This window comes from Anopheles bellator, chromosome 2, assembly GCF_943735745.2.
Source record: "Anopheles bellator chromosome 2, idAnoBellAS_SP24_06.2, whole genome shotgun sequence".
Classification (NCBI taxonomy): domain Eukaryota; kingdom Metazoa; phylum Arthropoda; class Insecta; order Diptera; family Culicidae; genus Anopheles; species Anopheles bellator.
The window spans coordinates 84,010,565-84,148,356 of NC_071286.1; the positions used below are offsets into that span (position 1 = coordinate 84,010,565).

The 137,792-nt window shown below is 50.6% G+C and overlaps 14 protein-coding genes across 18 annotated transcripts in view; 7 read left to right on the top strand and 7 right to left on the bottom strand.

Annotated features, from left to right (window-relative positions):
• Positions 1-10,561: 10,561 nt before the first annotated feature.
• Positions 10,562-11,523, top strand: LOC131208311 (putative lipoyltransferase 2, mitochondrial). The gene has a single exon (XM_058200997.1). The coding sequence runs from the start codon at positions 10,583-10,585 to the stop codon at positions 11,303-11,305; it is 723 nt and encodes a 240-aa protein (XP_058056980.1). The 5' UTR covers positions 10,562-10,582; the 3' UTR covers positions 11,306-11,523.
• Positions 11,365-20,073, bottom strand: LOC131208221 (ectopic P granules protein 5 homolog). Its single transcript, XM_058200874.1, has 14 exons — positions 19,745-20,073; positions 19,495-19,678; positions 18,262-19,095; positions 18,074-18,195; positions 16,973-17,804; positions 16,330-16,907; positions 15,216-15,741; positions 14,936-15,148; positions 14,712-14,867; positions 14,198-14,651; positions 13,398-14,130; positions 12,986-13,321; positions 12,472-12,918; positions 11,365-12,398 (listed from the first exon to the last, which is right to left on the bottom strand). Exons 1-14 carry the CDS (start codon positions 20,071-20,073, stop codon positions 11,747-11,749), a joined length of 6,396 nt encoding a protein of 2,131 aa, XP_058056857.1. The 3' UTR covers positions 11,365-11,746.
• A 1,365-nt stretch (positions 20,074-21,438) lies between these two features.
• On the top strand, positions 21,439-22,762 carry LOC131208222 (zinc finger protein 37 homolog). The gene is made up of 3 exons (XM_058200875.1): positions 21,439-21,567; positions 21,629-21,753; positions 21,931-22,762. The coding sequence occupies exons 1-3, from the start codon at positions 21,439-21,441 to the stop codon at positions 22,760-22,762; spliced, it is 1,086 nt and encodes a 361-aa protein (XP_058056858.1).
• Positions 22,763-24,325: 1,563 nt separating this feature from the next.
• On the bottom strand, positions 24,326-41,809 carry LOC131208304 (WD repeat domain phosphoinositide-interacting protein 2-like). Of its 2 annotated transcripts, XM_058200987.1 has the most exons (6): positions 41,540-41,809; positions 40,607-41,457; positions 27,994-28,162; positions 26,464-27,427; positions 26,251-26,382; positions 24,326-25,904 (listed from the first exon to the last, which is right to left on the bottom strand). In XM_058200987.1, the coding sequence occupies exons 2-6, from the start codon at positions 40,675-40,677 to the stop codon at positions 25,789-25,791; spliced, it is 1,452 nt and encodes a 483-aa protein (XP_058056970.1). In that variant the 5' UTR covers positions 40,678-41,457; positions 41,540-41,809; the 3' UTR covers positions 24,326-25,788. The 2 variants fall into 2 exon arrangements, with proteins under 2 accessions (XP_058056970.1, XP_058056971.1); XM_058200988.1 differs by having other exon boundaries at positions 24,326-25,901; positions 40,607-41,809.
• A 4,386-nt stretch (positions 41,810-46,195) lies between these two features.
• LOC131211761 (uncharacterized) lies at positions 46,196-51,193 on the top strand. The gene is made up of 4 exons (XM_058205365.1): positions 46,196-46,813; positions 47,642-47,775; positions 48,419-49,079; positions 49,159-51,193. Exons 1-4 carry the CDS (start codon positions 46,729-46,731, stop codon positions 49,311-49,313), a joined length of 1,035 nt encoding a protein of 344 aa, XP_058061348.1. The 5' UTR covers positions 46,196-46,728; the 3' UTR covers positions 49,314-51,193.
• Positions 51,028-53,848, bottom strand: LOC131211760 (cysteine-rich with EGF-like domain protein 2). Of its 3 annotated transcripts, none has more exons than XM_058205364.1 (4): positions 53,802-53,835; positions 52,633-53,588; positions 52,465-52,560; positions 51,028-51,396 (listed from the first exon to the last, which is right to left on the bottom strand). In XM_058205364.1, the coding sequence occupies exons 2-4, from the start codon at positions 53,477-53,479 to the stop codon at positions 51,305-51,307; spliced, it is 1,035 nt and encodes a 344-aa protein (XP_058061347.1). In that variant the 5' UTR covers positions 53,480-53,588; positions 53,802-53,835; the 3' UTR covers positions 51,028-51,304. The 3 variants fall into 3 exon arrangements, with proteins under 3 accessions (XP_058061347.1, XP_058061346.1, XP_058061345.1); XM_058205363.1 differs by lacking the exon at positions 51,028-51,396 and adding an exon at positions 51,552-52,038 and having other exon boundaries at positions 53,809-53,848; XM_058205362.1 differs by lacking the exon at positions 51,028-51,396 and adding an exon at positions 51,552-52,038.
• Positions 53,849-54,234: 386 nt separating this feature from the next.
• On the top strand, positions 54,235-56,336 carry LOC131208750 (inactive selenide, water dikinase-like protein). Its single transcript, XM_058201587.1, has 2 exons — positions 54,235-55,266; positions 55,331-56,336. Exons 1-2 carry the CDS (start codon positions 54,745-54,747, stop codon positions 56,012-56,014), a joined length of 1,206 nt encoding a protein of 401 aa, XP_058057570.1. The 5' UTR covers positions 54,235-54,744; the 3' UTR covers positions 56,015-56,336.
• Positions 56,337-56,444: 108 nt separating this feature from the next.
• Positions 56,445-57,966, bottom strand: LOC131212634 (ATP synthase subunit gamma, mitochondrial). Its single transcript, XM_058206569.1, has 3 exons — positions 57,806-57,966; positions 57,422-57,590; positions 56,445-57,339 (listed from the first exon to the last, which is right to left on the bottom strand). The coding sequence occupies exons 2-3, from the start codon at positions 57,583-57,585 to the stop codon at positions 56,610-56,612; spliced, it is 894 nt and encodes a 297-aa protein (XP_058062552.1). The 5' UTR covers positions 57,586-57,590; positions 57,806-57,966; the 3' UTR covers positions 56,445-56,609.
• A 1,565-nt stretch (positions 57,967-59,531) lies between these two features.
• On the top strand, positions 59,532-60,252 carry LOC131208223 (uncharacterized). The gene is made up of 4 exons (XM_058200876.1): positions 59,532-59,649; positions 59,723-59,833; positions 59,930-59,979; positions 60,045-60,252. Exons 1-4 carry the CDS (start codon positions 59,533-59,535, stop codon positions 60,250-60,252), a joined length of 486 nt encoding a protein of 161 aa, XP_058056859.1. The 5' UTR covers position 59,532.
• Positions 60,253-60,987: 735 nt separating this feature from the next.
• Positions 60,988-77,748, bottom strand: LOC131212791 (sarcoplasmic calcium-binding protein, beta chain). Its single transcript, XM_058206812.1, has 6 exons — positions 77,691-77,748; positions 76,613-76,712; positions 71,590-71,756; positions 69,645-69,725; positions 64,401-64,553; positions 60,988-64,258 (listed from the first exon to the last, which is right to left on the bottom strand). Exons 2-6 carry the CDS (start codon positions 76,662-76,664, stop codon positions 64,136-64,138), a joined length of 576 nt encoding a protein of 191 aa, XP_058062795.1. The 5' UTR covers positions 76,665-76,712; positions 77,691-77,748; the 3' UTR covers positions 60,988-64,135.
• Positions 77,749-82,275: 4,527 nt separating this feature from the next.
• On the bottom strand, positions 82,276-84,128 carry LOC131210094 (protein-serine O-palmitoleoyltransferase porcupine). Its single transcript, XM_058203291.1, has one exon. The coding sequence runs from the start codon at positions 83,881-83,883 to the stop codon at positions 82,402-82,404; it is 1,482 nt and encodes a 493-aa protein (XP_058059274.1). The 5' UTR covers positions 83,884-84,128; the 3' UTR covers positions 82,276-82,401.
• Positions 84,129-87,276: 3,148 nt separating this feature from the next.
• LOC131212545 (bridge-like lipid transfer protein family member 1) lies at positions 87,277-111,097 on the top strand. Its single transcript, XM_058206447.1, has 19 exons — positions 87,277-88,718; positions 88,795-91,092; positions 91,151-91,819; positions 92,133-92,913; positions 93,890-93,991; positions 94,756-95,333; positions 95,935-97,822; positions 97,906-98,028; positions 99,180-99,378; positions 100,022-100,413; positions 100,481-101,558; positions 101,626-101,764; positions 101,827-102,216; positions 102,279-104,517; positions 106,273-109,444; positions 109,512-109,715; positions 109,781-109,911; positions 109,973-110,466; positions 110,529-111,097. The coding sequence occupies exons 1-19, from the start codon at positions 87,277-87,279 to the stop codon at positions 110,746-110,748; spliced, it is 16,539 nt and encodes a 5,512-aa protein (XP_058062430.1). The 3' UTR covers positions 110,749-111,097.
• Positions 111,098-117,837: 6,740 nt separating this feature from the next.
• Positions 117,838-121,143, bottom strand: LOC131209265 (peroxisomal acyl-coenzyme A oxidase 3). 2 transcript variants are annotated; one of them, XM_058202290.1, is made up of 5 exons: positions 121,102-121,143; positions 120,313-120,401; positions 118,717-120,248; positions 118,484-118,638; positions 117,838-118,417 (listed from the first exon to the last, which is right to left on the bottom strand). In XM_058202290.1, exons 2-5 carry the CDS (start codon positions 120,381-120,383, stop codon positions 118,019-118,021), a joined length of 2,157 nt encoding a protein of 718 aa, XP_058058273.1. In that variant the 5' UTR covers positions 120,384-120,401; positions 121,102-121,143; the 3' UTR covers positions 117,838-118,018. The 2 variants fall into 2 exon arrangements, with proteins under 2 accessions (XP_058058273.1, XP_058058272.1); XM_058202289.1 differs by lacking the exon at positions 121,102-121,143 and adding an exon at positions 120,676-120,811.
• A 1,119-nt stretch (positions 121,144-122,262) lies between these two features.
• Positions 122,263-137,792, top strand: part of LOC131208225 (uncharacterized) — a 16,970-nt gene continuing 1,440 nt past the window's right edge. The window contains 17 exon segments of the mRNA XM_058200877.1: positions 122,263-122,329; positions 122,396-123,103; positions 123,168-125,660; positions 125,726-126,110; positions 126,198-126,321; positions 126,483-126,824; positions 126,878-128,005; positions 128,071-129,039; positions 129,561-131,503; positions 131,574-132,086; positions 132,171-132,348; positions 132,478-132,662; positions 132,727-133,386; positions 133,450-134,348; positions 134,414-135,717; positions 135,783-136,010; positions 136,089-136,344. Of these exon segments, the coding sequence (XP_058056860.1) occupies positions 122,263-122,329; positions 122,396-123,103; positions 123,168-125,660; positions 125,726-126,110; positions 126,198-126,321; positions 126,483-126,824; positions 126,878-128,005; positions 128,071-129,039; positions 129,561-131,503; positions 131,574-132,086; positions 132,171-132,348; positions 132,478-132,662; positions 132,727-133,386; positions 133,450-134,348; positions 134,414-135,717; positions 135,783-136,010; positions 136,089-136,344 (12,382 nt within the window).

Sequence of the window (137,792 nt, forward strand, 5' to 3'; positions counted from 1 at the left end):
GGGGCGCGAAAGGGATTACCTGGTTCGCAGCATCCACTTCGAAGCGACTAATTCCCAGCATAAGCCCCGGGCCCCCGGGCTGGAGTGGAGTTTTCGGAGATTCATTCATAAAATTCCCATTCATTCGACGGAACAAACCTGCTTCGCCCTGGACCCAGCGGCCGCCCGCGGACCTGAAAGAAGAGGACACAAAGCAGCCACACTACACACATTCGCTAATTCTCATGAATAGAAATTTATGTCCATCTCCGGCCGTCCGGAGAGTCTTGTCGAGGTTGCTGTCTGTTTGAAGTTTGATATGCCTTCAAGCGGTGCGCGAGAAGGCTGAAGGGGATGAGAAAACGGGGGGGACATAAGAGGCGATTGGCGGCCGAATCCCTGGACACGACGCGACTCGAGTGTTGCGCCTTTTTGAGATTCCAAATTTCTCTAGATTTAGTTAATCCATCCACCCGAAAGCCCCGTGGCCACGTGATCGGGCCCCGCTCTCTCTCTCTCTCTCTCGAGATCCTCGATCGAGGACGCGACGCGCTGATCGAGGATTTATTTCCCACTTCGAGGGATTTATGTTCGTTCCGGGCGATCGGGCGATTCCTACATCCCGCCCGATCCGGCCGAAGGTGATCCGATCCGATGGCCCTGAGCCGGACCGCAGGAGAACGGCGTGTGCTCGTTATGTTTGTTTGGATCATTTACCACCCACACGCGCGGACGTAATTTGCTTTCGCCTTGACACACGGTCGCCTTGGACGGTGTCCGATTGGATTGGTGTCGTATTTCTTTCTCCAGCGCGCAGCGGAGCGATTCGGGGCTGGAATCGAGCCGAAGCCACGGTGGCCAGTCCTCCTCGCTGTATCCTCGAGATCACGGGCCGCTAGAGTTGCTCGTCGTTCCCGGGAACGATTAGGCTAATGCGCTCGCTCGAAATGGCCCCCGGCGTGCGACTAAAGGACATCCTTTTTTCGCTTCTTCTTCCTCTCCTGTGAGAAGCATCGAAGCACGAGAGCGTAGCAAATGTCCTCGTCCTTGACGTTTAACAAATTTATTAAAACGTTAAAACTGCGCACCACTCCGTTCGGTGGTAAGGAAGTAAGAGTTCTCCGCCGCCGCCAAGGAACAAGGACGATTTAACGCTTGCCTTAGGGCGAACACTGTGGCCACATGTGTGCGTCGCACCAATACCAACCCGGGCCGGCGGCCATGCGTCGAAGCACCATTCCGAAACGCACGACAACCACGACGGCAATTGTAAATTGTTTTATGTTTTGATGATTATGATGTTTTCGTTTTTCCGACCAAGTGGCGTACGCCGAAGGTTTTCCGTGTACCGCCGTGTTTCCACGAGCCGAGAGGGAAGCACTCATTGCTCAAGCTCGGCAAGCTGGCTCAGGAAGACATGTTTAAATGTTTCTCGATCGGTTGCCGTTTCCCGTTTTATTTCTCTGTCTCTCATTTCTGTTAAGTTTCCGTGCATTATAATTGCGGCAATTCTACGGCTCTCGGGCTCGACGGTCGTGTGACCTGCGACCTTGGGCCATCGGAACGCTTCGCCTGAAGTTCGTCCGAAGCTATACGGACACTAAACCCGATTGCATCCCCGGCAGATAGCTAGCCGTATCTACAATTACCAAAACTACTGACAAACTACCAACACGGGTCGTAGTTTATAGATGGAAGGCATAAAATGCTTTAAGATTTTTACTGAGCGATAGCTACCATTTTCAAATGTTATTTCTATTTAAATTTTAACTGTCAAACGGTAGATTACGGAGAACGTCGTTGAAAACTTTGGCAAATACAGGGGCACCCTAAAAGTTAGCATTTCCCAAGCCAAGCCCAACTTGAAGTACTATGATGCAACATCTTCTAAACAGAGGACAAGTAATACCTAAACCTAAGCATAATGTATTTGTTTAAGTACTCCCTAACGTAATCTGTGTCCTATTCATCGACTCCACATCCCAGTCGGCATGTAGTATTTTGACATTCATGGTAACCTAGCGACGCGAGTGAAAAGGACATTGATTGAGGCGAAAGTTCATTCTCCTAAGGAAGGTAACGTACTTCAATCAGAGAGATTCTTCAGTCAGAAACAAAAGCGGAATCTAAAATGAAATAGTTTAGAAACGGATAATATCTTACTACCTCACACTCGCTTTGAGAAGAACGCCAGGCATTAGCATTTCGTCCGACACAACCGGAGAAACCGTCTCCGAAACGCTAAATAGAACCGAAGGCGATTTATTTTACGGCCTCCGTCAGCGAACACTCCGTCAGCGGTTAATGGTGCAACAACCTGATACCATTGTGACCCGTTCGAAACGAGTTGACCACCACGACTAAGACCCATCGGACACCCATCGGACCCATAAGCTGCGGTTGCTCGGAATCAAGAGCCGAAACACTGACCGACCAGACAAATTAAGACTTTTACCATCCGGTCCGCGCCCGGTGGTCGTCGCCGTCCAGCGGTGAGAGACCTCCTTCGACGCTGGGCGGACGTCTTCGTTGGCCAAAAACAGGAGGACGTGTTGACGGTGGAAATAAAACAAACGGTAACGGCAATCAACGCGGCGTCGTCATCGTCGGTAAGTGTCAGGTTTGTGGCAGGAATTTATGCACACACGCCGCCCCGGACACGTCCTTCGCGCCTCACGCTGACCCCGGGATCCTGTTCCCGCGGGAGAAATCGTACCAAGGTACACGAAAAACAAAAACGTCGAGACTGCGTGCGGCCCAACCAAGCCTTAACTTTATGGCTGCATTAAATTAAAATGTTTTTCAGCCATTCTTCACCAAGCTGGACTCACTCTCTCTCTCTCTCTCTCTCCCTCTCTCGCCCTTGCGAAGTGTCCATTCCGGGTCCAGGTCGAACGTTAAGTATCGTTTAGCAGAAGTGTTATCTTTATCAACTACCAATTACATTCCAGAGTTGCTCCCCCCGGAGTTGTCGGTGGGTTAGCACCCAATTGTTCCGGCCCCGGTCCCTGGTCTCAGTGTGGCCAATGTGGCCCTAATGTGCGTCCAATGTCACATTGCCGGGCGATCATCATGTTTTGGCTGAAGGTCACATCGAACGTTGGTTTGATCGTTCCACGCACCGTGCGTGGTCCTGACCTTCCCGGTTTCACCTCCAGACGTTGGCACCATTGCATTTTTCGATACTTTTCCAGCAGTGTGTCTTCCCAAGACCTTACAGTTTGAAGGATATCGGAGTGAAGGTACGTAGTAGAGCTGGGTTTCTCGGGTTTCGAGTTGGCCCGGGGCACGCCACAGCATCACCTACCGTGACACCTTTGTTTTGACAGGTTGTCCGAGCGCACAGGACCCTCGATAAGCCCAACAAACTCCACTCCCCGTTCCCCGGGGTGCCGATCAACCGAATCGGGGTGGTCGTGCCAGCACACCCCGCTGCTGAAACCGCTGGGCATCCGGAACTGCTATCGGGGACCAGATAACTCTGTATGACGCAGGCCCAGGCCCAGTGATCGTTCTGCATTCGTTCGTTCTACCAATTCGTGGAACTGGTCCTAGACTGAACTGGTAGCATCGCAGACACCGCTGCTTTCGCAGCCCGGTGCCCCTTCGCCTGTGGTCGACCCCGCGGGGGAGGAAGATCCCCGAGGACGACGATGGACTCGGTTTACCTCACGTTACGAAAAAGCTGGTGGTCAGCATTGTTTGGCTGGCAGCTCTGGCTTCCACACTTTTATCGTGGCCCTCCTGGTGCTCGGGCTCGGGCCACAACTCTTGCTGGCAACCTCATTAGGCACCAGATCCTGCAGGTGATCCGGACGCTTGCAAAGGACGCTGTCCGCAGACTCCCGGGGTGCCAGGATCCCGGGACGTGCGATGGGCGTTCCGAGAAATCAATTTCGCTTGCCAATTTACGACATACGACGCCACCGGGCGACAGTTTTGTGTTGTTTGCTGTTTTTTGGTAACAAATAGATACAACACAATTACACGGAAGGTGATCACCGTGTAACCGTCCGTGGCAGACATCTTTTGTTTCCCTTTGGTTATCTTCATGTTAAATGGGTTGATTCGAACACTGGATTCGGGTTCTGTCACTTCGAAGAACTGACCTGGAACTGCGGGTGCGGGTTGGGCCTCTGTTTTGTAACTATTGTCACCGGTTAAAGCGTATCTAAATGTGTGTTCAGCAAACAATTACCCTGCGCACATCAACACACAGTTGGGTAGGGCACCTACTGACCGCGACCTTTTTACGTCAATCGATTGTAAATTATTTTATCAACCTCGACTCTTCGACAGGATTCGAATGGCAAAGGGTTCTTGTAATGCAAAGGATGCTTGTTGGGCTTTCCAGGGACCAAAACAGGCCCAAAAACAGAAACCTTTCCAGTAGTTGGAATAAAAAAGGGTTGAAACCCAACGCAGAAGTGGAACACAGGTTACGGGTTGCTACTTTATGATGCCAATAGCATTTAAAAGTGATACGCTGATCCCTTTCCTTCCCAAAAAAAGGATGAACTGGAACGCACATTGGAGGACATTACGAGAAGGATTGGTCGGAAAGATGCCATTTAATTCACTCCCAACGCTTGTTTGGTCGCTCGGAAGCCAACCTAAACACCGAAGTCATCCACCAAATCCAAATAGCTGGAAAGCCGAAGAACCTACGACGGCGGGTAAGCTTTGTGCTCGGTGGCTCATTAACGTCCGTGCTCCTTCACCTTGTGATGGGTGTGCTTTTTATTAATTTTACAACGAACATCAGCCGGGACCGATACCGGGATCCCCGGGACCTGGTAATTTTATCGTTTTAGAGTCCAAAACTACCGACCGGGCTAGACCGTGGCACGAAATAAACCGGGGATCCTTTTCTCTCCCCCTGGACACCGGCTGGTGGTGTTATTAAAAATGCAGAAGTTATGATGGACTCGTGTTTTATTGGGCTGTCGTACGCCAGTTCTAAGTACGGACCCATCGCCTCAGCAGCAACGACCGGAGACCTACCGGACCAGGCAAACGTGTCTGATTCGCTCGAATCGGAATCGAACGTTGCCGGCCAGCAACTCGATCGCCGGCCAGCCTCGGGCCTCGGGTGCCGTAAATGGGTTTACAATTGTTTACTGTCGCACAATAAATCCCTTTTTTTAGGGAAACCAAGTGAAACGACATAGCCCGGTTCCCGCGTGTCCCTGGCTTCATTCCGATCCGTGTAAACGCAAGTACGCGTCGCATTCCGGGCCATGGATGCAAAGGCTGCAATACCATTTTATAACGGGTCCTCCTCGAAGATGGCCCTTGCTAACTACCACGGACGGAGCAAGGACACACGGTCGAGGTGCGCAGCTCACGCGACAGTAGTTCTGGGAATCCGGCCACCACTCTCTCTGCTGCTGCTGCTGCTGTTGCCGCTGGCGGATAAGACACACGACTCGGCGAGGGCGAGCGGCATTTTCGGGAAACTCAATTTCACTTGACCGAGACCCAGGGCCCTTTGAAGTGTGCGCAAAACGACCCCGCTAAATAAGTTGTAAATGTTGCATAAATCAAACCATCGCATCGCATCGGCCGGCATCGGAACGGAACGTTGGCGGAAAATTCTATTACATCCGTTATGTAAATTCAATTTCCGTTCCACCGAAACCCAGCGTCTGGCCCTGATTGCGTTACCCCGATAGCCACGGTGACCTTTTTTTCCCGGGGAGTGCGAATGTCAAGCAGATTATGAATTTTGGAGAAGCGCAAACTGAAAGAAAGATCATTGGAGGGTTTTATTGTTAAGCTCCACGTTCATACATTAATCTTTCATTAAAACGACAAACATACATTATTCTAATTCCTGCCATTAAATAAACATCATAAACTTGTAAACATAAGACTTTACTCATTTTTCACACCGTCACGGGCCCCCGGTACATGCGGCGCGATGAAGAAGCTAACTTCCCTTCTCATTACTATGCAAATACCAGGCCACCAGCCGGGTCCGATCTGATACCGATCTGGTGACGGTGTGATGTTTAGCATACGATAAGCGACCCGCTCGTTCGAGCTGACGGGCGTAATCGAATTTGTGCCATGATGAGTACGCAGCAAATTGCTGGCTGTTAGCGCAGAGCCCTGGAACCTGCCAGGGGCCCAGACCCAGAACGTTTCGCAGCGGAGATGGGACACGATCGAAACCATCAATCGTTTTGCCGATGCGCAGCACGGGCCTAATTGTGGAGGAAAAGTGTGTTTGCATTTAATTGAGGATCTGGGAGCAGAAGGAACCGAGCACGAGGCGGCCCGGCGACACTTCGGGTCGCGTGCAGGTGAATGTCGGCGACGGAAAAGGTGTCCGATTCCAATGAACACATTTCCTTGTTTTCCGCCCAATTCTTATTAGCAGCTCGTAAAACAAATGATGCCACTCCATTTTGTTCCCGCAGGACAACGCTTTGGCCCCATGGTGTGAAGACAATAAAACACTCACCACGATCCTGTTCCGAATCCGAAGGCAGGCGCTTTTAATCAGAGCAGGCTTCGTTGTCGCGGAACCGCCAAGGGCTGCAGCGCGGGGTGTCATAAATTTCACTTCTTTATTCGTGCACCAGTTTCGGAATGGTTTGGCCAAACCGGCCGCAGCCAGGGATGCACCCCGACAGGTTCCGAGAAGCCGATGCACCTGAAGCGATCAAACGCTGCGCCCTTTTCGGGGGAGCGAAAAAAGGTGTTACCGGCTTGAGGGCTTGAGGTCGTGTACCGAGTGGGGACCGGTCTTACGGCTTCCTTGTTTGATCGACTAAGCGCTTCGCGGAAGAAGGTCCCGACGGTCCCGATTGGCCTGTTGCCGCTGCCTGGCACTTGCATCTGTTGGATGCTCATTTTTCTCACTCCGCGATGGTTCCCGGGCGCAACCACAGCCGCTGGGTTGACCGGGACCGCTTTGACGAGTCGTAAAACTGAAAACTTAATACCGTAAAAAACAAATTAATTTTCACCTTTATCCGTCCGAAACACTTGTCGTGTGGCACTTTTTTGTCTCTCTTGCTGGTTCAAGCTTATCCGGGCTTATGTAACTTTTTGGTTCAATCGTCCGCCGATTACTTCGATCGAACAGGCTCAATTGTCAATGATAGATGCACACAGCTGCACGTTCTTCGCCAAAGTTAAAGTGTACAATCGATACAATATATAAAATAAATTGGAAAATCTTAAAAATAGTGCATATGTGGTTTCAAGGACTGTGTTTTTAATTTCAGTAGATGATAAATCAATGCATTGGTTCTATTAAATTCTTCTTGTCCTTCATCAAAATTCTGAAACTACTGTATGAGCAACGTAAAACCGCTTGACATTCTCGGTCATTCAATTTCCGTCATTCTATAGATAAATAAACGGTCAGTATCAGGGCATGTTTCCACATCATAAATATCCTGTCCAAGGATACCTTCTGTTTTGGTAAGAAACTATGCAAACCTTTTTGTGCCAAGTGTTTGTGGTTCAAACAGAGTACAAAAGACCATTTCTGTGGATAAAAGTCGATCGTGACCACCAACACGGGTACGTTGGTAGCTAAAACTGTGGCAGCAGACCGTAGTCGCGTTCCGTGAAGTCAATGAAAAATGGCGTCCGACCGTCACAATAAGGAGTTTCTTATAAGGGCATCAATCTTAATTATACCCTGCGATGCTTTCCAAATATTGTCATCTCGAAAGTGACAAGCTGGTAGGGCTGTCTCTTCAAGGACCCTCGATTGTGTTGGGCATTGCCAACGTATTGTGCAATGGTCTTCCATTCTTTACTTTCTAGCGAAACATACGGGGGTCCCTAACCAACCAGGTTAGCCAATTGTTGCGAAATGCTCAGCCCGAGAAGGGACACCCTGTATCATTTCTTCAGGTCAGCCGAAAGGGACTGAAGCGGGGAAAAAATAGATTATCCCAAGAAGGACTCTGCCACTGCAGACGTAAATGTGTCTTAATTTATCAATCGATAATAGCGAAGCCTGTCCGTACTTGACGCGTTTAGATTCAAGGTAAAGATACGCTTTTTTCTTTGCAGAGCAGTTTTCGAAAAGATTGCCTCACAGAAGCTGCGGAGCCAAGTTGCTTCTAAATACGATCATTGCAGCGCCATATTCAGCCGCAATCGCAGACTTTGTTACCCTTAACGACTTCGCCCAACAGTTAGGCGATCGTCTCGCAATAACTTACGGGCCGTAACGTGCGGGCGAAGAAGGGATCGATAACACTGAGAATCCATCTGAGCAGCGACCACCGTACGAACACCCGCATTGCGGGAGGACGAAGGCTTTGTGGTCGGTCCAAGTTCCAGATTGCCACCGTCGGCTGCTGGAGTTATGTGCGCTTTTTATGGGCCATAATCAGCTACATTCTTGGCACTCACAGAACGGACAAATGGCTACAAATGTATTTAAAGAAAAGTGCCGTGGATTTTGTAATCATTCTCATCGCATACCGAAAATGACAAAACCGACCGAGAATGGAACCAGAAAGGATTTCGTATTTTCCGGGTCCGGAAAATATTACTTTAAACAGTTGTCACTGGTTGTCGCTGGTGTTTAAATATTAGCGCAAGCAAAATGTGTCGAAAAAGGTGTCCATTATCCCTACATTTTCCGTGGCATAGTTGAATTTCTAGTGCCCAGTCTGCCTGACCCAATGAAAGCCTATAGCCACGTGCTTCCTCTTCGTGGCGTTTCTGTGCAATTCCAACAGCTGGGATGTTGAAAGGCTACGTCTCGATGTCGAAGGATACGTGTCGATGCATCTTAAAAATTATGGCCACACAGCACCTATCGCATTCTACCGCACACGTGTTCCATCGATAACGTCGTTTACACTCTTGACGACGGTCCCAAGAACAATGTTACAGATCATTACCACCAACGAAATTGCCCTAGAAAAAAACGCATCTGCCGATTTGCAGGTCGATTCACTCCTTCTACGAAACATAAGCATTTAAGACGACGAAGGACGGAACTCTTCATTGCCTCGTGGCCGTTCGTTTCTTCATTTCCACTGTTTTGTTCAATTTTCCTTCATCAGCGTGATTACAAAAAGGTATGGTCAAGAATTGGCCCACAATTTTTGCTAAATTGCCATTTAAACACCTTTACCAGCACGAGACAGAGATGGAAATGATAATGGACACGGGAGGACATTTCCTCGAATGGATGGACGGACCACGGGCGCAAACCACGGGGACCAAGCGCGGACAGGACCAAAAGACCATTGATCACGCCAAGATGGCCAGCAAACAAACGCAGCACGAGACCAAAACACGTCCGGCAGGACAACAGGGAGCCCCAGAACTCCCGGAGGCTGAAGTTGGCGCATAAATTAAAACATCTGTTCCGGAAGGTTGCTGCACCGTACGGGGCCAAATTGATGTCACCCCCTCCCTGTCTTGCTTTTTCTCTACGGGCTTCTTTTAGGTCACCATCCAAAGATATTCTTCTCCGAAAGATTGTTTTCCTTGTTGTTTATCGTTTCATTAACTTAGGGCGAGTTGACTCAATTTCTAAAACTGCTCAATCAGTGTGCTGCATCCCGTTTGCATCCATTCGGGACTCTGTGTGTGGCGCGGCCACAGTAGGTGCCCACCGTCATGCACAGAATATCCTTGCATGTGCAAGGAACGACCACAGGGCGCAACCCATAGCATAGAAACGAAGAAAGGGACAGTTGGTCAGTATGCAGTATGCGGGCTGCCGTCGTCCAGCCCAGGAACGGTACCGTCTTTAGGGTGAATCTGAAAATAATCACTAAATCTTCTCCCGATCGCACACCCGATCGAAACAGGAAGATACGAATGATTCGAAGAAAGTGGCCGCAACGTAAAGCTGGTCAAAAGGTGGCCGAATAGTTGTACCCACCGCGCTGCGAAGCAGCTGCAAAACTGAACCCGTACCGAAGCAGATCGGAACGGAGATAGTGCACCGTGATTGTAATTACTAGGTTTTATGACGCCCGAAATGCTCATAACCATTTATTAGTCAACCATTTGAGAAAGTACCGGGAAGCCTGATGATGAGCACAGCACATCCTGATCGATTGTTAGTAACGATAATTTTACTATATGAATTTTGATCATTTTCTTTGGCTATGCAAAGTTCCAAATTCAAATTACTCGCGTCACGTTTCTTTGTCTTTCAATTTACAACTTTTATTTGACTATAATATGTTACCCAAATAATGCATTTGAAGTCAAATGCTACGAAGTAGTCATAGTATTTCAATTACTACAAATTGTATATCATTTTAAAGCTCAACATTTAAAATCGGTTCCGATTGTTTTCAGTGGCGGTTTTGAAATAATCTATTGCTTGAAATATTTCGCGAGATGACACATTTCACACTGAAATTCAAACTCAGGTTACAGTATGTGACAAGAGCAGCGTGGAAGGTTCGGAAACGTCAAAAGTGGACGGAGTTGTTTTGCCGGCGATGTAATGTTTTTAATTTTAAATTTTTCCCCTTATCTGACCACGTTGATGGCGCAAGAGTGTTGTGCAGATAAATCGGAAGCTGTGCACAGTGCTAGCTGATTAGAAACCCTTTCCGGACTGGGTCATCTCACCAAACTCACCAAAAACGTGAGCATGTCTTCGCGACTGGTGCACGTTTTGCGCGCCGGAAAGCTTAGCTATCAGCAAGGCATCCGGTTGCAAGCGGCCGTCGTAGATCGTGTGCGCAACGACGAAACGGCCACCAGGACGGGACACATACTTATCCTTACCGAGCACAAACCCGTCTACACCGTCGGCATCCGGACAGGCGGTTACGGCGCTGAAGAGGAACGCCGCCTGCTCGCTCTCGGAGCCGACTTTGTGCGCACAAACCGGGGCGGATTGATAACGTTTCATGGCCCAGGCCAGCTGGTCGCATATCCGGTGCTAAATTTACGCCACTTTCAACCGAGTGTTCGGTGGTACGTGTGCCACCTCGAACGCACGATCATCGAACTGTGCCGACGGTACGGGCTGCCGGGAGCACGAACGACGCCGGATACCGGCGTTTGGATCGATGACCGGAAGATTTGCGCCATCGGAATCCACGTTAGTCGATATGTCACATCACACGGACTGGCCCTCAATTGTGACAACGATCTCGGATGGTTCCGGCACATTGTACCGTGTGGGTTGACGGGAAAGGGCGTCACGTCGCTGGCACAGGAACTTGGTAGCACACGGCCCTCGATCGCCACGGTAACGCCAGACTTTTTGCGTTGTTTCAGCGATACATTCGAATGTGAGTTAACGGAAATGGATGAAACACTGCAACGTGAATTACTCGATCCAAGCCGGTCTGAATCGGCAGGATAATTGCTCAACTGTTCTACTAATGTTGATGCATTGTGTACCGTGTTTGTTTTTGACTCCTGTTTTTAGCTTTATTTAATATTCGAGAAATAAGTGCGTTTTAGCTGAAAACAGCTCTGTGCAATATAGCAACAAAGTAGCTTCTAAGCCTAATAACACGATCGTTTCACTTGATTTGGTCAATCGTTTTGTTCCTCTCGCATTTTGGAATAAAATAATTTTGATCGTTGCTAGGTAACGTTCCCCATCTTGTTTTCATCGCCAAGCAATGGTTCAATAATAAGGCGTGTGTGAATAATGTAGAAAAAATGACACGATAATCTCACATTTCGAATCGACTGCATCGAAAAAGATTTGTTTCTTACAATGTACTGTGAATAAGAATCATTTAACGTTGGCCAGGCCAACAGGTATACACGATGATCGCAGTTGATAGAAAAATGTTTACGGGAAGCCTCGCTTTTTCCAACCGTCCAATGCCGTGTGCATCAGAATGTCGGTGTCCTGACCGCCCAGTACAGAAAGGATCTCGACACAAAGGGGAGCTACCGATTGTTCGACAACTTGAGCGAAAACGGTGCTACCTTCTATCTGCGACCGGATGCTCTCCAAATGCTGACCCCAGGCAGCTTTGGTGGGATCCTTCTGATTCGACGGCACACCACCAGCATCGTTCAGCATTTCCATTATATTAGTACGCAGGAAAGTTACTGTCCTTACCTTCGGAGACTTATCATCTCCTATTCCATCGCTTACTTCATCTGAAAGCATGTCGAAATCATCACCAACAGCATCAGATTGCGATTCACTGGCACTGCGGCCTGTTGGGTAGTAGCCTTGCCGGCAGAAGTCAAGGCAGACGATTAGGAACTGCGCTACGGTGCGTCGTGTCGGGCTGGCGGATGTTCCTTTGTAGAAACTGAGGGCACTCTGTACCAGTCGGTTCACCGTTCCGAACGGGCCTCTGATGACCGAGCTCAGATATTGTACAAACTCCTGTAACAGTGTCACAGCTTCGGGAAGGGTAGCAAGCAGAGTCATCAAGCCGTACGCCATCAGTCCCCACAGGAGATATAAGCGTGATTCGTATTGAGTGCTGTGGAGAGAATGCATCGAACAATCCGTTAGATTATACACTGATTAGTTAGCCGATATTTTGTTTCACCAACCTGACATTCATTTTTGCAAGCTGAGTTTGCAGCTGGGCCAACGTTTGAAGCCTCTCTGCGTCATTCGGGGCAGTAATGAAGCGACTCATCACTACGGCATGCAGCAACAGTGGAACCGCCGAAAAACGTTCAGTCTCTTGAAGCGATTTCAACCAACCGGCGTACCGGGCCGGATTAAAAAGGTCCAGAATGGGCAACCATTGTCCAAATTGTGATCGACAATCGCGATGACCGCCACACTCGCTACCAGCCAGTGAGGTGGAGCAGTAATCGCAGGGTTGATAGTTTAGCCGAAAGTGCTTAAAAAGTGCCACTTCTGTAGTCAACATAATCTCGAAAGGCGCACGATTACTGTACAGAGCGCAGCCAAGCAATACGCTTTCGACGAGTCTTTCACAACCGGGCGAATCCTGTTCCAGCATGTGACGTACCGCTTGAGTGAAGTAACTGAGTCGAAAGGTGAATAACGAAAGAATAAGAGATCATTCAGAACCGGTACAAAATAAATAATTACCCGAATGTCGGCTCAGCGGCACAAACTCTGATTGCGTCGAACAACTGGGTGAGTAGCGTTACTGTTGTCCTGCCATCCGAGTTCTCGACGGGATCGGGACGAATGGTTACCACAACATGTGCAGCAAGCTCCACCAACCCCTTGACGGCCATAGTGAACTGATCGGAGCCGTTGGGATTCGCTACTAGCGCCTTCTTGTTCCGCTTGACGTACGTCAGCAGCAAACGGACGGCGCAACGCATAAACATTTCCCGTTTGCGCATCTGATGCTCGTTCCCTTGTTCGGTTGTTGGGTTTTGTTCGTTGAAACGCAACCCAGAAGCCACCAACAGTAAGCTGCAGCAAACCGAAAAGTGAAAAAAGCGTTAGTTGAGATAAAACAAACCCCGCCATCGTGTGTCGTGTGCCTTACTTCAGAATCGCCTCATCAAGTGACGTGATCGACGATGGTGATGAGGTCAATCGCAGGATGATGGAATCGTTGGTTGACATCACGAACCAATCAAGGGTGACTTTAAGCTCGGACGGGTCGAACCCTACCCAGCGCATTTTAGATAAAGCTTCGAGTGTCCCCATCATGGCGGAGCGGCCATTTACCTGGACCGTCGGTTCGTGTGCAAGCTTTACGCAAACCCCAAGCAGGTCACCTACGCGTAGATCATCGGTTAACCGATCCCATCGGCAGCGGATAAAGACCTGGGCCGCAAACTGATGTGCGATCGGTGTGAAACGATCGAGGATGCGATTGAAGTTTCCGAGGGTAGACTCTCCTGGGTGAAACCTTTCCCACGGCAACGTCACCAGTTGAACGTTGGCTGGTGTCAGAACCGTGTCCGTTACGGAACGATGAGCGTAATTTCGCTCATACCAATCGAACACGAGGGCCAGGACACTGGACGCACTGTCGTATCGATCCTGTATCCGTACACTGTCGTCGAGCTTTGTGATGATTGACTCGACGCAGTGCGTGAACGCAACCAGCATTTGGGATGCTTCGGCAACGTATAGATCGCTCCACTGGAGCAGCAGTTCTTGTGGCGAGCTTGGCCCGACCTGTTGAATCCAGCTGGCAAAGTTGGTCTTTTCGTACGGTTCGAGCCACGCCGAAAATAGTTGGCTCAGAGTATCCCACACGGTGTTAACGTCTGCAAGGGCAAAATGCTAAGCTTGATCCTTTGGTGAGCCTTTGGCCAACTCTGCGCAACGACTTACGTAATTCCGCTTCCCGCATGCTGGAAATCTGCGATGGAATGAACGTTTCGATGTATGCCTGACCGAGTGTGGCAAACGTCAGGGCCAGCGGCATCACGTACGCCCGATACTGAGGGTAAAGCCCGTGCAGACAGTTCTGCGTCCGCTGGGTAACGAAGTATTGAGACAACCTTCTGATTGCACTCGCCACCATCTGATAAATGTAGAACCGATCACTGGCCTCGTACTGCCGCCCAGTGAAGCGTGAAAGAAGAGCACGCACTTCCGGCGAGCTATTGATGGCGGTGGTTATCGGAGGCACGCGCCACTGGGCGCGCACTGTATTATTTACGGCCAGCAGGATATCCGGACTCAGCTGTCGTTGCTCACAGCCATTCAACAGCTTCATCAGTATTGTCTCGTAATGCTCGGGGAAATTATCGTCAACCAGCGTAAGAAGATAACGCTGCAAGGTCTGAAGGATAAAAAGCACAATTAGAAATTTACAACGAAATAGTCAAACGATCCCACTTACGTCATGGAACTTTTGGGAAAGATCTGGCACATCTTTGCACGGGGTCGTCGGCGAGCTCTCGGCCGTGCTGCAGAGTGCTTTCACTGTCTCGACGATCATGCCATCGAGATCGTCTTGTTTCATACTATTATGCTTTAGCCACTGCAACAGGTCAAACTGCAAAGTAACGCGAATAAGATACACATTCAACTAGATCACCGTGCAACTAAAAGTAATTCTCAGACCTTTTCATCAAAAACGGTGATAAAGGCACGCTTTTCAAGTTGCCGTCCATAGTTCAATTTTAACAACCGCGAGTACAGCTGCAACATGTGACTTCCGGGGATTTGGGCGGCTTTGACGTGTGGCAAAAAGTCGAGAATGGTTACGTCTGACCTAATCAGTGCCATATGCAAGTTGGCAAGAAGTGGATCGTACACTAGCGACGGAACGCGTGCCTGAAACGGAAGCATGAAAATGCACTCACAGACAATTACGTTTAACTTAACACAACCCGCAACCTACCATAAACAGCGAAAAGGACGCTTCCAAAACTTGCTCGGTCACCGGGCAGCGTAAATTGCTGTGGTCTATCATGATGGGAACGAACCGGCCGATTAGTGCTTTTACGGAGTGATCTTTTGGTAACAGGTGTACTCCCAACGCTCCCGAATCACTGAACCACCGATCCAACTGCGTTAGCAGTACATTCGCTTGGTGCAGCGCCAACAAAACCGGGTCCGGTGTGTAGATGGCATTCTTCAAAGCCTCATTATACTTGGAACGATTTTGCGAGATCTTTTCGACAATTTCTTTCCGCTCGACAGTTTTGCTGACTGTGATCGACACGGTAACGGGGCCAGTGCAGCGCTTCGTTAGCATACTGCACTCGGTCAGCTTATGTTTGACCTGCTTCTCAACGAGGAACCGTTTCGGGAGCAGCTCCCGGTACTGTTGTTGCAGGCTGCGTAAGTTGTCCCACGCCGGCCGATACTGTTTCGTTGCGAACTTAATCAACACACCGATGCTCGTTTCAATACCGGAGACCACCCTGCGCGGGTCAGTATCGACGGACAATTCATACACAGGCACCGACGGTAGTTTACAGCGAAGCGCTGTCAACGAAACGGGCAGATCGTATTCACTCAGTCGCTTCGCGATCGATTCGAGCATTGCGGCAGGATCACGTGTCTCGTTCGCAGCCGTCCGTTCGGTTGCCGAAGCGAGTTGCTTCACTCGGCTCTGGTTTCGTCCCAAGAGTGCGTCCCAGGAAACGCGGACTCGATCAAAACGATACATTTCGGAGCGTCCATCGTTGAATTCGATCAGATAGTTCTATGGAAAATAAGATGTTGATGATGGAAACTGTAACAATGATGGAAAATCCCAATCAAATAACAGTCATTACCGTGGATTTGTTAAAGATGATCTGCAACATTGGCTTGTTGAACTTATCTGGCAGTGTTCTGAGGGTACCGAGCGATATTCCGTTCAACATATCTGATTGTAGCCACAATAAGCACGATTCATAAAATCTGTTACGAGATTTGAAAAACAGGTATTTGGAATTAGCTACGAATAAAGACTTCCACAAACTACAGATCGCGAATGATCGTGCGCCTGCTTTTCTGCTGCTTACCCTGCCAGGAATTGATACAGCTGCGCTTGGGCTGCTTTGGCATGCTCGCTATCCCAGCTACGCTGCAGGACAGGAGTTGGCGCCAGTTTGGCGTAGTAATCTCGATGCTCTAGTGCAGCTGCCTTCAACTTATCCTGAAGCTGCTTATCGTACGCGAGCAACCGATCTGTGGACCCGTGCACGATCGGCAGGTCACCATCGGCGGCCGGAATCATTGTGTAGAAGATACGAAAGAAGCGCAACCACAGATAAACCTGCAGCGGATGCTTGTGGTTGAAGGATATGATTTGACGTGCAACTTTGTACAGAACTAGCTTCCCACCGGAGAGCACACAGTCTGTAGATTGTCCCACAACGACCCGCTTCAGCGCTTCATCGACAGAAACAGCCGGATCGGCAGCCAGGGTTTGCAGGAAGCCAGGCCACAGCTCCAGCTCGGTACGTTCCGCTTCAAGATCGAAGCTCAACATCGACAGGGCGAGCAGATCCGGCTTTAAGCTGTACAGTGACTCTTCATCATTGCTTCTCATGAAAAGTCGATTTTTATTTCCTGCTGGCGACTTAACTTCCACCAAATCCTGTGAGAAAAGAAAACAATAGATCAACAGTTCCAATCTTACGGAAATTAACAAACAAAGCGTACCAAGTAGTGGGGAAGTAGATGTTTCCTGAGCGAATCCCAAGCGGGCTCGTAGTGGTGCGCCACATCAGCCACCACATCGAGCATCCGGAGTACCTTTGGACACTTTTTCCACTCCGGCAACGCAGTAAGAACTTGCGCCCACAGCTGAACCAGTGGAGCAGGTGTCGGTAAACCGTACATTTTGTGATCGCTCAGCTGCAGATAAACCATCCGAGATGCTAAGCAATAGACGCGCAGCGTAGCGTCCTCTTCAGTGAGGGCATCCTCTCCGTCGCTGCTAGTTGACCACCAACGAGCTTCCTTCGGTGGTTTACCAATAACCTTAGCCAACAGCGATACAAATGACCCATTCTCTTTTAAGCTCATTGGACAATCGAGAAACAGTGGAACGATCAATTGCAGGCATCGTATCGCCAATTTCCGGCTGTAGTCGCACAGATGGTCGGCGAGAAGCTTCACTCCCGTATGGCAGAACACTGGCACCCAATGGCCGACGGTCGTCGCAAGTAAGGCAGCATAGATCGCAAGCGGTCGTCGCTCCTCCACCCCTTCCCGTATCTCAGGCACTTGCTCTAGCCCAGGAACATCACCCAGTGCCAATTCCGGTTCGTGTATCACGCGTACCATGAATTCTTGCGGTTGATCTAGACGGTGTACCTTCAGTTTGCCAACGATGCCCCAGCAAAGTTTATCGTATGCTTCAAACAATGGCTTGTTGGCCGTAGTTGCCGGTGTCGCATTGGGATCGAGAGGAATATAGTGACGGTGCGCTGCGATCACGGTGTTTAAAACGTATAACTGAACCGCCAAAGGTATCCAGAGCTGACCATTCCTGCAAGAGCGAAGCGAGAAGTGAGCAGGCAAACGATGATGCACCGAATTTCGTATACTTACACAACATTTGTGTACTGGAAACTTTGCAGGATTTCTAGTGCTATAAACGAATAGTCCGAAGTGGGACTAGAACTGCGCAGTATCCGGTGCAGCTTGTCGATGCACGCCGCCGTGGGTGAGTAATTAGAAAACGGAAGTTGGCGGAATAGCTTTCGTAAATCGCGCACACCTGGGAAATCGTTTCCGAAAGTTTCCTGTTCCACGCACCATTGCAACTCATCCACCATGGCTTCGCACAGCAGCGGATGTTTGTTTAAAAGAAACATCAGCTGGTTAAGCTCGTATTCGAGCAACACTGGCTGATCTTCGTGATCGAGGCGGAGCAAAATCTAAAATTGGGATAAAAATGATTTTGATCTTTAGGCAAAGCAAAGAACCAAGAAGCAGAAACTTACTTGAAAGAAGTCTTTCACAGCGACGAAGAAAATACCCGTTTCGCGGGTAATATCTCGAGCATCCACCAAACTAACAATCAGCTGGCAGACGTAGAAAACGTCCTTCGGTGATCGTTCAAGCAGCCGACGGTAAAGTTTGTCCATCTGAATGTGCCGTTCACCGTCGTTCGGCACGAGCTCCGAAAGCAAAGTCCGTTCGTTCCAGCCCTCGACATCGGCAAGCACTCCACTGTACAGCCACCAGGTGTCGGTGAATGCCAGCAGCCGGTAAGGTAGGGACAGCACATACTGCCAGGCGGCGTTCTCTCGTAAAACTGCCAAAGAGCAAACCGCTCGTCTCAAGAGGCGCTGGAACTCTTGGCACGCCGGATCGATCGGATTACTTCGGCCTGGGTACAGACTGAACAAGTCGGCCACGTAGTGAACCGTGTGAGCAATCAGACGACCGAGCCGACGAATGAAACTATCGTACCGCGGCTGATTACCGTACGTACGGACACCAATCGCTAGGACACGAACGATCTCCAGAGCGACGGTGATCGAGCGAAGCATCTGATGTAGTGAGATCGTAACGCAGCTGGCTTCCGCGCTACCGATAGCGGTGAGCGTTTCGAACACGTCCGCAAATGGCATCTGATCAAGAAAGGCGATCATATCATCCTCCTTGAGAGGTGCTACCTCGCCCGAACCGGTACAATCTTCGCCATCGCTATCCACCACGAGCCAATCCACCTGGTGATTATCACTGTCGTCTTCGCACGGAGTGACCGCCTTTGCCATAACCGTCATTCTGTCAAGGCCCTTTACCAACTCGTCAACTTCCTCCGACGAAGCCTTAAGGAATGATTCACGTTGCGGATGTGAAGCCAACCCGAGCTCGAGTATTTTCAACACTTGGCCTAGTTCACCATCAGCTAGCCGTTTCGATGAAGCCTTCCGCCCGTGAGAAGCCACCGGCCTTAATGGGGAAATAAGTTCTTTTGCCCACGACGGCGTACCCGCTTCACAGTGCAGCAGCTGAAGCACTACATTCAACCGATCGTGGACGTTCCCAAGCCACACAAGAACCATTGCACACTCCCGCATCCACGCTCGTACGCTATCACTGAAGTTTCGCCGCTCGTCCTTACTGCTTCGAGGTCCCGGCGGCTGCCGGTGGCCCGGTTTTTCGCGGTTCACACGTAAAAAGTACAACAGAATTGTGAAAATATCTCTCAACCCATACTGCACAACGTCGTATGGCTTCTTGCATATCCTAGCGTCATAACCGGCCAACTGAACGCAAATATAGTCCTCGATCTCGGCAGCCCGAGCAGCGGCCGCCAGTTGGGCCTTGTTCAGGTCGTACATTCGCTCCTCAATTTCTCGGCTTACGCGATTCTGTCCCTCGAGAACCGATTGATCCAATTCTGCTACTCTGTGAACAAAGAAGAGAACGAATGTGTTAGAAAAACGATCATCAGAGCCGTCGTAAAAGACCTACTTTTCGACGGTGGACGCAGTAACGATTTTTCCGTCCGCACAGGTTGCCGTCCCGCTGAAACGGGTCGACGTCTCCCGCCAAACTTTATCCTGCAATCGTTCGAGCTTCTTTCGAGAAACACGTAGGTTCTCGCGGTCCTGCACCTCTTTAATGCACTTTTGCATGTAATCAGTCAGAAGAGCGTACAGTGGGTGGCCGGTGTACTTTGCTGTTCTTCGGACCACCGCAGGAGCTTCACAGTTCTCGAAATGAGTCTTGAGTGCGAGCAGTTCGTTCGTATCGTTGGATGAAAAGATCTTACTGAGCTGCTCTCGACTCAGTTCGCTCATTGCGCCCTCCTGTGTGAGGTTCCACTGGCTTTGGAGGTCGTGCTGGACATCGGGAAGCGTTGGATAAATTTTGTTTGCTTCAGCCACAGCGAAAGGCTGCTGCGCTGTTCGTTCAATATTAGGCAGCTCGGGATATATGTGTCTAGCGTCAGTCGAAGCGATGGCAACTGGGATTGTGGGATAAATTCTGGCAACTTCGATCGCATCGCTGCCTGAAAAGGATAAAGGCGGAGCCGTTGGCGTAGCTTCTTTTTCGACATGTTCATTATTTTGTAGTTCGTTCTGCTGTTCCATCTGGTCATTAATTAGGTCCTCAACAAGTAGCTGTTGTGGCGCTGTTGATTCTAGTTCGACCGGGTCGATGCCTTCGTCATGGATGCTCGTGTCCTCCTTATCTTTATCCTCGTTGTCCATCGTAGTTGGTTCGTCAAAATCACACTGTGCAGCGATAGCAGGCGGTGCACTTTCAGCAATCACCTTATCATATTTTTTCTTTGATCGTTTGCTGTGCTGCTTTGGGTATCACAAAACAAAGGTTATCATAAAAAATATAGGTTCAATAATGTTCCTTCCTTCTCTCACACTGAGTACGGCATACCTTCTTCTCTTTCATCTCCATCGTTGCCATGTTGAACTGAACTCTTCACCAAACACAACAATGTCGTTGCTAATTGTAAAGACCTGGCAAAAGAAAAGCAACTTTTCTCGATAATCCAGATTGATTTGGGATATATGTTATCAGACTGGATGATAACAGGATTAACCTTTCATTCTAATGCGCAGTTTTGAACAACATTCAGAGCAACTAGTGTGCCTAGTAGTCTGCTTCGAATGCAAAAACAAGAACCGCGACATAATAGTATGTAATAGAACTGTTAATAATATGCCACTTACTAAAATCACTCGCAGTCTTGCCCTTAAACGAAAAACACTTATTAAGTTGGACTTCGATCGTAAACCAAAGGCGAACACAACTAAGCGCAAACCATGCTCAACAACAAAGCCCTGGTTTTGACAGCTCTTTATTGTGATTTCCTCTTCTCCGTGTGCTGTTGTTCTTTTTCCCAACAATCCCGTAAACATCAGCGTTTCTTAGCGTGTCTCAAAGTGCTCTAAGCAGCCACAGTTTCACTCGCCACATTTTAAACATATTTCTCATGGACAAAACTAACTATAAAAATTACGCTAATATGTACCAAACCCGAATATTTGCCTCGTTTACATCGATTCTAGAGGTGCTTCTGATCCCACTTTTGAACTTACGCTTGACATTTAGATCACATTTAGACCGAACAATTGCATGTAAACAACGAACAGCTGATTTGGCGGCAGTGCACAACAAACAGTGCCGATTGTGTTTGAAAAATGCTCTCAGCCGAATTATGTCGCGTGTGCGGCAGTGATGCTGTGTCTTCCGATCTCACTAGCATATTTTTAAAGCGCGAAAACGTGGACTGCATCGCCGACATGATTGTGGAACTGTCCGGTTTGTTGGTAAGAAGCCTGCTGTCTCGGTCAACCATTAAGTGTTGTTAATTTATCCAATTGTCTACAGGTCACAGCTAACGACCGGCTACCGCAGCACTGTTGTACCGTTTGCCAAGCCGATCTTACGACGGCCATCAACGTTCGTCGCCGATGTCTTGAAATGGACAAGAAATTCCGTATCTCACTGCCAAGGTTGGTGAGGCCTGCTTTGTTACCTCCAGCACCGTCTACTAACGCCACATTTTGTTTTAGCATTCCATCCTGCGATACATCAGAAGCTCCCGATGCTTCACTATGTTTAGAAAGTAATTCAGATAAAGCTGCAGTTGCGCCACAGGATGACCTCGATACGGCCCAAGAATTCTGCAGGGTCGCAAAAGGAACAAGGCAAGAAGTGCCTTTTGAGACTGACAAACAAACCGACCACTCTCTCGGAGGTATTGAAGCAACAAAAGGTGAAGATGGCAATTTAGATAAACAATGCTGCGGGTGCTCGGAGAGTTTTAACAGCGAGGAGGAACTGAGGGCACATTCGGAGAAAACGCACGCACTCGAACCACCTCCGTCGACTGAAGGGCGCCCCTTCCAATGCGGTATCTGCTACCGTTGGTTTAAATCGGCCCGTGGCGTTCTAGAGCACCGGAGCGACAGGCGTAACCGACGCTACCAGTGCGCGACCTGTGGCCAGCGATTCAGTAGGCCTTCGCGGCTCGTCGTACACGAAAATCTCCATTCCAAAGCAAAGGCATTTCCTTGCGACCTGTGCGGTGAAAAGTTTCACAATCCCTATGCCCGGCGCGTGCACATCAGAAAGAGCCACGACACCGTTAAGGGCGGGCCTGTAACCACGGGCAACGAGTGCCAACAGTGTGGTAAATCGTTTCGTTCGGCGAGCTACTTGAAAAGTCACCAAAAACTGCACGCCACCGAAGCGCCCCACAAATGTACGGTATGTGGCGCTCAGTTTAAGCTGCCAGTGTATCTGAAGTGGCACATGAAAATTCACAGTGGAACGTACAGCTGCAATCACTGCAACCTCTCCTTCAAGGGACCATTCGATCTGCGGGAACACCAGAACCGCCATATTGGCTACAAGGGCTTCGTTTGTACAAGTTGTGATAAAAACTTCTACAGCAAAAAAGAGCTCAACAAACACGAACGGCGTACACACGAGCGAAAGCCAAAGGCGGCCAAAAGCTGAAAGTGTCAACGAATAAACTTTCGAAACACCGAACACAAACGACCCACTTTGTTTCAATTATACGATTTTTATTTGATTTTTATTTTGTTTTTGTTCTATGGTAGTTTTTTCCTTCTTTTATTGTTGTATACATATCCACCATCGTGCGCACAGCAGCGAATTTCCGATTAGTGTGTTTGCGCGCTTGTTGTCCGCATCGTTCGCGACCCACGTTCCCATCAGCGTATAAATCCGAAAAATATAGTTTTGCCAGTCAGTGGCCTTTTTTCTGTCCCCTCCTGCACAGATGTCTGTCACGCGCCCAGGAATCGCTCTTCGGTGCTTCGCGGCGCCCCGAAATCCTTGAATGTCGTTCTCTACTTTTACACACTTTCCTTTCGCCGCCCCCCCTTTCTTAATCTGAAACATTTCGATTAACTGTTTTTATGCACGAGCGTCACGTCTCGTTGTTTACTACGTTTTGTTGCTACTATTAATTGTCGCTACCAATTGAGAACGGACCGTATTCTGAATGTTGTACACCCTTTAGTGCGCGGAGCGTCACGGTAATGTCGGGGATACCGAAGATGAAAACAAATGCTAAGACGATGGACGAAGACGATTCGAATTTGAAAACGGAACAGAAACAGCCACTCTCTTAGTCGGTGCTCCCAGATGCTCCCGAGGCCGCGGGTTACACCACTTTCGGTTCGAGTGGCGTGGTGGGACCCGCCAATGTCCAACACCGATCGATCGTCATCAGTTTTCCGGTTGCTGGCGGAAAGTTGAAATTGCAAACTTCATGTGTCTCGGTGTCAGTTTTAGCTTTTTTTGTTCCTGTTTTAATTAGCTTACATTCTTAGTTATTTTTTTGTATTATTTGTTTACTTTTCTCATTTTTTATCTATTTCTTTGCACTTTTATGTCCTTCCTGTTTACATTAATTTTTAACTGTATTTGTATTTTTGTTTTGTGTATTAGTAGAGCGCAATGGTGCACGCAATGTTCTACATGTGTCCATCGGGTTGATTTTTTGTTTGTTTTACTACTCGTGCTCGCCGGAACACACCGATCGCGTCAAAGAGGGGCGGCGATTCGGTTTGTCCCATCAACCGGTTACCACACGATCATCATCATATTAGTTTAAGCGTTAAGAGTCTAACCATCGTGTGATTCGAACGCCTACTGATGGCGGATTGTTCTCTTTCTTGTTTCTTTACAGGTTTGCGATTAAACAACAACTTGTGCAACGGTGTTTGTTAGTGTACGGACGATCTGGCTAATGGAGAAAACAAACGAAACACTGCCGAAAGTGCAGAACACAGTCAGCCGATCCGATCCGATAGGGCCAACGGCCTCGAATTACGAAATACTACCAAACCGTGTGAAACTCATGCCCCCGATATGTACGCGAAACGATCGCTAGGCGCGTGTTTCTCGAGGACGAGCAACCAGTAAAGAGAATAGGTACGGGAAGTGTAAATGGGTCAATACTTTTCGAAAACAGAAATTAAAACTAAACACGGAAAAACAACTTTTAAAAGCCCATACAACTAAACAGTGGTCAAGCAGACGAATACAACATACTTAATGCACTTCTTACGAGTTTATGTATGTATATAAGGTATAGTATGTACAGCTAGAAAATATACTCCACTTGTGTTTGCTGGTGTTGAATAAATAAAAAATATATCCTTCGCTTACTATGCCACACTCTCTCCTTCTCTCCTTCTCTCTTCTTCTTCTCTCTCTCTCTCTCTATCTCTCTCTGTCGCTATTGGTGGTCAGTGGTTCGTTGACAACAATTAGTGTCACTGAGAGCGGCGCCCGGAACTTAGAACACTAACTTAACGATGAGTATTTTTTGTGGGTTTTTTCACTTTTTACAACATTTTTTTTTGTTATCATTTTTGGTATAATGCAGAAATGTGACCTTTAAAACGATTCCGCTCCTCCAGTGTCTCGTACTATAGAAGGGATCTACATTTACTCAACCATCATCATCATTGTACACACCAACAACGCATTGTATTTTTATTCCCGTTTTTGTTCTGTTTTCTTTTGCCATATGATCTTCCCGTGTTAAACCGCCCTTGGTAGGATCGTGAAATTGATTGAAAAAGTCGCCAGCAATAAAACGTAACGCAGCAACGATCTTACACTTACTAGAGATTATGATTCGTATCGAACGTGGTTTTGATCGTCGAGTCAGAAACCACTGTTTGAATTGGGAATCAGGTAATTCAAAGTGAAAACTTCAGAATCAGAATGCGCAACTTGCACGTGCACCGTTGCTGTGAAATTGAACTGTTACTCCTCGCGCTTATTGCTTGTTACTGACCTAAAACAACGCCGTGTGTCTTCGCGGGATGCCAGATTTTCGTCCATCTATTTTCGAAGCTATATTGCGGTAGACTACTGTTTGTTTACACTAATTTTGAACGTAAATCGATCTTAATTCAATGACACTCGTTGCTCTGCAGCAGCATCCGATCGTTGATCCATACACTTATATTGGATCGATCGATTTTTATATGAATTTTCTCTCGTTTTCCTCGGTTTTTCTCGGATGCTATTCAGCGCACGGTGTGTCGAAAGATAAAAGCGGATCATGTATCCGTACGAAAGCAAAACAGAAAAGCATTCAATAGAAACGCAAACGCAACAACCCTGTAGCCTGTGGTGGCGCGCAATGTCCTATGTATCGAGAGCCGTCCGATCGCACTCAACGTTTGTTGCGTAGTTTTTCGCTTACTTCTTAAGGAGAAAGGTGTACAAATAAATTAAAGAAAATAAAAACATAATCAACGGTACCACACACAAAACTGTCGCAGATAACCAAACCGCCCGCGCCGAGGCATTTTTCCCCACCCACCCCCATCACCATCCATCCTGTATGCTGCTCCAGCTGGCGGCCACTCGTCGGTAGCTTGCTCGCTTGCGCTTGCCCACGGTACGATTTACCCCTTGCGGGTCTTCGAGGACGATTTGAAGCGAAGCTTGCCGGGGGCCACTTTGCCAGAGTCGGAGTTGGGTGACGAATCTAGTCATTCGACGGCAATCGGTTTCACCGGCGGGAACTGAATCTCGTCGTAGATCGGAACCGTCACCTTGACCGGATACTCGACCGCTTCGCGCAAATCGTGACACCAGTCGGAGTCTGCTGGAATGGACCAGAGAGAGAGAAAGAGACACGGACCGAACGAACGGGACCGAATAGGACCAAAGTGTGCAAAATAAAATAATACGGATTGGCGCGGGAAGGTGGGAGAGTGTGAACCATCCCCGGCAGGGAGGGAGGGGCAGATCGGTGGGGAAAAGAGAACCGTGGCCGAAAGAAACAAACAAAACCAAACGTTGAAAGATGTTAGATGAAAAACGGGAGAGAGAGAGAGAGAGAGAAAAGAGAGAAAAAGACAATCTACTTTAGAAACGGTTCCTCTTTACGGGGTGGCGCGGATTCAGGACATTGGCGGCGATTCGTTGGAGGCATCGGGACTTTCACTTACCCGACATCCGGTCGGCAGGGCGACCCTTCAGCACGCCAGCGTACGTTCCCGGTGCCGGCAGCATGGATTTGGTCATGTTCACGTTGATACTATTGGTGTTTTCATCGTTCTCGTTCCCACCGATGTCCACTTCTACCGGAGGGGTGGGACAAAAAGGATACGGCAGGGTTTAGGGAAATTACACTCAACACTCGCCGTCCGTCTTCTGCTTACCGGTGATGCCGTGGAGCGGTGTGCGCAGGTCGTGCGCCCGGATGAGCTTACATTCGCCACCCTTCGAGTCCTCGAAGCTGTAGATGTACAGAAACCCATCTTCGCACGCCAGCAGCAGACGAATTTCCTTTTCCAGCTTCGCCATCACGCACTCGTACCGCAGGCCGGCCTCGGCCAGCTGTATCGTCGCGTACGCGCGATCCTGCGTAAACACGTCGGTTACGACGTTGGTCGGCAAGTAGTTGGTGACCGCCTTGGCGATAAAACTCATGCCCCAGCCACCGACGGTCGTAGTGGCCGGATCGGTGGTTGCCGCCCCATCGTCGTCGCTGCCGCCGTCGCTGGAGCTACTATTGTTATTGTTGTTGGTGCCGGCCGACGAGTTGGCCGCATCCAGCGCGATGCTGCAGCGCCGCTCCGCCTGCTCGATCGCTTTCGCATCGATCCGGAAGATATGTACGGTTTCGGTGTTCGAGCTGGCCACCACGAAGCTGGCGCACGTGCTAAAGTTCAGCGAACCGATGCTGACGTGGCGCTTGACCCCGCGCCGGAACTCGTGCACCTTCTGGCCGTTCTTCACGCAAAACACGCGAATCACGGTGCCCTTCTCGGAGGCCGTCGCCAGCAGGACCCCGTTGTAGGAGAAGTTGAGCGCCGACAGTGGCGAATCGTGCGCCTTCAGCTTCAACCGGCGCAGCTGGTTGGCCGCATCGAAGATCTGCAGCTCGCCGCACTCGGTCGACACCGGGTAGGCGAGGTGCGACAGCAGCGACAGGGTGCAGAGGCCCCGCGGGTTCGCCACCATACCCTTGATGGAATGTAGCAGTCTCATATCACGGATGTTGTGAATGTAAATACTGTCCACGAGGCACACCACCAGCCGGGATCGGTTCAGTTTCACCGACAGGATCTCCGACGGGTAGCCGTAGTTGCAGATCTCCGCACCCTTCTTAAAGTGGCACACCTGGAACGGGAGGGACGAAGGACAGGCAGCAGTCATGAGATAATTCAGTGAAGCGAAGTACCCAAAAATAGCATCCCGAACGACCTCTACTCTGGTCAGTTGGTGCCAAATGCCAAATATAGTCAAATTTCTGTAGAGCAGCCCAGCCCGAAAAAAAATCGACAGTAATTCAAGGCATCCGAATTTATGCATGGCCTGCTGCCAATCGGTAGATTGTGTTCAGCTTGTATAAAAACTAACACATTCAGAGGTTCAAAGTCTGCCTCTACATACTCTCTCCTATTTGCGCGGGACGACCACGCGCCATGTGCAACCTTCAACCGGCAACGGACCGCGGCTGGTGCTGCAACAACCAGCACCTTCTAGAAGGTGTCTGAGCGCGAGCGCGCTCGTTGCGCTGCACCCAAATTGCAGCTTTTGGGAGGGAGCAATTTCTTTTTAGTAACCAACCAAGGTAGGCGGCGACCAAGTCTCGTCGTTGGCAACTATGGTCCACCCCACTCCAAGCGCGCACATTCCTCGCACGTTTGGGTGCCGCCGCATCGCGTCGAATCGAAGCAACCTACCTTAAGCTTGTTCGGTTCACTTGCCGTGACCACCGCAACGAGGCTGCTGCTGAACAGCCGCTCGGCGATCTTTGTATCCTCGTCATGGCTGCAGAAGATTTCATCAACACGATCGACGGAGCCCAACGAAAACAGTCGGTACCCGGTGTTGGATACCACAGAAAGCGATCTGCCGATAGAGAAAAAAAGAGACGTTAGAATTATTTAAATTTTCCACAAAGAAAACTACAGCGCCCGGTGGGCGGGAAATCGTTCGAAACGCAGCGTCATCGTATAAACGGAATACAATTAAGCTAAATATTGCGTCCCCCAGCACACCATAATTAAATAACCGTGTGTTTGTGTGTCGCATGCGCACTACTTGAAATGATTTCGCCGTACGCTTGCGATCGAAAGGGGAATACAATGGAGCGCGACCTGTTGCACAATGAACAACGCGGCGCAATATAATTAACCGCGCTCCGTGGCCCGCATGATCACATCCCACACAACACATTGTCATCTGTTTTCACAATAACGTGTGGCCCCATTCGAAAGAAAGTTTATTCAAACCAAAAACAAATGAAACCATAAAAAACCAAACCCCATCGCAGATCGGTCACCGCGAAAGGGTCATTGTATTGTGGGCGCAATGCATCGCTGTTGCAGTTACTGCCACTGTTTTTCGCGAGGTTTTTTTCGGAGGATCACCACCGATCGTTCGAAGGACCAGCAGAGAGTGAGACAACAAAAAGCGTCGAGCGTCGAGTCATGGGCCTATTTTCGTGCGTGCCAAAGTTGGTTCTTTGTGTTTACAGTTTTTCACAATTTTCACGCACCTTCCGATCAGCGCCGTTTACGCGCTAATTCCTAACGGACGTTGCTCGTTAAATGCTGGGCCTCGCGCCCTCGACGCCAGGCCAACGGCAATCGAACTCTGAGTGGCGTTTCTTAGCAATCATCGGCAACCTTTAATGGCCATCACTGCTCCATCAGAGGGACAAAAAAAAACACGGAGCGCCCAAACGAATGCTTCCCCCGTATGCTTTAAGGGGCTTATTTTTAGCTTAAACGCAAACGGTGGTAACGGTGGTTATTCCACACCGGCGAGAGGGCAAATTGCAACAAACACGCCGAACGAGAAGAAAATACTAAAAAACCCCAACAACCCTGGCTCGTGACAAGGTCACGACCGTCACCGGAGGGAAGCCGCGGCCAGGGATCAGATGATCGCGCGAAACCTACTGTTCTAATTTTAAAACTCCCGCGATCGTGCCTCGGCGCACCTGACGTAACGTCCGTGGGGGAGAGAGGTTAGGATCTTGTCCGAGAAATGGTCCAGCTCGATCTCCGGTGTCGTGGCCGATCGCCTTGGAATTGTTACACGATCGCCGGGTGTGATCGCCGCGCCGAGTGTTTGTTTAGCGGGAAGCCCTGAACCCGAGAACCCGCTCCTGCCGAGTGGCTGCAGATGTTTTCTCGCCGTCCATCTGACTTGTTAGAAGCCACACGCGACACGGCGTACAAAATTAGCGTCTTCTACAACAAACCGCGCCACCGCCTTTCGTTTCTCGTTTCACTGTGAAGCCGTTGGGGCAAACAAAAACAGCCGCGGCGTCCGATAACACGTCGCGCGTCTAGTGACGTGCTAGTAACATAATCTTATCGACTTTGCACTTGGTGTGCGTGCGTGCGGCAGACAGAAACAGCCAACAATGCCACAAAGTCTAGCGGGTGACAAAAATGGTGGATGGCCGCGCGATGGTTTTCCTGCAGTGCCCGCGCAGTACGTCCACCAATTCATGCGAATATGCAAAACACAACCCTTGATCCGCTCTCCAGAGGATCGCCACCAGCAAACTTTCCAATGCGTCCTCGCACGTCATTGATCTTCCTTGTCCCGTCGTGTCTGTCAGTAATGATGAGCTGTTTATCCAACGGGCCAGAAATCGGATTCCAGTCACCCGCCATCAAACGGTCAACGGGGTTTTATAGGTGCATCGGCACAGGACGACACAAACCGTCGGCTTTCATTACCCCGGCGGTCCCTCGCGAATCTCCGTCAATCCATCGGCCAGGCAGGCAGGCAGATATAATTGGAGCACCCGGAGAAGAAATGTGTGAGCGCAGCAGCAAGGTTTAATATGTCCATTTCCCCGCTGCCAACTGCATCTTTTGCATCTTGCCACGGTCCGACTGGCTTCTCTAGCCGTAAGCCACGGGGAGTGACCGCTGTCCCTAGAGACTCGCACAGCAAGCCCTCAGGCAGTAGCGATTCCCTTTGCAGTCGCCTGTCGGCGTTATCCGCTCGAAAGAGGATCACGTCACAAACGCGACGGCAAACACGCTCTGCCCCTCTCTCTCTGTCTCTCTATCTTATTCGACATTTCCGAAGAAGCGGGCGACAACCCGACCCGACCAGAGATCATGCGCTCATCTCGGAATTCCGCAGAATTGCAGCTAATTATGGGTGAAACTCTAACGGAAAGACCCCGTGGCACTGCTGCTGCTGCTGATCGTCTTTGACTACTCGTCTCGGACCATCCAGATCCCAGAGCGAGCCTGTTACGATTTATATCTCCGGGTGTGCGATTGCACTCGCTAATTGCTACACTCAATACAAACGTCATCGTCCGGCGCGGCCATCACCAGGCCGGTGAAGGGGGTTGGACAGAGCCGATCGTTTCTAACTATTCTATCCCACCACCCAGTGGGGGGGATGGCGTCCAGATGTTGCGCATTGTTGCGATACCCGGACGAGCTACTGATGATCTCACTCTCATGAATTTTCGGTGCTGTCTCAAAAGTGCACCCGCCCAATATGGCCTTCAGCATAACAGGTTTAGCTGGCCAGGCCCGCGTCAGCGACAACAAAGAAACAAAGAGCCCGAAGGATTTGTGTCTTCCCGTCCAGCGCAGTGGTTGCAGCAGCCGCGCTTATTGCATCATGTTCAGCCAACTCGCCAAGATCGCGTCATCATTGGTTACGGTAGATCCGCACAGACACATAGACCGTTTTTTGATCTCTTTTGTGTTGTGTTATTCTGCCCCCTCGCCGTAGGGCATATTAGGGCCCGCGGAACGCCCGTGACCCTGCGCCACCGTGATCGTGTCCTTGGTAATGAACTCGTGCACGGAAGAGGAGCACCTATAGGCACTGAACGTCGATGAGTTTATCAAAGTAGCCCTGCAACTAATCTCACAGCCCGAACCATTGTTGCGCGTAAACCAGGCTGCAGAGTAGCGACCCGAGGGGGCATGGGAGCTGTTTCCAGTAGGGCCGCAGTACGCCGTGGACTTCCTTGAGAAATTGAACGTGCCCCTGGCCAAGAACAATATCAAGTGGAAATCAAACAGCGAGGCTAGGTGCGTGCGTGTTCGTGTGTTTCGATATCGTCGCACCAACACACCGTCGTACGTCGCCAACAACGAAAACAACAGTGGAAACCAACGCGTAAACGCAGCAGGCCTGGCCGCGGCTACTGACGGATGGTGGGCATGACGCGCTCGCCGAGTTGTTGTTGTCCGTGAAACGGTGCTTAACCTTGAGCAGGGCTGGGGCTTGGAGTGTAGCAGTTACTGCAAGAGAACCAGTTCAAACCAGATCTAAGAATTGCTCGAGAATGGCAGCTTCTTGTTTGCCATCGCGCCGCGGTAAGGTTGGCTCCTTTGATGGAAAGAAAAATTGCAAAAGTTTCGACCGCACTTCGATTTACACAAATATGGGGCCATTTAAATCGGATCTTAAACATCTTTTCAGATTGCACTTACTGATAAAGGATTGTAGACAAATTGTAAAATGCTTCGCGTTCACATCGTACGAAACCATCCGGCGAGCCGAGTCGCCATTAAAGCGAAGAACTCTGCCCGTCGAATTGACCCGCTTTCGATTTTTCGTTTCAGCACATTTCAATGTCAATGCCGGAAAATGGCACCGAAGGAATCGATATGCTCCTGGGGGGGGTTGGTTGTTCGGGGCGCGAATGCGAAATAGAAACTGATTATTGATTCAACACCCGACACATTGGCCGCGGCCCTTTCTGGGCAACCCTTTTCCCGGGTGGACGTGACAAAGCTGTGACTCAACACACTGGGCGCGCTGTTGCTTCTCTGCCAGACTCTTGGATGGACACTCCAGCGGGAGCGGGACCGCTCCCAAAATGCACCGAGAGTGGTCAAGGAAGTCAAGTGTACAGGGACAACAACATTCACCCAGTGCCAACCTTTCGCTTGTTCCAGCAAATTCCCATCGTTCCAGAACCTGCTGCTGCTGCCGATAAACGATCGTCGTCGTTGACCACCGGACATGACCTTCTCCCGGGTGGGGGGGGAGGTGGTGCAGCACACAAACATGCCCATTACGTGCCCGATTCGTTCCATCATCACACGGTTCCGTCCAGGAGGGGGCCTGTGTTTGGCAACACCGGACCGATTTTAATTACAACCCGAAAGGTTTAACAGAAACCCGGTCGGCCGGAAATGGCACCGGGGACAAACGTGCCCGGAATGTGGTGAGGCGCATTATGCACTCCGAAGGGCGACGGGCGTTACAATATTGGTGCAGCTCGACATTCTTGTTGGTGAGGTCCTATTTTCGATATTCTCCCTGCAGTTGTAACACATGGGCTGAAAAGTTTCGTGCCTAACACATAGATGGTGCTTCGGCTTACTTCGTTAACCGCTTATTCAGTTAGTATCTTCAAAAGAAAGCAGTTAAAAATGCATTATATTCTACTACTAAGCTTGTGAGGTATTGTACCAAGTGGGACACTACTTCTGTGGACGTCCAAATAGCTAGAAAGCATAAGAAAAATCCACAAAATCGATTTGAATTATCAACCACCAGTATTCACCAGATTTAGCTCCAAGCGACCTACTGGCTCGGTTCGCAGATCTCCTTTTTCGCCTTTCCTTCTTAGGCCCGACACTTTTCAGTCCATGTGTTAGTTTGTTGGGCAAACATTTGGCGATGATGGCGGCACATGATTTAAGGAGGCTGTGATTAAGGTGCATCATAATCGCAGGCAGGCTAAAGCCACCCTTCATGACCTACTTTACCATCGGCTGATACCATCTCATAATCTACGGGCACTCGTAGGGGGTCCTCAGCACGTTGCCGTCACATGTTTATTTGTACCATTTTATAAACGCCTTTCTTATTATGCCCTCCAATTGTGGCAAACATTTCACGAGCCCGAGCAAATCGAAAACATCGTCCGATATTTTGCATCCGCCATCCTGAGGCGCAAATGGGGATTCACCATAACAAGGCGGGCGCAACGGCGTCATGTGTTGCATCTTATCGTTGGCACGAAAACAGCAAATAATGCAGCTGTCCCGGGTGACTTGCCGAAAGTGTGATGCATCCATTATCAGCGTGCCATCGACGACAAAGGGTGCAAGAAAGCCAACCCAATACGGACGACGTTAGATACCGTACGGAACCGCGCTAGTCCCCGGCGATAAACGGCTTAGCAAGCAAATGCTGCACCGCCCAGGGTTCAATAGCCCGGCGTCCCCCTTCCTACAGCAAGTGGTTCACGATTATCGGCCACGGAATAAATCGCCGATTGGCGGTTTTGCGAACGCTGCAGTCACGGGGCAAAAAGAAAATACAGGAAGATTCCCAGAATGCGCCTTCCCGATAGCGACAACGACAGAGTGGCCGAGCCGCGCCAAACAACACGCCGCCAAAACAAGTGTCCGGACCCGCGCGATAAGGACACTTACCTCCCCAGACGGGGGCCCCACTTCTAACACAAACGGTGCCGGAATCGCATGCTGGTCGCGTGATGCACCGTAAACTAACACTTGTCCCCGATTCCTCTCCTCGAGAATTGTTTTGCCCAAACTCCCCCCCGCCAGATCGCTCCCCCCGAGTGGTTCATCGCCCCACTCGAAAGACGTAAACGGAGAGCCTTCTTCTAATCTCATGTTGTGCAGTGTGATGGAATGTGAACATCCCTATCCCTATCAATCCCCCGGAACAGAGCACACACTGCAACAGTGATAACGGAAGGGAGTTGCTTTTGGAAGAAAAAACCGTACACAATCCATAGCCTTTCCTTGCTATCAGCACCACCAAAACAGCGTCCGGCCATAGGCTAGGGGAAGAGCGGGCAATCATGAGTCGCCGTGACCGTAAAAGTAGGCCATCGAAACCCACTGCCGGAGCACTGGCAGGATCGGCTGGTTCTTTGTCCCGCTGGCCATCCGCTGTCCGACTGTCCGATAGTCGAGTTCAAGAATGTAACAAAAACACAAACGGGCAGAATCGAACAACAAATAGGAAGGAAATAAGCACGCAACGCTGCCGCTTCTGGTGATAAGCTGGCGGCCAGAAACCTGCCCCTTGGTGAGGGTACCTGAGTTTCCTGAACATTGTAATTGTGGCAAAAAACAGAACCGCAGCGGTGACGTCATCGGTCAGCACGCTACAAAAAGAAACGGCTAAGCAGGTTAAAGGGTCTTCACTTGTAACTTGAGAGACCTTCACCTCGTGCCCACAACAACCATTGATCGTTACTCAGCCCGGGGCGGATGACGCAGTTTCTCTCTGGGGGGGGTTGGTCGTAAAAAGTGTACACTCCACCAGTAGTGAGACCACAAAAACCGAGAATCCGTCATTCCATTAAGGGGGGCCTGCTTATCAGTCGGTGTGGACTTTGTTGGTGAGTCGTGCACTTATCGTGCCGCTTGAACAGCTGATACATACCTGGCGAGGGAATTGCATCAGCTGTCGCTGTTTGCCACGCTAAGCGATGACCACATCGTCGGCCTCGGTCCTTCCCCATCCTGACCAGCACACATCCACCGACGGTGCGCCATTATGTAAATGCGTCCCCCCACCGCAGCTGACCCTCGGCGTTTGCATACCGAGCGAGGCTCGGCTCGGGCACAAGGCGATCCAGCTTTTTAGGCACTGTCACCCAACGAACCCCCCGTCGGACTCCAGATGATTGCGACGTGGGTACACTCATCATTAAAAACCTGTTCCTTAGCTGCAACGGTGCTCGAATCGAGGCGCAACAACGATGCACCACGATCGCCCGTGATCGGTTCGGACACCTAGCTTCCCATAGCCTTCAAGGACAAAGATCCGCACGGTTTGAGCTCGGGTTTTATTCTTAAAATACCCGCCACAGTCTAGGTAGGTCTAGAGTGCTTGAGCAAGTACTCGATGCTCGAGTTGAACAGCTGATGCGGCTCACACAGGATGACCAGTGGATGGCCGGGAGAGGTGCACCCCGTTGGCCACTTGCCACCTAGCCGAGGGGTTTGTATGGATGATGAAATCGTCAGCAATCAGTAGCAGCAACAGCAGCGGCTGCATGATGCAACCAGTGCTTCCACCCCACGATCTCGCTCGGATTCCTTATCCAAATCACTCTCTCTATCTGTCTCTCTCTCTCTCTCTGTGTCTCTGTTGCAGAGAGTGCATCCTCCCAACACACGGTAGATATGTCAACCGCCGCGTGCCACATTCAAATGCCCTTCACACGAAGTGAGGATCGCCCCGGGACTGGGAGGATGCGGTCGCCCAACAGTCTCGCCCTCGCCCAGAACGAGCGTCTACGAATGGCGTCCACCGGAATAATCCGCGTACTGTTGGCACGCGAACACACCGCCAACGGTTACTGGCCCATGGCCGAACACATTACCCAGAGAAGGGGTGGGATCGCGGAATCGCGGGAATCTAGAATTACCGTTCCTCACTCTCTCTGTGTCCCGCGGCTGTAATGAGTGAAAAGGTGGTGTTGGTGTCCAATTTAAATATTCTCGTTCGTCATGATTTCATAACCAGCCGCGCGCGAACGACTTCATCAGTTGCAACAGCAGCAGCGCGAAACAACAGCCGATGGGGCGCAGTGGTGCCACAAAATGGCACTGATAATCATCTCGTGGTAGCAGAGATCCTATCAAACGGGCGCGTCAAAGTACAATGGGCAGGGTGGCAGGGGCCGTTGTGTGATCATGCGCAAAGTGGCACGTGGCGTGGCCGTCTGAGCCGTCAAGAGCCGTGGATTTAGGGCCAAATCTGCGCCGCGAGTCTTATTTTAATCACTCCGATTTCGGCCGATTTAGCTATCCATCACCCCTACACTTCTAGATTCGCAACGAGCGGGGGCTCCTGGGTTTTCTAAGCCATAAGCCGCCGGCCAACGGCCAACGGTGCTGTGACGCAAATGCACCAGCAGCAAGGCAAAGCAAACCGTACAAGTGCAACAACAATATGGCCGAGACGTTCGGTATCGATCAAACGGAACCAACGGAGTCCGACAGGAGACCGGCGGTCTGGCACTACTGTGGGGGTTGTACCGATTGTACCATCCTTTCGGTCTGCTGTTTTGCCAGCATGGTTCAACCAGCTGATTGCGATGATACAATAAAACAGACGCGTGGTGTGTGCGTTGAGCAAGGAAGGCCGCCGGAACAACCATCGATTGAACCACAGCAGCTGATGATGCCCCACCGAAGGGCGGCTTGGTCCTTTCAACCGTGGTTACTTGCCCACACACCACCGTCAAGGACGCGATCGACAGCGCTCACTGTAGAGCAAAGCGTCCGTGCGTTTGGTAATAAATCACAAGCGCCGCACTATTAATAGAAGGCTACTAGGAAATGGGCTTACTGGCGGGTAAAAATTGATCCAAAACTTTAACATTGTTTAAAACAAATCTCTCCCAAACTATACGCATATCGCCGCTACTGCGTATTTGGCAAAGTGCCAATGCGCAACAAGCAACGCATAAAACCGGCCAACGGCATGTGTCCACTTCGTGGGAGACTCCTTATCCAGAAAACATGGAACACCACATATTGCGCAAATAGCTGACACAGTGAGACGCGTTCGTTTGCTGCCCCGTTAGTCCGTCGGAAGATGCCCAAACATATGACGACGCGAAGCGGTTAAGGTCACCGCCGCCGCCGTCCCAAAGCGGACCGTTGGTGTTGTGAAATGGCCCCACTACCGAAAACGCCTAAATCGCGAGAAAACAAATGCGCAAGCTGGTGCGCGTCGCCTACTAAGGACGTGCGTGCGTTCGTGCGTTTTGTTTAGCGATCGCATGTGTATTTGTGATTTACAGCGTTTTGGGCGTTGCTTCGCGTGATCGCGCAACTCTCGGTTTCTCTTCTTTGGGCAGCACTTTCTACACAAAAAGCCAGCCTGCTGCCAGCGTGTTTTTTAACTCCTTCGTTGACGGACTCTCTCTGTGGCCATCTTTGTTGCGTGTCCGCTGTTTTGGGGATTCCCCACCGTTGATTCGCGCACACAGCAAAGTTCAACGAATCCACCTGCCCCACGCAGAGAGGGGTTCGGATTTTTTTTTCTACCACTTCCAGGAGGTGCCGGTTTCTAACAGTTCCAAGCACACAAAGAAACGCAACTCAAGTTGGCTGCGCTTAGAACGAAAAGTCATCCCCGTTTCCAAAGCAACGCATGCGCCCCGTTAATCACGCCGTGTGCTCCGTTGGTGGAGCAATTATCGACGGAGCGTTAATGGTTTCCAGGCGCGAATCGGTTGTTAGAGGGAAGGCAACAACAATGCCCCCCCACCAACAGCTGATCAAACTATGGGTGTTGCGATGCACATTCCAGATGGTACCAGATGGAAAGGACCATGAGACGCACAAATGCGATGTATGTTAAATATTACGAACAAAGCAACAACCGGCCAAATGAAAACGCAAGATTTTCGGTGTCGTTTCCTAGCAACTGTCGACAGAGCAAACACCGAATCAAACCCGTAACCTTGTGCAGAGGGCCACATGATCCATTCCCGGTACTTATCAATCCACCGAAACCACCTCGCTGAAGTGTTGCATAGGACCCGCGAAGGGTTCGTTGGGGGTGCCCATAATGTATTCATGGCGCACCGTGTGTGCGTCTCGGCACGGCAACACAAACGAGCAACCAAAAGCCGTAACATAGTCGTGGTCGCCGTTGTTGCGTGCGCCTCGGTCCGGTCATCGTTTCCGCCACTCGCCCATTCGCCTGCATGCACTGCCCTCTGGCCCCGACAACAACCACCCAACACTGCTACATCGTTTCTCTAATCACCCTCGGACCAGCGCACCGCACATCCTACCCGGTGCCTTCCGCGAGAAACGTGCCCATTTGACGCAGCTGATTTCGCCCGCCATTCGGTCTCCACAGCCCACAAATACACCCCCTTCGCTTCCACATGCTCCACCCCCGCCCTCGCCACCAACGAAACCACACTCAAGCTCTCAAACAAAGGCCTTGGAGAACACGCGCAAGATGACGCGCAAATGTGTGTCATCATCCGTTCCGTTCGTTCCTGTGTTGTTAGTGTGCGTTGGCTCTTGGAACGAATTTTGTTGATTTCGTTTGGAGCTCTCTCGTTGATGCGATGCGCACAACATAACTCAAAGAAGGCACCCCCCAATCGAAGTACCTTTCCTGTAGCAAAACTGGAAAGTACAGCCAGGAAAGGAAATGCGTCACACTGAGAGGCATGCCGATTCCAGTAAACGGGTCAAACAAAGAAAGGCTACCATTGAAATCAAGTGAAACGCCAGAAAACACAAGAAACCCACACAAGCGCACTGTGTGCGAGGGATTCAAGGCTCTCTCGCTCTCGACAATCTGTCATTCTCTCACTCTCTCTCTCTGTTCGTTCGATCGAAAGCCTACCGAAATCAAACGCATTAAAACCCACCAAAATCTCGCCTACTGTGCTACGATTTACTAACATCTTCTCGGAGGCTCAAATCGAAAGGGATCGAGTAGCAGTAGAGCAATAGATGAAGAGTGAGAGAAAGAGAGAGAGAGAGCGCGACTGCGCAAAGCATAAGTGGAGTGAGAGAAAATGAGTCAAACCGAAAGAGAGAGAGAGAGAGAGAGCGATTCACAAACAAACGCTGAAAGGAGGCCAACCACAAATTGGCTGGGGGGGTGCTCTCAGCTGATACCTCCCCCGTCTTCCGATGACCTCTTCCACATCCTTTCGCGGAGAACCGCGTAACAGCACAACCGCGCAAACCCAAAAACATGATGGGCTCCGCACCCAAACGTAATAGCCGAATGTAAACAAAGAGAAATTTTTGTTTATGCATCGACGGTGCTATGTATTGGTGGTGGTTTAATGCTTAAAGGCTGCTTTGGTGTTTCCCCCCTCACTCGGACGAAGGGTTGTGAGGCGACCTAATCAACCCCTATCCAACAAACGGCACCCAGCACCCGTTGTTCGGGCGGCCTACTACGATGTTTCCACTGACCGATAAGAGGATCGCCATAAGGAAGGAAATCACACAGCAACCCGCGCACGGCTGACTCTGCGATCTGCTACTGCGTATTTTCACCATAAAGGGAATGGTTTAGTAAACTCAAGTTTCACTATGTTCTGCGCGGTCTATGTTCCAACTGGGCCAAGGTGGTGCTCAAAGTTGCTGCCGTTAGGCAAACAAATTGCGCTTCGATTGACTAATTGCAGGTGTTTGGACTGCGCCGGATCTGTTTACGTTACCGAACTTTAACGCACAAAAGTACTATCGTCGCTGCCAGGAACGGAATTCTTACGCAGTGATTACTTTGAGCTGTAAATGAACGTGATGCAATGCATACTCGATGGGAGTGCTTTCCATTGCTTTCCAGCTGCCAGTGTGGCAATACTGTTGAAAACGGGTTAATAAAACAAACAACATGTGAACCGCAAGAGTACAGAGGGAAAAACATCCGACCAACTTACACCGTTGGCAGAAGGCAAACAAAACCCACATTAAAGGTTGTTCGACGAGCAAAGCCTTAATTGCGCCAATCGATGATACGCGTACAAACAAATGTCATTCCGCGGCTCCTTCGTAGCGATGCGTTCGTCACTGTCTCGTCGTCGATAAACAACGGTGCAACAATCGCTTCACAAGGGCAATAGAAGGTCAGCGTGGCGAATTTCATGGCCGAACAATGGGCGAATGATTTGGATAATAATTTTCGAGATTTTTTCAGTTGCTCACAAAACAAAGAATGCCAGCAAAAAGAGGAAATTGATACCCAATTTTCAACAGTAATTTACTGAACCACTAGTGTGACAACTTCAGAACCTAACAAAATCATTGTTTGCTGCAACTCACACACAACCGCACGCTTTTATATGTGCGTAGGCAAGCAAGGGAGAGTGAAACCTATTGCAAACAGTGAGGGGGGGGAGTTTAATAAAAATACCTCTGATATTTTGAAAATGGAAACATTATACAAAAAAAGGACACCAAACAACCTGACCACAACAAAAACAATAAACACTGAGCAGCATAAAAGTACCACACCATAAACGCACTCTATGAATAGAGCCCATACGTTGTATGTATGGGGTGCATACACGCAAACAGTAGTGGTGACACATACTGGTGCACACTGGTAACCAATACGCGAGATCACTCGATATGCGTTCTTCTGGGGCGCACAAAGAAAAATTGAAGTGTTGAGCAAGAAACACACACAGACGCACGCGCCATGCACAAATGTTTTATGATCCGATGCTATTAAAAATAAACATTTCCCGCGCTGAAAACCAAAAGAAAATAACATATTCCGAACACAATATCGGCGAAAAACGAAAAAATGGATGGTACACTGAAACACTAAGACCGTGCGCGATTGCGTGCTACTTACGTGTAGTCCTGATTAAAGCTTATAGAAAATCCACCATTTTTGCCGAAACATTTCTGACTTATATCACTCATTTAAACGACTTAAACGGTGGCGGTGAACTGGTGTCCGCGAACTCCGAAGGATGCGATGCGATGGCGAAGAAAAATGCGATCGAAGGCGTGTGAAGTAGTGCTCTAGTAGTCTCTAGTAGCTGTACAGCAGGACTGGGGTTCTCTGATGTGGTGGCAACTGCGAGAGTGCGCAGTGTTTTGCTCGCCTTTTCCCTCTCGCGTTTTCGGTTGCTGGTCTCGCTCCGCGCTCTTTCGCCTCGTTTGTTGTTGGTTTTTGTTTATAACCGTTCCGTGTTCCGATGTTGGCGCGGAATATGACGAATGCCGTTCGCTCGCTCGCGGGCTGATAATACGTATTACCCCTCACGGGCCAAAGGAGAGTTCGAAACGATTGTTGCTCGAAACACAAGGGTGACTCGGATGCACCGTTTTGCACTTTGCACACCAACCTCGAACCAGCGTCCCGAATGTCCTTGTTATGTCCTGTTACACGCTTCTCGCTCTCGCTCTTTCACCAACACACTCTCACAAGGACTCTCTCGCTATTGCGACTAACCAAAAAAAAACGTATGTCCTAGCGCGCTACGGTGCTAGAAAAGAAAATGCTTTCGAATGGTAATCGAAATTTTCTACCGAAAACCCCTTTATCACGCACAAGGTTGCTTTGCTGTTTTGCGTTTCCGTTTTCTCCGTTGCGGTTCAACGGTTGGCTTTAAGTTGGCTTTGCAAGTGAGTCTGAAGGAAAAATGTTCCAGCAAAATCGTCGACAAACGCACACGCACACACGCTCGACCAATTAGCCTGAAGGGAGCCGAAAGAAAAAAATCAATGCTGCTGATGTCTATTGTTCTCTAATGTTCTCTGTGTTGTGCTCAAGGCTTACGCGGGCTACTTTGTGGCTGTGTTTGAAATGCACACACAACACAGGACACACAAAGGTTGAATTTTCCAGGAGGCACACTTTGCGATGGGGGAAAATGACGGAACTGAAAGCCAGAAACCAGCAGCTGGATGCAGAGTCTTGCTACACTGCTGTGGTGGTGGTGGTGCAGTGATTTGCTATTGCTTTCTTGTTCCTCTATTGCACAACAGTGGAAAAACCAAAGTTCGTTTCGGCTGGCTAACGAGTGCGGATGCGAAGATTCGTGTTCGAAACCAATTTTCCTCAGACTGAACCGCGGTTGGATTTCTGTTTTCAGCTGAGCACTGGTCGCTCAAGCCAAATGGTAGCTCATCACTGGTGCGACAGAGAGCGCTCTCTGTTTGCACTCTGAAGCCTTTCAACTACGCACGAGCAAGCAGGACGGAAGTTCCCGTGAGAGACGCAAGCAACAACAACGCCTTTGTCACCAACACATACACAAAGTTGTGGCATCGATTTGTTTACCCCGCGGGCAAAGCTTTTTTGTTTTGTATTACGCCTCCACACTAGCAGCTTTTGGGCGAAAAATTCCATGAGCTCCAGTGAGGGAAATGTCGGTTCGTTTGTTTTTGCTTTGATTTTTCAGTTTTCTCTCCTTCTCCTTCTATTGCCATCTTTGTCAAAAGCTGATCCGATGTCGAAAAACTAGCCATATTTTTGGAAAGCAAAATAAACATGCCGAAATTTGGCGTAAACTGTCAAATTGAAAAAATGCGTGAAATATTTCATGAACAAAAGGAGCTCAACAGCAACTCAAAGCAGCTCACAGCACTCTAGCAAAAGATTGATAGTTTCTTGGTCTGCCATACATTTTTGCCAAGTTTCTCATAGTGTGGACGCCGGGTTATAAAGACTTTGAGCTGTAATCGCCTAACATTCGTCTCTTTCTAATTCTAATTTTAATTCTAATACCAGTTGTCAGTCAGGGTACCTAGGCGTTTAAAACCCCGGCCTTTCCGAGAGACTTGAACTGGTATGGGGTTTTGAAGTAACTAGAGCCCAGACTCAGAGGGAGTTGGCGACTATGGGTCGTTGTCAAGGACTCGCGAAGTAAGTGACTCTTTGTAGAACGCTTCGCTTTAGCGGTGTCATGAACAATCTTCATCCAGTACCCTACCCCTTTTCGGATTGAAATCTATCTATATATATATAAAAGAAAGTCGCAGAATGTTCGAATTCTTATAACTCAAGAACGGCTGAACCAATCTGGCTGAAAATTGGTGTAGTGGTAGCTTAGAACCCAAGGAAGATTTTTTTTTATTCCGACTGCGTCACGATGAAGCAACAATTGCATTTTTTCATACTGAGACGAGACAGACAGAGCGCACAACAGCAAACAACTGTTGGCTTCTCTTTCTCGCTCCCTCACCCCAAGCAAGCTCTCAGTCTCTCTCTCTCTCGCGAACCTTTGAATCTTTTGTTTGTTTCTCAGCTGTTATTTTTATAACTGTCAAAATCTATTGAAACAATCCGCGAAAACAATAATATCGTACCCTAACGCAATCCGCGAACACGCGGTCTTAAGGCGACCAAGACGGTCGAATCTTTCCCAACAAAGCTCCAAGAAGTGCAAGTGCAAGAAGGATGCGAAACATCGCGAATAAAATAACTGAAGAAGAACACACAATTGCCCGTGAAACGGCTCGGTTGGCAGCGCGAAATCGACGAGCGTAAAATAGAAATAAACAAGAAGATAATTTTCGACAAGATGCTGATTTAAATGTCCGCTCAGTGGTTGTATCTAGCGGCGTTTCGATATGATTGCAAAGCTAAGTACGGCAAGCATAACAGCGTTCGCATTGGACCAATGAACGTTCGTTGCAACAAATGAACCTTTGCACCAGAACCTTTGCATTCATTGCTTTGTGCAGTTGTGCAGTTTTTTTGGCGAACTGTAAGCCTAAAAATAACACGAAATTAGTAAAAACTACGCTTTTACAAGTACTTACGTGCGCACCACCAGCTTGCTACGAGGCATTCAAAATGTAAACAAAACCGCGGTCGGTCTGTCACTTGAACCGGCAGTGTTGCCTTCCCATGCTTTAAATATGTTTTCTAATATTTTTCCGAAAATTGTGGAATTCAATCCAAACAAATTACAAAAAATTCATCAAATAGTGGTGTTAATTGATATGCAATCAACAATCAACTACTCTTTGTGAATTATAATGTGTTTTAAGAACGTTTTTCTGCGGGTTTCAACGGGTATATATTTAAAAACATTGTGAAATACCATGTGAAGATTGTTCATCTGTCGCGATGGCAGCTCTTCTTACACTGAAGAACTATCAAAAAGAAATTGCAGATCGAGACAAAAAACAAAAAGCTCGCGGCGGATACTGCGCAACGGTAAGTATTTCTTGTCTTTAAAGAAATATGCGGACAGTTTTATGTGTTTAACTTTTATTTGATTTATTTGCACAGCATACAGCAAATTAAGCAAAACCATGGCCGAGAACAGAAATAGGGATGCCACAATAGCCACACCGAGCAACGACGGTGTGGAAAAACCATGGTAAGTAAACTAGCATTGGATGTGTTCGCTAATTTACGTTATTTTAATATCTATTTTTTCTGTATTTTATTTAGCCAAGCGAATTCCATCTGCATGGGTATCGCCCTTTGAAACACGAAGGGAATACTCCTTGTACAGAAACAGATTATGAAACTTCAACAAACCCTTGAAGAGATGAAGGAGACGTCCTGACTTATGTCTTCCAGTCACCCAGCAGTTTCTATGTTACATAGTGTTACATTTAATATTAAGTCAGTTTTAAATCAAGAGGAGATGGGTCACCTGAACGAGAGGCTGCACGATGAGGCGTTTGCAGATGACTTGTTGTCTTGGTTGACTCCTTCTTTATCACGGGGACGAGAGCCACAGCAACGGCTGCAGGAAGTTTTGTATAAACTTTTTAACCCCTCTTTCCAGGCCCAATGCTCTTGGACAGGAAACAGCAAACAAGGAGGGGTTAAACTGGCATTTAGTCAGTTTACCAAATTACGTTCCTTTCGGTCGGAGATGTCTGGCGGAACCGAGGAAGATGTAAAAATCTTCATGTGTAAAAAGCCTAAAAATGCTAAAAATTGATCCCTCAACTACAGGGGGGTACGAAAAAATCATTTGAAAACAAAAACAAAGCATTAGACAACAAAAACAAAGCATTTAAGATAGTTTAAAAGATATATATTATTTAAGGTAGGCTAGGATGTGATTTTATTTTAAGATGTGACATAATTTTAAGTGTGAATAAACTATGAATTTTTGATAGTTGAACTGAAGTTAAAATGTTTCTTATGTGGACAATATTTATTGTGAATTGCTATGTCTTTGTCATGTTGTTTTATATATGTGAAGCAATTCACTTATTTTCACTGGAAAGTATGTAATAATGGGAGAAAGGCAAGGAAATTAGATGGAAGATCGGGATGCTCATACCATAAACGTCAACCACTAACATTAACCAGCTCAGTTCCGATGCCAGCACGAGTCTGTAGGAAAGTCCTGGTGTCCCTAGGAAGCTTTGCATTAAAAAACACGCTAAAAATAGCTAACAACAAGTTGCTATGGTCCCGAGAGAGGAGTGTAATATTTAAAAAAATATTTCAACACTTCTCAAAGCTTCTGTCATCAAGGGAGCTATAATTTTCCTGCCATGAGTATGAAATAACACTAAAGTAATCTATCATGAACTTACCAAAAGGCTATAGAGTACATAACTCACTATGGGATGGATCGCTTAGCTTATTTGCAATATCCTCCCATTCCACATCAACCTCCATATTCCGTGTCATAGCAATTACTCGCTGATACACCCAAGCCAAGAATTTGACTGGAGAAACCGCACGAGGGTTTATGGGAATAAACATTTCTCTCCCATTTTGCAAACTGAGAGAAAGTTCTGTTGAGACCCCAGGAGCTTACCCAAGGCTGCGAGGCACCAATAATATTATCCCATCAATTTTGGGTCAGCATCAATTTCAAGCCTGAGCAACTTAGGTTTAACCGGCTCACCAGAGTAGCGGATGGATGGTCTGCGGTTGTTTGGCGACGTCTCCCGTTTGTCGTTAACATCAATGTAGAGCATAAATGGCGGTCCTAACAGTCCCTGTAGGGCACTTTACATGAAAAGAGTCTCTCCTCTGTCTCTGTGAGCCCTTGCCGACGACCCATAGTCGCCGACTCCCTCTGAGTCGGGGCTCTAGATACTTCAAAACCCCATACCAATTTACTTCTCTCGGAAAGGCCGGGGTTTTAAACGCCCAGGTACCCTGACTGACAACTTGTATTAGAATTAAAATTAGAATTAGAAAGAGACCAATGTTAGGCGATTACAGCTCAAAGTCTTTATAATACAAAAAAAATTGATATTGTGACCGATAACCATTTAATAAGCGATCAGGTGTTCAGATTCAGCAGCAGAAGAACACACGCGGCTACGCAGCTCCCGAGTGACGCGACGCGCGCCCGTGCGTAGAAACATCGCGGTGGTGGTGGTCTCCATTTTGCAAATGTCCTCGCGAGACGCACAAGCAAGCGCAACGAAAGTGAGTGATGACGAAAGTGTTTTTCTCGCGAAAGCGTTTTTCTCGGCTTTCGGTGCGGGAGCCGCGTAGCATCGGCATAGTTCAATCGCGCCGTACGGCATCGACAGTGATTTAAACAGGTTCGTAACGTGAGCAAAGCGTCGCGAGGATTAAGGACAAGGATCCATCGGTAGTCGAACGAAAGATGGGGGTCCTGTGGAGCAAGTACAGCGGTGTGATTGTGTGGTGAATGCCGGTAGCGCGAGCGAGTGCGGATAGCGAATTTTCCGCGAGTTTTCGAGTGCCTTTTCACAGTCCAAGCCGCAGCGCGCGCGAAAGAGAAGGCAGGCGGCGTGCTTGAGCGGGACGCACGCATAAAAGGCTCTTGAAGCGCGTTCTAGCCGAGAATACCAAATGTCAGATGTACGGTTCCGTCACTGAGACTGTGTGCGGGAGAGCGAGAGAGAGCGAGCGAGTGCAGCAGTTGCTCGAACGCGAAGGAAAACCACTGCGCATTTGTGTTGGTGATCGAACGGACGCAGTGTACAGAGGAAAGTCCGTGCCGTGCCGCGGTGTATTTATCAGCAGCTCTACTCGACACGGTCCCGTTCAAAACATCAACAATGACCACCGCAAGTGATGAGCCAGATTCCAAAATGTCACGGTTGCTGAAGCTCGCCCAGAAGTTCAACTGTTTCTACTTGAACGGTAAGACCTCGTTCTTTTCGCGTTTGTTCACGTGGACGAAAGTACTCTCCTTAGTGTTTCGGTTCGGCCACGGGAAGACCGGTCTGCGGACGTTGCCTCCGCGAAACGATTGCATAAATCCATTGCACAGCATGCTTTGCAGTGAAGCTCGCCAGGTGCCAAGGTGTTGCAACGGACTGGCGAAAACTTATCCAACAAATCGTGTTGGCCACTTCGGTGTTCGATTTTGCCACCAGAAACCGTCGCCGTCGCCAGCTAGATGGTGGTGCTACGCCACGAAGATCCATCGCAGGGTTGTGAACACATTAGGACAACATTGGACAACATTCCATTCCGAGCAACGCAAATCCGTTGCCATTTTTTCACCAGCGAAACCCCCACCACAAGTTGGTGTGTGCGGCCAGTTTTAAAATAGCTTCTCTTGAAGGACTGAAAAAAAAGTGTTCAACAAAACGGCAAAATTAATGTGTCCCAACGCCCAGCGTGAGCGAGCGTGTGAAAACAAGCTCATTAAATACCGTCACGTCATCCAACAGCCGCAGTCAGTTTCTCGCGTGCTACGTCATTTCCTCGCCGGATCGCGGCACATCCAAAGTTCACTTGCCCCGTTTCCTCGCCGTCCAAGACGGCGCCCGGAAGATGGTAGCACGCCAAAAAGGTCAACCCATCGTCGCGGTCACCTCGGCAACGCGTGGTTTATCTTATCAGCTGTTTGACGGAAACGATAAACAATTGGTTTTACAAACGGCGCATACAGGAACCAATTAGTGGCCGGGGCGCACTCGGCAATCTATTAATCGTTCACCCGTGTCTCGCCTCTCTATCTAGGTCTGCTGAAGGGAGAATGTCGCCCGTTCGTGGTCGATGGGCACCAGGTCGGATTGGTCAGTCAGAACGTGATCGAACAGCTGCTCAAGTATCCGGAAGTATTTCACATCCGTGCCCCGGAGCATGGCAAGCAGGTATGCAAAGCGACACACCCGGCCTCTTATCTTTGCTTTATCGTCTTCATTTTCACGGGACCGGGAGTTGGGGAATCGCGACAACATGACCGATCATAAATTGCAGCTGGCTGGCGAGACACCTCGTGGATTGAAGGCACAAAACCAATCGCAGTAGCTTCTGGCTAGCGGTGAAGGTTACTCGGATCGGGTTGACTGCCTGTGTCAAGTAACAAATAGCTCCCAAAGGCCGAAATTGTGAAATAGGAAAGATAAAGTCTCATAACTCTATCACCCTTCGGCCCTTGGTGGCAAACCCTAAAAAATTCAGCGATAGGCCACCTTAGTCACCTTAACTTTCGGGCGACATAGTGCTGCTTGAGTCATTGGTGTCGTTATCATTGGTTTGCGTAAATATGATACAAATGCCATGGCCGCTTATCAGGGGTGGGGTTTTTTTGGAATTCCTAAAGTAATCGGGAGTAATGATGAAATGTGGTGATGTAAACCCGTCAACCACAACCGTTTTAAACTAAATGCTTCATCAAGGCACAAGTACGTATACGGTTCATGTGTCCATTCGCATCCTATGAGTACCACGGTGCTTATCTTAGTGAATGATATGAACGAAGCGAACTAAAGTCATGTTGGTTTGTGCTTTCAGAACATCGTTGAATTGAATCCGGCCTTCCGGGACTACACAACGCGCTCGCAGCAGGTCGACAAAATATTGCGCGAATTCCGAGAGCAAGGCGTATTTGTGGCACTGCGAGGGTGGCGCGATGAGTGCTACGACGTGAAGTCGACCACCGGCTCACTGCTCAAGATGGACCGCTCGGCCACCTGTCTGTTCGGCGTGCGGAATTACGGGGTCGAGATCAACGGGTACGTGCGCCACTCGACGAAGGGCCTCTGCATCTGGCTGCAGCAGCGCTCCGATACGAAGCAAACGTGGCCTGGCAAGTGGGACAACATGGTGAGCGGTGGCCTTGCGGTCGGGTACGGGGTGCACGAAACGGCCGTCAAGGAAGCGGCCGAGGAGGCCTCGATACCGGACCATCTGATCAAAAATCTCGTCTCGGCCGGGTGCGTTTCGTTCTTTTTCGAGAGCGAACGGGGCCTCTTCCCCAACACGGAGTTTGTGTACGATCTCGAGCTGCCAGAGGACTTTGTGCCGGACAACTCCGACGGGGAGGTGCAAAACTTTCAGCTCCTGCCCGCACACGAATGCCTCGAGCGGGTCTTTAAGCCCGACTTCAAAACCACCAGCTGTCCGGTGGTGCTCGATTTTCTCATTCGCCACGGCATCATAACGCCGGAAAACGGTGCGTAGTAAGCAGCGAACAGCGATGCGATCGTAACGGGAAAGATCCTCATGCCCCACCATTTTGCCTTTGCTTTTAGAAATCAACTTTACACAGATAATCGAGCTGCTACACGTTCCTTTGCAAAGTCTGTATACCTACCGTACGCCGGCCGGCGATGCTGGAACGGCACCTTCGTCGAAACAACGAGATCTCACTAGTAACAATAACAGTATGGAAAACGGTAAGCTCTAATCGAACCTCCAGCGGCGACAGAAGCTTTGCTGCGCTTGAAGCCCTTTGGTGTTTACTTTAAACAAACCGACAACCGACTCAACTATATGAAATTGAACTACCAGTACGAACATCCAATGTTTTGCGGCACATCACAACCCCTGGTTCCTCACGGTATTAGTCAAATTGACCGCTGTCGGGCAAACGCAGTCTCGTTTGTTGTTTTTCCCTCCTCTTGCAACCTTAGCCGAGCGAATAACACATTCTTGCGGGTCCTCCCCATATATTTATGGTGTTTTGTTTATACCTTTTTTGTACAAGCGAAACCCAAACAATTACGGTAGTGGATACAGCAAAGCATAGCATAACGTAATCGGAGCAGCGTCGAAGATTCAGACCGGAGGTGCATAGCGTTCGAGGGTTAGAGAATTTGGGGAGTTTAAGCGCCAAAACTGAAACAAACCACTTATTAGTCACTCGTTGCGAAGAAAATATGATTCTTCTTTGAAGCGAAAGTGTAGAAGTTGTTCCAAACGTTACGTTAGGAGGCCAACGGCCCAAGCGCGTTTTTGGTTGATTCCAAAACAGCAGGTGGACATCGGTGGAAGCCATTCAAAGAAACACGTAAAACCAAAAGAATATTGGATGGAGCCGAAGACCGCTTGAAGCGTAAAAAGGAAAACCCCACAACAACCGCCAAGCGAGACACATCAACAATCGATGCAATCAGCTCTGCTTTACCCAATCAGCGGCCACAATCGCAAGACACGGCGCGCCCTGCAGCGGAATGATGAATTGAATCCGGGCGCAAAACAAAAGACGGGATGGGTTGATATTGGCCGCCTATGGTTGCCGCCACAGCAAAGTCTGTTCTCACTTCCCTCCGTCTGACTGTCTGTCTGTCTGTCGTGTGCGCACTCACTCTGTCTCTTTGCCGTGTTAACAATCGTTTTGTGTATTGTTTAGCATTACCATTTTCGCATATCTGTGACACGTGTAGGATTAGCTTAGCCGTAGGGTTTCGAAACGCAGCAGCCAGGAAGCCAGGGTGTGCCAGAAAGACAACAGGCCCGCGCACGCAATAGATCGCAAACGAATAGATAGGCAAAAAAGAAGGAAAATCCGATGCAACGATTCACAGGGCGAGTGGACGGGAATTTTTCCCTTTTTCTTGTTTAGGAAAATCGCGTAACGTTTAAGTGCTTATGTACTTTCGTAGCTGTGTATATAATAGTTCGTTTTCTCCTTACACACTCTCAGCTCGCTGCGTCCCTGGGTGTATTTTTTGCGCTGTGCGTTTCAATTGTCCAGTACAAGTACTTTTGTGCCCATTTTTGTGCCATGTGTGAGTCCTCTGTTCGCCAATTGTGGAACTTGCGGAACTGACTCCGATCAGCTGGAAACAACATGAAGCAATCTAACGGACACACGGCCCCGTTACCGGGCCGTGCTAGTTTAGTGCTAGGTTAAGGGAATTTCAATTTTCAAACAATGCTGACAATGCCGGACAACGGATTCGCGGACGTTATTACTTTGTTTAGTTAGGACCTTAAGCTAAGCAAGTTTATTTATATGCGCGAATGTACGCGACTCTTCATCTATAGGAACACGTCGGGCACGGGTTGGGGTCGTTAGGTTCGTGTTGGGAAGTTATAAATTTTCCTCATTTTCGTTTTTTTAAGTTTCGTTTTTACATTGCGAAAACTCATAAAAAAAAAAACATCGAAGCGTGGGTATATGCAAATCGAAATGTGAGGGAAAAGATGATGAGAGAATGGTAAAAATATTTATTGTATTACATCTAGAGTCTGTTCTATCTTGTATGAGCCTATATAAAAAGTGGATCAACACTAAAAACCAATTTCCGTGTTTGTTTCTAGTCCTCATACAGTATTTATTGTCCGTTACGTAGTTAGCTCTATATACAACCATAAATTAAGCTCCTGTCCGCCTTACGTTTTTTTGGAACGATGGATCACATTGTTTTCACCCGATATATACGGTCTGTCCCACTAAAGTTCCTCTTTGGGCGCTGTGGGGTCATCGTCTGCCGTCGTGTCAGTCTTACGTAGCTCGTCTGCGTCCCGCGTTTGCGACCCGGATGCTGGCCATTTCGGAGGAAGGAAAAAAAATCGATTACGATCGCAGCACTGTTTGTTTCGGTTAAACTTGCCGACATCCGTAAAGTACAAAACAACGCGTTGGTTTTTATTGAATTTTATTTTGTTAAAATTGCCACACTTCTCATTTGCCGTAGAGAGAGTGGCTCGTCCGTTTGCAACACACCCCAGCCATGGGAGGAAGATATGAAACAATCGTTGTTTACTGTTAAATTAATAAAACGATACGACACAACGTTGCCACGCACGCAGCCATTGATCAATAAAACATAGTAACACATGCGAGATCGAACGGTACATGAAGATCAACAGCGATCTCTTCTTATGATAGCCAAAAAGAAAGGCAACGCGCAGAGGGCGTTGCCCTCCTTTCCACATAGCCTGGGTTCAATATTGCTGCTGAAGGATTTCGTCCAAAATCCGCGGCGATGGGGCGCCAGCCGGTGCCTGAGGTGCGGTGTTGAGCCAGTACTCGGACACGGCAATGTAGATCGCCACGGCGCACCCAACGAGGGCGGCCAGCCAGGTCGAGTTCTGTAGCACGATGCACGTGGCAATGCACAGCCCAAGGTAGGTGAGGTAGCGAGTGAAGTTGGCGTACTGGTTACGCTGCTCGCTGGACGTATCTGTGTGTAAAACACGGGACAGTACAGTTCGTAACCATCGAGCGCGTCAAGGAGCTAGTGGCGCCAAAAAAACACGAGTATACAAATGCCAAATGCCAAATCAACAAACATTACATCCTACCATGCACGATCGGAACAGATGGGATGGCAAAAGATGGGTGCTTATAAAACCAGCAAATGATCGTAGTTTCTACTTAGCTGCTATTTGGAAACGATAATGTACAGTTGAACATAAATCTGTTAAATAAGCTTCTGCTAACTTCAGGCTAAAAATAATGGAGAGCCAACAAAAGGTTACACGAAGCGTTTTCGTGTCGACCCCAAGCAAAGGCCGCGAGGCCAAGACAAACGAACAGTGAACAAATACTACCTACCAAGGGTCAATGATCAAGCACAGTTACTAAAACATAAGCGTTTCCGACATACCTGTGCACATTCCGTCGCGCAACTCGTAACCATTGGCACATTTATCGCACAAATCTGGCCCATCACCGGTGCAACCGTTGCAAGATTTATCGCATTCTGAAACCAGACGTAAAGTGGTAATAAAAAAACCGTTGTAATGCTTTCGTGCTGTCCTCGAGCCCTACTTACCTAAACAACTGTATGATCCTTCGTTGTTTACGCAAAACTGTTGCTTGGTGCACGGGTTACCAGTGACGCACTCATCCACATCAACGCAGCCACCCCGTCCGATGTCCATTATCCAGCCGGCACGACAAACGCGACAGGCGTTTGGACCCGCCCCAGTACAGCCACCGGTGGCACAAGCCCTATGGCACGGACTGCAGAGCAGTTTCGTTTCGTCGCGGAACGCCTCGTGGTGTTCGGGAGCGCAGCTATCACAGTTTTCTCCGCCGTACCCGGCCTCGCACGCACACCGTCCGTTGCCCTTTCGGGTCCCATTGCCCTTGCATTTGCCGTTGCCAAAGCAACTGGGGCACGGTTCGCAGGTGGGTCCGTAGAACCCTTCCGGGCAGCAGACGGTCGCCTGGTCCACGCACAGCCACCGATGCAGATCAGGATGCGTCGTTTGATGGTTTTGCCACCACACCTCGATCAGTGGCTCGTACTCTTCCGCCAACTGGTGGCACTGGTCTTCGCCCCTCACCACATCCTGGCAGAGACGCTCCTGTATCTCCACCAGTCGCAGTTCGCTCGTTTTGTAGCTACCCAGTCGCTCTTCCTCCCAAGCGGCATCGCCACCGTCGTGCTTGGATCGTTCCGTGCGCTTGATACCGTCGGCGAACGAATTGACGAACACCGTGCACGCTTTACACGGGGGCAATTTTTCCGTTTTTAGCTTATCCTTTCTACTGCCGCCACCACCACCACCGGACAGTCCCGGTGGCTTCGGGATATCGGCCAGCGACAGCGATGGAAGCAGTGCTACGAGCACCGCCAGGAAGCACGTTGCGCTGCTTGAAGATCGGAACCACATGGCAGGAAAGTGGTTTGGTGGTGGCAACGGTAGGTCGCCACTCGATCGCCGGAATTAAGCACACCCTCTTAAGGCCACACAACTTCCTCGGCGGCACTTCGGAGCAAAGCTGCGGCATGTGGGGAAGAGATGAAAAATCGATAGAAACAATGGAGCTTCTCGGTACGTAACGATCAAATGTTCAATGAAAAGTAGCAGGCGGTAATTTGGGAACGGTTAATTCGGGTTCCTCAAACCGTAAAATCGGTTTGGAGAAAGGAGTCCCCTACGGCCCGAGTGGTATGCAGTATGCAAATTTAGATTCGGCCGGTGGGACACGTACCACTTACCAGCGGGTGGACCGTTTTCGAAGGCAGCTGACGAAAAAACAAATCCTCTCGCTGCGAAAACAGTGAGTTTTGTTGTGTTGACAGAACAACTGACGTGTACTATCGAATGACAATTGTACAGTTTTTGAAATAAATAACCGACTCGGCCGTATTCTTCCGGTAGGTATTGTACACGGAAAGTAGGTTCCAAATGGACTGCTGTTCGTGGTTTGCCTTTGAAGTTATGTAGTGTTTAACAGTTTTTGGAGTTTAATTGCAGCAGTGCAACAGTGCACCTTGGCCAAATTAAAATCACAATGATTCCTCGAGTCCGGCACCGTCACACCGAAAACGTCAGTGTGAACCACGGTTTAGCTCCGCACAGTGGAGGAAATTTCTAGATGTTTGCTCCGGACCGCACGCACACAGCCACAAACGCACGCACAACCGCAGAAAATATCATTTTCATCACAACCCACCGCCATTTTCAGGGTACCGCGTAGAATCACAGTGCTGCACTTGTAATTCGCTGCAGATTTGTAAGTTGTGCGTGAATTTTCGACCCCAACATCAGTCGAATCGCTGTGGCACATTGGTTTTCGGTTTCTTGTCGTCAAAAAAATACGCTCGAAAATAGCGTTGTTAAACGGCAGAAAAAGCAGTGAACTTGGCAGCCGCCATCTTGAGCAGCAGTGTTGCGGTACAAACGATAATCTCCACCAAACACAGCCGGGGACTACGATAGCGGAGTAGCGCTGCTTGCAAAAGCCGAGCCGGCTTTCGAACTGCACAGTAGACGGTGCGTTTCGAAACGTTGGTGCCGATAAATTCGTCACACTTGCCATTGATTTGGTGGTCATCGACATTTCTGTAATTGTGCGCGCTCGGCGTTTGGCAGTTGGAGTTGGTGGGTTTGGTTTTTTGAAAAGAACAAAACTTTCGACGGTATTCCCAACGATGGGCAGCATGGGCGAGTATCAGCAGGATCCGATGACGCTGGTCGAAACGTTGCCGTGCGGTTCGAGCGGTCTCGCTTTTCCGCGCACCTTCGATCCGACGGCACACGACCTGGACAGCTCGTTTCGGTTGACCCGGTACGCCGACTTGAAGGGACGCGGGTGCAAGGTGCCGAAGGATGTGCTCGAGAAACTGGTGTCGGCGCTGCAGCACGATTACCTGCAGGACCCGGACCAACCGTACCTTTCGATGGCATCGCCCCGGATCGGCATCGGGCTCGATTGCTCCGTCATACCGTTGCGGCACGGTGGCCTCTGTATGGTGCAAACGACCGACTTCTTCTACCCGATCGTCGACGATCCGTACATGATGGGCAAGATTGCCTGCTCGAATGTCCTGAGCGATCTGTACGCGATGGGAGTCACCGAGTGCGACAACATGCTGATGCTTCTGGCCGTCAGCACCAAGATGCACGAAAAAGAGCGCGACGTGGTCATTCCGATAATAATGCGCGGTTTTAAGGTATGTCAGCGTGCCGGCTTTATCCGGGTTATTATCTAATGAGCAACATTTTGTGAATCGACAGGATGCGGCAGCCCACGCAGGAACCAGTGTAACCGGTGGCCACAGCGTCGTTAATCCGTGGTGTACGATTGGCGGGGTGGCGACCACGATTTGCCAGCAGAATGAGTTCATCGTGCCGGATAATGCCGTTGTCGGCGATGTGTTGGTGCTGACGAAGGCCCTCGGCACGCAGGTGGCCATCAGTGCGCACCAGTGGCTTGACCAGTCGGAACGATGGAACCGTATCAAGCTGGTGGTGTCGGAAGAAGACGTACGCAAGGCTTACGTGCGATCGATGGACTCCATGGCGCGGCTAAACCGTGTGGCGGCCCGCCTAATGCACAAGTACAATGCCCACGGTGCCACCGACATCACCGGGTTCGGGCTGCTGGGACACGCGCAAACCCTTGCCTCACACCAGAAGAACGAGGTTTCGTTCGTTATCCACAACCTACCGGTGATTGCCAAGATGGCGGCGGTGGCGAAGGCCTGCGGTAACATGTTCCAGTTACTGCAGGGCCACTCGGCCGAAACGTCGGGAGGTTTGCTGATTTGTTTGCCGCGTGAACAGGCGGCTGCTTACTGTAAGGACATCGAGAAGCAGGAAGGCTACCAGGCGTGGATTATCGGAATCGTGGAGAAGGGTAGCCGTACGGCCCGAATCATCGACAAACCGCGGGTCATCGAGGTTCCGGCAAAGGATTAAAAGGGTTTTAGAGTGCGCAACGGATGACCCCAGCAACAAAGCGATGCTCGACGATGAGGACGTGATTTCGGTATTTTAAAAGGACTTACTTTAACGAGCGGTTGGCGGCATCGATAAGGAATTCGATTGCAACATGCCGCGGAAAGAACGTAGCGTCAAGCTACTGAATGCCCGTAATATTTTTTTCGTTATACGAAACAATCATACTTACAATACATACCCTTGATGCACAGATATGCTAATTGAAGGATGGGCGAATGGATGACTCGTGTCACATTGAGGATGTTTCATGTGCTAAATAAATAAAAGCTAATAAAGGAGTTAATTTAAAGGCAACAGTGTCCTGTTTGAACGACCGACAATTCGTCCTCCATCTCCATTGGAACATTCGGATGGTTTGGGAAAGATCACGAGGGCTATTCCTCCGTAGTTCCGTGTGAATCAACGTTTATGTTACTATATTTTTCCTTCTTGCCGTCGAGGATGGATCGTAACTCCCGCTAGCGCGTTATCGCACGGCACCCGGCGTATCTTAAAGAAAAGGATGCTGCTGCCACGACGAGTGGAACCTAAACCATGCACTGTGCCAGTGTGCTTAATCCTTGCTCTCCAGGGCGGAAGCACCAGAAATAATTTCAATCAGCTCACGAGTGATCACCGCCTGTCTGGTACGGTTGAAGGTAAGCGTCAGCTTGTCAATCATTTCGCCAGCGTTCTTCGAAGCGTTGTCCATGGCCGTCATACGGGAGGACTGCTCCGAACAGGCGCCTTCCTTCATCGTGTAGAAAAGCAGCGAAGCGAGCGAAAACTCCAGATAGCTCTGGATGACCTCGGAGTCAAGCGAGTCGTACACCGGCAGCTTTTCGGCCGCCTCAACCGATTTCAGCGAAAATATCGGAATGTCGGCCACCTCGTACGAGACGACGGACTTGAACTTGTTGTACACGATTTTGCCGTCAGTGTACTCGTAGCCAAGGTTAAGGATGGCGTTGCACAGCTTCGCTGCATCCAAGAAGGTCGGCGGCAAACGGCCCACCTCGTTTGCCACCATCTCGATGTTCTTGCCGTACAGACGCGACAGAATGGCACGGGACTTGTCGCCAACGCAGATCACCTTGATGTTCGAGTCCTTCGCCAACTCGCCGCGGATGTAGCGGGCGACACCGGTGTGCACAGCACCGCACAGGCCACGATCGGAGGTGATGGCAATGAACAGCTTCTTGGCCTCTTCCTCCTTTGGAGCCACTTCGGCTTTCTCATAGAACTGCTGCGCACCGATACCGTACGGTCTGGCCTGCTTCAGATCACGCTCGGCACGCGAGTACCTGGAGGGAGGGAAAAGTGAAACACAAGATTCGTTTAAGGCGCCGCCACAAAAGCGGACATCCCACGATCCATTTTGCTTACTTGGCTGCCGACACCATCTTCATGGATTGGGTGATCTTCTGGATGTTTTTGACCGACTTTAGCCGAATCGAGATGGCCTTCAGCGTGGCCATACCGCGGTTCTGTTGACCCAGGCATATCTCAGCCGGAACCTGAGCCAACACTGGCACAACGGACTTGAACATGGTTCCTACAATTTACAAAATAAAAAGACCTCTTTTACCAACCACCGGAAGGTTACACAATAAACCAATAACAACAACGGCTCTGCTTGAGCCCGACAGAACTGTGTTGGGCAGAGTAGACGGTCGCTTCATTGTGCGCCCAGTGTTATGTAAGATTAAAAAACAGCTTCAAACGCGCGCGGATCCGTTCACTGCGCTCAGTGCACCGTTTGTAGCTTACCTGCGTTTCGTGGTTCTACCAACAGCGAATTCCACGGACAGTGGGCAACCTTTTTTACGTTTTCGTTCGGCGATTCGAATGCGGATCAAGATTTTCTCATCCGATTCTAGCGGGTGTCAAAAAGATGGTCGAACACTCTCTCGTGACGAACGGCAGTGCTGCCAGCTGAAATGATAACAACCAATTGACATTTTGCTACAAAATGAAATATTTCTTTCCGTTGCATAAATGCCCAATTGTTTCTGTGGGGCCAGACGAAGCGTAACGTAATGTTTTTGGCATTTCAGATTAACGCCAAACTGGTGCGCTTCGGTCAAAACGTTTATGTGTCGGCCGACCGCAAACCCGACCGTAAATACTGTTAGCAAACGCTTTGTTTACAAACAGAGCTTATTATAAGTTCTTATTTGCTTGTGTAGCAACAAAATTGAAAAAACAAAAAAAATATTCAGAAATCAACCAACCTCTTCGATCTCTATATTCTCGGACCAAAAACACGAATGTAAACACGTTTTATATTTTAAACCAGCCACACGATGCGTAAACGATCTGACGTTTTTACGGTCCAAATTACGGCCTGTGTGGCGGCCCAGATAATTGGAAAAAAGAGTCGGTGAAATATTTCACACACTTTGAGGTTCAATTCACAGTTCAATCGAGCAGTCATTTAACGATCTTCAGCGTGGATAGTTTTCGGCAAAGTGTGTGCAAAATGAATGCTGGTTTAAGTTTACGCACAGTGGCAAATATTGTAGGATCGCTATGTATGTCTAATCCCAATCAGAATCTAACTGTGAGCCAACTGGAGGACGATTTTGCCAAAATGATTGGCCAACCGGTTCCATTCGCCGCCCTTGGGTTCGCGAGCACGCTGGAACTGCTGCGCAATATACCGGAAACGGTGCAGGTAGTTAAGAAGTCGGCCCCTATTTCCTCTTCTTTTTCTTGCTATTGCTTGTTTCCCCGTCGGGATGTTCGGTGTAACAATGCACTTTCACAGTATTTGTTTCGTTTAGGTGACTGGCTCAATTGTACGCGCTGTACTAAAGCCAAACTTAGCGCATATGCACACTTTGATGATAAACAACAGAGCAACAAACAGAGCAAAATATCAAAAACAAAAGAATACGCTAAGCCCGTCATCCATTGCCGATAGCCAGCGACAAAACAACGCTACCATTCGACCATCGGCTCCTCATCAGCCTCGGGTCAGAGTCGGCTTCAATAGAAGCTACCAACGACAAAACGAACAGCAACAACAGCGAAACGCCATGAGTTGGATAAACTCCTTAACAATACCAACAGATTCGATGGACATGTGCGATAGATTTCCCAAACTCAGTTTGCACGCATTGAATAAGTCTACCGTTCGCGTTTCGGCACGGCACGTCCTCAATCCGAACAGGTTATGGATACATTTGGATTCGGCAACTACAGCGTTCCGTAAAATAATGACGGAATTGAACGAATACTTCGGAGGCTCTATTATGGGTAGACAGCGGGAATCTAGAGACAGTCTAGAGAGAGTGCACGCACAGGAAGGTATGCCGTGTGTAGTAGAATGGCAAGAGCAGTGGTACCGGGCAACGATCGCTGGTCCCGTCCTTGGCACACAAGTAATGGTGTTCCTTGTGGATGTCGGTCGAACCGAAACGGTTCGGCTATGTGCGTTGAAGTACTTGCCGAAGATATTTGGCACCACGCCGGTGCAAGCGATACGTGCATCGATGGCCTACCTTGCTCCGCAGAAGGCTTATTGGAGAAGAAAGGATAGCCATGATCTGCAAAATATGTTTAACGAGCTTGGTACACTAGACGCGTTTGTAATGGATGTCGACCAGACGGTAATCAATTCTTCTACCGTTCTAAAACGGGGCTATAAAACTAACTTATTACAAAATTTCTTTCTTCTTTTAGTCAGCTTCTCTTGACGTTATTCTGTTCAGCAGCAACGATTACAACGTTAATCGAGAGTTTGCGGCTTTGAGCGAAGGCAAGTGGCTTGGGGAGAATTTTGCTGGACAAAATGTAAGTACAAGCCATGGTCCGTATACGACACACTTTTGAAATCTATAGTCATCTTTTGCACCGTACAAAATAACTTTTCAATACCACTTTCCATAGGACGCAGCGTATCGCCAACGGCTTAAAACATTCAACGAGCAGTACCCATCGTGAGTAGTGAAGTCAATTATCCTTATGACACGGCAACTAAAGTTGGTTTGCTTCGATTGAAAAGTTTTACAGACATTGAGGAAGGTCGCTACCCAACGGTTGCCGAGCTCGAACGTGCCTTGTTGCGTGAATTCGACTTTGAGCATCACTACACAAAGACAGCACACGGCCAACGCGCCTTGACGGTGGTGAAGGAATTTAAGTTGTCCCCAAGGCGCTTTGCGCTCAACACACTGCCGTTGTCTAATCCGTTCCGGGAGCTTTTCGAATGAAGCACTACCAACATACGGACCCCTGATCATGACGGATAAGACATGATCGTAGCAGTTTATATGATAAGTTAAGTTCAGTTTTTCATTCATCCCGGAACCCGGTTGTCACGCAGTTTGTAGCGCACAGCCGTGTGGCCACTTACCTGTTTTGTTATCAAATTTTTGTCCCATTACCCCCAAAAACGACCTGAATCGAGCATCGAATTGTGTTGGGCTAGACTGCCGTGTGTGCTTGGGAGTGAACATGTTTAGTATGAATTGCAACAGTCCTCGACCTCCTCCTTTGAGTTTTGTATCAACTAAGGATTGCAGGCGATGTTGACCGAATGCGGTCAGTCTTTTTCGCGTAGCACCTTAGGAATTTTAAGATTTTTAAAAAGATAGAATCGGTTTCACTCTGTTTCTTAACATGTAACTAACTCTAAGATCGAACTACGCGCTCAGCGTTCCACCAGTGTGGGTCAGTGAGGAAGAGCACCTCACTAGTGCACGTTGTGTAACCTAGTTCGTGCTTTTCCAAAAAAACCCTATCCAGCAGAGTGTGGTTTCGGTTCGGTGTGTGCTTGGCAGACGCATCTCGCAACGGGATCGCCACGGGAGGATCGCTATGTGAACCGTAAGCACGAGTTGGCGAACGTAAAAAGTGGCCCTCTGGCGGGGTGGGAGCCGGTGAACGAAACCTTTTTGAACGTTTTCTACAAGCTACAGTAAAACAGTATCGTAAGCACTTCAAGGGTTTGTTTTCCTTTTTTTTGTTTTCCGTTTCCAGATGTTTATTGACGGATTATTTTTTGTTTTCCTTTGGGGCATTGCAGTTCCAAATGCGAATTGCAGTTAGTTGGTGCTAGTGATCTTCATCCTGTCGCCGAAAAACGAACCAGTTTTTCGGTGTCTGCCTTTGGACTTGCCTTTTCTCTCGAACTATCTCTCTTTCTCTCTATCTCTTTACTTGTAAACGGTGTTCCAGTAAAGTATGGTATTATTATGCTTTATTTTTATTCTTCCTGCTGTCCTGTTGATGGTATTGTTTCTATTCTTTTCATTTCTCTAGATGGTATTGTTGAATGGTATTACAAACGAACATTATGACATAACCTCAAAAAAGATGTTTCTGTTGATCGTCTCTCGGTGGTGCTGAGAGACCATTTCGATGTTAATTGGCTGTTTTTTCGTTGGCATTCAAAACAGTACTTGGTTTGGTTTTGTTTTATCCATAGTTGTTGTCAAACTTTCAAAGAAGGAGGCGAGAAATATTGCTTAAAAACGAAAAAAACGTATCATCTATAACAGTAACTATAACACACTAGTATGCAACGCTTAGTATAGTATAATATGTTTTTTTCTGTTTCTGGTTACAAACTAACGAGTGAACAACAATAGGTAAGAGTAGAAAAAAGAGTAACATTCAATAAGAGTTTCATAATTCATTACGATTTAAAACGATGTAGTATTAAGTAGTATTGTATGTAGTTCTTGTATGCTTTCCGCGTGTTTGCTTGTCTGCTGGGTTATTATCGTACACATCCTTACATTAAAAGGGTTGTGTATGCGTTGAAAACATCGAACAAACTGAAAAAAACAACACTGTACACGCTATCAAAACACGAGTGTGTCTACGAGCTAGGGGTTAGTAGATCGGCTAAAAATCGTGTTAAAAAGAAAGGCAAACGAAAATACCAGTCCAAAGCTCTGTTTGCTGTGCGGGGTGGTGCACAGTTCCATTGCGAAGAGGGAGACATACTTCCGACTATGCCCCTTCCGATCGATGAACGATCGGAACGGTCGTCGGAACGCAACAAAACGCATTAAGGTTTTGGTTCGTTGTCCCACAAGACGGGGGCATTCTTTTTTCGCCCGCAAATTACCGACTCCAGAAAAAGGGGCCAAGGATGTGGGCCCATTTTTCGGTAGCTCGCGGAGAAAAAAGGACAAAAAGCTAAGCTGAGTGAGCAAGGATAGCTAGGTGTGTACTATGTACAAATTGGTTTCGAGTGCGTGTCGGGCACTACTCAAAAAGAACTCAAAAGCTGCGATAACGTTTGCAAAGCTCTCGGTAGCTTTCCGTTTCGTGTTTGTTCACGTTGGTCACGACGAACGCCGTCGGACACAAAAGCGAGCCACCCGGCTAAGGCGGGATGTTGGTCATAATTTTGCTTCATCCTTTCTTCGGGCCTTGGGCCAGCAGATCTGGCCAGACCGGTGCTTTACCAGCAGCTGGAGCTACGGATGAAAAAAAAAATAACTATAACCTACCAAAAAGGCTTTTCGTATGAAAATGAAAAGCTTTCGGAGGAAAAAGGCCACTCCGGATACGAGAGGGCTGCACAGGTAGCGGAAACCGCCAAACGTTAGGCGTTTCTATTGGGCACTTTGGTACAGCTTCACCGACACGCTGGGCACGGCGAGATGCAGCCGCCAACGCGATAATGGGCGATAGAATGAAAGTGTCCCGGCACAAGTGTGTCCGTATGGATAGGGGCAAAAGGTGGTAGTATTCGGTTCATTCCATTCAGCCCTGACGGCCCGTCTCTCCACTGTTCAGCGGGATAAAGTGTAGCCAAATGTGGCAAATAGTGAGGCGATCCCCGTTTTCCCAGCGTCCCCATGACGGGGATTGGTTCACTTTGTCACACGTTGAATTGGCCAGGAATTCTGCTGCTGTGTAAGGATGCTGTTGATTTAAGTGAACTGCCTGTCTCCGGGTTTGCTTGGTAGCGTTTCTTATGGTGTTAATGCTCCTTTCAAAATTCGAGGGACTTGTTTCGCGTATACTTTGGCTGGTTTAGTTAGGCTGGTGACTCGGTCGGTTTGGGGGCGAAGTCACTCGTGATCGAGCACCGGTAAGGTTGCCGGTCTGTTCGACACGCTTTCTCTAGTCGGCACAGTTCGATCGTTCGATCTTTCTAGGTCTTTTGATTGGTAAATGAATTTTGTTTTATTATTAAAAATCCATTCCTTTCGCGGTTTCTTTTCGTCTACGTCTGCGAAGACTTCTGCCGCGCGCGCGCGCGCCCGTTCGAATGCGCGCTCCGTCCGTACAAATTAGATAACGTTCACTTGCCTAACGTGTTCCCGTTGCGGTTGGCACGCACGGGAATCTTCTACGCTTTGTTTTTGGGCTTCTGCTTTCTTCGTCTATGCTGTACAACATGCAACGACACGGTTCTTCGGTGTTTGCGTGTCTCAAAACCTGTGTGTCACAAGCGTGTCTGGGCGACGAAAGGATTCCCTATTGCCGCCAAAAGCGCGCTAGTCTGTCTAGTTGGTGGTGAGATGTTTTAGTTTTCGAGTCTACAGATGGCCCGTAGAGAGAAGAAGTTGATTTAAAACACAGTTTTTGCGATGAGATGCGTGTGGTGCTACCCGCTTTGTGTGTTTTGGTGGCGTTGTTGTTGTTTGCCGTTCTTGTATACTAATGATGATGTTTTGCTACGTTGTTCAAAGGTTGTTCTAGTCTTGCCACAGGGAAAACGCTATTGTTCTCTTGCTGCTGGTTGTCGGTTGTCCCTCGGGAGCCTCAAGTTTTCCTATTGATGCATCTGATCTATGTTATAAGCATAAATTGGGTTGGTTTACGCACTGTAACGCTGCAGAAGCAGTAGCGGCCACTGCTGCCGGCGCGCTGTCGTCGTCACCGCGGCCGACCGCCGGCTGGAGGTGGAGCTCTATCGGCGCTTGGGACCGGGCGAGGCATTTGCTGGAGGGTGTCCGGCTCAAAACATCGATAGGGAGCAGTGCAGTGCTCTCGAATGTCTGCGACATTATTACGGTGTTAGAACTACGTCTTTTTCTTGTCAATGATGTTCTTCCTTCTCTTCTTTAGCTGCAGATGGGTTGAAGATGTTGATCTTTTGGTGGAGGTGAGTTTCGAGGGTGAATCAATTTATTCTGGAATTGGGCCGTACAGGTAGATGGCCGCGCACTTCGGGTCCTCGTTGCCCATGAACTGGGCGTACAGTTCCTGGTATCTCTCCAGGGTGATTCCACCCTTCTTGTTGTCCTCCGCCTGTGTATTTGTTTTGGTGCGACGAAACAGAGTGACGAAATTAAAAACGGGAAACAGTTTCGGCTCGCTACCCAAAGCCACTCCTCTGCAAACGGATCTAGCGTCTCATTGCATTTACTCCGCGGAACTCCCAGATACTTACGCTGACCAGGGCTTTGTAGGAATCGTCGACCACCTTGATGTCATCAATGGCGATTCTGGTGATGCAGTTGTAACGGTACTCCTCTATGCTGACCAGACCGTCGTTGTTGATGTCCATCATCTTGTAGTGGGCGTCAATGAAGGCTTTCATGGCCTGTGTGTCGCGGGGAAATGGCAAGCACATGAGGGTAGAGTGAGTAAAAACGCCATCGGTCTGTGTTGTATTCCCTTTCACTAATTTCAAACCATAACTTTTAGTGATTTAAGTTGATTGCATCAAAACATGGCGCTTGATAATAACGACGTTTCGTAAGCGCTGAGCGATTCCCTGACCGCTTTTATTAAGAAATGGTATGAGGGCATACAGCAAAAGAAAGGGGCCGTTCGATTGAAGGACGCCCACCGGTAAATGCTAAATCCAGTCGAACATGACTTGATGGGACTTTAATTTCCAGTCATTTGCCAAGGGAGCTATGAGTGGACCCCAAAACGCCATTGTAACGTTCCGTCAAAGGAAGAGGGACCTAAACACAATAATTAGGAGCTGTTCTATGTGGCATTTTTAAATGTGATTTTGATGAACTAATGGCGGGCCAGTGCATTAGCACAAACACGGACAGTAATCGGCCACCCAAGAAATAAACCTATCGGTAATCACTTTCGCCACGGTCGATCAGTCGACAGAGTCTGAGTCCACCAGTCCGGTAATTGCTGGGCCTTCAGAGTCCACTGTCCGTGGGTCCGTGCAATGCGCCGAGCATGAAATAATTCACTCCGGAGGGTAACGTGCAGGTTCGATAGCGCGGCGAGCAGTGCGTAAGAAAGCACATGCTCATATTCCCACCGGGTAGACGCACTGGCACACAAGATAACCGATTCGTAAAATATGTCACCCCGGTTTCGCTCCGAAGAATTCGCGTAGTAAGATGATTCGGTTTTCGATCCTTTCGACAGGGTAGCTCGCGACGTACCGCTGCCGTCTGTGCAGCCAGCCATTATGAAAATTCTGTCCCGCTTCAAACCGAAGAACCGTGGGGCGGCGGGCGGTAACAATTAAATTCCGCGTTCTATATTTACTTTGCAATAATATCCCCCGGGCGCGGACCCGACCAAGCGAGAACCGACGTCCTAACGAGCGCCAAGATGTTGGCTTTTCTGTGGTCTTACGTGCGCAAAACGTAAGGCAAAAGGTTGATGAGCCACGGCCTCATCGCTCTTTTCTGAGTCTTTTCTAACTCCAACCTGGCATTCTGAAGCACGCAACTGCCCGTTGATTCACACAACGGGAAGCCTTACCTGTACGGAGAGAAAGACAATAAAAAGAAGTAAAAATTAGATATCTGTACGATTATGCGAGCGCCACCGTTCAGCATTCCGTGGTGCCGAGAGTTAGAAGATTGGAACTAATGTCTAACAACCGCTGTAGTCCCTTTTTGGCGATGCTCAGATTGCAGCGCAAGCCTATCACTATTGAATTCGTTGCCAACAAAATTTCGTATGTGGCGCATGGCAAAAAAAATCCATTACCTCGCCGGCCCATTTATTAGTGGCCCGATTGTCTCAGCGGCCGTAGGCGTGGAGTCCTACGACCAGCATGGCGCATCGATTCCATGCGCTTCGGTTTGGCTCAATGTGGCCTGTTGGCGGTTGAAACACAAAACGGCCCTTGAAAAGTCATTCCTGAATGCCGCCGACACCGCTGCCGCCGTCGTGGTGCTATCAATTTGCTATTTAAACTCCGCATTGCGTCCTGGCCAAATCCCCAGGTTTTGCTTACCGTTGCGGCATCAATTGTTTTTGCCCATTTGTGCGCCGCCTAATGTTCTAAGGCGCTGACACTGCTTTCCTGCCAACCGAACCGAACGGATGTTTGAAGAAGAGAACGCCAGAGCAAGACGAAGGACGGTGCTCGAACATTTTTGGACTGCACATTGTGCAATTGCCACACAAATTACCGAGACACGGAGGTATTGTGCCCTCGGGTTTTTCCGAAAAAGGCTCCCCGAATTGACGGCTCATTGGGCGCACAGTGGTAACGACCAAGCAGTGGGACATTAGAATGCAATAGTCTCACGTGCCGTGGTTCGTGTTATGTTTGTGTAGTTTGCGATGTCTGCATGTGTTATTACCATTTCACCATCGGTCACTACCTCGAGGCATACCTCGAGGCTGATTTATGATCCTGCTTCTTCCGCAGGTCCCCGGCCCATAATCGCGCTCGGTACAACGAAGCGTCGGTCGCCAGCAGCACACCCGGAATTCGTCCCTGACTGGGGTCTCCTTCTGCGGTCTGAGTGGTTATTTATACACATATTTCGGGAACGACTTCAGGACCGATCAGATATCAGGGTCGTCGAGTATGCAGCCGTTGTAACCACGCGCTTACGCCGATTAATTTTAGCGACCTTAACAGAGCTACCCTTGCGCGTACCCGGCCTATCCGGAAGATCACCCATTGCCCTGACTACGCAATTGGAGTTCATGCGATCCAAAGGTGTCCATTATTTTCTATTTAATCTTATAAAACAATTTTTTTCTAGTTTTGCTGCAGGAACATTTCATAATGCATTGAAGCTGTGAGCTGCAGGAAAAAGTTTTACGATAAAAGTGACAAAAGACATGTTTAATGCCCGTGGCGTGGCGAACGTCAGTCAGGTTTAAGGAAAAACCAGCGCGTAGTACGCGGTATAACAAATTTGAATTTATGTACTACACTACCACGGCCAGCCCTGGCGAAAAAGTTTTGTTTTAAATTTAAAACATTGAGAACCGAACCGAACAATGTCACACACCGGCCACGGGGAGCTGATTCCGTCTAATGTTGCGCTTCACGAGTCGACGACGGAAAATAATTTCCGGGGACCCCCAAAGATTAGTGAATATTTTTAGCACAAAACACGCCGGTGGCCGGGGCCGGGACAGCATTAGCATTTTTACCGCGGGTTCCGTTTACATTTTGATCGTTAATTAAGCGCACGAAGACGGATGGGACCGGCAACGGGGACCTGCCGGGTGGTGGTACGTTCCGTTGTTGACAAGCGTCTTCGACTATCATCTTCGCGTCGGCTTTCGGCACGATCAGTGTGCGAACATTCCCAATCCCACACCATTCGGGGAAGTAGTTGCCGGTTGCTAGTGCTAAGCGCGGTCTACACCGCCGACACGTGGCAACAAGATGATTGATTTAGAGTGTATCGTGGTCACTACCGGATACGACACGGCCACGTGCTGCCGATCGCGAAAGAAGCTGTGTAAACACAGCGTGCGATAAAATTTAGTGATCAATTTTCGGGCGACGCCCCTAGTTGGGTGTCAAAAATGGTCCAATGCTTGTAATGTTTTCGGAACAGTTTTGAAATAGTTCCACAATGCGGGACATTATAACGCCTGGGAAGTGCGGTACCGATAGCGAACTGTACCGAAGACCGTGCGCCTCCATTTGCTCGCTTGTGGCCGACTTTACAAAGGCCGGAGCATTCCGAAAAACCAATAACGTTCGACGTTCGGAATGCCCTAAACGGCCCCGTAAAGTGCTTAAAACAAACAGTTTAATAAAATATCAAATTTTACGGTCATCCACCGTAACCCGCCGCACCCGTACGAGTATTGGTGAGGAAAGCGCGCCACGATGGACAACGAAATCCACCGAAAACGTGACCGGGCGTTGCGGTTCCGCTGAGACGTCGCTAGATAAACAAACGCGCGCACGTCGGTGGCCACCCGTTCTTTCGCCCTGGAATGTGTAGCGCAGTGAGGCGAACAGTTCTCGAAGGCCGGCTTTCCTCAGAAAGTAGTGTCACCATCGGCCACACAACGCGCTGCGCCACATTGTTATGATAGCACAGGCCGGAATCGATCCCTGCGGCCTACACTGATTTAATCTCTTGGCAATGAAATTGAATATTCCATAAAACAGCAAACTTGCCGCTGCTGTTGCTTGAAGATGCTCGGGAAGCGCAGGAAACGCTCGTCGAGGCCGGCACTAGATAAACATACGGCGGCGGCGGCGGCGGCGGCAAAAGGAGAACCGGAGAGAGACTTATGGTTCTGGTCTGGTTAAACTCTGTCCTGGACTCCAGACGAATTAGACATCGAATCGTTCCGCGAATAGCGACACTTCACCATACCAGAGTCGATGCCGGCAATCCCTGATTTACGACGGCCCTATCGATGCCAATATATCGAGCGGTAATGATGTCCGTCCAGGCGCTGGGAGCACATTATTGGTTGCCATATTTTATGTGCCATGCCCTTGACGGTGAATGCTTGCAGGAAAAGTTTCCCTAGATGCCGCCGGGTTGCGTGTTGTAAGCGGACGCGATGCGGTAGTTACCGTTACCATCATTGGCAACGTGTTATTTAGGACTGGCGCAAAGTTTTGTTCTCTCGAAAGTCAAACTTTCGCTGCAACGCCGTTCCCGATGGCCATGGTGCACCCCGGTTAAAACACATTGGAGGCCATCCACGAACGAATGGTTGCAAACTTCGTACCGGAACTGATGTTTTTGAAATGTGACACGCCGTCGATGGGGTCCCGTCATGGGGGTCGACCGGGTTGCGTGATTTCAAATTTAGTCAGTTACTTGTTTGGCGCACCAACGATTCCTCCCAATCCGATGCAGGGACTCCCTGGTCCCGCCGCATAACCAATGTTACTATCCGATCCGCCCATTAGGAAAGGGTCGTTTGTTAGCGAAACTGACAATTTACGTGTTACGCTCTCACATACAGCCACATCTATCGGTTGCCTGTCTGTCGGCTGAGTTAATCAGCGGTTGGAATTAGTTTCGCAGTTGTTTGAGCCTCGGCTGTTATTTAGTTACCGCCGGGCACTGGTAAATGTGATTCGTCCTCCCATCCGAAACAGTGTAACTAACTGAATAATGTTAAAGTTTAAACCACACCATACAGTAATTTTCAAACATGTGAGAACCCGAAGCATTTGACGCCGAATTCGATCAAATATTGATCATGTCGTTCCAGCGCTCGGTCCTTTTTATACACCTCGCCGTAACGTTCCGTGTCATCTCTTCGGCGCGGCGTAGTAGCAGCAACAGTTTATTTCCCAGCAACCGTCCCACTGTCGAGGAGCAGTTGTTGGATTGATCGATCGAGAACAGTTTGGTTCTATTTCGAGGACCTCCGTTTGACCCGGCTATTAAACTTTGATCCATCTTCGAACTCACCACAGCTTTACGGACCCGAGGGCGGCGACCCATCTCTGTTTGTTCAAAGTTTAGCTTACCTTCGGGAACTCGGCGTAGGGCTTGCCAACGCAGGTCTGTTTGACGGCCTGTTTGAATTCTTCGGTGGTGATTTTGCCATCCTGTGAACAAGATAGAGACACAGAATGTTTAGCAAAATGGAGTCGGTTTACCGAAGCATCTGTTGTGTTGTTATGTTGGCTGACTGAGCTCAGCCGCTCAGGCGTGGTTAATGGTACATGATGGTGACAATCTGGTTTGAGCTTGAACGAATCCCCACCCAGTGCGGTGCTGGCGGAACGAAACTTAACCACGACACCGCGCATTGGCCGGGGTCAGATATTTCCGTCAGAAACAGAAAAGCAGCACGATGAAGACTATCTTTCGGTGCACACGAGCACGGTACACGGACCGGTAATAAACTCGGCCACACCCGCACACCACCGCACCGTTTGCCGCGGGCATTCCGGACTTTGGGTTAAATTCGGCCGCGATTATGGACCTGGACGATATAAATCGTAAAGTAAATAAATTCTCAAACACTCTCCGCGGCCGGGTTCTGGGATACCTTCCGATTGTTTGGCTTGACGGATTACTGCTACGGGTACGGTGGTTGCGCGTGTTCGCTCTACAATGGCTGCTATTTCCCCATACTCGTGCGCACTCCTCGTTTAGTGGAGGGTTTGTAAACAAATACAATTTAATTATCTTTCATTGCGGCCCCCACATTAACGAGTCGCTTCGGGGGCGCGAGTTTGAGAGCGGGCTGATCGGGAAACGAATCACGCGAACCCATAGGATTCGCTGACTAGAGCCAACAGTTGTTGGAACGAGTTGGACCGCACCGAAACCAATAAATGGTACCGAATCTGTGATCCGTCTAATTACTAATAATCCGATCTGAACTAGGCTAGGCTAGGGTTGGATGCTTCATTTTGTGACGTGATGAAACCGTTTTAAGGCAGAAAAAGGTTTATCCTGAGCGACGACACAGTCATTCATTTAATGACTCCTTTGCTGCCCCAGGCGCATTATTTGTAGTAATTACTCGCCATCAATAGTGTACCCGGGGTGGTTCAGATTCGAAGAAAAACAGCTCCACGGTAGAGCCGCGAAATCACGAGGAGCGAGTAACAAAATCCCAAACTCAAAATTTCCTCATAACTTCGCCTGGGTCGGTAAACATAAATAAACCGCACCAGCCATGCAAAATGCACACAAAATTTACACTCGTCGGATAAAATTTCGCAACTATCCGTATACCAAAACCCGGAACCGATAATTTCCATCACTTCAGCAGACAAAGATCATTTAGCATTACCACCGGGCAGCGGTGTCGGTTCGTTCGTCTAACGGCCTAATTTGTCGTTAATCGAAGAAGGCTGCAAGAGAAAAGGATCACCCAAACGTCACCGTAATTGTGACACCAAGTGCTGGAATCCCCGATAATAAACCGGTCGCATTATGGATTGCCAACCCAGGGTTGATTAAATATGGCGAGTGAACACCTTATTGGGAGTGGAAATTGGGAAACAACCCAAGATGGAGGAGGCGTCTCCTTGTAAAAACAAAACCACACCGCAACTCATTTATTCGCGTGCCTCGCGAGAAGGCACGGCTCACCGCCGCTTCCGAGGAGCGCCCTCGCTCATCGTCCCCAACTGTTGACGGTGCGTGGCCAAAGTTGGCTTCGGTGCCAACACCCGTCGCACGACAAAAGGTGAGATCGCGTGTCTGGGGCGCCTGGTTGCGGGTGTGTTTTTGTTTTTCATCTTCTCTCGCCCGAATTAGCTTCACTGCGAAGGCAGGGAAAAAATGGCAGGTGGTTTTTTTGACCTGAGCTGAGCAACAGGTCGCCCCGGCGGGCGGCTGAGAATGGGTACGTTTGTAATGAACTGCGAATTCCGCCGGCAGTTGCACGAGGTGAGAATGGATGAGTGCGGATAGCAGATCCTGCCGCTGGCTGGCTGGCTGGCCGGCACGTACCTTGTCGAAATCGGCCAGGGCGGAGATCTCATCCCAGAGCGACTTCATGATGAACTTGTATTCGTTCAGACGGGCCGGGCTGATGTCGCCCTTGCCCTCGATGACGGAGGCACGGAGAGCCATGCACTGGAAATCGTTGTTGTCCAGGAAGCCATTGTTGTCAATGTCTGCAAGGGAAGCGGAAAAATGCATTCGTTATTAGTACGGCTCCTTCTCGCTTTGTTGAGCACATTTTAATAATATTCTTCTCTAATCACAACCAGGATGGAAATCTCGAGACTGCTGTCGATAGAGTTGTGTCGCCCAACAACCTCTTCACTAGCAACATAAAACGCGCTCCACAGTCTACTGAGAATCGACCCTAGTCTCAGAATCTTTTTTATTTCGTCAGACGACAATCAGCGACATCACATGGCTGGCTACGGATTGTGTTTCGATTTCGCTAATGAAATGCTTCTGCCGGATCATCATCTGGACCACCGTGGTCATATTCGCCCGACGCGACCCCATCATTCGGTGGTCGCTTTAGCTTAACGGTTTACGATTTGTGGGTACAAAAATGCTGATGGGGTGCCCCCGTCTAACTGATCACCCTCCGGTTTTTATTTCGCGCGCTCGAAATTAGCATATCGAGCGAGAACGGAGTGTTCTGCGTGCCGGTTGCGTACCGAATCCTCGACGCAATGAGTTATCGGAGGGTGCAAGCTGGCGCCGCCCGACTGCCGAGAGTGACGGCCTTCCCAAAAGGAGATGATCAGTTTCGGTGGAACTCGCACCATTTGATGGCGCAGAGTTTTGGTCCAACCAGTAACCGGCGCCAGTAAGCAAAACGATGAAAGTTTAACGAGTTTTTGATGTTGTGTCATTTTCTGGTGACGGGGTTTGATCATTTTAAGAGAAATGATGAAACGAAAGGAAAAAAAAGCCGCAGCCAGCATCTTGATCGGACACGCGGGCTTCGCTTCGTTACTCCGTGCCCCGAAAGCTGTCCTGCTGGTGGGTGCTATGGAAGATGCCCGAAGCGATTTAATTTAATGAAAACTGTCAAAACGATACCGCCAGTCGTTGAAGACACTCCATTAGCGAGTTGTATCGTTTTCGACCGAACGGAGTGCCACGGATGGGGATGGCAAATCAAATGAATGCTGAAATATCGAGTATCCAACCCGATTCTGGCGGCCTTCGGGGTGTAAGTGCTCTGGCATTCGTCAACATTTGGTTCTGTCTCCTGCCGCGAATGTGATGCGGACAATGGGTTCTGCTCGGATCTGTGTCTCGAAGAATTCTTCGAATGCTGACGCTCTAATTGAAAGCACTTCTTGATGGCGACGTGGCATAATTGTACAAACATGGAGCAAGGACGAGAGCAATTCCTTTTTAATGTCTGTAACAAAGCACCAAGTTTTTACCCGTGGGATCCACTTCGGACAAGTGACAAGTGCCGACAAATGTTGCGTGCAGAAGCGCCGCACATTATTGCGCTAAACTTTTTAATTGAAGTTTACTGCACTCTTCGTAGGACCGTCTGTGGGTGGCCGAATTTCGACGAAGCGCTTAGTCCGTACCATAGCAGCCGGTTACAGTTCTCTGATGTTGGAAAACTATAATTGCTTTTATGTAGTTTTGGGCAGCAGATTTTTCGTTTCAGCAGAGAGAGAGATTTCCAAATTAGCCCAATTAGGCCGAGGCACATCAGCAGCCCAGCCCAACCTATGGTCTTTGGTATGAACGTGGCCATACACGTGTTGATAGTGAAAAATAATGCTTCGTTAGCATCACATTGAACCACGGTGCCGTGTGCCATTCCGTTCACGTATTCAATTTGCAGCACTAAGACAACTCAATTTCCGGCACGCGCTTCTGCGGAGCGTGGAAAAAATGCACACGCGGAGGCAATTACTCCACGGTCGGAGCAAGAAATAATTTCCCTTCCCGCAGCCTGGTTGGTGGTCCCTCGTGTCTCGCTGAACCTTGGCATGCGCTTTTTTGTTCGCGTTCCTTCCCAGGAACGCGCTAGAACGATAGAGTTGTCTGCTCCCCAGCAGAGGACGAGGAAGCTTAAAGTGCGCGAGGCCAAACACGCGCGCGCCACTGCCGCCGTCGCTGTTCGTGGAAATGGTCTCAAATATCAAAGTAGAAGGCTTCGGTACATTTTGGACCGATGACCTTCGCTATTTCCCGGGTAAGACAGTGATTAAATATGTAACGTTATCAGGTTTGCGCGCTGGCGCTCCCGCGTTTGAATCAATCACGACCGTAACGGCCACTTGCGCTGTGTTTCGGGCAATGAGTTGCATTGTCACTGTACCCATGTGCCACTGCCGGCTTCAAAGCCAAGTGGAAGACCACCTCTCGGTTCGCGGAAGGTGGCCAGAAGGGGTTTTTTTCTGGCGGGAGCCGCACTCGCTTCGATAAGAAATGCCAAAAAAGTGTCACTTCGCGAGCGGTTGATCCTAAAACAACGGACCTTGATGTGCCTTGTGCCAGAAGCCGGTGCGCGGTCAGAAGAGCCATCGGACGAAAGCGAAAGCGACCGACGGCGGTGGTGGTGGGCACGGAGAGGATTCCGCGAAACAACGGTGCGCCTGTGGCAGCCGAAGTTCGCGGTAGTCAACAGAAACACAAACCTGCTGCCGTACCGCACCCCACCAGCCGGCGTCGTCCTGCCTGCCCTGCCTTGCCACGGGGCCTTGGGCCGGTAGAGAACAAACAGAAATAGAAAACACTCTCCACACTGCTCTGTTCTTCTCCCGGGAGGCCGGTGCTGGGGACACGCGTAGGCAAAGGGAAATTTTCCCGGGGCCCCGGTGCTCTCGGAATCGGTTAAAAGTCAAAGGTGAACGGTGACGAACCATTCCGGGGGAAGGCAGCGGCGCTCGGCAAGCGGGGCAAGCAGTGGCGAAGACCGTAGCAGAAAGTTTTCTCGCTTGTTTGAAGGTAAGACATCTTCTGACCCAGCAGCGATAGGGGGAAAAAACGGAACGCCGATGAAAGGGCTGGTGCACAGTTTTTGTAGCTGTCGTCTTAAATATTTATTGACCGCTACGCAGGCTACGCGGCAGAAGGCGGCGGCGGCGGCGGCGGCGGCGGCGGGGGCGGGGGCCGATTGATTTGTTCATCCGCGTGTACCTTCGCCACGTACCTTCGCCTGCCATTAAAGCATTATTTATTCTGCTTCGTGGGGAGTCGTTCTTTTTCTTCTTTTGTTTGTTTCCGTCCCTCAGGCGTCGGGCCCCTAAATGGGTTAAACGGTCCACAAAAAACGGGGCCACTTTTTGTCTCGATTTACGCATTTCAAATGAGGGCAAATTATGTATTTAAGCTTTATGGTTTTCTGGGTCATTTTCAATCAGTGTTTACAAAAGCAGGCCCGGTTTTTACCATCTTCAACGTTCCGTTTCGCTCTACTCTCTCCCGAATGTGGTGCCGGCGAAGGAGTGTTCACTTCAGTGTGTTACGATCAGTAACCGCGTCCGCAATTCTGTTTCCGCAGTTCGTTAATCGGCATGTTGCGCGGGGATTATGTTGCATCACACGCGCAATCCTTGTCCTCTCGCCGGCGGTAGCTTCCCGTCACAGGACCGCATTCAACAGGTGTTCCGGTGATACTATCAACGAGGTTCGTCATCGGTCTGGTCCCCAATCGAGCGCCAACAAAACTCTTTTGAGAGGTTATTAGCCGAAAAACGAAAAAGCCGAACAGGTCACTGATGGAGGCGCATGGTTGCCCGTGATTCATTTGCGATGGATGGTACACAAAACCAGCAGTCAATCCACACTGGAACACGGTCGTTCGTTGGCTCTCTTTAAAAAGCGCTTCTTGTCCCATGGCTAAGCTCATGAATTAAATATTAAGCATTGTGTTGTAGATGGGCAGTTTTGCAGACTGTGGCCAGCAAACTAAAGACACTCAAGAAGTTGTTGCACCGAAAATGAGTTGACAAACCGATCCAATTTATTGTCCCACGGCGTGGTGATGCAAGGTGGGCATTGGGATAGTAGCGCGCTAGAGCTTTCAAAGAAGCGAATAAACCACTTCCTGTGGCTCTGTTACGATTCCGTTCCGCGCTATGCAAACTGGCGAGCCGGTTTCGCAATAAACATCACAATCATGTTGAACCTAAAAATAACTTGGCAAAATTTTATTGCGTAGACAAAGTACTTTCTTGCTTTTCGGCCCAGGAAGACAGGCGCTGCTCCGAGGACCCGGATCATCGTCGTCGGTAATTGTGGATATAAACACAATTACGGTTCACCTATACGCTTACGCGGGGATTTACAAAATAGGCACCACGCAATCGACATGGTCCCCGGTCCCGGTAAAAATCTGGCCCGGGAGGCGAACAGAGAAAGCGCACGGTCAGGTCGGTGACAGTTTGGTCGAATGTATCCCAGCCCGGGGGAAAGGTATGCCGCGCTGGCCGGTGTGCTGGCTGGTTTTATAAAAATAATTGGGTACCGGGCAGAATTAAAATTAGCAACATTTTGTTCACTTTTGCGCCGATCCGCGGATCCGCTTCTATTGTGCGCGCACCGTGGCACCGGGGCGGTGCTCCTTTGCGTAGCTCCCCTCCCCAATACGTTCCCTGCGATTATACATTAACTTCGTTTCAATCTTTTTCGTTTCATCTAGAATTTTTGGCCATTTTTTTGCGGACTTCGTACCAAAGATACGGCAGGCTTTGTGGGACGTTTATTTCGGGGCAACGTTCACTTGACGAATGACAGGGAAGTATGAGGAAGTCCCCGAAGGCCCAGTACCTAAGGAGCCGTTCGAATTTTCCGCGTTTAACTGACTACGGGTAACGTTAGTGTCACCACTTGCGTCTCAATCTAGGAAGATTTAGTAATAATCCTCTCGGTCTGGTGTATTTCAGACCTGGGGTCCACTTTCAATGGAAAGTCTTTTCCCGGAACTGTGCCAATCTTTCGATTCGCTGTCCGCGATCGCGATATCCCCTGTTGTAAGCTTAAGAGGGCTTGTATCCTTTGTAAGATTGATTAGAACTTGGATCACACTTACCGTACATGTGACCGACGATGAATTCGACACGCTTATCCCACGAGTAACTCATTTTGGTAGTGGTTTTGTGTTTGGAATTTAGATTCTACTCTGAAACTAACTGCACAAGGAAGAGAAAGGAACCAAAAAGAGATCCGCGATTAGAAGATGGGCACAGGAGATATTAAGGGGGAAAAGCACATTGTTAGCCATGCCCAAGTGCGTGCGGTTATAATGTTGGACATTAACTGTAAATAAATGTTACACATTAAATCAATTTATGTGTTAGCCCTGAGCCGTTCAGCACTAAGGTTAGCTCGAAATTGTAGCCCCATTTTACGGTGGAAATTTTACGAATGCCCTGACGCTCGTCAGCGTTCGCAGCAGCAACGGAACATTAATCCAGCACCCTTTTTGGGTGTACCGTACTTCATACTGGAAACCGTCACCGCTTTTGAAGACGCTTTACATATGACATTTTAAATCTGTTTTTCGTTTCTTCCGAAAGCTTTATCCTCCGATCCGTCGGATGTTCGTCGCCGCTGGTTGGCCGCGTTAGTGCTGAGAACGGTGTTTCACGGTAATGCCAAAGGTTGAACGGAATTTTCCGAACCGAAACACTCTCGCCCCCCTCGGTGTTCTCTGCCTTTTGCGTAGGCCTACGAAGGGTTGGCACAGGTCCACCGGAAGCAGCACAAGCACCACACAGCAAACTTTGCGGGAGAAGTGTCCCGTTTTGTCTATTAACCGCTTTCCAAAAGCAACGTTTAGTGAGTGGAAATAGTTCGCCAATTCTGCGCCAAACAATTGGTGGCCGTTACGCGAACTCGGAACGAGGGGTTTCAAACGTTCAAATCCTGGCGCACACTTTCGTCAGCACATTGCTTGGCGTAGAGTCACAGGCACGAAAGTATAAAGTATTTGAACCAAAAGCACACACAAACACACACATGCCGAGGCTGGGAAGGGCTTTTGGGGCTTCAGACTTGGAAGGGCCACAGCTTCAGCTAATGTGGCCGACGGCGATAGCGAACACACCAGCACACGAACTTGGGGGCTTGATTTGGGGGAGCAAGCAAACGGGAGCTGCGGCTATTACTTGTCTAAACCAACTTCTGTCGAAGACTAAAACAATCTTAACCGGTTACCGTCCCGTGGTCCCTTTATTAAAAACTCCCGGCCCGTGTTGCGGGCTGATAAAAAGTGTTGCGCGACGGTGCAACACAGCGCCCGAGGTCGGGCGAACGCGAATTTCCCGAGTCGCCGGGCCGGGCGAGCGTACAGATTTCCCCCGGACATGGCCGAGTCTGCGCACTTGGCGGTGGGGCCCCGGTTTGGTTCCTCGGCTGCTGGGTGTGCTGGTGGCGAAAATATGCTCACCGACGTGTAGTTTTGGCGCGAAAAATGGCCGTACCGTTTTTTTCTTTCCGTAATCCATTTTCGTTTTGCTCGTTCCGCACGTTGATTCGAAAAATCTTTTGATTGCAAAATTTTGCCCGCCGCGACGTTGCGGCTTTCGCAGTAATGATGGGCCAGGATCGTGAAGTGACAGTGAAAAACCCACCCCCGGACAGAATTTGTTGCCGGAAATGATGGTCTTTTTCCGATCGGTTATGCCGAGAGAGAGCGTGTTTCATTTTTTGCAAAAGCGCCATCGAGATTTCAAACAACGGCTTATTGTTGGGGCCTTTTTTTGTTTTTGGGGAAATCAATTATAACATCACGTTGCATGTTTTCTTATTCGTTGCGTTTAAGAACGGTCAGTTGATCAACGGGCCGCAGACGGCGGCCACTTTTTGGCAGGCTTAGCGCAGGCGCATCATTTCCCCCCCAGGTTGGGGCGGCTGGGATTTGGCTCCCGGTGAGCATGAGTGCGTCGCGAGACGTGACATACCGCGCTCGATCCGGCGTCGTTGTGTTGCTTGCGAGCATGGGGCTTGTGTCGCGCGAAGATCCTGGGAAGCGATCTCGTCGTCGATCGTCGGAAAGGGAAAGCGAGGAATTGTTGTTGAAGTTGATGAAAAACTAACCTCGTGACGATAGTGAAACAAGAAGAGTACGAAACAAAATGTTGACCACCGGAGCGTTGCTCTCGGTGCAGCAGCGACACGGGCTCGCCGGCGGCGGAATCCGGCCGTATGTGTAATATTTTTCGACCGGAGGCAAAAGTATAATGAGCACGGGGAGTTAATAATAAAAACAAGGATGTGCAGTTAACCGTGAATTAAATAATTAAGTGTGAATTGGCAAGGGTACGATCGCTAGGCAGATCGCTGTCAAGAGAGCGTGCGGCCCTGGGAATACTGCGGTGGAGGTGCAAGATGATCGGGCATCGGGCACGAGCCGACGAATGAATTTATTTGTAACCAAAACTTGCTTATTACTTTGTCAAGGGAAGTACCCGCAAACGTAAAATAAATAATTTCGACAGTACAATAGATACTGGATGGATCGTTGCAATAGCCTATGGACGTTCCCTTTTCTGAAGAGATGTACTATGGCATTCTGTCCGCAGGACTATTTCGTGGGGTAGTTGCGCCATTTTTCGGTTTCGAAAAAGCCAGTTTGTTTGGCAGTGTTAAACATGTGTCACTTCCGTTTATTTCCTTCATGTGTCTCTCAAATCACGGACCGAGTTTTGAGTGAAGCGCATTGCAGAGGAACGTGTACAGGAACGCACCGGGGTTACGGGTCCGTAGTAAACCATTATCGTAGCTATCGGAAACTATGGTTTAGCGCCATAAATAACCCTTGGTTTGTTATGGGCACTCAAATTAATCTAGTGCCTGTGTACCGGTTTTCGATTTCGCGGGTCCCGCCGCCGGGAAGTTGAATTTTCTCATTTGTGCAGTTCATGCGCGTTCCCGAAAAAGAGTAGGGAAATCCAAAAGTGCTACAGCAGCAAACGACCGGGAGACCGATGGTGTGGCCCGCCCGGTGTCACCCTAGTACTGGCGGTGCGGTGGGAACGAAAAAAGATTCTCGCCACAGGAAGCAAGGACCAAAATAAAATATATCATTGGTATGAAACGACCCCGACCGACGGCCCCGGCCGGGTGTGTAAGGTAGCGTTTCGTAAATTAATCTCCTTTCAACGAGAGGCAAAGAAATTACCTTCACCGACGCCGGTTTTACAATTGTTGCCACCACGACACCGCCGGCGACCGACCTCCGGAAGGTCCTCGGGCGGGCGGCGAGCCGAAATGCCGTCGCCGCCCGAGGACCGGAAAGATAGCGCATCTCGCGCGACCCGTCACGATGGCGAGATGTCTGATAAAGTGGACTATCTAATTTTACTCCCAGCGGTTGAAATAGCTTGCCCTCGCGCAAGATTGACCCAGGCTCTGGTCGGACCACCGGCCACCGGACTATCGGTAAATGCGGCACCACCGTTCTCGAGGTCGAGGAAACTTCTTCCTGGTACGCAATTTGTTTTCCGCGAAAGCTTCGGTGCGAATGACCGTTTGACGTGTTTCGCCCGGATTCGAACGGGTCTGGTAAACTATTCCAAGCATCCCGATGCTCGGTGCTGGTACGAGTACAAGTCCTGACCTGCCTCACATTCCTGGTTTCGCAATTCCTGCGTTCAAGTATTCTATATTTTATCATCGTTTGTGTAATTGATTTCTTTTCTACATCAGCCTAACTGATTATTCCATATCAGCTGTATCAATACTACAATCCCCAGCGATTGCAGCGTAGGTTGCAAAATCAGAGAACTAATGAACTAGGACATACCATCGTCCTTTCTAACCATAAGTAAATACAAACAACACGTCGCCAGTGTCACTTGGTGTCATGTCTGTGTCAGTGTATCACTCTTCTGCGGGCCGGGCAATGTGGACAGCTTGAGACAGGTGCGAATTACGCAAAGCACATTGTTACGATTAGTAGCAAAGTAGAAGAAAATGGCGAACGTACAGTATCGGTACGGTGCACCCCGTTTCGAACCCGGCCGTCGAGGACGTAGTTCGGGTTTCTTGGCTTCACCACACATTAGCGGTAACAATGGCCACCGTCCGCCGGTTCAGCCAGTGCCCGCGGTTGGCAACGGTTTATTTTGGGTGGGGTTTTCTTTCTCGGCCAGCCCTCGGCCCCACCCGTTTGGCAGTCCGATTCCACGCGATAATTGTTAGAGTATCGCGAAACTAAACGAATGCCATCGGTGCGAGCAGCACAAATTGCGACCAGAAACGGACTGCCCCTCAGCGCTGATTAATTTTAAAAGATAGCAACAAGAATGCTGAAAGCCAAGCGCTGTGCTGTAGCTGCCCCGGGCAATCCGGCATGGCCGGCGGCCGCGAACATGACGAACAGTAAAATGTGAGCGAAATTCATGTAAAAATATCACCCGCCAAACAAACAGCTCGTCGCCAAAATGCTTTATTAACCGTTACCGGTGCAAAGGCAATGCAAACCGAATGGCCACGTGGCTAGTGGGCACGAAAAACCGCCAGTTTCTGTATAAAAAAATCATATTAGTTAAGAAAATATCTGCATGACGTCCGATGCCAAAGCAACTTGTTGCACGAGGCGAATACTTCCTTGGCCACTAATGGCCAGTGTGCTTTGAAAAATTAGCCACAACGTCGCGTGCCACGAGTGTGTCGTCGCCCAAATGGGCCGCATTGGGCCACACTTCACTCTGTGCGCAATGTGCCAAATTTTGTGTCCTCGTCGATGATCACGCCCGGATGAAGGCTGCATTCCATTTGATCGCGCAGAACGAATCATCCTACAGCCGGGTTCCGTTCCGCGATCCCACCCAGCCCTGTTCCAAGCGCTTTCGCTTTCCGCCATCGCACTGGGAGTCAGTCGTTGGGTCACTAGTTTACCGCAAGCAACCCCACGATAGGTTACCGTTCGCATGAATAACGCCCGGGGAATGCTGATTCCTGTTTTTCATCACAAATCATACGATCGTAGTAAATGTGACATATTTTTTCACGACTCAAAGATCGGCTCGTCCTCGCCGTCCCAATCGAAAGGTGTACGGCAGAGCGTTTGGCTAATTTTAACGCTGGCGAGAGCCGCGTACCGGCTCGCGGCGGCCACTATACAATCGCGCAGCGGCCAGACGGTGGGCGCCAGGGCGGGCGGAGGCATCATAATAAAACGATCAACTGTCAGTTTTTTACACAGGCCCCGGTTTAATATATTGTATCTCTCGGTGTAGTATGATCTCTTCCTCGAATTGTCTGCCTCTAAGTAAAACCGACAAGCATCGGGCTGAACATGGGTCAGTTTTCTTAGCTTACCCTCGCAACCCTCGTTGCTTTTTTGCCGACAGCTCGAAAATAAGCATGGACACTTTTGGCTTCAGATCGTGCCTCTTCGATCGTGTCACGTTGCCGTAGTGTTTCTTTCTTTTCATTTCAACGCGCTCCAATAGCATAGTAGATACTTCCTGTTCTTTCGTCTTTTGATCGTTGAGCCATTTTGTTCTTCGCAGTGGGATACCTGCCGCCTTCCGCCTTCTAACCGGATTTGCTTCATAGCTAAATAAACTATATGTGCCATGAAAGGATTGTTGGTTAAGCTTTTCTGTTAGTCACACATAAATTATGTAAACTGAAAGTGTGTTTTCTAAAATGGTATTTTATTTGCGTTTATCAAGAGAGCGTTAAAAATATTCAGCTTCCGCATCACTTCGTTCTTGGACCAAAGTTGTGCGCCGTCGTTAGTTGGTGTCACTTAATTGACAAAATGTTGCCTGGCCAATGTTAATACTTTAAAGTTTTTCTAAATACTGCCACTTCCATGAAAATTGACTAGCTGCATCGAGAGCGCAGTAGCTGGAAAGGTTCGGATCAGATGACCAAGTAGAACAGATAGGCAAATGCTAGTAACCAGTGGGACACAAAGTTAAGCTCTGCCCAGGGGGCAAAAAGCGACCGATCGCGAGCATTTTCTTCCAGTGGCCGCTCCGTTCCCTCAAAGATGCATCCTAGGTAAATGAGATTGAAGACATTCAACAGGAAGAACAGTGTGTTGATGACGATGGCAAACAGGCTGCCAGATTTGTGGGAATGCGCCGTGCACCGCTCCGGACACTTGCCGACGAGTACGCAGGCCGAATAGATGTTGCCAATCTTTTTCCGCAGCTCGTGCTCCACGTGCGTCCATGCGCCAATCGTCAGCAACGTCAGCCACAACCGGTAGTGCAATCCGTGTAGCAGGGACGAGACCGTGTACGTCACGGCGATGGCCGTTGCTGTGCCGAAGGGTCGTTTGGTCGCACGAAAGATGTACCGTTTCAGCCAATGGTGCATTGGTATGTTCCAGGCGGTAACGACCTGTACTAGCGATCGTGGAAATTCCACTGCAAGCGGGGATGTCACCCTGTAGAGTGAGTTGGCCGGCAGCGCTAGCGAGCGATCGTCTTCCTGTTTGTTCCATTCGATGGCGCCGGCCAGCATCGAGCACTGTGACAGATACGCGACGAAGTAGTGGCTCGTTCGAAAAGAAAATGCTTTGCTGTACGCGTGAATCCACTTCGAGCTGTTGCCGGCGGACGCAAGCAGATAATCTATCATGCAGTTGGAAGTCAGCAAAAACCCTACCGCCATCAGCAGGCTGGTCACTATCCTAAAGAGGTGCACCACCATCCGACGGCTATTCGAACGAGCTGTTCTTGTGTCGGCAGGAACCGTCTTCCAGATACTGAGATAATCGCTGAACGAGATCCACGGTCCGAGCACAACGTTGGCCGGGCAGAGCACGTAGCCGGCGTAGGACAGCACGTTCAGCTGTTTCAGCAGTGCACTGTTTTCGTCCGTATCGAAGCACAGGGACAGCACTTTCATCAGTAAAATCATTTGTGTTCCCCGTATCCGATTCCACGCTTCGGGCGATGGTGCCATCAGTTCGCTCAACAGCAAGTTCGCGATTCCATAGCCCGTGATTAAGAAGGGCACTCTGAGGAACCGGCTGCAACCGGCCAACCAGCGATGCATGGCCCACTGCACAAGGTACAGGGAGATTGTCAGTTGCGTAAAGTGAAAATAGCCATAGTCCACAACGAGGTACATAAGCGTCGCACCGAAGAAGCAGCTCAGCAAGTGAAGATACCGCAGGGCCGGAGACTTTCGGTTCACCAGTCGCACCAGCACACAGAACAGCAGGTTTGTGGCGACAAAATTGAGAATATATTCTACCGCAAACTGAAGTGATGGATGCACACAGCTGGCCACCGTTTCCTCGAAGCTAAGTTCCCGCTGGAAGGACCGCGCCGGCAAATCCGAGTCGTCGTACGCTTCGTCGTTGTAATCATCGTAATAGTCGTACTCCATTGCTTGGAAATTCGGTCACTAGGTCCTTGTGCGATGTGTAGCAACCCGTAATCTCCAACTATTGCAACTGAAGTTATTTCCGCTGGATGTAACAATAGAGTTCAGCGTCTGCAGTTTGTCTGTTCGTGCGGTGCGATATGCGGTGATTGCTCCTATCGAAAACCAGTTCGCGACAACGAACTCAAGATGGCATTTCAATTCCATTTAGATCATTATACAATTAATTACGCTATGGTACCACACTATTTACACGGTTTAACTTTAATGGAAAAACGAAAACCGAACAAGATCGCATTGGATAAAAACAATACAGGATGATGCTGCGTCTGCCACCGGCTGCTTAGTTGTCAAAAGGGATCGTAACGCACAGAAAAGAACAGATGCGTTAGCGAGCGTTATAGATGCTGGATGGGGTTTGAACTGCGAGATTCCTGTTCAAAATGCGACAAAGTATTCGCCTATTTAAGCATTTGATTTGGTTTGATAAAGGATTTATACAGCTTCCTTCAAATTTTCGTGTTCCATTCCATGAGAGGTCCATCATCGTGGGTCGTGGGCAAAGAAAAATATCGTTGCCTTCAAATTCAAAAATTCGCTTATTATTTACTGCTCGATGGAAAAGTATAATTATTTCATTGCAGTTTAATTTGGCATCCATGCTTTGCGCGCATTTTTACCAAGCTATCTTCCACCACGTTCTGCGAAGAGTAGAGTTTTGGTGAAGGCTATAAAGAACGTATTTTAAAATCTCGTTTGATGTTCAGCTTTCCTGTATTTTTATTTCATACCAACCGGTCAAGGGACGATAGAAGCCATCGAAAGAAAACCAAGCAGAAGTACATTTTTTGGTATAATTAATTCATTTTGTGTGTGGCTTTACAACGGTACAGAGGCAGATCGTTTCGAAAAGATTGTAGTCTTTGTGCTGCTTGTCTCTCAAACGAAACTGCTGCCTCGTTGTCGAGAAGTGTCGGTTTGCAAATTGTTGGCAAAGCCGCTTGTGGTCGGTGCATCAGAAAGTCCACAATTGCAACACACGAAAAGAGCGCAATGATGCTACAGGGAGGACAGTGAAAAATTGGTCTCCTGAACTGCGCCTTTCGCTTGTTTCGTATTTACGCGAAAGACGAAGTTAAGTTTACAAAAGACGTCAATAGAAGAAACAAAGCTAATCTATCTCTGCCTAACCACTACCTTTCTTCAATACATAGAAAATGTCGTGTTTCTTCAGCAGTATCCTGCACGAAGGGACGATGACGTCTGGCGAGAGGAAGGACAATGCCCACAGCAATTATTATTTTTAAAATCTTGTTACCCTACACAACCGGCGCGATCCATTCGAGATGGTAGCAGTCTAGTGGCTAAAGTTTATTTTTATCCCTTTGTAAGAAATTTCACCTTAGCATAGAGAAAGTGAGAAAGCAGCAGATTGTAATTTATTGCCCCGCTCATCCCAGGTCAGGAAGATAGTAAGTTATGCGCTAGTAAGTAGACGCACCAACCACACTTGTCTAAAAATCTCTCGAACACGCTATTAAGCACTATTGCGTCCCGCGTAAGCAAACGTAGAGTAAACTGTTGCAGAAATATAATTTGGTTTGTCTTAATGTTAATCTAGGCTGAATTTCACAATCTGTAGATTTTATTTACCTATGTTTGATTATATTTCGTCTCTCTATTCGTCAAAATCCACTGTTGTATCCTTTCCTGATCTCTAGTAGGTATGTTTTAAAACAAAACCGCTTAAAAATGATATTTTTGAAATGAACGTAGAACGACATCTTCGTCTCGAATGGCCGAACTATTTTCGTAAACAATGCAACAAGTGGAAAGGGGGGCTAATTTTTTTCTACATGAAAATCATGAATGAAAATGCATTTAAAGCGGCATCAAAAGTGGCATTACAGGCTCATGTTGTATAGAGCCTTTTGCTTAAATAGTGGTTTCTGATATTATAGTTGTAATAAAGTTTCACTTTTCGATTTCGTGTCCGGTTTGTTTACAAATATATGTGGCTTTGTGCGTGCGTATGTAACGATGTTTTGGCCGCTGCTCTTTATAAATTCGGCGGCTTCAATTTCCGTGCGCCGCCCATCAGAAATCTGAGAATGACAGTAAACCGTTTACCGTTTATAAGCATGGCTCTAGTGAGTTTTCTCTTAGAAAAATAATGTTTCCGACAGTAAAATAGTACAAAAAACTATTCCAAATGTTTTTCATGATTCATGAAGTCTTTGAAAATAATTTACGACATTTTTCGTTCTGTTCCTTGAATAATATTGCTTCTCAAAGTTCTTCATAGTTTCCCTGCCGGGTTCGTTACTTGAATAAGCTGTCAACTCCGACAAAATCCAAGATGGTGGCAAAGGTTGGCAAATCGATCTGTGATGTTAGTCATTTTTGTTAGATATTTCGTGTAAAACTTAGTTTATTATGTTGCTTATTATTGTTAAAAAGACAGTCTTTAAGGTAAGCATTAGCAAAAGCACAAAGGTTGATGCCACGCGCGCTCAGAAAGGAGAGAAAACCTTCCACATAGTTTCACTATCAACCCCCACCGTGGAACTTCCTTTGTACCTTGAGCCCTAGATGGGTGGGTCAATGAATATGTTTCCAGCCCATTGGCAAGTGCGTAGTAATCGCATTCCTAGGCGCTGATAAGGGCTCTTAAGCGGAATATGTGTGCGTAGCTGATTCATCGTGATTATCCGTGCAATGATTGCACCGATTGCAGTCATCCATACTTTGCTATCTGAAGGGGGCTTTGATCGATTTTTCACTTATTTTTATTTTTGGTTGCCGCTGTCATTATAAACAACCGATCAATATTTCCTTTTCCGTGAGGCTGGCGAAACACCGGGTGCGTACTGCGCCAGCGCAAAACTTTCTTCGGTTTTGTTGTGCTCCACGTCTTCCGCTAGTTTCAGTCGCTTGAGGGAAAGCCGATACGTTGAAGTTTCACTTTCTCGGTTGGGCTTGTGTGTGTCGAATTTCGACAGCTGATCGCGTGCCAGACCGGCCATTTGTTTACGCTCCGTGAATTGCGTTGTTGTCGTTGGGCTCAGCGATTTGCTCGTGTTCTTTTTAACCTTCAACCACCACTACCTTTTTTGCTCAATAAATGAACCAAGTTTCTGTGTGCATTTTTTCTTGTTTTCGCAACTATGAGCATTAATAAAATGAAATTAACTATGAGTAAAGTAAAAAAGATCGCTTAACTTAGCAGTAGTGGAAGTTGCGATCGTAAAACTTGAAAGGATGAAATGATTTTCTGCTTCCATCTCTCATTCTTGATTTACTTTCAGGGTATCTTTCCTGCAACCCTTCGTTGAGTCCCGCGGACGAGGCTATTTACGAAAGTGAACCCGAACCAACCGGCATCACACGATCAAAATGAGTTACGAAGTGACGGACGAACCGGCGTTCAACAGCGACGATCTGATGAGCATGGGTCAGTTCAACATGACTCAGCCGCTGGAAGACATGAAGCTGGACAAGAACATGGTCTGGCTGCTGGTGTCGCTGCTGTCGTCAATCGTATGGGTCGTGTACATAACATTTTACAATGCGCGCCTGTTCGGTTGTATCATCACGAAGCTCGCCAATCGCCTGTACGTACGCGGTGCGTACTTTAAGATTGGTGCGTTGACGGTCAACCCACTGGCCGGCAAGATCATGTTCCGGGACGTGGTCTACGTATGCTTCGACTACACGGTGCGTGTCCAGGACGGGTACTTCATTTTCCGCTGGTGGCGTTCGTACGTCCCGAAGGACGTATCGGAAGATTTGTCCCACTCCGACACTCGGCTGTCGGTGATGTTAAACGGGTTCGAGATGCACATCTACAACCGGTCCGATCTGTACGCTCGGTTGGAGAAAACGTTCGGCTTGAAACCATCGGTGCTGGTTCCAACGGAGGATATGAGCGCCGAAGAGATTGCCCGCTTCAAGGAGCAGATTATGAACGATGAAAACCAGCGACACAGCAGTGAGGTCGCTGCTAAGATCAAGAAGAAGCGTCCGGAAGCGATGACGGCGACAACGTGGCGCGATCTCATTCCCGTAATCAAAATTGACATCTGCTCTGGGCGGTTTGCGTTCGGCAATCGGCTTACGCCGACCACACTGTCGCTGTGTGTGGAAGAAGCGCACTGCGTTTACAGCACGAAGCCGGCCGTCTCGACGTTGGACCACTTCATGCACTTCGTCAAGGCGAAGGTGGAGAACGCAAAAGTGCTACTGGCACCGAGTCCCAAGTTTACCGGTATGGTGGACGAACCGCCGCGTTACATGGGCGAAGGGTTCGTTGTGATGATGTCGAGCCTGATGGAACTGTACTTCTACATGGACGAGGCCGGTGTGGTGCCGGAGGAACCGGTTACGCTCACTCTCGCCAACGGGGATGTGGTTGAGGCCGCTCCACCTGTCTGGGGTATCGACATAAAGTGCGGCAAAGGGACAGATTTTAGCTACGGACCGTGGGCGGACCGACAGCGAGACCATCTTTTTAAATTCTTCTTTCCACCGGACTATCAGCCAATGCCGGTAACACAACCACCGAAACCGGGCGATCGGCGTGAGGTACGATCGTTCGACATAAGTCTCTGCACTCTGAACGAAGCCACGATCGATGTGCTGTTCTCTAAAAACAAGGAGACGAACGCGGTCCATGTGAACATTGGAGCGGGATCGTATCTAGAAGTAACGCTACCGTGGATCATTCTTCAAGATGGAATGGCCACGAAGGTAACCGGCCAGTTGTTGCACGTTGAGGCGACCACTAGCTTACAGTACCGCAGTTTGGCTGAATGTGAAACACTGCAGTTTAATGTAAAGTAGGTATACAATTATGCCCCAAAACATGGGTTCCTAAAGAGAATATCATACTCATTTTCGACTGTTCTCCTCCAGAGTTCACTATCCCATCAAATGGAACGATCATCAAGAGTGGACGATCAATTTGACTGGAAGCAAAGCGACCGCATACATCGTTTTCTCGCACAAGGAGTTCTTTCAGGATCTGATCGAAGACTGGGCCTCGAAGGCACGACCCGACATTCTCAGTTTCGTGCCGTACACGTGGAAATTCGGTGTCATACTGAAGGAGTTTGAAATATTGACGCTCAGCAACGAGTTTAATTGGATTGATTGCTCAAGCACCAACCAGGAGAACCATCATCTCGCGTTCTGCGGCGATCTGTTCGATCTAAGCTTCTCGCTACCGTTCGACGATTTCCTTCCCCTGAAACTACCGATCGTGTTTTGGATTCACGGTGAGGGACTCGATCTGAGTATGTATTTGCCCGAAATATCGAGCAGTCGGTCAATCCTGTTGGCTTTGGACGAGAATGCGCGGATTCTTACGCGCGACGGAAGCGTCCGGAAGCGATCGGAATTGTTGCATAAAAAGTGGCGCCGAGTGTGTTTACGATCGACCGGTTGGATCGACTGTTGGACTGTGCCGATTGTGGCGCTTTCGATCAAGTACATCTATCACCCGATGCCACCGCTTGGGCCGGATCCACAGGCGGATATTACAACACCGGAAAAGGAGGAAATACTGCTCAGTCCGATGCGGATACCGAAGCTACGCAAATCTCCGGCCATCACGTGGACAGCGGTTGCCGATGGAGGTGCACCGCGGTTCGATCCAACATCCCTGCCACCGGACCAGGTGTCGGTGGAGCTCGAAATTGGCTCATCGGTGATGCTGGCGTATGGTGCCATCCTACGCAACTTCATTCATCTCAAGGAAAACATTTTCGGTGAGGACCAAACGTTCACCGACATGGAGCACTCGAACTCGAAAAGCAATTCGCGCACGAACCCGTTGGTAGTTGGTGGCGGCAGCGGCAAGGCATCGTCGAAAGACGACCCCTCGAAGTCACTCTCGGAGGCCAGCCTGAACCCCGACGAGAAACCGAAACGTTTCGATCCTCGCCTCTACCGTCCGTTGGAGGTGATCGTCAGCGTGACGATCCACGATCTGCAAGCACACGTGATGAAGAATTGCACCGAAACTGATCCTCCGTGTCCGATTGTGCTCATCGAACGGCTCGGATTCGAGATGAAGAAACGTTTCTACGAAACCGAGCTCCAGGTGCTGGTGAGCCCTTCGTTTGTCATTTCTGCAGATACTGCCATCCGTCCCGGGAAGGATAAACATTTGCGACAGGGACACTTACTTCTGTCGGCGGTGCAAGTGCGTGGTCACGCAATGTTTAGCAACGAGGGTCGCCAGTTGGAAGAGGAAACGCTGGAGTACGCATGGTTGCTGGAGGTTCAACTGGGAAAATTATCCGGCAAAATGACTCTCTCGCAGCTGTGCAACGTGGTGACGGGCCTGGAAACGCTTGCCTTTCTCACGATCGATTCGGAAAATGAACTAAAGTCACCGAAAACGGTTCGTTACTGCCACCACGGCGTTCCATCGAATACGTGTCCTCACACGAAGGAAGATGCCAAGTATCGATGCCCGTCGACGGAGGACATCAAGTACCGGATGACACGTGTTGCGATCGATGCGATCGATTTGTATCTAATCGAAACGGGAACCGCTATGCACACGTGGGTATCCCCGATACGGCTGGCCACGTGCAATCTACACGGCCAGCAGGTGAAATCGGGCATTACGGGTCTCATTCCTACGATTCTGTTGCGTCAATTCGTGTCAACCGGTGGTCACTACAGTCAGTACAGTAGCGGGAATTCGCACAGCAACACCAACACCACCGGCAGCAGCCGTTCGGCTAAGCTACACCATCAAAATTCGACCAAACATGCGGAGGATCCGTCCCACATCCGCAAGTCATCAGACGAAACGACGGGCCCTGCCATGATATCGTCCATCGGGTCCGCTTCATCTGCTGGTATTAAGTCGAATCGCCGCGAGCCAGCCGTTCCTGTTGACCTACCTGCTCAGCATCCCCAGCACCGGAAGGACTCGAAGGAGCACAAGGACGATCCGTACGGTTCAATTTCGAGTAGAAAGGGCCGGGATCGAGAGGAAGTTTCCGCGAGTGGCACGTACTATCGGCGCGATAAGGACGATCCGTATGCCTCGCTGCACTCGGCCCGAAACAGTGGGCGAGAAATCGATTGCAACGAACCATGGCTGGAGGTTGGCTGTGTTTCGCTGGGTCCGATCATTATCGAGGCCGCTTCGGCACTTCCCATTCCGGAGCATTGTCTGCATCTGGTGCAGCATAGGTAAGTGACCATCGGACCGGTTTCAAGCGGATGCTAATGACCCACATTTTCTTATCAGCTATCTGAAGGTGCACGACGAGAAGAACAAGAAGCTGTGGTTCCTCTGGTCAAGCGCCACCGATCCGGTGCGATGTGGTTGTGTAGGAGGTTGTGCCTTTTTTGGCACCAACCGTAATGGACCAAGATTTTTCAAACCATCGGCCCAGGATATTCAAGAGTTTATCAACATCGCCCGATACCACATACACCAGAACGGGCGGGAGTACGGATTTGGACAGAGTTTGCTGCACGAAGGGCAGCTCGTGTTCCACACGCCTCCCTACAGTCTGCAACCAGTGTCGCTGCAAGAATGCTATGAATACATCGGAAAACCCAGTCTGCACCGTGCTGGTGGTCACCGTCATCCGCCGGCCCACGGTGGTGGGCCACCATCGGCCTGCTGTGGCACAACGGCAGACAGTAAATCACCCCATATGACGCAGAAGCACGACACACAAAAATCGGTCAGCTCCTCGGCCGACATTTCACCCAACAGCACATTGTTAAAACAGGGCGGAAGCTGCTCCTTGGCCAGCGCGACCAACTATGCCGTCAGTAGTGCTTCTACGATGGGTGCTGAACAGCGGTCCGGAAAATCGTCCCTCGAGCGGTTGAAAGAAAAGGACACCGGCTCACCACACGGATCGGAGAGGGTCCGTGGTCGTCGCTTCTCCTACACCAGTGGAAGGTAACATCGGGCTTGGGAGATCAAGTTAGGGGAAATACCTTACGATCTATTACCACCGATCGGTTCCGTGAGTGACGACTGTAATGCAGCATGTGAAACGCACTGCAGCGATCATTCTTTGTCTCTTTTCGTAAAGGGAAGAAACCTAAATTATCTATTCGTGAGAAGGGTATGTCCCAGGTGAAGTCGTCTCTGAAGCTGTCGAACAACTTTGTATAAGACTACCTACAGTTGTTACAGTGAAACATTCTCAATGGATTTTTCCTGTTGTCCTACTCTAACGTTAGTTTTGTTTCTCTCGTCCACATTTCAGACAAAGCACGATTTCGCACGATGTGCCCTACAGTCGGCTGCTGGATGCAAGTCCCAAAACCACGGCCAATAGCTCGAAGGTGTCGACTCCGACGCCGGGTCGTATCGATTCCGAATCACGGTTGCTCGCATCGAAAGGATTTAAGGTGCCCAAAGCTTCCAAAATGTCTGCTTCGGATTCGCGACTGATGGCAGAATATTTGCAGGGCGAACTGTTGGACGTGTCCGCCGTGTTGCCGATGGGTGACGATCATGCGGCCCACGCGCAGCACTTGCCGCCGCATCATTCCCTCCATCATTCCCAGCAGCAGCAGCAGCATTCCCAGTTTCACCACAACCCGTACCCGCAGCACCATCACCACTCACCGGTGCCAATGGAAATGTCACACTCTGCGCCGGCTCCCGGCCATCCACTGCAGTCCGATTCCGAGCAATCGCTCGGAGGGATCGTTCCTGGTGGCGTTTTACGGCCACTGCCCTCCGACGACGTCATAATGCGTGACGTACAGCGAACCGTTTCGCTTACGTCGGAAAACCCTTCCGAAGCGTTCTTTTCGGCCGACGAAGATCTGCACGCATCGCGCAGCTCTAGTCTAAAGGCGAGCGGAATCGACCATCACGTGCATCCGGCGGCGATACAGAAGAAACGCTTCGCATCCGATCTCAGCATCGTCGGGCCGAACGAGCTCGAAGGTCGCTTGTCGACGCATCGTAGCGACTACGAGATTCACACGCCCGAGCACCGAAGCCTTCCGATGCGGCCCCAATCGACCGCTGAGCTGGTGAGTGGTGGCTTTCGCCTGGGTTGGGTTGTTCGTAGTGTAGGGGAATCGTTATGTTGTTTTTACTATCCTTAGAACCACGGTGCAAGATGATAGAGGTAAAACTGTTCAATCGCACACTTCGGTGTCCCATCGTTCGGTTGACACCAGGGTCACGGCACACTGATCGATCGGCCTTATACTGGCCACAAAAGTTGTTGCGCTTTATGTTTTCGCGAATTAGTTTCGGGTTCCGAGCGGTCCCAGTCTTGTTTCGCGTTACATTTTGCTCCGTTACACGTTTATTAACATCTCCAGACGGCTTCGTAGAATGCGCGCCGCCAGCAGCATTACTCAGCAGTAGCACAATGTTATTGGTTCACATCCTCCTTTCGTTCCCGTAGTGTAGCCATTAGTCAGTCAAAGAACGTAATGAGATAGGAACGATCGCTCGGAGGTCCGGAGATCGTTCTGTTCCCATTCCGACATGTCGTGCAGAAATGTTTACCGTCATACAACTGTCATGTTTTTATCTTATCTTCTCCTATCGCGCCCAACCACCCCTTCCGGTATTTGGTGCGGTGAAACACCGGGTTCTTGCTTGCTTGCGTTCGGTTCGTTCGAAAATTGATAATCTTCTACGGAACTGCGCATCGACCAAAAAAATGCAAAAATCCACTCATCGGGTGCACCTTCAATTCCATCGCAACGACTCAACTGCACGCACAAATCCAAACACATCACACATGCATCCGATGGACATGGTCGCTGGTCGCGCTGCATCGCCTGCTGCATTGTTCAAATTCAAACGTTCATTCCGTAACCGAAACGCCGTCGTCCTTGTCATCGTCGCCATCTCGTCGTCCTGCACCCATGTCAATCATACGCACTACGATGCGGTGTGTCTGTGTATATGGACCTGTGTGTGCGCTTCGATGTGTTGGTGTTTGTATGTGTGGTGCGGATACTGGTGGTGGATCGGGTTCACACCACCCAGAATGAGGAGGAACGGCGCATCCACGGTCTAGCGACACCGCTGCGTAAGTTTAGCAACATTTCACCCCGTCCAGAGTTCCGTCATTTTAAGCCGGTCTATGATGTGAGTAAAATATGAAAACCGAGAAGAAAAGCAAAACGTGAATGTTTTTCGCATCGCCTCCGCTTTCTGTGTCCAGAAGCTGGCAAACCAAGCGTTGGGGAAATGGGATGGCCCAAAAGTGCAAACGAGTGATCCTCCACGATTCACCCAAGTTGGCTCCCATCACGCGCAGTTTCCAGTTTCTGTAAAGCCTTTTCTAATGTTTGTCTTAGGTTGCTTGGATTTGTCCTTGTTTAAAGGTGGCTATTGTCTCTGTTTTTGGTGTGTCCTTTAAGAATACGTTTTCTAATCATCGTTAGTGAGTATTTTCATTCTTTAAGTCGTGTTTGATCATATTTTACCTATTTATTTTGTATATAGTTATGTTTTCTTTCCTTCGTTTCATACATCTGCATAGGGTGGCGATGGTAGAACATTAAACAAAAGCTTTCTTCACTTGCTTGCGAATGCTTCTAGAGCAGGTTCTTTGCATACCTCTAACGTAAATATTGATAAACAGCAGCTTGTTCTGTTTTCTTTGCTGCAATTTTGTGTTCCGTTTCCATAACTTTAATCTGATTTGTAATGTAATTCTGGTACGTAAATCGTTCGCTGTAGAAAATTGGTTACACACTCGTGTAGTAATAATAATCACACAAGGTAATTTCTGTAACACCTGGCACCACCGTTTTATTCTTTCGATGTTTTCACGCGATGAGCCTCTCGAACGTAATGCCTAGACTTTCCCCGGTTGATTTACCTCTGGCTTTGTACATCGTCCACAGGTCGATCCGCAGGATTCTTCCGAATCGCACTCGCTATCGTCGAGCTCGTTCATCTCCGCGCTTTCGTCACAGGAAGACATCACGCTGGTTAACTTGCATATGCAGATCAACCGACCGATAGTGGACTCACCACTCCTGATGGCAAGCTACGTGACGCACCTGGCCCATGTGCGCTGCTCGAACTGGACGCACTGCTCCATGCCCATGGGTGCGGATGCATTCTCAATGCCGCTCTTTCAGCAGAACGAAGACGGTGGCCTAGTGTATATCGGTGGCAAGTTGATACCGCACTTTGATACCTATTCGAACTGGCGTGAGGTGAAAATCATTTCGCGCTACGATGGGCAGCCACCGGCGGCGACGAGCGGGGGATCCGGTTTCTCCACCCTGCCGAAACCGCATCCTTGGGATCCGAGTGTTTTGGTGCGCAGCAGCTTCGACAAGCAGGAGAGCAAGGAAAGCGAAAACGAGTTTCTCAGCTCGCAGGGTGAAATTGCAACGCGCAACTCGATCGTCGTCCGGTTTAAAGGGCAGGTCGACGTGATGCTGACACCGTTGCTGCTCGAGGGTCTGCAGAGGTAAGCGCCTGGTACTACTTTTATTTTCTACTAATCTGGACGTCGTCTTCGAGCGAGCAAATGTGCGTAGGTTGAAAGCTGCTGAGATCGCGACGACCGCGGGAAACTATCCTCTAAGGAAACCTACATTCCATATGCGGTTTCAAATGGAAGATTGTTTCGGTGTTCGACTTCCCTACGTTGTTTGTTGTGAACAATGAGGTTAAACCTTCGGTTGAAGGTAGAACCTTCCCGTAGGTTGCTTGGATTTGGTGGTACCATCGTTTTTTTAAGTAACCCAATATCGACAGCTTTCAAACGGTCCCACAGCGAACGGTTATCGTTGGTAAGGTTCGCTAGTTTCTCAAACGCATCGCGTACTTCGGTATTGTCAACCAACATCTCGCGCTTTGCCGAAACACACAAAAAGTAAAGGATAAGGTAGCTTAAAAACGGTAACATTCCTTCGAGGTAACGGAAACGCTGACGCACAACAAGCCCGAAGTTGTTTGTTACTTTGATGTTTCGAAAGCTTGCTTTGCTCCCCCCGTATTTTTAAACTGGAAAGGCTGTCCCTTCACTCAATATTAATGTTCGGTTTTACCGTGCACACTCACGATAGGATGATCGAGTCCCTGACACCGACGCTCTCAACGCTGCATCCCCTTACGGTGGTCAACGATATTCATGCGTCGTGCGTACGCAAAGTAGAAGCAGTCAATATACTGAAGCGTGATCAGTCGCTCAGCTACTGGTCGCAAGTGCATTCTAACTCGAAGCGATCGACTGCCGAACGTAACCTTCAGGGACCCGGTGGACCGGTGCTGACGGACGTTTACGAAGAAAGCATTTCGACGCAGGTGCAGGGCCTTATCGTCCTTCCCAAGATCAACGTCACGCTAATCCAAAGTTCGGTCGTCGAAGAAGTGATCTCCTTCGCTGCATTGGACAACGTTCAGGAGCTGAGCTGTGCTTCGCTGCTGGCGGTGTGCTTTGAAGGTGTGTCGACCCGCTTCCACCTGGGCAAAACGACCAAAGCTTCGATGCACACGGTTTACACACAGCCCACCGTCCGATCGGGAGGACTCAAGAAGAGCGGTCTCATTCGTGGAACGCGCGCTTTGTTGGCCCATTTGTCTTCCCAGACGCGCCCGGACAACGTTCCCGGAGAACCTATCTTACTCGAAACGTCGGAAAAGCAGCTCGAAGAGTTGATCATTACGCTGGACATTGGCAAAGCGCACGCGCAGTTGCGTCGACTGAAAAACGAATCGGCCAACCTGCCCGACTCGCAGATAGTGATAACGGCTATACCGGCGCACCGAAGCCGCGCCATGTTTGACTGTACGCGCATTCCGGAAGAAGCGGCGGCCACGATGAGCGACGGGAGCGCTAATGCGAACGGTGGCGTGGGCTACATTATGTTCGAAGGCGGCTTGGAGGGCGTGAGTGTGAAGATTGTGAAGAGATCGCAGTTTGAGAAATCGGAAAATGCGGCAGAAACACTAAAATCTGAAACAGAAATAGCACCACCCCACCAGTCGACCATACACTCGGAAGCAAACCAGAACAGCGTAACAGCGAACAATCCACTCAATCTGGTTACGCTCCTCAACGAAGCGGGCGGTAATATGGCCGCCGAGGCGTTAGCAAAGTTTGGCATGAAGAAACCAGGAACACCTAAGGCTAGTGCAGCCACGAAAGATCGTCCGCTGTTTGAAGGAAAGTCAAAGGAAAAACCGGCCGCTTCCTCGGCAATAACGAGCGACGGTGGCAGCAAGTCGTTCAAGACGGTTCTCGTTTCGGAAGACACAGATCCATCCACCATCCGTAGCTCGTTTGTTGGTGAACCGCCCGCAGTGGGAACCGGCCATTCAGCTCAACCGGGACCATCGACGACAGCGCCCGCAACTGGAAGCGTGCCTGGTGCTAGCGGGCAGCAGCAATCCGTATCGTCGAATCCTCCGGGACCTAGCTTCGATGCGCCAGCAGGAGCAAACACGGGAACAAATGGAAACGGAACGACCACCTCTGCCGGTGTCATTGTTCCCTGCAGTAACGATAATGGCAAAACTTCGTCATGTGTGATCGATTTCAAGACGGTTTGGTTTAACTTTGCCGCTCCGCCACGATCACCGATTACTCGCAAGATCGACTATACACGGCTCGACTGGAATCTGCTCAGTACCGCTTCGCCCGCCATCACGGCATGGATGAATCCGAGCAATCGGTTTGCCATCAAAATCGTTGCCCTCATGAAAGCGATGTACATTCGCCGGACAGCCATTACGGTGGCGCTGATGGCCGACGCCTGGGACCGACCGTCGCTCCACCGGCCAGTCAAGAGTCGGTACGTTGGAAAGTTTACACCGCTCGCCAAAACGCTGCAAGAGGATCCCAGCTGTCAACTGTGTACGGTGCTGCAGAAGTACGTGCTCGATGAAAATGCTGCCAAGGTGGAGGAGATCCTAAGGCAGCAGTATCTGCCACTGTTGAGCACCATGCGACAAGTAACGTTGATACGATCAATTTGCCGCCAGAGCCCTCGCTGACCACATTATTACCGTCTCTTTGTTCTCTTACGCTCTCGCAGGCCGTAATTGTCCTAAGCCGCCAGTGGAAGAACGTACTCTACAATCCGATGCTGTTTGAGCACCAGTATAAGGGAAAGCTGGCGAAGCCGGTTAACGTTACATTTGCATTACCACAGGACGAGGTATGTTGGGAACTAAGGACCACTCGCTGCATCGGTTCACAAGCAATATGTTGGTGGACAGCACCATTATCTTTCAATTGTTTGGTATTCACTGTTCTCAGTCCCCGTGTAGGGAGAAAAGCAGCCAACCAACCTTATCCCCTGAGCTCGTTCTTATGTCCGTACCTTATGTTCCGAGTCAAAAACTGTTCTCTGAGGCTGCTTCTTTCGAGGACTGTTCCTCCTTTCCTCCCGTTTGTCTATGCAACAAGTGTCAACCATCAATACGCATGAGATAGCCTTAACGGGGGGGTGCATTCCCAGTTCATTAACCTCATTGCCTGATACACTATAGTTTAATGAATGGAGAATGAAAATGCTAAACGAACACCACACACAGAAAACCCTATAATTCACTACCGCCTCACACTGAATGCTTTCCTTTTGCAGCGTTACAAACCTATTTGGGGTAAGTTTAATGCAAAAATACCGTTGGCCGCAAACCGCGAACCGCCACTTTACAGTACACTAAACCGACAGAAAAGGAACTGCTAACGTACCGAACGCACACAACGCTGACGAATGCCTGACGCTTTTTGCCAGGATGGTGAATTGTTCATTAACCCCGAAAAGTGTGCCCCGGTCGTGGTGGTTGTGTTCTCTGTCGATGTGTGTTATCCGTGCCATCAGACTGACCACTGTGGTGTGTCGCGAGAGCCGGTGAAGGGATTAGGCTTACTGGATTCGGATTAGGCAATGTATAATGTGATTAAAATCGACGCGCCTTTGTGCAACCATCATAAACTTACCGCAAATGGCGAGAAAAGTTGAATCTTATCCATCGATCAAGGAGGATCGAGTTGGGATAAGATTGGAAATGCCAATGCCTTATGAACTGTTTCTTCTGAGAACAATCATTCACACCCAATTTACTTTGTTTTCACCTATCAAACTCTGTGATGCATCAATTGGTGGTTGGACGTTAAATGTTGCTAATGAACGCATTCCCACTTCCCGTTTTCCTTCCCGTTACCATCATCCCAAAAACACCACGGTCTGCAATGTTCCTTCGTTTCACTTTTAGGTTCACCTCTTTCAAGAAGTGAACCCGTCCCACTTGCCTGGGAAGCCTTTCGAGCCTACAGTCTGTATCAACGGGTTTTTTATCGTAGGATGCCGAAGACACGGATGACATCGATACGGATAACTATCCGGTAGGAATCGTCGAAAGCCATCCGCTGCTGGAGGAGGAAAACGAACACACGATGCTGCTGGGCCAGTGCATTCAAACGCAGCACCATCAGCAGTCGGCGGCGGCGGTGGCCGTGTCGCAGCACCACCACCAGCATACCGGTCAGCCACCACACCATGGTAATGATCTCTTTTCCTGTCTCGATCGTACTACAACTTTCAAGCTTCCCTGTCCGCCCCTTCTCGTTCGTCGTCCTACTCCCGGCCGCTCCCTGGGTGTTGCTAACCATGCTCATCCCGAATGCTTCCACTACCGACTACTGCTTACACTTTTGCTGTTCATCTAACCCTCTGAGGATGTGTTTGTGCTGTGTTTGATACTTTTTCTGTTCCACTTTTCCGCACCTAGTGTGTTGCTTTCCAGTGCACGTGTGCTTGCAAGTCCAAGTTTGACTCGTTATGTGTTGCTCCGAAGCGATCGACCACCGATCGTATTGTGGCTAACTGTTTTTTCGTTGTAAACTAACACTCAATGACGCAATCACACGCACATACACACCAAATACGCCCCAACAATGTGATTCCACGTGTTTTGGGCCGTACGGCGGATTTGAGCTCTGAAATTTACGCTTCTCCTTTCTCTCCAATTTCTTGTTCCGTTCGGTTCCTTGCGCTCCATAAAAAAAACGAAAACCCTGCCAAAAACAATGAACCACCACCAAACCTCGTAACGAATTGCCACCACCGTAATGTCCGTCTGCCTGCCTGCCCGCCCGCCCGTCCGCCCGCCCACCCGACCTGATTGCCGCCCGCCCGCTCGCAGTAATCAAAATACCAGATGAACCACCGGTGCCGTCGGCGGTGCACATGGTGACGGCAACGTTGGGCGATTCCCTTAATACCTCCCCCAGTACCACTAACACTTCGCGCAAGAACAACAAGCTGCGCAAGAAATCGTCCGTAAAAAGTTTCATTCCACCGGCAGCGCCACCGTCGCGTGCCAGCATTCAGATGTTCCCGAACATCTTCGAAAAGCAGGACCCTACCATCGAGTACGGCGCACTGCGCGAGGGCTCCGTCCCGTCCGTGTGCAGCTCGTCCGACTCGATGGACAAAGCGTGGACACCGCCGGCCAACCACAAGGAGGACCTCTACTCGTGGATGGCGAAGCAGCAGAGCGAAAGCACCAAGCAACGCGAAAAGCAGAAAACCACGGTAGGGCTACGGCGTGTTGATGTAAATGAATATTTCAAAAGCATACGATTTCCCCCTTTTCCGGCAGCAAACCAATCGGACCCCGCTTCCTGGCCGCCCGGCAATCCACTCGGTAAAGTACATGCAGGATAACAATCGCATCCTGGACGCGCACCTCATCTTCGAGCCGATGCTCACCTGTCTCGGCGTGATGCCGCAGCAGATGATCAACAATGTGTCCAGCAAGGACGTGTCGTCGCTCGAGAGCCTCGGCACCAATCTGTCGCTCGTGTGCTCGTTCGACACGATTCGCATCGACATTGTTGTGAGCGAGGCGGGCGATGGCAAGAAGCCGTCGAAGCAGAAGGAACCGAAAAAGCGTGGTAACGGCAAGTTTGCCATCATAGTGTCGGGCGAACAGCCGGCGTTCCTGTGCGAGCAGGTTGGCGTCGAGCTGGAGGTGCTGAAGATGACCGATGGCTTCCCGGACGACACGAAGCCGGCGATGCTGTACGTTTCGCGCGGGCAGCTGAAAAAGCACACCAGCACGGTCATCAACTTTAGTCTGAACGTGCGCTACATCTCGCAGCAAGTGAACATGCCGCTGCTGCGCTTGCTGCACCAGATCACCAACATGTACCAGAACGTGAAGGATGCACAGAATGAATTGCGTGAACAGCCGGACCACGGCGGGAAGCGCAGTGCACCGCTGAAGGACGAATCGAGCCTCGCGTCGGAGATGAACGATCCAACGTTGATGGGTTCGCTGAACGAACCGCTGATGGCGCACATCGAAACGTCCGGCATTTTCGATTACACCGACGAGCGGTACGACAAGTTTAACGAGGATATCTCCACGATGCGACACGAGCTACGCCATTCGATCAGTCGCAGTAAAATGCCCACACTAGGTCCATTGATTCCGCTGACACCGTCGCCGAATTCCCGCAACCGACCGCACAGTTTTGCGCAAAAACTGCGCAGCACCAGCAAGTCGGTGAAGGGCAAGCTCGGGTACACGAACCTGAACGAAGCGGTTACCACACCGATCAAAACAAGTCCGACAGCGGCCGCCAGCGGGGGCTTCACATTTTCCGAGGCACACTCGAAGCAGTCACTGGAAGCAAAAAATTCGTTAACCGGAGGACTGTCCAGCACGTTCGGTGGTAAGTGGCACCGTGTGGTTTCGGGTTGGTCAGCGCGATGCGTAATGTCTCAATTCACCCGATACAGATTTCACCGCTCCGTTCGATCGATCGACCTTCACGGGCCCGATTCATGGGATAATGGATACGCCAAAGTGCTGGAAAACGGTCTACCATCTGCTGGATCTGTACTCGGCAATGCCGGAAACGAAGACCATTGCTCATCGGTAACAATCCGGGTGCTCCGGGGGGATGCTTTTCAGCCAACTAACCGTCGTTTCCCTTTCAGTGTATCCATTTCGCCCGATGCGGTTGAACAGATCAAGGCACGAAAGTACAATCTGTTGCATGAAAGTAAGAGCGCCCGAGAGGAGGACGACATGCATGCGGGTTTGCCGACGGGGGGCGGTACCGGCGGAAGCGCGGCTGGTGCCGTGAAGGACGTGGGAATCGTAACTCAGGAACGAACGCGCTTGGTGGTGTTCGGGGTGGCTAAAATACATCGGACTCGGCTACTGGCCACGTTGAGCGGACTGAAGCTGGAGGCAGAGATAACGGCCCTCCACAGTAGCACCACGTGGCGCAAGAAATCGCGTCCCGCATCGCTCGAATGTTCCCTCACGGGACAGGTCGGTCGAGCTATGATTGTGTTACTGGAAGGTGTCCAACCAAACCAACAGTAAGTTCGAGTTTACCATCGCTCTACCCTGGCGTGCCATTAATTTACCCATTTCTCTCTAGAACGACGGTGGTGAGGGTTACGATTGGCAAAAGTCAAACGCTGTACTCGAGCATCACGCGCCGTGGAAAGGACAAAAACAATGGGCTGCTCTCGATCGGTATCGTCAACGTGGACATACCGCAGCATCCGGTCGCGTTGCATGGTATGATGACGCGCAGCTCGAAGCAGATCTCGTCCACGCTCCAGGAGCTGCGTGTAACGCGTACCTCCGCCCGATTGACACGCCAGAATGAGGAACCGGAATCTCCACTGCACCATCACCATCACCACCACCACCATCATCACCATCATCATCAGCAGCGTGATTCGCGCGAGAAGGGCCCTGCGGCGGGGTCAGCCAACCAACGAAAGCACAGCACCGCCACCGTGCGTACGATGACGGGAGTTTCGTTAGGGGCCGGTGCTGGAGCAGCCGGTAACAATCCGAGCGGTCTGCTGCAACCGCTTGTGATGCAGTTTAACATTATCCTGCAAAGCCTCTCGGTCAGTGCGGCACTGTTGCCTTCGCTGCAGGCACAGTACAAAATGGATCACGTCTCGTCGACGGGCGTGACCGGGAGCAAGGCAAAGTTCACGATCGATCTGCCCAACCATTCGCTCAGCTTCACGACCAAGATTCAAACCACCGAAACGAACCTCCCGTCTGAGGCGTGCATTGCACTGCCACCGGTGCACGTTAGTGCCGAGTACGTGCCGGAGTCCACGACCGAGGAGGTCCCCATCGATGGGGTCGTCCTGCGACAGGGTGGCTATCTGGCGGCGTCGGCCGAAATCGGTGTCTTTGAGCGGTGCCTCACGACGGATCTGCTAAATCATCTGGTGTTTGTGCAGAAAGTGTTCATGAAAGAGGTGAATGAAGTGGTGCAGAAAGTGTACGGTGGCGAGAAACCGGTGCCCCTCTGGCTGGAGGAATCCGAAGATAATGGGTCGACCATGAAACGGATACTGTTTTCGCTAAACATACGCGTGAAGAGAATCCAGCTGACCGCTACTACCCCCTGCTCGTCCGCTGTCCGGTTCGAGACGGGCCAGCTGGAGTTGCATCTGTCGAATCGCGTGAAAAACATTGCCGACGCATCGAACACGAAGCTCTTCGGGAAGGCACAGATTGATCTGAACCTTTCGCTCGGGCAGATCATCAAGAACGTTATCTTCGATGAGGCCGAACCGGAGTTCCAGCAGCACGCATTCTTCAACACCACCATCGGGCTGCGGAATGCGTTCCAAAATGAGATGCTGAACGACGACAAGGAGCTAGTGCTGATTACGCTCAAACGGCCACTCATCTACGTGCAACCGATCGCCGTCGACAAAGCCATCCTGGTGTGGTTGAACTACAAGAACGCGTACGAGTACTGGACGGAGAAACGGGCCAATCTGAACAAGGAGGTGCTGATGGCAACGCAGCAGGTGCTGGAAAAGGTGCCATTCGGCCAGCTCAGTCACCATCTGGCCACGTCGGCCAATCTGTCTACGCTTTTCCTCCAGCTCACGGTGGAGGACATGGGCATCTGTTTGCCGCTGAATCAGGCCCCCCAAATCTGGGGCAATCGGTCGGTGCAGGATTTTGAGCAGAAAGGTGCCGTCGTCATCACGCTCGAGAACACCATCATTTCGGCGTGCAGCTCCGGATCGCTCGTTTCCAACGGTCGCTTCGTCGGGCTGTGTTTGCGGTTTGCCGACGACTTTGACTCGTCGCTCGACGAGTGGAAACCCAACATGAACGATGCGAGCATCATGAATCTGTGCGTGGTGTCGGAGGGCACGTACGAAGTCTGTTCGCGTACGATCGCTGCCAAGCACCCGGACAATGCCAAATGGTTCCTGAATGTAAAGTGGCAGATGGAAGGTGTGGACATTCATTTGGACGTCAACATTGGCAAGCAACTGTCGGCCCTGGGGCACACGCTGACCATGCTGACCGGTTCGGAGGACGACGAACCGATCTCGTCCGACACACCCGACAGCGACGATATCGATGCTAGCGGACCGCAGTCGGGTGGCAAAGAGTCGAAGTCACGCAAATCGGTTGACTCTTTACCGTCGTTCCTGTTCGACACTACGCTCGATCCGAAGAAACGGTCTTTGCTAATGGAAAACGAAATCAACGAGCAGACGAAGATCGTGAACGATCTCAGGACGCTCGGTGCTTCGACGAAGACGATCGAGAACGAAGAACGGCGATTGCAGGAGCTACAAGCCGTTTACTACAAGTACTTCCGGCGGGACATGATTCAGGTAAGCTATCAGTTTACAAACTACCTTGAACGTTTCATATTGGGTTGGGGAAACACAATCCAGCGTGAAGCTCGAAACTTTGTTTAAGATGTTTTCGATGGTCCTATTTGGGCAAATATGCATCGGTTGGTTGTAGGATTTGTTGCCTTTTTAAAGTTTGTGTCGTTGTTCTTTAGCTCCTGAGCGAATGGTATCAGCGAACATTACCTTGAAATTGTTTTATCGTCACTTTACCATATGTTGATCACTAAAGTAATCTATGGAGAAAATATGGGATTTCTTTTTCTCCAATCTTATAAATTTTTAACCACATACTTAATTGGCACGGACCTGTTGTGAGTTAAAGTTTTGCATTGGCGTTCGTGCTTTAGTGGATCGAACAAGATTGCTTTAACCACACGTAGTCGACTTGGATAGCTGTTCAGTTTGGACCCTAATATAACGATGACGCTGAAACGAATCACCATGGTGCCCTAGACTAACAATAGCAAAGTAACCTTTACTGATAGTTGGTTTTGGAAAGAGTCAACGCGCAGAAGTTGCTGTCTTTTGCGGATTTGAAGTGCGTTAAACGTTAAACGTGAACACAAAATGCCGGCTGTCAAAATTGTTCTTAAACTGCTTTGCCAAATTATGGACACTGGTCACCAGTGTCAGGTGAACTTGCGTCGGTCGATGTACGAAATCGACAGCGACATTGAAGAAATCAAACTTCCCCTGCAAGCCATTGTGAAACTGAAGCGTGTCCACCCGGTGGTGGAATCAATGTCCGCCTCGTTGCTTCCGCTGCCGCAGAACGCCCAAATCAGCTTACCGGTAATAGGTCCCTCCGACGACCCTACACCGGTGTCCCACAGTAAGCGAAAATCCCAGACTGCCCCACTGGAAACCGAAAGTAAGGAATGCTTGAGAAAAAAACGCCCGTCAGATGCCAAACGTGATTCCGATTTGCCTGGATCTGCCACTCATCCGCACAGCGCCGCTGACACGAAGGTCGATGGCGACAACGAATTGAAAGAAATTAAAGCCATGTTGGCGGAGATGAAAGAGAAACTTATCAATGTCACCACTCCGGCGCAGGACGTTGACGCAGCAGTGGCGGGAGTAGCTAGGGTGCGCCTTTCGAGCCGGCTGATGAAGCGCCCCAGCATCTCCGATGACGCCGGTAGCCATGTGGATGAAATGCACGCTTCGGAAACGAGCAACTGCCCGTTCGTGCAGTACATCTTCCAACGGCACGAGAACCCGGAGGGAAGCATCGACATGAACACGCCGATCTCGGCGATCGTAGGGCCCAACTATTCTCTTTTCTACAAACAAGATCGTCGATCATCGTCGGCAAAAACGGACGGTGCATCGGTAGAAGCGGAAGTGAATCTTGGTGCCCGATCGGAGGACAGTGACTATCCAAAGAGTGCCCTCAGTGCCATGTCAAATGAACAGTCAAATATTAGGTCGTCCTTTGCATTAACGAGTGACCAGCCACTGAACGCTTTAGAAAATTCCGCACTGTCCCATGACCAAGATGGAACAGAATGTTTGTGTGTCGACGAAGAAAGTAGAAAAAACATTTCGATTGGTGCTAGTTTGACTGGTGGCAGTGATACCATTAATCTCTAAACGGCCCCCTGATTAGTCAATAAACCCGTTCCGTCTCGTTCCGGAGTTCTGCTCTTTTTACCTTGAATGTTTTTGGCAAAACATACATTTGGCGTTATGGTCTTTTTATCTTTGGTGTCTTCTTTCCCATTGCAGAAATGGAAGCGACCAGCGATGCGCAAACCGATGCTGAAGGCAGCAAACCGTTCCCGTTCGTTTATCGCACCGTCCCCGACCAGAGAGGATCTGATTGACGCCGGTTGCCTGGTGGACGGTATAGTGGGATCAACGGGTGGTTCTGGCCCGCAGGCCATCAGCAGCGCTGGTGGTGGAGCTAGTAGTGTGCTGGATGCGTTCACCGGAAGCGAAGACATGAGCAGCTTGCAGGAATCGCCCAATTCGGGCCCTTCAAGGACAGCCTCGTTGCGGGTGAAAATTCCACCAAACTCATCGCGCGTTACGTTTACCGAGGCAATGCGCCAATCGTCCCTGCCGAGCGCCGACTCGGACGTGGCCGCGTATTCGGATTCCGGGCTCGATTGGCCGCGGTGCGACTCGAGCTCGGTTGCATCCGATGTACCGCATCTGCTCGAAATCGATGGTGAACAGGTTGAGCTGCGAAAGAAGAGTCCAAGCCATCCGCAGAAGCAGCAGGAACCGAACATTGACTTCGAGCTCGACATTAAGGTGTTGGTCAATTCGGGCAAGTGCGTGCTTCACACCAAAGATATCCACGACGAGCGGTTGTCGTCGACGATCGGTACCAATAGCAATGCCACGACCGCGTCCACGACGACAACGGCGAAGCACCATAAGCGGGAGCGAAGCACAGGCGGCGCAACTGACTGGGGAAGTCCGGTTCCACCGCGTCGGAACAAGGATAAGTCGCGGCTTAAGTACAACACCACTCCGTACACAGCGCTGGTCGATCTGACCATTTTCCACATTCCGGGCCTGGACGTGAAGCTGCAGTATCAGTCGAAAACCCTGGGCGGAGACGATGCTTCGCCGCGTATGAGCACCAGCGATCCGTTCGGGGCCTCTCGCAAGCTGGCCACGAAACGGGCCACCCTGTTCGCGTGGATGACCCTGCAAAGCATTCCGGAGGAAACGATCATCTCTCCACACATCCTCGAGTTTCTTGAGCAAACGCTCGAACCGATCCCATCTTCCAAAACCGGCGGTGGAATCGGAAACGGAAGTGCTGGAAGTGCCGGTGTCGGTGTTGGTGGTACGGTAACGGCCGGTGGTCCCTCGAATCCGGTAAATTTGCCGATGCTCGAACACAACTATGCCGCCGTTTACGCTAGCTTCCCGGTGGATGTGGTCGTTTACTTCCACATGCAACCGTCCACTTTCCGTTTCTCCTGTTTGCCCGTTTCGCGCGTCGAGTGTATGCTGCAGCTGCCAAGTTTGGACATTATTTTCAGCTCAAACCGGCAGGACGACGAGGCGGCCGGGGTGCCGGGTGCCTCGGGCGATACCATGCCCGGTGGCGAAGGGGGGAAAGCAGCCGGCGGGCTCAGCGTGACGGGATGTTTGGCTGACTTTAACGTTTACATCTTCCACCCGTACGGCGGCAAGAAGAGCAATCTGAAGGAGGCGCACCAATTCTCGCCCCTTGCAGACAGCGAACGGAAAGACTCGCTGAGCATCAACGTGGAGTTTGTAAAGTTCCACATAACGCGCTCGAAGAAGATCAACATGATCGAAACGGGTGGCCTGCTGCGCAAACATTCCGACCATTCGGCATCGAAAGCGGTAATACGCTTTTCGACCATCGTGGACATTGGTTCGGCGTCGTTCAAGTACGATATGCGCCGGCTGACGGAGATCCTTGCTTTCCCGAAGGCCTGGTATCGGCGCAGCATCGTGCGGCGCATGTTTCTCGGTGATCTGAGCATACCGCAGGCAAGCATGTGCGATCTGGAAGTGCCGATACCGGAGGCCAGCGGTAGTGGACAACAGGAGGGGGGACCCGTACCGGGCGGATCCTACGGTTCGACTGTTGGCGATGGATCCGATGAATCGTCACGGCGGGCGATGAGCCGCGATCGGTTGCGACTTAGTTTGGAGAATGATCTAAACAAGACGCAAGCCAGTGTCGGGCTAGGAACGGGTGGAAGCGGAGCCAGCAGCGCATCGTCGACGGCCAGAATAAAGGATCAAAAATCGTCCAGCCTCGATTCAACGTCGTCGCCCTCGGATGTGAACCAGATCACGTCCTGGGAAACGTTGGTTCTGTTTGCGGTCAACTTTACGAAGCTGAACGTGCAGATGAACATGGGAAATGTGATGGGAAATATCGTGTGGCTGACGAAGGCGTTCCGTAGCGATGGCCGGCTCAGTATTGGCAGTACGGGTCACAAGAACATGTACATTGGTGTCGGGCTCGGTGGATCGTCGTTGGATGCGAAGGGTGGCATCGTCGGCGGTACGATCGATCTGAATCGGATCGACACGTACATTCACATCCGGGAAGACCCGGGTTCGGAGCCGGACCACAAGGTGGGCATCAAGCTGAATGCGCTGGAGCTTAAGTTCGATTACATGGGCACGAGCGTGCTGATGACGCGCGTTAGCTCGCTGAACGCGCAGCTACGGGACGAGTGGAAGTTCTCGAAGGACCACGACTTCACGAACAAACTGCCCACCAACTATCCGGCGATCATTCTTATCCACGGTGACCTGTCCTGGGACCAGCTCCAGATGATGATCTCGAAATCGACGACGGCCGACATACTGAAGATGTTCTACAAGTTGGAGGAATTTTTCTCTCAGCAATTCAAATCGTCGAAGCGTGTCTTTTCCAGCCTCGAGCCGCGCTTGGCCAATCCGTCGATGCGGGCCAGTGCCCGCCGGCGTGAGGAGAAGAAATCGCTCGGTCACGAGGCGTCACTTCACGATGCGCGTCACCATCGGCACTGGCAGCGGCCGCTGAAGCAAACCAAAGGCCTCTGGCTTTCGACGCTCGGTGTGCCACTGTCGAACATTGGCACCGTGCTGGGCGGTACGATGGAGCTGCACGGCCAGAATATTTCGCTCGCCTGCTTCCACGGCATAAACTTTAAGGCGAAATCGTGGGCACTGTTCAGCCTGAAGGAACCGTGTATCGACTTTGCGACCGAAGCGCAGCACGTCGAGTCGACCGAGGAGGTGCACATCATCCAAACACTCACGTTCGGACTCGGCATGAACAGTCAGCAGCCACCGCAGCACCATTCGAACGCAACCGTCGTGCGGATGTCCCGGAACGTTATCTTCCCGCCACAGTTCAAGACGCTGCACGAGTGGTTCCACTACGCGTTCGCGAACAGCGAGATCGATGGTAAGTAACCGAACGGAGGCGTCGGGCTCAACCCATATCCCTCTAACCCTATCATCCCTTCGTTCAGTTGATCGGTTCCCGGTGATCGAGCGCGATAAGGAACACAACACCAACTCGATCGAGCGAGCCCGCGGCTCGGGCGCCGGCGCAGCGGCCCATCCGAAACTGCAGGATCCAAACCACAATCGGGAAGTGATCTTCGCCCTGCCCAGTCTCCAGTTGCACTTCAAAACAGAACACCTGCAAGGCATCTCGACTCCAGATACAACGCGTAAGTGGCCAGTACCCAAGGCAGAACAGTGTATCGGATAGGACTAATCTTCGGCCCCTTTACAGAAGACAAACCGATGGTCGAGTGCAGCTTCATAACGTCCTTCGAGGATCACATCTTCGTGACGGTTGATGCGGACGCATTTTTCTTCCTGCATGATCTCATTACTTCCTATCTTAGCGAAAAGGAGAAAGTGGTACGTGCTTTGAACTGCAGTTTAGCCGGGGAGTAATAATTCACTCTTGGTGTCCCCTCAGCTTGGCACCATCAGCACCAATCGATCCTCGTCACCGAATCCATCAACAGTCACCCCACCGCCGACGGCCACCGTTGGTGGCACTGCGAGTGGTCTGTCGGTTCTCAAGTCGGCCAATTTGCTGAAAACCAGCACCGGAAATCTGGGACCGTCGGCACCATCGCTGTCGTCGCTTCGCACGCAAGACTCAACCTCTAGCCAATCCATCGGCAATGGTAGCGCCGTAGATTTGAACGAGCTCGGCACCTCAACGGCGGCACCCACACTGTCCGCCCCCGGTCCCAAGCAAGCCCGCTTGGAGGATGTTGGAAAAGTGGACGGTGGAGCGGCCAGTACAACTGGGGGCGCCAGCACGCTGTCCAGTGGAGGGAGTGGTGCACTGGGCACTGGCAAACACGTAAACATTGTGGTGGAGAAATCCGACCTGGAATCGTTCATGCGCACCGATTGGCGACACTTTAACTGCAAAACATGGCACCTGGAACCGACAGTGAGGTAAGTGGTTTGCGGTCGAAGTAGCGCGCGGCACGTTCTAAAAGTCTGCTCTCTTGCTCTAGGTTACTGTCGTGGGCGGGCAAATCGATCGAGCCGTACGGAATCGATTACATACTGAACAAGCTTGGCTTCAGCCATGCCCGTACGACCATTCCCAAGTGGCTTCAGCGTGGTTTTATGGACCCCCTCGACAAGCTGGAAGCTCTGCTCATGCTGCAGCTGCTGGTGATGGTGAAGGATAACGGTACGTCCGAGGTGAAGGAATCGGGCAAGGACAAGTGATAGGTTCTGGCGAATAAACAGTCTGATACGCACTCGCGGCCGCACGACACCATAGAGAAACTGTAGTAGCAGTCGCGGTGCCCATAAGAATGCTCAATCCTCTATAAATAACGCAAGCTACCGTAACTTACTCTAGTCGCGTTCAACAAAGCCTATCAATATATCGAACGGCGGACATATCGTGCTCTTGGCGCTCTTTTTTTTGCAATAGAATGCCCAAGAATATATTCGGAAGATTATCGGACTCGCAGCTTAACCGATTTGGGCGCCACTCCGCTTAGACTGCAAGTCATGTCTTGAAGCGCAATCATCTCTGCGGTTTCCCCGTAACTAGATTCTATTCGCAAGATTGTCCATCACACTAGAGGACATAAAAACAATAAAATAATTAATAATCTGACACCAAATTTGTGCATTCTCTGAAAACCCTGTCCGAATGGTTTCCTTCTGGGTCAACGAACAAACCCCACAAAAGGCAATTAAATAAAAAGAACAAAACAGTACAAGATTTCGGTTCAATTTTTCACGCATTTTATTTTGCTCGCTCGACTTCACTAACTTATCAATCACGGGCACGATCAACGAACAAATCATATTTTTCATTGCATCACGCCTCAGGAAAGGAACTGATCTTCGGTTGGGTTCCCATTGTCCCCCTCTACTGGCTGCACGAACTTTCCGCCATTAGCGCAACGCTGCGGAAGATGGATCGCTTGGAACCGGAGCACGGGCCAAGCACCGGCACCGTCGCTGGGGGTTCCAGTTTGCGTTGCTTGGCCTGTTGCTCGGGCTCGAGGGAACAGTCACTATGGCGCTTCGGGGCACCGATCGATGATGAAGAATCGTTCGCGCCGCCGGAGGACAACGATAGACGGCCCGTTTCGGTCGCGTCGCGATCAGGCGATGGCGTCGGTGAAAGGGTTTTGTTGGTGCGCTGCTTGCGTGCGCCTTTGCTGCCACCGGACGTGGTGCGAGTTTTCCGTTGGCCGCCGGGTTTGGCGGATGACTTTTGCAACAGTTCGGCTTGCTGGTTCAGGAAGTAGAGCGCTGGGGTTGTCTGGTAGTCCAGCTGTGGCTGATAGTGGTAGGCCGACGGATGCTGCTGGTATTGGCTGTAAAGCATGACCAACGCTTCCGGCGAATAGTATCCCACGCTGTTGTTGGCGAACTGACTTTGATGTTGCTGCTGCTGGTAGTAGTACTGCTGATAGCTCGGATCGTAGTATCCGGCACCGGAGCACGGATTGCTGGTGTAGCCTTGATTGTACATCTTGGTGCGCTTATTTTAAAAGCTGTGTTTCACTGGACACACTGGTCTCACTCGGGAAATCGTTTAAGAACGAGCTTCTGAACTGAACGATAGTTGCGATCGGTCTGTAAAGAGGATACGCCTCGTTAGGAAACTTTATACCAAAGAGTCCCCGCAGGTACACTGGCCCCAGATGTGTGCGTGTACGAGCAGTGGCCAACGCCCGAAGGTAGACGGCCAGATCCTAAGAAGGGAGTACCTCCGGTTTTAGCCTCGAAGCTGCCGAGTGCCGTGAGAGGTAGACTGTTTCGCTTGGATTTTCTTCGAACACTTTTATTATGCCCCGAAAAAACCGTTCTACCAGGCTACCTGTCCAACTGGGAAATGTTGGGCCAAAGTTCCAGGAAGTTGCCAGCCTGATCAGTAAGCGCGAATTCTAAACTACGGTCTCGCTCTTTTCGCCATTAAGGGGTAGCTTACGCGAAATGTAGACCTCCTTTTGTGTTTCAATTTACGCGTAACGCCCAAGGAATTTGACCCGCATTACTACCTCCCCTCTAACTGTGGCCGTTTTGGCGAATGTCCGTGGAAAAAATGACCCTCCCACTAGCCACGCCTCTAAGGTGCGTCCCAGCGTTCCGAATCCGCGCACCCGCGAACTACTCCGGCCGGTCGTTAAGGACCGTGGTTCGTTCGGCCCTCGTAAAGATAGAACATCCTGTGGGCCCTACCTACGGCGTTGGGTCCTGGCGGACTATCCTCGGTCCGCCTCCGATCTTCAAATGGCACGAAGTTTTACCCCACCCACCCCGGAGACGGCTAATCGTTCAAAGTGCGCATTATATGTTATCCTTTTGGTTTAAAGAGTTAATTTTTCATGTAAACATTGTCGACCATGGTCCGAGGTTCGGTACGGGTCAACGCAGGATTAGATGCGATTCTCCAGCTGTGGCACGGTAAATCGCATTACCCGGTCATGCGAAAGCCGGAGCCTAACGGCCAATCTGTACTGTGCCATAGGATCAGCTACCCCGTCGCTCGGAATGTGCACAAAGGAAAAGTCAATTTCAGGATCACAGCCCTGTGTAGCACAAATTTTCGGTACCGTCCAAAGAAAGGTGCCGCACCAAAAAAGTATTCGGGAGGTTTATCCCTAAATGTGATGGAAAAGAACGTACAAATTGTTCCCAATTAGTCCCTGCCCTTTCCGGTACCCGGTGAAATCGCGATCTCTGGCGTAGGGTATTCTGCATGATCGAACAAAACATCGATCGGTTTGTGCGTTTTGTGCTGTATTTAATAACTAAAATCGCTTTACTGGTATTTAGTGCTGATTGGACTATTTTCAGTCCATCTTTTATTCTTTAATCAATAATAGACCTTTCGTCGGAATATGTACATTTGAGTGGCAAAAGAGTCGCAATTAAAAGAGTCTCTTTGTAAAGCAACATTTTTGGTGCATCTTTCCCTAATTGATCTACGATCAAGCATCGATCGCACTACATGGCAACGTTACGCTCAGTTCATATGAAATTTCTACTTAGCGTAATAAATTCAAGTTTTGCTTGTTGGGTTGATTTCGCCTTCCGTGAACGGTGCTGCTAATTTCGATTATTCTTTGTTCAAAAATTAGTACCTTCAATATTCAGATCCTTTGAACCTTAAAGCCTCTCTCGTATCGAAACAACCGATGCTGATAGTCTTTAAGTTCTCTTAACCACATGTCTTCTTTCGCTCCTATTATTATTTCATTTTTTCAGTTCCATACGCGTTAAATGTTAGTTACTGGATCCCTCCTGCATGAGACGATCAGAGTAGTCTAATAAAAAAAAAGAAAGGCCGATGATCTCCGATTGATCTCCGTCATAACGCACACTCCGCGCACGGCCTGCGTGTTGCGTCCCGGTCCGGCAAAACTTCCTAGTGAGGCCTCGGGCAAGAGCTTTGGGCCATCAATTCCACGTGTCTGAAGATCGAAAATTTCTGTCCCGGCCGGCTAGCCCCATATAGTGCGGCCAGTTCCATGCACACCCGTTGCAGCGCCAAAGGATGCTTCGTTCCTTCTACCAGCACGCTACCATCGTTGCCATGGTAGCCGAAGTTCGGAGCCGTAGCCGTTGGTTGCTGCGGTCGCTGGTGACTATCGTAGTCTTGCAGTGTTTTACGAATGTGGTTCATAAAGTCAATCTTACACAAATCCATGATGTTGCTAGGTTCCATCGGATTGCAACGGGGCTGATTCGGAGCGGTGCTGTACCCTTTTGTCAGCATGTTACGGTGTTTGGCGCGGATCTTGCCTCCTGCGGCTGGTTGCACGATCTGTGGGTTCGCAGTTCCAATCTCGCCGACCGTCTTTACGTTTTGCCGACGATACTGACGCTTCGATGGCAGATTTGAAGTAAGTGCACTCCTGCAAGCACATTCCTGGGCTGGCACTCCGGAACAACATTCGTGTAACGGGTTGAGGTAGCCGGTAATCGGTGTCTCTCCGATGATTGAACCGTATCGGTCGGGCACATTTATCGTCGGTAGCTGGTTCGGTAGCAGTGAAGCCATCGCCGCCAATTTAATCACTTCAGAGGTACTCGGCTTACTTAGATCCATCGCAATCGGCGCACAACGATCCGCAGTCCGCTAAGGTCGGTAAATTACTAAAATTTGAAGCAAAGGTTTCCGGGAATGCGTAGCTCGAACCGAACTGCACCACCACCACCACCACCAAACGGATTAAATTGCCGGACGAACTTTCATTGTTTTTTCAGCGTGCCAACATTCTTTTCAAAGAACAGGACGTTGACACAACCCGTCTCTAGGTCCCCATCCATTCGGAGGCAGTTCCACAAAGCGATCAAAATCGAATTCGAAGGTCAACACGGACCTGCACGCGACGAAGGCGAACGTTCGGATATCCGGAATCAACCGAAAGACGGTAAATTTCATGAACATTTATATAATTTAACGAGCAGAAGTACGAGTACGAATAGTGTTTTTGGTTCGCATTATTTTATTATTTTAAGTTTACTTTCTTATTCGAGGGCTGCTTAAGGAACATTAAGGATTGAGTACAGGGTAATACTACACACAGCGTAAAGTCCCTCTAAGCTGTCCCTTCAAAAGCCGCCACTGTAGTTGGTTTGGGAATGCCATTGACTTCGTGGAACCTATCCCAGTGACTCTGCGCGAGCAGCTCAACGTTTCGAAAGATCGACTCGATCCGTATCGCTCGCTGAGAGAATCCTTGCGGGACAGAGGGCCGCTTACTGACGGTCCGCACGTAATTGTCCTCTGAAGAAAAGTATCTTTCCCCGGCCTGATGGTAACGACGACGGTAAAGGAGGCGTCTGTACAGAGAATGCGAATCGTAATGAGATTTCCGGCTCTCTTCCGATCCTCGCATTGGTCCTGCGGGCGTCGGTTTCCTGTACATCATGGTGTTGGAGCCGTTCCAGTAGCTGATCGGCGCTGGGTGTGCTCCATCCATCGTTGACTGTGCACTCCAGCTTGGGCATGGTCCGGGGTTATAACTTCCGGCGTAATGCTGTTGCCCCCCCGTGCGTACACAATAAACAGTAGCAGGTCCCGGTTGATGCTGGCGCATAGGCACGGTTGCTGCTTGCTGCATGATGAACTCAAACTTCACACTGAAACTGGACCTAGAACCTTAACCGATCGCCTTTGTCGTCGAAGGACGAATGATAACTCCGGTAGCAAGGCTTCGTGCTTTAAATAGGGATCACGGATTGACGTGCAAATGATCGCGACAGTTCTCAAAGTAATCAGAGTTTTTGGTCGTCGAGACAAAAATTTGCGGGCACAATTTGGCAGGTACAGTCGGTAATCCTTGTGAAGGGAAAACGATCTGTGCTCTACCTGTGGCGCCAACCGATTGGTCGCCGCTAGGGGCGTTTGGTCTGTCTTGCGCTGAGTGTGTCGCCGACGGCCAGCATACGGTGATCTACCCCGTTTCTATTCCCTACCACCGTCCACCACCCATCGTCCATTTGTTGAGGGTCAAAAGGGGTAAAAGATGCGAAAGGGCACGAAAAGTAACTGGAAGGCCTTCTTTAAATTGTTCCAACTTGATTGATAATGTTTCGCGTAAAAACCCACTCGTAGGTAACCCTTTTGCCGTGGATTATTCCGGGGTTTCTCCGGAACATTCTCCGGAAATGCAGCATTAGGGTATTGCTTGTTTCAAGTTGTTTATTGTAACCATTGTACACAGCGACTCCGGACAAGGGTGCCGGATGTTATCCTTGCGTTTCCGCTTCAGAATGCGTCCTATCAACACACATCGGTTCTACTTCCTCGCCGGGATGTCGCCCTGAACTAGGGATTTCCGGAGTGTAAGGCTGCGCTCTAGTGCATTATGTAATTTGGAACCATTCTTCGCTATAACTGAAGGCTATAGGTGTCTTTCAGGTTAATTCCTTATCTTTGTCTGCTAGACATCTTATTTAATTCTCCAGTTCCAACCCACCGACGGTGTGGTGCGGTTCTTTAAGCGTTCACAAATGTCCTCCAGACTTTTCGTGTCGAGACGACAGAAGATCCTTAAAAGTTGCGTGATATGTCGTTAGTTGATTCAGAACATGGTTAGAGCTGTTGACTGTTTGGAACGACCCATACGGTTGGCGAGCCTCGGCGACGGGTCTCGGCCAATGAAGCGGCTAATTTGACTCCGGGTTCCTTTTCTTTCATCGACCTAATAGGATTATAAACCTAATGCTTTTATTCGCACCGACACATTGTGTTCGGACCGGAATGTTTTCTTAGGGTTCTCTGGGGCACTTTTCGCCGTTGGCGGTCAGCCGGAGCCCACCGGCCCATAATGATAATACTCTTCGTCGGCAGGCTGCAATTTACACGATCCTGCCGACGTACCATTACGCGTTATGTGGTGTAAATCCTTTGTACCCAAAAGCCGAAGGATTGGGAACAAGCGAACACCACTTTTGTTTTTGGGCTCCGCTGGCAAGGCCGGGGGAATTGACGACAAGAAGCGTTGGCGTAAACAGATCATAAAACAATAAATCCATCGACGAACCCCGGTCCTGCTGGCTCGCCCCATGTCGCACGCCGCACGCCTAGGATACGAGGATAATAGGCGGTAGCCGGCTATCGATGGCTTTGCCGACGGCCCCGACTGATTGTCGTGCCTTACCCGATCGTAATCGTTAAATCTGAGCTCAGCCGAGGATCAGTTGTGGCACGTTAAATTGGCTCAATTTAAAAACGGAGCATCGTTGGCCTGAGCGAAGGACACGTGCGATCGGTCCTGCCGATGCATTCGCAAACATGAACGCCAATGCCTGTGTTTGCCATTTTTTTTTATTAGCATCTCCTCGGTAGGTAGAGCGGTTTCTTTTTTATGATTCAGCCACCCCATGACCGAAGAGGTATAGCCGGTTGATCATTCTCGTAAACAGTCTCCACCCACAGGAGTGGGTCAGGTAACGGACCACCGTACCCTGGGTAAGTTGTGATGTGGCCTTTTGTCGGTCTATACCTTCCCATACGAATCGGGCGGTTGTTGAAAACTCCATAAAAAGGTAGATAAATCATAAAAAAGAAACACCGCACCAAAGTGTCCCGGCGATCGATCGGGTGCGCTTTTGAGCGCGGAACCGAACTCCCAAGTAAATCGGTTTATGGTTTGTTGACGGAATTCGTTAGAAAAGTCCATCGCCGAAGGCGGACCAGACACCCGCTAAAAAAGGGAGCGCCCTTTTTTCGTACAAAGGGACACCGCCTGCGTCGTCGTAACGGTACCGCTGCGATTTCGCCCGGGGATCCGCTTATTCAAACGAATTTTTTCACCCAGCAAAAGGCTGTAAAATCCCACAACACCCACAGCCCCGGGCTGTGGATGAGTCGCACCGTTTATTATCAAAGCTAGAGTTACTCAAAAAAGTTGTATAACAAAATAAAAACATAAATTCACTACACCATGGTATGTGGTAAACGGTAACCAAAGGAGCGATCGCCGCAAAGGAATCATTGACACTGTTGTCCGGCTGTCTACAGCTTTGATTGCACGTAATCGCGGTGGACCACATCACGCCACCATTTGGGTCGTTCGAGGGCTTCCGGCGCTTGCATGATTGCCGATTCCATGTGCCGGTAAACGTCCCCATCGCTCATGCCGAGCGGGGAGTTGAGTATGAAGTCGGTCGGAGCGATCGCGTCGACCAGCGCGATCGCGTCCCGCTTGATCGCGGGTAGCAGATCAAGAACGGCCTGCTGCACGAGGGACATGGCAGCGGGTTGGGCTGCAAAGTAGCCACCCTGATAGAGCAGTCCGATGTGCTTAAGAATTACGCCGGCTCCGTACAGTGCGCCGAGCCGCTCCAGGGCTTGCCGTTCGCTACCGGGCTCCAGATTGGCCAAGAATTTGCTGTACACGTACAGGAGCATTCTCTAAAGGAGGAAATTTTGTTTAAATTCTTTTGCAACACCCGCCAACCGAAGAAACCCAATACGCACCTCCCCATAGGCGATCGAAAGGGTCCGGGCAAAGAAGGATTGCGTATCATTGCGCGCCTCAAACGTAGACTTTCCTGCCTTCTTCAGCTGCGACAACTTCTGGTACGTCTCTTCCAGCAGATAGCCCACCAGCCAGTCCAGTGCTTCGATTTGATCTACAAAACGTTCTTGGGGTTAAAAAACGCGATTCCGTATGACGTTGTAAATTGTTCCTCTTTCCCGCGGGTACTCACTGCTAATCGAACCAGCATCACGTGCCGAAGTCCATTTTGCTCTTCGTGGCCGAATGGTAGCATAATGCGCCAGAAATTGTGCCGAACCGAGCGGGGACACCTCGGCAAACTGGTCGTAGCCCTTCGCGCGGACACTCAGCAACCAGTTGGAGGCCTGCTGGATCAGCACGTTGTTTTCGCCCTCGTACGTACAGTTCGGATCGTTGTTGCCGCGCAGATCGCCGATTGTAGACAGTTTGAGGTAGCCGTGGCCCCCGCACGCCTCACGGCACTCCTGCACTCCATCACGGGCCGCCCACGTGCAGACGGGTTTGGCTGCCGAGGATAGCGCGTGCACTTCCATTCCGATCGTGGCCACATTTTCGCCACCCAGCATCTGGAGCTGCATATCACCGTACGCCTTGGCAAACCACAGGTTGAACGCGCGTATCACAAAGTTTGCGGCAAGATGCGGGAACAGTCGGAACTGCTGCGACTGATACTCGAGCACGGGCCACTCGTCCTCGCTGTCGTCCGGTCCGAACTGTTTGCGGCTGGCCGAGTACCGTAGCGCAATGCTGATCGCTTTCGTTAGATACACGTTCGCAATGCCGCAGATACCGACACGCCCGCCGGACAGGGCCCCAAGGGAGGCCCCGAACCGTTTGCTGGGATCTTTGAACGGTGTCACGAACTGTCCCTCCTCGTTCACGTCGCCCGTGCGGGCCAGCAGATTGTCGCGCGGTATGCGGTACCGGCGGAACATAACAAACCCATTGTCGACCCCCTGCAGGCCCGCTTTCGCTCCCAGATCGCCCACCGTTACGCCCGGGTACGCTTGCAGGGTGGCCGGATCGCGTACGGGCACCACGAACGCATTCAACCCGTGGTGAGCACCGTCGGCCGTGTAGAGCTGCGCGTACACAATTAGATGCGTACAGGTTTTGCCCAGATTGCCGATCCAACATTTGGCCGCCTCGAAGTCGGGTGTGTCGAGCACATACTCGCCACTGGCCGGATCGTACGTGGCCGTCGTCCGCATGCCCTTCGCGTTCGTTCCGTGAGCGATCTCCGTTAGGCCGAACGCACCCAAGTATTCGCCCGCCATGTTCCGCTCCACAATCTCGTCCAATCGACCCACGTCCAGGGTGCGCACCACCGACGGGAACATACCGAAACCGAGCGAATACTTGACGGCCATGCTCGGTTCGTAGGCGATCCACGATTGGTGGTAGTGCGAGGCCAGATCCGGGCGCGCCAGATAGTCGACGATGGTGAACATTTTCTCGTTCTGCACCACGTACATGCGTTTCGTGGCCAGGTGGCGCTCTTCGTCCATCGTCAGCACGCGGTTCGGGTGAGCAAAGAGTGGGTGTTTGCCGGCAAAACTCCAAACCCGGTGCTGCAGGACCAGGGACGCTTCATCGTTGAACGTCAGTTTCACCTTCCGCCAGTCGATTGTCGCTTGCTTGCGGTAGGCGGTGAGGGGACCGCGAGCCGGAGGCTCCGGAAAGTAGGTCCTATCATCCAGCAGTTTGCCATGTTCCGAAGGCCTGGAAGGAAAGTTGAGAAACGGCTTTTATTCAGCATTCAAATTTGACAGTTGCATACAAGTACCGTGCAATTGTGTTGAATTCACTCATCGCCGTTTGTTTGCGTTCACCACTGACAGCTGCGGACGAAAACATTGACCGAACACCGTTGCACTATGGAGAAAAGGCGATCGTAAACAAACCTTTTAAAAGTGAGGATTCGTGTTATGTGCTCTTAAAAAATTCAGTAACAAGGTGTATCGAAAGTATGTGCAGCTAATGATTTCGAAAAACGATGAACCATAAAACGTTGAATCAAAGCACATACACAGAACACAAAAACGTGGAAAGAAACGTCCTAAAACCAAAAATATGTCCTCCTGCGCTATACTAATTTGCGCACTGTGCCTTGTTTTGCTGGCGAATTGCGAATTGGACACCGTATTACTTCGAATTTGTTATCACTTCTGGCGCGATATCTGCTTGCTATCGCCGGCAATCTTCTGCAAATCATCGAAACAAGCAAACGGTTTGGGGTGGCCCACGAAAACACGTCTGGGCTGCGCCACTATTGCCACCTTCCCGTCACGGCACCGAACAAATACTGACCACCAAAGTGAAATGAATGAAGCGATTAACTCCTTCGCGTGACGGCCGCGCTCTGGAAAGCGCATAAAGCAACGCAAATCGTGAACACTATTTGCGTGAAGCAGCTACGCAACGCAACGACGGGGCGATAGAATTTGAACTTCGCACCCACCGCAGCGTTACTAAATTACTTTCCCACCGCGTTTAATATTTGGAATTTGTAAAGTACAGTTTCTAGACTCAAAACCGCTAACCGTGTTCTTTTCGTTAACCTTTTTCTTCTTACCGATCGGAGGTTTTGGGGTTCGTTGATATGGACAATGTTCACTCTGCACACCGTTGTCGCATACTGACCGCCGCTGAACTTGTAAAGAGTGCTTTTACCCCCCACCGGTAGGGTCAAAGGGCTTTGTGGACGTGCCATGGCGTTTTATTACTCATACCCGGTAAGATTGCGAGCTGGACAGACCGCCGCAGTCAGAATAGAAATGTCTACTGTTAGGCGCACACGAAAACGATTATTTGGAAGCTACATTTCAAATGGTTTAAATTATTTTAACCGTTGAAGCAACATGCAACATGCATAGCAATTGTTAATGAAGACCGTGTCGCGACTGCCATCGATCTAGGTTATCAACACGCCTGTAACGCCATGTTCCTGTAATTAGAAAAATACATAATTTTATTGATGCATAAATAATGGATGTCGTCATGCCACCCACCTTTTACGAAAGCTCGTGCGGCGGAATCGGTAATCACTGTTCGTGCTGTGATACTTAGCTTTCTACCATTATCTAGCACCAATTGCCGTGGTCGTCCTCTACCAACAAACTTGTACATGACTGTTAGTTTCGGTTGTTAAAAAATAAAAAAACCTTATCAAAAAAAAGGAAAAAGAGAACTTCGATTGTGAGAAGAGTCCTTGATTTCATTCACGATACAAGATCAATGATGATTGATGGCGTGATTGATGAGGTCCGGTGCTAGATGTGTCAACCATTTGCAATAGTTCCATAGCGTCAGCGCCAAGATTGAGGCACTCGCCACCGGTACCGCAATACTAAAATGCACCTTTTCCGACAGCAGCTGATTGGGACGATGACGGCCAAACTCTCTGGTTCACAAGTACCCTTGAATAAAAATTGAAATAAATTTAAACCGATTAACGAGGTGCGGCGATTGAGCTATTTTCGCCATGCTCGGACACAATCCGTGCACTCCGTAACATCGATCGTTCACCACCAAGAACCCCAAAAGGTGGAGGTAACCGGTCGCTATGTGAAGCCACCCGATTCCCTTCGCCGATTACCGAAAGGTTGCTAGGGGCAGCGCATGTTGCTACCGTGGATACTTGTTACCGCAGTAAGCTTCGATTCGTGGCGTTTTCCAACTTCATACTACATTCTGTGACTCTGTGACGTAAGGACGTACTTCGAAGCGAGTGAAAATGGCTGCTGAAAATCCCGAAGGAGAGATGAGTGAAATTTCCAGCCTTACCGATTCCAGCGATGAAGGTAAGTGTTGGGAGCGCCAACATCCCAGTTTTTCGGTCCTAATACGATAAACTTTTAAAAATGTAGGTAAAAAAGTAGTGGAGGAAGTGGTCGAGGCGGTGGCGGTCGAGGACAAGCCAGCGTACTCGGACCAGGACCTGGAGACGCTGGTCGGCTTCATGCGGGGCATGATCATTCTGTTCGACTACGAGGATGGCGATTTCAATGACGAGGTGGCGGAAACGATCAAACTTTGGCTGACGGACGCCAACAATCCGCTGCTATTTGTGTTCTACGATGGGAACCTGCTGTCGGCATCGCTCTCGTTTCCGCTCTGCCCGATCAACGATCTGATGTACTTTATGCGTGAACCGGAGCAGTTGTTCAACGTGACGGAGCGGTTCCACGACGACATCCTGTTCGGCACGCTGCACGGCGATATCGAGGGTTCGTTGCTGGTTCTGCTGGAGCAAGTGTACGGGCCGATGATGCTGTCGAACGTGGACTGGTCGGAGAACGTGAAGGCGAACGTGATCAACGGGTTCAACGCGTTCCTGACGTACCTTTCGGAGTTGCACTATAAACTGTCCGGATTCACGTTGTTATATGTGCCGCGCGAGGGCAGCGATATGGAGGTGCAGGAAGTCGTGCTGAATCGGTCCATGATCAAGCGTCTCGAGGCGGTCATCATCGATTGGACGGGTAAAATTCGGTCCACCCTCAGCGACACGCAGCATTTTGTGCCGGACGACTTGGTGCGGCCCTCGGATGAGTACAGCTTCTGGCTCTACCGGCGTGAGTATCTGGCCCTTTTGGCAACGGGACCTGGACGGATGACCATGTACCACTTCTTCTGCAGATGAGGTCCTGTCGGCCATACGCATGCAGTATCAGGGCCCGAACGTGCAGCACATCGTGAAAATTCTGGAACTCGCCCAGTCCCTGTACATCAAGCATCTGCGCGATGTGCTGGCCGATTTGGACAAGGAGATCGAGATCGCGGAATCGAACATCCCGTTCCTGAAACTGCTGGTCGACCCTTGTTTTGCCATCGGGACCCTGGAAACGGCCGACGACTTCTGCTCGCAGCTCATCTACGTGATGCACATCATTCGGTTCATCGGCGAGGACTCGAGCTACCTCAACAAGGACGAAAGCATGACCAAGCTGTTCCTGTACCTGAGCAACGAGATCGTCTCGTGCTGTATGCAGGGCATCGACGTGGACCGCATCCTGGCCGGTGCCCCGCGCTACGGTATCGATGTGTGCCGGATGAAAATCAACTGCTGCGAGTCGTACAAAATCATCTACGAAGAGATGCTGGAGCACTTTAAAGGGGAGTTCACCTGGAATCTGGATTACGCGGCCATCTTCAATCGCATCAACGCGTTCCTGCAGCGTTTGCGCGACATCGTCGAGGTGTGCGACGCGATGCTGATCTTCGGGAAGTACGCGGACGGGACGGCCTACACCTCGTACCGGTTTTTCTGCAACAATGCGGCCGAGTTCGAGCGGCGCTGCGAGCAGGTGGAGAAAGTGTTTCACGATGCCCTGCAGAAGATCGAATCGGTCGGCGGGACGATCCTGGACATCAACAACAAGGACTGGTACCGGTACATTAGCGGGTTCCGCGGGACGCTCAAAAGCCTGGACGACATCATCGAGAACCTGCTGTCGAACGTGTTTCTGCTGTCGGAGAACATCGAGGAAAAGCTGAACGTGCTCGTGACGCTGCTCAACTTCTACAAGCGCGAAAGCGTGCGCGAGAGCTTCATGCGCAAGATCGGCGAGGTGTGGAGCATGTTGAACGGGGAAATAGTGACCCTCTCGAAGGACATCTCGGCCGGGATCACCGAGTATCCGGCGCTGCTTCCGCCGCACGCCGGCCGCTATGCGGTGCTGAAGATGCGGTTCGACCATCTGACCCACCTGCGGACGCTGATCGTCAACTGTCGCTTCTTCCCGGAGTATCCGCAGCAGGACGAGGTGCTGGCGCTGTACGAGGCGTGCGAGAAGCAGGTGAAGGGCGCCATGAAAGGTTTCAACGAGTCGTGGGCCAAATCGATCCCCCCGGACATGGCGTCCTGGTACCAGCGGAACTTGATCTGCCGCAGCAATCTGCGGCCGGGGCTGTTCGAGGTGAACATCGAGCGCCGCCTGTTGGTGCTGTTCGATGAGGCGCACTACTTTAAACTTCTCGGCGCCCACGTCCCGGCCGGGCTGGACCTGGAGAAGCACGAGGCCACGCGGCTCACGTTCGACAACGTGCTCCGGCTGGTGCTGTACTTTAACGGCGTGGTGTCGTCCATTTCCGACAAGGAGCGCCTATTCTTCAAACCGATGATCCAGCAGACGGAACGCAAGCTGGAACCGCTGCGGAGCAGGCTGACCTGGGAGGAAGACCTGAGCGAGCTGATCGACGGGTTCGTGGTGAACGTGCGCGAGCTGCTCGATCTGATCGAGCTGTACAAACGGGAGAACCACAAAATCATGGACCTGGCGGAGCGCATCTACGGGCTGACTTTCGTGCGGCTCGACCTTCCGCAGCCGGCCAGTATGGGCCAGCTGATCGAGAGCGTCAGTGAGCAGAAGAAGGCCGTCTTCACGGAGCTGCTGGAGGTGCTGCGGGAGATCAGCAAAAACATTTTCACCATCTACGACAGCATCGGCTCGAACATCCGCAAGATGGGCAGCAGCTGGGAGCAGTACATCTTCAAGATCGACAAGCTGCTCAAGGCGGCCATCTTCACGTGCACGCTGAACACTCTGCGCGGTGTTCACGCCGCCCTGGAGAACGCTCACTCGAGCCCGATCATGTTGATCGAGATCGTGCTCAAGAGAGAGGGCGCCGCCTACGAACCGTCGGTGGACACGGTCGAGCAGACGCTCCGTCGCCTGACGGAGGAGGTCGCCCTGACGATCAAACCGGTGCCGAGCATCGCGCAGCGCTATCAGCTGGACAGTGGCGAGCGCAGCTTCTACCTGCAGCTCCTGGAGCACGCGGAGTACCGGCAGCTGTGCGGCCAGATCGATGGCACGATCGAAGAGACGGTTCGGCTGCTGGCGACGTACCAGGCCAAGTGGAACGTGTTCCGTCCGTTCTGGTGCGTCGACAAGGCGGCCTTCATCGAGCGCTTCAAGCTGGCGGCGATGGCGTCGGAAGCGTTTCAACGGAACATCGAAAAGTTCGAGGAGCTCCAGAACCAGCTTTCGACGCAGGGTGACCTCATCGTGTGCCGGTGCGTGGAGATCGATGCGCTCAAGCTGAAGTACGCCCTGACCAGTCACATCGCCGAGTGGCAGACCAAATACATCGACTATCTGAAGTGCATAGCGTACGGCAAAATAATCGGTAAGTGATCGGCCTCAAGGTTACAGAAGCTGTTTTCAATTCGGTCGCCTTATGTCCTGTCTTAGAATTCAACACGCTGCTTCAGAACAACGTCGCGGAGCTGCGCCACGAGCCGACGGAGGTGCACGAGTTGAAACGGCTGGAGGAACGGTACGCGGCCTGCCACGAGGAGCTGCCGGCCAAGGAGCAGGAAATCGGTGTCATCCTGAAGTACTTTGTGGTGCTCGAAAAGTACGTCCTCGATCTACTGCCGGAAGCGTACGAGCTGCGGCACAACATCGACGCCATCTGGGCCCAGTATCGGGCGGATTTGCGCGAAATCCGGGAGCAGATCGACAACTACCAGGACCAGTTCAAGCTGTCGCTGACCGGGGCGGCCGATGCCCTCAAGGTGGACGCGCTGGAGATGTTGAAAATGTTGCGAGAAGAAATGCCCACCAACGGTGACTCGTAAGCAGAGCTAGGACCAGGACCCAGGAGCTGATTCCATCACGTCGGCTGCCGCTTTTTTCCCCTTTCTGTCCGGCCTTCTTGCAGGAGCCCGACGGAGGCGTTCGAAGCAATTGACCGTTTAATGGTGCAATTGGAAGCGCTAGAATGCCGCGAGCAGGAAATCGGTCAGCGGTTGAGGTTGCTCGGCGTTAACTTTGGCGGGTTGTCCGTAAGTTCCGTGCGCCAAACCCGCGGCTCGATCCTTTTTCTGGTCACACTTGCGAGGGGTTGGGAATCCGCTTCCGAGTTAATGTCATTTAATTTGTGTGAGCTTTTAGTGTGTGGTAAAATTGCCGATTTTGCATCGGACTGTCCTTCTCTGTCCCTCAGGCTATCCGAGAAATACGAGGAAAACTGGAGCACCTTAGACTCGTGTGGTTGTTTGTGGGCGAGTGGCGCACCTTCGTGGACCGGATTATGGACGAAAGTTACCGTACCGTCGATGAAATTGAGTTACGTTCGCTGTCCACCCATTTTAAGCAAACATCCGAAAGCCTCGCTGAAGGTCCCGTGGCGGACGAAGAGTGTGAGGTGCTCACCTCAGCCCTCGCTGCCGTTGCCCAGTTCCAGGTGACGGTGGCCATCGTGTGTACGATGAAGTCCTCATTCCTCCAGCAGCGTCATTGGGCGAAAGTGAAAGAAATCGCCAGAAACTGGTAAGTGCAGTGCGGCGTTTCGTTTGAGGAACTTTAGCGGATTCTCAGGACTCTGTGTTTGGCAGTGAGGAACTCGAGGAACTGGCGGCCGATTGTAGCGTTCGGTTGCTTAGCGATCAGCTTAGGGTGTACCTGTACGAGCCACAGTTGATGGCTCTTTGCTACACGGCCCGAAAGGAGCACGAGCTGGAACTGGAACTGGAGGTGGTCGCGTTACACGTGCGCTCCTTCGAGCTGCCCATCCGACGGGTGGCTGTCGGGGACGGGGGCCACCACTTTCCGGCGCTTGCAAATCAGTCCAGGAACGCCGCTCTGCTGGCGGACACCGGGATCACGATCGATTGCCTGAGAAGATCCCCTTACCGGGGCCCGTTCCAGGCTCGGATCGATTACTGGGAGCAAACGGTGGGTTGGTTGGAGCGGATACTTGGCGGGCTGGTGGAGTGTGAATCGGAGTGCCGAACTCTATTCGAGCTGAGCCGGGCCAGCAGACGCGTGAACTGCGCCCCTCTGGAACAGTTCAACGTCGAGTTTGAGGGCTGCTTCGGAGCGTGGTGCGAACTGATGCGCCACGTCTCGACGGCCCGCCTCGTGCAGGATGTGTGCCCGGTGGGAAAGGAGTTAATCGAAGAGCTCGAAGCGGTCCGCAAAAGCATCACGGCGGTGGCCGAACGGATGACAATATTTCTGGAGGAGCAACGCGAACAGTTTCCGCGCTTCTATCTGCTGTCGGACCGCCAGCTGATTGCGTTCCTTGCTCAGCCGACGGACCCGCGAAGGCTCCGCCAGACGCTCGCCATCGTGTACGAGAACGTGGCGGGAATCGCGAAAGATGCGCAGAGCGGCGCAGTGGAAGCGGTGATCACCCGGGACGGAGAGCACATTCCGCTCAGCCGCAGGTCCCTGCCGGCGACGTTCCCCGGAACGTCACTGAGCGGGATCGGCGAAACGATGATCCAGCTCGATCGTGGCATTCGCGACGCGTTACAAGATTTATTGGTGCGTTGTCACTCGGCCCTGCTACGCCGGGGCTACTTTCGGCGGGTGGAGTCGGGCTGGCTGCGCAGCTGGCCCGTGCAGCTGTGCCTGAAGAGTGCCGAGCTGCAGAACACGCTGCACACCAAGAACGCGCTGGAGCAATGCAGTCTGCTCGGGAGCAGGAAGCCGCTGAAAATGTTGCGCTCCCTGCACACCAAAGTAAGCTCTCCTTTTCGGTCCTTTCCTGTCCTTCCTTTCAACACTCGGTTCACGCGCCGTTTCAGATGTTGGAGGAATTGACGAACTGTGCCCGTGACTCGACGGTGCCTGAAGACCGGTGGGAACGAAGGAAACTGAACGATTTGCTAATCGTCGAGTTGAACGCGCGCGATCTGATCGAGCGGCTGCTGGGTGGGCGAGTGGAGCCCCACGGTCCGCACTCTTTCGAGTGGGTATCGCAGCTGCACTCCAACTGGCATCCGACCAGCGGGAAGTGCTTCGTGCAGCTCCTGGAAACGCGCATTCCTTACGGCTACGAATGCAAACGATCGATCGAGCCCGCCCTGTTGACCCGCACGTGTGAGAGAGCGCGGATTGGCACGCTGTGTGCCATGAAATCCAAGCTGATTCCGCTCCTCCTGGGGAAACCCGAAGCCTCCGGAGGACGGCACGTATTTTTGGATGACTTGGCCCACTCGGCGGGCGTTTTTCTACGGCAAGTGCCTTGCGATGGTCCGGTGAACGACGACGCGATCCTAAAGATGATCAGCAGCATGAGGAAGATCGGCGGCTGGTTGGCCTTGGTGGGCCTCGAAAGGATGTCGGCTCTGAGCACGATCGGGAACTGCTTGCGCGAGATTGGGTGTGGCGTGCAGCGTTCGAAATCAATTACCACCAAGGACTCCAGTTTCCCGGCTGGCTCCCGGTTTCAACTATTCGCCCTGGCTAGTTCCATCACTCCCGGAACGGTGGCCGATCGGGTGGACAGGACTCTGTACCGTCCGATATACTTCTTGCCGGCCGATAGCGCACCGGTTCTCGAGGCATGGCTCTGGTTGGCGGGATTCTTGCACGGAGCCCGAATCGCCAAGCTGATTACCCTGCTGATCACCCAGCTCGGGCAGCTGGGTGGCATCAACCCGTCGGTTTTCGGTTTACGCAATCTCAAACGCGTTATTGAACGGATCACGCTTTCGGACCACGATGGCCACGAGTGGGATGCCGAGAAGCAGCGTTTCGTGGGCGCCATCCTGGTAAGCTTTTGACGCCGGCAGACGAATACGAGGTGTGTTTCGGAAAGATGTGATAATTTTGTATTTACGCTACTTTTGTTCGATTCATACAAAATTTGATAAAGACTCTTGGCCATCCATTATTTTGGAGACCGCTGTCAACAATTGACTGATCACTCAAAATTACTGAAATTGAATGAGTAGCAACATAATGCCACAAATCGAAATTCGAGTATACGTAGCCCTCGTAAATACAAAATTATCACAACCTTTTGAACACACTTCGTAGAAGAGAATTTAACATATTGCCTACTTCTAGAGCACATACGAAGGGTGCATTTCGGACGAAGGATTGAATGTGTTCCGCAGGTGCGTTGAGAATGTTTTCGGATGCTGCAAATCGGGCTCCGAAAGCAGCGACGAGGAACTGAAAGAAGCGGCCCAGAAGGCGGCTCACCTGCTGGACTATCGGGTAATGTGCCCCGCTCTGCTCGACGTGGTCGGCGTCCCTAAAGCGAGATCTCCTTCTTCCGCTCCGATAGCTTTCAGACCGAATGGTGGAGACGGTATTGCTCATCCGTCGGTCACTGGAACACACGGATCGCCCGCTGATCGTGACGGGTGCACCGGGTTCGGGGAAGACCGGCGCCATCCGTGTGGCCCTGAAGATGATGGGCTACGAAACTCACCGGCTGGGGCCGAGCGTGCTGACGGACCCGAAATCATTCGACCGCCCCCTGTTCGATGCGATAATCTCGGCGGTCCTCGGTGGTAGTGACACGAGAAAGTGTTTGATATTTGATAGCGTCCTCGACGGCCCGGAATGGATAACGTGCGCCATTCGATTGGCGCGACACGATTACGCGTTCCAAGACTTTACCCATCCGGACCAGCCGCCAGCGGACCATGTGAAAGTGATCGTGGAATGTCCGGGACCGCTGGAAACCGTGACACCGTCGACGGTGTCCCATTTCGCCCTGGTGCACGTGGGCCTAACCGACCTTGACTGGTGTCAGCTACTGGAGGTGTGGCTGGACGGACTCGAGCCACCCTGGTCGGTGCGACTCCGAGAGTTGGTGGGTCGGCACTTCGGAGCGCTACTGGCGTTCCGCCGTAACGAGTGCCGGACCGTGGTCAACATCAGTGATGTGAGCATAGCGCGAACGTTCAGCAAACTTTGCGACGCCTTGTTGAGCACCTTCGACGGCAGCAGGCAGGACGGGACACTGACGAGGCTGTTCTTCTTCTGCTCCGTCTGGGCGATCGGTGGCTCGCTGGAAGAGGAAGCCGCACGGGCGCGGTTTGATCTGCTGGTCCGGGAGCAGCACCCGGAAGCTGGCTACCCCGTCCGGGGGTCCGTGTATCAGTGCTACGTGGACCTCACCGACGGTGCGTGGCGTTCGTGGGAAACTCTCGAAACCTCCGGTGACCTTGCCGATTATCGCAGGTACGTTAAAAAACGTTGCTCGACTCAACCACCAGACTCACGCTCCGCTGTGCTCCTCAGAGATCCCTTCATCCATAGCCCCCGGAGCAGGGCGTACGAGTTCGTTCTCCAGAGTCTGCTGAAGACCGGGGGCCCCATTCTGTTGGGAAGTGAAATGGCGGCCGGTAAAACGTCCCTAATGGAGAGCATCCTCCACGGAAGGGATCCCTCCAGCTGGTGCTGGGTGCGGTTTGCGCTGACGAAAGGAACGACCGTCGGTCAGATATGCTCCCGATTGCGCTCCCAATCGATCAAGATCCGGAAAAGTCGCCTCTACCCCGTGGACCGCAAGCGTTTGGTTTGCCTGTGGGATGATGTCCACGTGGTCGGCCGAACCAATCCGTACGGTGTCGCCGAGTTTGTGCGCAGTTTTTGCGAGGCTCCCGAGTGGTACGATCAGACCGGTGTCCCGGTGACCCTGGAACAGTGTCAATCGGTGGTTGCACTCCGCCTGCAAAGGTGTGAAGGATCGCCATCGTTGCAGAGTCTGATGGGTAAATGCCACGTCCTTATGGTCTCGCATCCCACCGACGATGAGCTTGGCCAGGTCTTCACCGGTCTGATTCGAGGCGCCCTTGGTGAACCGAATCCCGTGGTTCAACTGCTGGCCCCGGCCACGGTGGACTTGGTCGGGCGTCTGCTGCGACGGCTTCCACCTTCCCCGGCCCGGCCACGGTACCAGTTCTCGCTGCACACAATCGCGACGATAGTGCGCTCGGTTTGCCGTTTACTCGACGTCGCTGACGCCACCGACAGAGCCTCCGTGCTGAGGCTGTGGACACACGAGTGCTTCCGGGAAACGTGGGACCGGCTGGAACGGAGTGACTACCGGCGGTTCTACGAGCTGCTGAATGAAACCCTTTCTCGCTACTTCGACGCCACCCTGCACGGGCTGTGGGCCGGCAATCAGAATCCGTTGTTTGCCGATCTGCTTCCCGCACGGAGCGATGCCGCTGGCAAGAATCCCTACGTGGACATCCGCGGCACGGACGAGCTAGTGTAATTTGAGATCTTTTCCGAAAGGGCCATTCGGATACGTTAACCCATCTCCGGTTATCTTCCTTGCCAGAGCGTACGCCGAGGGTAAATGGAGTGCGAGTTCGGCCACCGTGGCGAGGATGCGTTTCATCGTGCACCGGGAAGCCGTAGAGCATGCGGTCAAAGTCCTGCGCAGCATTCGTCTCCGGCGTCGGGCCACGATTCTGGTGGGTCGTCCGGGCGGAGGACGCTCCGTGGTGTGTCGCCTGGCGGCCGCCCTGTCCCGTTCGCCCACGGCCTTCCACCGGATGCCGGTGGCTGCCGGCCGTGATGGTCCCGACGGGATACGGAAGCAGTTTCGGGCGCTCGTCCCACTGTGCGCCACGCGGCCCGCCGTCGTCAAGCTGGACGAAATCGTAGACGCAGAACCCAACGAACTGCTGCTGGAGCTGCTCAATCGGATTGTGGCGGGCGAACGGATGGAAGGGCTCTTCTGTCAGCCAGCGGAGGATCCGCAGCAAGAGGATGCTTCGGTGGACTGGCCGACGGTACAGTCCAATCTGCATCTGGTCATCTGCCTGCCATCGGACGGAACTGCCTACAGGTTGGTTGGCTGCCCGGGGGGGACCGTATTGAATATCATGTTAATTAATTTAACTTTTCGCTTTGACTGCACCGGATTTTGAAGAGTGTTGCTGCAACGATACCCTTCGCTGTTGACGGGTCTCACCGTGAACTGCGTTCACGACTGGACCGAGGACACGCTGCTGGAGATTTCCAAGAAATACTTGCTCAAGAACGTTCTACTGAGTGTGCCGATTCGGGGTGCAGCCGACAGCGGAGATGCCCACGACGGGAAGCCGAAGGTTAGCCCCACTACTTGCCTTTTTTGCGCTGATTTATTTTTTGGAATCTTCCTCTCAATTGAGATGTAACCACAAGCACATGATTATTCTGGTTCCGCAAAGTCAACAGCTCTGCTTTCCGCTTCGCAGACACTTCGCCGGAGAGAAAGTTTGGTGCAGAGCACCGAAGAACGGTTCCAGATTGCGACGCACGATTTACTGTTCCGCGTACATTACGCGGCCCAGACGGAGGTGACGCTGCCGACGGTTGCCCGCAACCGAAGGATAATTGTCCCGTGCTGCTGGTATTTTGAGCTGCTCGACACGTTCGAAAGGTCAGTTGCCCAACGCGGTTCTGGTCGGGGGGGGAGCATAAATTTGAATTCCATTTCCCCTCAGAGTCCTGCGTGAGAAGCGGGCCGAAATTCACGCCCGTCACCGAAAGTTCCGTGTCGGAATCGAGCGAATCGAGGACGCCGGCGGAAAGGTGGCGCAGCTTTCGGGCGAGCTGGAGCAACGCCAGGCTGAGATTGGTGCGTTTCAGGAGCAGCTGGATGCGTTTCTGGGGCAGATTACGCTCCAAAAGCGGCAAGCGGCCGACCAGACGGAGCAGGTATCGGTGAAACGGCTGAAGATTGGCGCGGAAGAGATCGTCTGCAAGCAGCTGGCCGAGGTGGCCGGGACCGATCTGCAGCGGGCCATGCCGGCCCTGGACGCGGCCGTGGCGGCCCTCGATTCGCTCAACAAGAAGGACATGAACGAGATCAAATCTTACAGCCGGCCCCCGACAAAGGTGGAGCTGGTGATGGAGGCGGTCATGATTCTGCTCGGCAAGGACCCGAGTTGGGTGGAATCGAAACGCCAGCTCGGTGAGCAAAAGTTCCTGGAAACCCTGAAAACCTTCGACCGGAACAACATCAGCGAACGGACACTCAAAACGATCGGCTCGTACGTGCGCAACCCCGAGCTGGAACCGGACAAGGTCGGGACGGTGTCGAGTGCCGCCAAATCGCTGATCCTGTGGGTCCGGGCCATCGAGAACTACGGCAAAGTGTACAGGTAAGGCACCCGGGGTCGGATAGGATAGGGGGGAGGATAATTTTCCGATACGTTCCCTTCCAGGTACGTGGGTCCCAAGATACGAAAAATGGAGCAAGCCAATGCATCGCTGCTGGAGAAGCAAAACGAGCTGGCAGAAGCGGAACGCAAGCTGCAGGAGCTGGCCGATCAGCTGGCCTGTCTGCAGGACGAATACGACGTGAAAATGGCCGAAAAACAACGACTCGAAGAAGCTGCTCGTCAGATGGCGTCCCAGTTGGAGCGAGCCCGCAGCCTGGTGAACAATCTGGCCGGCGAACGGATTCGATGGCAGGCCACGAAGGATGGTCTGGAGGTGGCCCACACGCGCCTGATCGGGGACACGCTCCTGGCCGCCGGTTGCCTCACGTACTTCGGCCCGCTGGACGCGGGGACGCGCTTGGCGCTGCTCGAGCAGTGGACGATCGACCTGCAAACGATCGAAACGATCGCCTACACGAGCCAGTTCGTCCTGACGGCGTTCTTCTACGGTGACTCCGACGTGTTGATCCGCTGGCACCAGAACGGACTTCCGCCCGATGATTTGTCTGCCGAGAATGCCACGATTCTGTTCAACAACTGCACCCGGGTGCCCTTGATAGTGGATCCCCAGGAAGAGGCTCAACGGTGGCTGATCGCCGAACTGGAGGCATCCCCCGTCAAGTTGGTGGATTTTGACGACGAAATCAGCGAACGGAGCGTGGTAGAAACATTCCACGAGAACACCACGCTCGTCGTAGAGAATGTCAACCGGGGTAATGTTCGGGACTTGGGTCAGCTTTTCGCCCTCCAGCAGAAGTGCCCCCGGGGCGAGTCAGACAGGGATGGCCACCGAATGTACTTGATTAGCCGGGAGCCGCTTCCGCTCGGGGAGTCGATGCTGAAAAATATCAACCAACTCAGCTTCGTGCTCGGTTCCGAAGGGCTGGAAACGAAAATGCTCGGTAGGTTAGGGACCAGGGATCAGGGGATCTGAGGTTTGATCTGAGCCCGTTTTTCTTCCCCGCAGCACTGCTAGTTCAGCACGAGAATCCTTCGCTGGAGGAACGCAAAGACTCACTGCGGGGCAGTGTTCTGGCCGACCAAAGGACACTGGCCGAGCTGGAGGCACAGATACTGCGGATCCTGACCGAGGGTCGCGTCCCGCTGCTGGAAGACGAGGAACTGTACGCGGTGCTGCAGAGCTCGCGGGAAACGTTTCGCGGTGTTTCGGTGGCGCTGCAGCAATCGGAAGTGGCCCGTCAGGAGATAGAGGAGTCCCGGGAGGTGTACCGATCGTGTGCCACCCGCGCCGCGCTACTGTTCCTCGTGCTCGGCGACCTGCAGCAATGCAACCCGCTGTACCGCTACAGCCTGCAGTGGTACGAGGCGCTCTACTTGGAATCGCTGGATCGGAGCGGCCGAATCCAGGTGATCGCTGAGCGGAAGCGTCGCATCGATGAGTACCACACCGGCAATTTGTTCCGCAGCGTTTGCCGGGGCCTCTTCGAAAGTGACCGTAAGCTGTTCGGCTTCTACCTGTCCGTGAGGCTCCTGTTTGCCCAGGATGCGCTCAATCCGCGCGAGTTCCGCTTCCTGGTGTTTGGCGCCGGGCGGGTCGACCGCCAGGAGCAGATGGAGAACCCGTGCCCGGGCTGGCTGGATGCGGCGTGCTGGGATCAGCTGACCGACCTGGACCGTGTTCCCGGTTTCCACGGCATCGGCGTGTCCTTCGCAGAGCTACCGGACGACTGGCGCTGCTGGTTCCGGTCCCCCGTTCCGGAGCAGGCGCCCCTCCCCGGCAGCTGGGAGAGTAACTTGAAGCGCTTTCAGAAGTATCTCCTCGTGCGCTGCTTGCGAAAGGACCGGCTCGAGCGGTGTATGGTGGAGTTCACGAAGGATACGCTCGGGTCGCGCTATGTCACCGCCGCGTCGGTCAGCCCCCTGGAAGACGCCTTCCGGGAGTCGTCGGCTCGGACACTCATCCTGCTGCTCGTGCGTGACAGCTCCAACCCATTGCCCGGAGTGGAACGTTTGCGGCGTGCGGTGAATTCGATGGCGGCCCCGCTGGAACACGTGACGATGTCCCGCGGCCGAACCTTGGAGTCCTTCGTCGAACTCCTGGAGCGTTGCGTGGCGCACGGGACTTGGCTGTACGTTGGCGATTGCCACCTTTCGGAACCGTTCCTCAAACAACTGCCGCACGTGGTCGCCTTCCTGAAGCGTCTCCACCCGGAGTCCCAGTTCCGGCTCTGGCTTAGCTGCCAGCCACACGAGGCGTTCCCGGTGTCGGTTCTGCAGGGCTGCATCAGGCTGGCCTACGAGGAGCCGAAGGTAATCGCAGGTTCCCTTTTTAACCTTTAACCTTTGAATGGTAAATTAACCTTTTTCGCCGACAGGGCATCAAACACACGATGCGCCATCTGTATGACGAGCTGGGCGAGGCGCGGTTCAAGAGATCCTCTTCCGCGCTGAAGGAAGACGTATCCACCGGGGCACCGTTTCAGACCCATTACAAACGTTTGCTGTTCACCGTTGCCTTTCTCCATGGGCTGCTGGCGGGGCGCAGGAATTTTCAGCAACTCGGCTGGATCGAACCGTGCCATTTTGTCAACAGCGACTTCAGCGTAGGTGTCCCGTCCCGTGACCGAGCAGCAAATCCGAGGATGGAATGTATCCGCTCTTTCCGCCGTTCTTTTTTATAGTTGGCGGAACGGTTGTTGGCGTACGCGCTGGAGAAACTGCCAGTGGCGAAAGTGAGCGGTCCTGGGCCACGACGGCAGACGTCGAAGCCGAAGACCACGAAGGGCGGTGTGGCCAAAGACGCTTCCTCGAGCGAGAATGCGAGCTTGGCGGACGAATTTCACGGCCTGCGTTTGGCACAACGCGGCGACGACGAGCGGCATGACCCGACCCCGTGGCAGTTTATCCGCGAGGTTTTATTGGAAATCTGCTACGGTGGTAAGTAATGGAGCGGGGTCCTTTGCGATGTGCCAGGAAAACGTCAGAGTCGCGCGAATCCCATTCCTCCGACCGATAATTATTCGCCTGACCCAACGACCGACGATGATCACAACAAACTGCTCGTTAAATCAGGATTGGGTGGCAGATTAGTTCCGGGTATTGGCTTCTCTTGGACCACTTTGGAAATAAGTATTTAACATTGGTCAATTTTCTACAAGCGCTTGCGACCGTCCCATTCCAATTACTACATTTTTACAATTTCCAGAACGATGTTTGTCGTTTTAAAGTCAAGTACCGTATTTTTCCGTGTATAACGCGCACCCATATTTTAAGGGAAAAAATTAAAAAAAAAGGTTTTTATTATACATTTTTCAGATATGTGCCATCGAACAAATACCAAATGATAATTTATAATTTATTATTCTCAATATTCTATAAATATTCTAAAGTAGCCATAAGATAAAATGCGTATACATTGCAAAAGACATACTAGTATTTTATATTTCGTAATAGTCTTCAAACTCAGATTCACTGCTGTCTGACAAATTGATATTCTGTAATTGCTCTTCAATGTACTCCTCATTGTCACTCTCTGAAGAGTCCTCAAACATTGCGTTATCTTCAGATCCATCCATAGCGTTGCTGATGCCACATTTTTTTTAATTATTTCACAGCAACATCTGTTTTAACTCCCTGTCATGACTTAATGACGATATTGTAAGGATAATTATATTTCTAACAAATGTTTTATTTCATAATTTATTCAACAATACCATAAAATATGTACCTAAAAGGGCATATTTGTAAGTTTAGAGAGGCCAAATTTTTTACTCCCCTTGTATAACGCGCACCCAGAATTTAGAGCTAAAAAAATTGGGAAAAAAGTGCGCGTTATACACGGAAAAATACGGTAATCGATAGTTTAAAATCTAAACACTTGATGGATCACCCTATCGAGGCCAAAATCCAACACAATCCCTTGGAACTGAATTCGACGGTTTGACAATCGACAAGGGCCCCAGGAGCATCAACATCTGCTGTCCATCACACCGATGGCGGCCCTCTTTGATGCTGGCCACGACATTTTATGGCCGCTATTGACCTTCACCAGGTACTACGGATCGTTGTCCTCGGTCCGTCCAAGGCACACACATCTTGCCCCTTTCGGCTGTTTGAAGTTTCGCCTCGGCTCTCGAGGGTCTATTATTGGCAGCCCGGACGAAGGCGATCTCCGATTGACGATAGGCCAGCCATTAATCGTGTCGCCGTTCGGAGCAATTGGCCGAAATTGATGGCCGTACGGAAAGACCGATAGGACAATCCGATACCGAGGCGCACACTCGTGTCATGGGACAATTCAATCAGATCGACCACCGTAGACGATCGGCCAATGTCACGGTCTTCCATGGCCCGACCGGTTCCCTGTTTTTGCGACCATCCATTTG

Bases quoted from the DNA above. Each gene is read 5' to 3' on its own strand.
- LOC131208222 (XM_058200875.1), top strand. From the start codon at position 21,439: ATGCTCTCAGCCGAATTATGTCGCGTGTGCGGCAGTGATGCTGTGTCT. The intron at 21,568-21,628 runs GTAAGAAGCCTG...AATTGTCTACAG, and splicing joins TGGAACTGTCCGGTTTGTTG to GTCACAGCTAACGACCGGCT. The intron at 21,754-21,930 runs GTTGGTGAGGCC...AGAATTCTGCAG, and splicing joins TTCCGTATCTCACTGCCAAG to GGTCGCAAAAGGAACAAGGC.
- LOC131209265 (XM_058202289.1), bottom strand. From the start codon at position 120,741: ATGATTTGCAGAAGATTGCCGGCGATAGCAAGCAGATATCGCGCCAGA. The intron at 120,402-120,675 runs GTAATACGGTGT...TTTTCTCCATAG, and splicing joins GAAGTGATAACAAATTCGAA to TGCAACGGTGTTCGGTCAAT. The intron at 120,249-120,312 runs GTACTTGTATGC...CTTTCCTTCCAG, and splicing joins GAATTCAACACAATTGCACG to GCCTTCGGAACATGGCAAAC.
- LOC131211761 (XM_058205365.1), top strand. From the start codon at position 46,729: ATGACCACCGCAAGTGATGAGCCAGATTCCAAAATGTCACGGTTGCTG. The intron at 46,814-47,641 runs GTAAGACCTCGT...CTCTCTATCTAG, and splicing joins CAACTGTTTCTACTTGAACG to GTCTGCTGAAGGGAGAATGT. The intron at 47,776-48,418 runs GTATGCAAAGCG...TTGTGCTTTCAG, and splicing joins CCCCGGAGCATGGCAAGCAG to AACATCGTTGAATTGAATCC.
- LOC131208750 (XM_058201587.1), top strand. From the start codon at position 54,745: ATGGGCAGCATGGGCGAGTATCAGCAGGATCCGATGACGCTGGTCGAA. The intron at 55,267-55,330 runs GTATGTCAGCGT...GTGAATCGACAG, and splicing joins TAATAATGCGCGGTTTTAAG to GATGCGGCAGCCCACGCAGG.
- LOC131212791 (XM_058206812.1), bottom strand. From the start codon at position 76,664: ATGAGTTACTCGTGGGATAAGCGTGTCGAATTCATCGTCGGTCACATG. The intron at 71,757-76,612 runs GTAAGTGTGATC...CTTCCCTTGCAG, and splicing joins CATCGTCGGTCACATGTACG to ACATTGACAACAATGGCTTC. The intron at 64,259-64,400 runs GTAAGTATCTGG...ACAAATACACAG, and splicing joins CCTACAAAGCCCTGGTCAGC to GCGGAGGACAACAAGAAGGG.
- LOC131212545 (XM_058206447.1), top strand. From the start codon at position 87,277: ATGAGTTACGAAGTGACGGACGAACCGGCGTTCAACAGCGACGATCTG. The intron at 91,093-91,150 runs GTAAGTGACCAT...TTTTCTTATCAG, and splicing joins CTGCATCTGGTGCAGCATAG to CTATCTGAAGGTGCACGACG. The intron at 97,823-97,905 runs GTAACGTTGATA...ACGCTCTCGCAG, and splicing joins TGTTGAGCACCATGCGACAA to GCCGTAATTGTCCTAAGCCG.
- LOC131212634 (XM_058206569.1), bottom strand. From the start codon at position 57,585: ATGTTCAAGTCCGTTGTGCCAGTGTTGGCTCAGGTTCCGGCTGAGATA. The intron at 57,340-57,421 runs GTAAGCAAAATG...CCCTCCCTCCAG, and splicing joins AAGATGGTGTCGGCAGCCAA to GTACTCGCGTGCCGAGCGTG.
- LOC131208221 (XM_058200874.1), bottom strand. From the start codon at position 20,073: ATGAGCGAACTGAGTCGAGAGCAGCTCAGTAAGATCTTTTCATCCAAC. The intron at 18,196-18,261 runs GTAAGTTTCTGC...TCCCAATTTTAG, and splicing joins CTGTGAAAGACTTCTTTCAA to ATTTTGCTCCGCCTCGATCA. The intron at 14,652-14,711 runs GTAAGTGGGATC...TTTATCCTTCAG, and splicing joins TTTCCCAAAAGTTCCATGAC to ACCTTGCAGCGTTATCTTCT.
- LOC131208223 (XM_058200876.1), top strand. From the start codon at position 59,533: ATGGCCTACCTTGCTCCGCAGAAGGCTTATTGGAGAAGAAAGGATAGC. The intron at 59,650-59,722 runs GTAATCAATTCT...TTCTTCTTTTAG, and splicing joins TAATGGATGTCGACCAGACG to TCAGCTTCTCTTGACGTTAT. The intron at 59,980-60,044 runs GTGAGTAGTGAA...TCGATTGAAAAG, and splicing joins TTCAACGAGCAGTACCCATC to TTTTACAGACATTGAGGAAG.
- LOC131208311 (XM_058200997.1), top strand. From the start codon at position 10,583: ATGTCTTCGCGACTGGTGCACGTTTTGCGCGCCGGAAAGCTTAGCTAT.
- LOC131211760 (XM_058205363.1), bottom strand. From the start codon at position 53,479: ATGTGGTTCCGATCTTCAAGCAGCGCAACGTGCTTCCTGGCGGTGCTC. The intron at 52,561-52,632 runs GTAAGTAGGGCT...GTCTGGTTTCAG, and splicing joins AGGATCATACAGTTGTTTAG to AATGCGATAAATCTTGCAAC. The intron at 52,039-52,464 runs GTATGTCGGAAA...TTTTACACACAG, and splicing joins GCGCGACGGAATGTGCACAG to ATACGTCCAGCGAGCAGCGT.
- LOC131208304 (XM_058200987.1), bottom strand. From the start codon at position 40,677: ATGAGTGATATAAGTCAGAAATGTTTCGGCAAAAATGGTGGATTTTCT. The intron at 26,383-26,463 runs GTAAGCAGAAGA...CCCCTCCGGTAG, and splicing joins ACCGCTCCACGGCATCACCG to AAGTGGACATCGGTGGGAAC. The intron at 25,905-26,250 runs GTAAGTGAAAGT...GGTCCATTCCAG, and splicing joins CCCTGCCGACCGGATGTCGG to CAGACTCCGACTGGTGTCAC.
- LOC131210094 (XM_058203291.1), bottom strand. From the start codon at position 83,883: ATGGAGTACGACTATTACGATGATTACAACGACGAAGCGTACGACGAC.